The following is a 144,179-nucleotide window of genomic DNA, read 5'->3' as shown; positions in this document are numbered from 1 at the left end:
TGCGGTTGTTTTGCAACCTGCAGCTCTCCCCACAAGGTCGGACAAGGCCGTGGTTGCTGACATTGGGGTACTTCCTGCCCCTCCCCATATGGCGTCTTCTGCCCAGGCGAGTAAAGCTTCAACTGTTGACAAGGTTCTGCATTCTAAGCCCCCCCAAGATGAAGATGCCGAAGGTGAAGGTTTTGCCACCTGAGGAGACTAGTCAGGGTCAGTCCGATGACGATGCCATCGTACTGTCTGACATCTCCTTTGGGTCGCCATCGGAGCTGATGGACGTTGATGTCGACCGGGGGCGATATTCTCGCCCCAGGAATAAATCTCTGGCCAGTAAGGGCTCTCCTCCAAAGCACAGAGGCAGGGTGAGAATTCAGCCACCCTGATCACTGGCTCCCATATTACAGTGGAACCTGAATGGGTTCAGGACGCATGTGGCCGAATTACAACTCCTTGTACAAGAGCGCCCCTTGTGCTCATGTCTCCGTGTATCGAAAAGATGATCTGATGGGGGAAAGGGCAAAGGGTGGTGTTGCGGTTTTTGTCCATGACATGCACCACTCATCTGAGCTCCCTCTCATTACGGACTTGCAAGCAGTTGCAGTTGACCTTCTTGTGGGGCGGAGGCTCTCAATTTGTTCCGTTTACTTACCGCCTCAGGATGCAATAGACTCTGAGGCTCTCACAGACCTTATTAGCCAACTCCCCCACCAATTTCTCCTTCTGGGGGACTTCAATTCTCATAATATCTTATGGGGCTATACGACTATTTGCCCCAGGGGTCGCATTCTGGAAAGCCTCATGGTGTCCGAAGAACTGTGCATCCTCAACTCTGGTGCTCCCACTCATTTCTGTACTGCTTCTGGGTCGTCATCAGCTATTGACCTTTTCTTTTGCTCTCCAGCACTCGCGGATTCTGCTCTGTGGGAGGTTGCTGCTGACCTCTGTTCTAGTGACCACTTTCCCCTTTGGATTCGCCTCCTGGATGAGACTGTGGCATTACCAGTGCCACCCAGGTGGCAGCTCTGCAGAGCTGACTGGATACTTTTCAGCCATTTGGCTGTTTTGGAACACTGTGCCAGCGTCCACGAATGGGTCGACCATGTTACAGCCATGATCTCCCATGCTGCTGAATTGTCAATGCCACGGTCCTCAAGTCATCCCAAGAGGCATCCTGTTCCTTGGTGGACCACTGAGTGCCGCTCAGCCATCCGAGCCCGCCGTGCAGCTCTGCGCCGCTTCAAGTGCCGTCCCTCAGCTGACAATCTTGCGGCCTTTCGGGTGGCAAGGGCCAAGGCACAACGAGTGATTAAAGAGAGCAAACGACGGTCATGGCAATCGTTCTTGAACTCCATCTCCCACTCCACTAGTTCTACGAAAGTATGGGAAGCCATCAGGAGAATTTCCGGGAAACGCAGCCAACTACCTGTCACGGCATTGCTGCATCAGGGATGTCTCCTCACGGCGCCGAGAGACATTGCCCAGACACTGGCCATGCATTTTGTGGAATCTGCTGCCACTATTAACTGTGATCCAGATTTCTGCTGCTACCGCACTGCCATCGAGAGGGATCACTTGGACTTCCGGTCTCCAAATTCTGAACCCTACAACTGCCCCTTCACAATGTGGGAACTGGATTCGGCGCTGTCTGTGGCTCATGATACTGTGCCAGGTGATGATCAAATCCTGTACGGCATGCTGCAGCACTTGTTGCTGCCATCCAAGGAAGTTCTCCTGAATTGTTTTAATATGATATGGTCATCCGGCATGTTCCCTGACTCATGGAGGGAGGCGATTTTGATTCCCCTCCTCAAACCGGGAAAGGACCGAATGCATCCCAGTAGTTATCAGAGTATTGCTTTGACAAGCTGTGTCGGGAAGACATTGGAATGCATGGTCAACCATCGCCTGGTTTGGCTGCTCGAGACCAGGCAGCTCCTCAGCCACTCTCAGTGTGGCTTTCGGAGATGTCGTTCAACTATAGACAACTTGACCCTGCTTGAGGCAGCCATCCAGCAGGCCTTCCTACATAACCAGCATTGTCTAGGTGTATTCTCTGACATTAATAAGGCGTATCACACTACTTGGTGCCACCTTATCCTCAATCAACTCCATCAGCGGGGCTTTTGTGGCCATCTCCCCATCTTCATTCGGTCCTTTCTTTCCCGCCGCCTCTTTCGATATCGGGTTGGTAATGTGCTATCTGATTTGTACGTGCAGGAGAATGGTGTTCCTCAGGGAAGCATTTTAAGTGTCAGCCTCTTTGCCATCGCCATTAACAGTATCACGTCCACTATCAGGAGTCCGGCCCAGTGCTCCTTGTTTGTGGACGATTTTGCTGTTTTCTGTTCTTCCTCCAGTCTTGTCATTGCTAGTCGGCTGCTGCAGCTTACGATAAAGTGATTAGAGGCATGGACTGCGAAGACGGGTTTTACCTTTTCTGCAGACAAATGTGTGTGTGTTCATTTCAATCATTCTCGATGTGCTTTTACCTCCCCTGAATTGCGTCTGAGGAACACCATTCTTCCTTTTAAAGACAGTGTGAGGTTCCTGGGCCTCACTTTTGATTCCAAGTTGTCGTGGTTGCCGCACCTTAAAGACCCCCATGGTGCGGGTCCTGAAGGCACTGAATATTTTGAAGTGTCTGAGCCATCGGTCCTGGGGAGCAGATCGGGCGCCTCTGCTGCAGTTTTATAGGGCTTTCATCCGGTTGCATCTTGACTATGGATGCACCGTGTATGGGTCAGCGAGGCCTTCATATCTGAAGATTCTTGACGCAGTACACCATGAGGGTATCAGGCTGGCCACTGGGACCTTCCAAACCAGTCCCATCCCCAGCCTGTGTGCTGAGGCAGGGGAACTGCCACTCGCCATCCGGTGGAAACTCCTCATGGTGCGACGGGCGTGTCAATTCCTTGCCTATCATACCTCCCCTGTGTACCCTACTGTTGCCCGACTGCCTATGGAATGTCTCTTTTCCAGTCATCCAAGGGCAACGAGACCATTTGGGATTCGTGCCAAGCATTTGCTTGAGTCCCTTGGTGTGGAGCGTGTGGCACCCCAACTCCAGGGTTTTACCCACCTGCCTCCCTGGTTGCTCCAGAGGCCCAGCATCCTTTTAGACTTGTCAGAGTACCAGAGGAGCTGCACTCCTGCGTTTGTTTTTACCTCCTTATTTTATGATATTTTAAACCAGCATCCCATCCATGTACCAGTATTTACGGATGGCTCTAAACAGGAGGACTCTGTTGGTTGTGCTGTTGTTTTCCCTGATCGAGTCATCAAGTTGCGGCTTCCTGCGGCGTTTACCATCTTTGATGCCGAATTGTTTGTGATCTTGCGGGCATTGGAGCAGATGAGATGTGTTTCCAGTCTTAAGTTTCTCATCTGTTCTGACTCCCTGAGGGCCCTTCAGACCATGCAACACTTGTACCCAGCAGATACGGTCGTCCAGAACATCCATGATGTCCTACTCCACCTGCAACGGCAGGGGAAGGAGGTTTCTTTCTGCTGGGTGCCGGGGCACGTGGGAATTAGGGGAAATGAACTGGCGGATGTGGCTGCCAAAGATGTATGTTCCCTCCCTCACGTTGTTGAATGTGCTGTCCCCCTCCATGCTGTTACGTCCCATTTGCATTTTCGTGTTATGCGTCAATGGGAAGAGGAGTGGCTGACAGTTGGTGAAAATAAGCTGCGTTTGGTCAAGGCCACCACACGGCCATGGTGTACGTCCTACCAGTCATGCAGGCAGGATGAGGTTCTCCTCACTCACCTCCGCATTGGGCACAGTCCCTTAACACATGGTTTTTTACTCCGGTGGGAGGCCCCCCCAATCTGCAGTGCTTGTGGCGTCCAGATTACTGTCTGCCACATTTTACTTGACTGTCCTTTATTCTCTGACCAGATTGCGGTGGTTTCCTTGCCACCGGATTTCCCCTCTATTTTGCAAGATGACGCAATGACTGTGGTTAAGGTCTTATGGTTTTGTGTCCTGTCCAATATGTTGCCTCAGATTTTAGAGAGAGGATTTTAATGTGCTGCTGGGTGACTGGCTCACCCAGGTTTTAGGTAAGAGGTCCGCCAGTCACGATTACCTACTTGTTTCACTTCGATTTCTGTTCTCTTTTCCTTGTGTTTCCTTTCCTTTTTTAGTGCATTTCTTTTCCTCTTGGTTTGCCTCTGTATGTGAGGATTTGCAACTGCGTCAGGCCTGTGTCTTTTAGCTGTTCTCCTTGTTCGCTGTCCGTCTTCATCCCTTCACCGCATGTGTTCCTGTTTCTATGCGTTTGGGCGCTGATGACCACACTGTTTAGCACCCAAAAACCTCAAACCACACATGTACACTAAACAATGGCAGATTCAAACATGGCAGAGAGGGTGGGATGCATCTGACAAGGTTTACCGAGTACACTCTTTCTTTCCTGATGTACATGAAATATTCAACTGAAACATGTCAGCCCAAGCCGGGGGATGGTCCATTTCCTGACAGGCCATGGGCCGTATCTAGTACAGTTAAACTGCATGGGACTAACTAACCATGAAATATCCATTTGCGGAGAAACTGGGACACCAGAACATGTCACATTGCTATGCAACATGCTAACACAAATGATACTTATGCAGAATGACAGTGTCATCACCAGAATAACATGTAATCCAGCAGTGAAATTTCATTTATTTCTCTGTATTGCTTTTTAAACATACAGTACTTACCTCAATTATTTGTATTTTGTAGTTACATTGTGTGCATATTGGTTTGTTTTTACATATCCTTAGCTTATCTCCCACGTGTTGTATGATTCATGTTTACAGTTTTATTTTGCTGCTTATGCTTTTCCTATAAGGTACTATGTAATTAATAGCAACTAACGTAAGTGAGTTCTGTGATAGCAAATTTGTGGGTATGTATTCTTCTTGTACATAAAGCTCACTGCTTCTAATGTTGTCTGTAAGAAAGTAGTTTTATCAGTACACAACTGCTCCTCTTGCTAAATCTTGTACGATATATTATTTTACAGTTTATGTCTCAGTCACACACATTTTTCTGAGTGTATATTTCATTCTGCCTTTCTCTCATCATCGCTTACTTGTGTGCTGTATGCAAATCACTTTCTCTTTCAAACCTGTCTTAATCTTGTTTTAGATAATCAGATAGGTCATTTCCTGTGTTTATTCTCTTCTACTTTTAATCCATATGCTTATTTCTAACTATGTACATTCAATAGCATACGTTAAATTCACTTAAATTCACAAATTTAGCGTATTGTATGCTCCTTATACTATACTTGCATCGATGCGATCCTTTTCTTAAAACTATGTATGCTTAACCTAACTATATACTCTTAAAATTAGTTCTCCTTACAGTATAGTCTCTGACATGGGAATAAAGTCTCTTCTCATTTTGTTTGTGTAGCTGATTTACATTATAGTAATCAGCTGATAGGTACTCCATTTCGTATTACTTCTGTTTTGTGCAGATTTGTGCAGCAAACTTGTTCCAGAATGTACATTTATCTACGTTATCATCAATCTGGTTCCAAACAAATTTCAAAAATTATTCATCTTTATTCTCTAGGCTTACAGATAACTCACCTTTGCTGTTTGTATCATTACTCTGCATGTCACTTATGAAAAACTGCTTTGACTGAACTGGGGTGGTATCCCAACTCATTTACATCACATGCATCACTTACCTCACTTGTATTTACAAATAACTCTGAAACGTCATTATTCTTAAATTTCACAAAAACCTGATACATCGTCATCATCATCATCATCATCATCATATTCTTCCAAAATTACTTCATCAATAACATCATTAAAATCACACACCTACATTCATTTTCAATAAGCTACCAGTCTCAGACTTACCAACCTCAGTCATTTCACACCTACATCAAAAACACCACCTAATTCAGATCCAATACAGTCATCACCTGTTTTACATATATCAATAACACTGTTTTCTGACCAAGAGAAGAAATTATCATTACTCTCACATTCTGGTTTGTGATTAGTATCTACATTACTATAATTAAACATAGTATTCCAAAACTTTTGATCAAAACATAAATGAGAAATCTGATATACCTTGTGTCCAACTTCAGATATCTGTGCCACATTATTGATACTGTTATTATTGTCTGATGCAAGTGTAAATTGGAGGTCCTGTACTTGTTGTGTTTCCTCGCCCGAAAACTGTGGACCTTCATTGAGGCAGACTGCCGTTTCCCAAATAGTTGCCTCTATGATTGTTTCTCCTATTAAATTGCCCATGGTTATTCCCATTGTTCCTATTCTGCTGATGTTCAAAATTTCTGTCTCTATTACCATTTTGACCCTGATAGAAATTACCATTATCTCTGTTCCTGTAGTTATTACCATTGTGATCTCTATCATTATGATTTTTATGGTACATGCTTTTTTCTATTGCCCCATCCAGCCTGTCAACTTATCATAAAAAATGTTTGAGGCAATCATCAGATCCGTGTACTAAATCCTACTGCAACCTCTCTGGTAACCTCCTTTTTAGTGCACCAGTCGATGTCATTTCGTCAAATGGCCTGTCAAGGTGTGCTAATTTCTTAATTTGATTCTTACGAAACTCTTTCAGTGTACTGTCCCTGTTCCTATAATTTGGACCATTCAGAAATCCGCTTTTAATTCTCCCTTATTCAGCTTCTGACCAAATTTTTTTTTTAACTTTTTTTGGAAATTTGATATGTCTCCCACTGACTGAAATTTAGATTTACCCAACACACAGCTACAACTTCAAGATATCTTTTAACAAATTTAATCTTCGATTATCACTCATGCCTAACACAAAATTATCTCTAGAGTGGTGTAGAAAATCCACTGTAGTAGTTTTAGTAGTAGTAGTAGTAGTAGTAGTAGTAGTAGTAGATTCATTCATCCGTGGATCTAGGACATGTCAAAGTATTTACAAGTTTAGACCAATTTAAAATAAGCTAATTCGTATACACGTACATTTACAGACTCCTAGTTAGAGACAATCATTAGTTTTACTCCTGGTAAACAATACTTTTTTTACAAATAACTTATTAAATAATGTAATGTCACACTGTTCACTTGTATCTCACTATCAGTCACTGCACATGCTATACACACATTGTTTCATAACACTTCACTCACTACACACACAAACAAACACACACTGGTGATCTCTGGGCCATTTTCTGCACCACAACTCCCCATTTGCTGTCCTGAAAAACTGAGTCAGCATCCCTCTATAATGAGTGAGATGTTGAGCTCAGAAAGAGGAAGAGGTGTTAGTATTGTGCAATGTATAGCTTGGGAGTAAGTTTTTCTAGAAAAGGAAAACACATAGTGTGAAGTTGTTATATGGAATGTTGGATGTTTCATAATCATTATTATTATTTATTTGTATAACATTTTTTCCAACCCCCTACTCTGTTTATCTAAGTAATCCTTCAATGTATAAAATGTGTTGCATAACAGGTACTTTTTGGCTGCCTTTTTAAATAAGTGTATTTTTGCAATTCCTTTTATCTCTTTTGGTAATTTATTGTACAGTTTTATTCCTTGGTAGAAAATGCTGTTTTGAGATTTGTGTTTATTTTTTCTTGGCAAATATAAGTTGAGTCTAGACTTGTTCCATGGTCATGGTCAGAACTGTTTCTGCAGTAATTATCAATGTTATTTTTGATATTTACCCCTGACTTATAAATGTATTCATACGGAGCAGTTAAAATCCCCAGTGTTTTGAATAGATCTTTACAATGAGCTTGACTGCCATTTTTGGTTATGATTCTTGTGGCTCTTTTCTGTAGTTTGAAAGTTGTGTTCATATTGTTTGCATTTGTTCCCCAAAAAAGAATGCCATTGCTAATAATTGAGTGTACATATAAATAGTATGTAACTAATAGACACTGCATGTTACACACTGATATTAAGGATTCTAAGGGCATAACATGTTGATGACATTCTGTTTGCAAGTACCTTTATATGTTGACACCACTTCAACTGAGAATTAATATTCCTTCCTAGAAATTTTGCATTTGTTACACAGTCTATAGAGGTGCCATCTACATTTAATTTAACATTGTCATTTTCCCTCTTCAAACTGAAATTCATGGCATTAGTTTTCTTTATGTTCAATGTCACTTTATTCGTTATTGACCAACCATAAACTTCCTTGAGAGCTTCATTTGCTTTCTCTGCAAGGAGTTCTCTTGTTTTCTCCGTGACCAGAGAACCGACTCATGGTGATAACATCTTGGACCTACTGATAACAAACAGACCCGAACTTTTTGACTCTGTAAGTACAGAACAGAGAATCTGCAGAACCGTGATCATAAGGCTGTTGCAGCATCCCTGAATATGGAAGTTAATAGGAATATAAAAAAAGGGAGGAAGGTTTATCTGTTCAGCAAGAGTAATAGAAGGCAGATTTCAGACTACCTAACAGATCAAAACGAAAATTTCTGTTCCGACACTGACAATGTTGAGTGTTTATGGAAAAAGTTCAAGGCAATTGTAAAATGCATTTTAGACAGGTACGTGCCGAGTAAAACTGTGAGGGACAGGAAAAACCCACCGTGGTTCAACAACAAAGTTAGGAAACTACTGCAAAAGCAAAGAGAGCTTCACTCCAAGTTTAAACGCAGCCAAAACCTCTCAGACAAACAGAAGCTAAACGATGTCAAAGTTAGCATAAGGAGGGCTATGCGTGAAGCATTCAGTGAATTCGAAAGTAAAATTCTATGTACCAACTTGATAGAAAATCCTAGGAAGTTCTGGTCTTACGTTAAATCAGTAAGTGGCTCGAAACAGCATATCCAGACACTCCGGGATGATAATGGCATTGAAACAGAGGATTACACGCATAAAGCTGAAATACTAAACACCTTTTTCCAAAGCTGTTTCACAGAGAAAGACCACACTGCAGTCCTTCTCTAAATCCTTGCACAAACAAAAAAATGGCTGACATCGAAATAAGTGTCCAAGGAATAGAAAAGCAACTGGAATCACCCAACAGAGGAAAGTCCACTGGACCTGACGGGATACCAATTCGATTATACACAGAGTACGTGAAAGAACTTGTCCCCCTTCTAACAGCCATGTACCGCAACTCTCTAGAGGAACGGAAAGTTCCAAATGATTGTAAAAGAGCACAGGTAGTCCCAGTCTTCAAGAAGGGTCGTCGAGCAGATGCACAAAACTATAGACCTATATCTCTGACGTCGATCTGTTGTAGAATTTTAGAACATGTTTTTTGCTCGAGTATCATGTCGTTTTTGGAAACCAAGAATCTACTCTGCAGGAATCAAAATGGATCCAGAAACAGCAATCGTGTGAGACCCAACTTGCTTTATTTGTTCATGAGACCCAGAAAATATTAGATACAGGCTCCCAGGTAGATGCTATTTTCCTTGACTTCTGGAAGGCGTTCGATACAGTTCCGCACTGTCGCCTGATAAATAAAGTAAGAGCCTACGGAATATCAGACCAGCTGTGTGGCTGGATTGAAGAGTTTTTAGCAAACAGAACACAGCATGTTGTTATCAATGGAGAAATGTCTACAGACATTAAAGTAACCTCTGGCATGCCACAGGGGAGTGTTATGGGACCATTGCTTTTCACAATATATATAAATGACCTAGTAGATAGTGTTGGAAGTTCCATGCGCCTTTTTGTGGATGATGCTGTAGTATACAGAGAAGTTGCAGCATTAGAAAATTGTAGCGAAATCCAGGAAGATCTGCAGCAGATAGGCACTTGGTGCAGGGAGTGTCAACTGACTCTTAACATAGACAAATGTAATGTATTGCAAATACATAGAAAGAAGGATCCTTTATTGTATGATTATATGATAGCGGAACAAACACTGGTATCAGTTACTTCTGTAAAATATCAGGGAGTATGCATGAGGAACGATTTGAAGTGGAATGATCATATAAAATTAATTGTTGGTAAGGTGGGTACCAGGTTGAGATTCATTGGGAGAGTCCTTAGAAAATGTAGTCCATCAACAAAGGAGGTGCCTTACAAAACACTCGTTCGACCTATACTTGAGTATTGCTCATCAGTGTGGGATCCATATCAGGTCGGGTTGACGGAGGAGATAGAGAAGATCCAAAGAAGTGCGGCGCATTTCATCACAGGGTTATTTGGTAACCGTGATAGCGTTACGGAGATGTTTAGCAAACTCAAGTGGCAGACTCTGCAAGAGTGGCGCTCTGCATCGCGGTGTAGCTTGCTCGCCAGGTTTCGAGAGGGTGCGTTTCTGGATGAGGTATCGAATATATTGCTCCCCCCTACTTATACCTCCCAAGGAGATCACAAATGTGAAATTAGAGAGATTCGAGCACACACGGAGGCTTTCAGAAAGTCGTTCTTCCCGCGAACCATACGCGACTGGAACAGAAGGGAGGTAATGACAGTGGCACGTGAAGTGCCCTCCGCCACACACTGTTGGGTGGCTTGCAGAGTATAAATGTAGATGTAGATGTAGATGTAGATTGCTGTCATCAGCGAAGAGAATTTTTTCAACACGAGTAACACTACTGGGAAAGTCGTTGATGTATATCAGTAATAGTATTGGTCCTAATGTGTTACCTTGCAGAACCCCTATATTAATGTATTTTGGTTCTGGTAAGTGTTTTACTAAATGTTTATATCTATTTGAAGTATGTGTTATCTCTACTCTTTGTACCCTATCTGCTAGGTATCTGCGCAACCGCTATGGTCGCAGGTTCGAATCCTGCCTCAGGCATGGGTGTGTGTGATGACCTTAGGTTAGATAGGTTTAAGTAGTTCTAAGTTCTATGGGACTGATGACCGCAGCAGTTAAGTCCCATAGTGATCAGAGCCATTTTAACCATTTTTTGCTAGGTATGATCGAAATAAGTCATTAGCTACCACTCCCATTTCTAATGCTTCTAATTTATTTAATAGAATCTTCTGGTCAACTGTATCAAAGGCATTAAAAAGTTGCAAAAATATGCCTGTGACACACACAAGAGCATCAAGTACAACCTTTATGAATTCAACTATTGCTGACTCAGTATTTTTTGCCACATCGGAAACCAAACTGTGATCCACTTAAAAGATTGTATTTATTAAGGTAACTCATTAATCTGACTTTCATAATTGCTTCTATTATTTTTGAGAATGGTGACAGCAGGGAAATGGGCTGATAATTTTCTATGTCTTCTGCATTATCTTTCTTAAGCAAAGGTACAACTGTTGCCTGTTTTAACTGCTCTGGAAGGATTCATTTATTAAATTTGTTAAGGGGCCTTGTATAATCTCTATGCATTGTTTCAGTGCACACATTGGTACTTCATCTAAGCCTATTGACTTTTTATTTTTTAGTTTTTGAACAATTTTATTGACTTCATTCACTGTGGTTGGAAGTAACATCATCGTATTTAGTGCAACATTATTTACCGGTGCTATATTTGTTTTGGGGAATTTTTGCTGTAACTTCTCTGCAATACTTGAAAAATGTTCATTTACATAGTTTGCTAAGTGTTGTGGGTCATTTATTACCTCATCCCCCTCCCCTAGCAGTATGTTATTCTGTGTTTGTTTGCCTCTCCCCATTTCCTTTTTTATAACATCCCAGACTGCTTTGCTTTTATTCTCTGCATTATATATTATTTTGTCATTAAATAACTTTTTGCAGCAATCAGCACCTTCCTATAGATCTTTTTGTATCTATGATAGAAATTTAAGAATTCTGGATCACTGTCACTCTTTTTCATGGAACTGAGGTATTTAAGTGTTTGGGAGGACTTCTTAATATCTGCTGTTATCCATCTGTTTTTGTGAGATGTTGATACAGACAGGCACACTTTTGGAATTGCCTTTTCAAAGTTCAGTTTAAATAATGTGGATAATTTAGAGAATTTCATATTCACATTGGTTTCCTTATACACTTCATCCCAGCTTTGTTTTGCTAGTTCCCTTGAAAAATCTTTTATTTTGATTTCTGATAGATGTCATTTAGGTAAAGATTTGATGCCTGATTTTACTGTTATTTGACAGAGATGGTCTGATAGTCCGAGATTTTTTACAGCTACATAACATTTTTCCCTGCCCATATTTGTGGCCACATGGTCAATTACTGATGCAGTCATTATATGAACCCTTGTTGCACTATTGACCAATAGAGACATGCCAAAACTTTGAAGGAGATTTATGAGGGTACTGCTGGATTCATCTATGATATTGGTGTTGATGTTAATGTCCCCACACAGAATTATCTTGACTTTTGTACTTGAGACTTTGTCTAGAACTTCTGTTAATTCAAGTGTCCACACTACTACTGGGAGATCTATACATACATAAAATGATTAATTTGTTGGTGATATCAAGCCCTGTTAATTCAATAGCTGATATTTCAAAGGGTTTGTCTTCACTTGCTGTACTGACGTCATGTCTTGATTTGAACTGTTTTCCCTTTCTGATATAAATGCATGATCCTCCACCCCTTGAAACAATTCTGCAGTGGGAGTTTGCCCTTTCATACGATGATAACACTACATGTTGGATTTCTGTCTCTCCACAACAGTGCTCAGTAACACAAATTACTGTGCAGTTCAAATATTGGAGCTCAACTTTTAATAGTTGTATTTTATTTCTTATTGATTTCATGTTTTGATGGAGGATTTTTTTGTGACATATGGTATGTGTGATATTCTGAGTGAATTTTTCAGTATTTTTTAAAGTGCTGGAAATATTCTTTAGGCAAGGGAACCTGTTGTCTGGATTTATCCTGAAAAATACTTACTTTTGAATTAGCTGTACCAGTCTTCCCTTCCCAGTCCTGTAAATGTAAATTGTCTGATGGAAAACTTTTGGGTTGGAATGTTTGACCACTCAGTACCCTTATTTGAATAAAGATTGTTGTGAATGCAATTTTCCTGAACTACTGAAATTTTTTGATTTAAAAAATTTATATTAGTCAGCATATTGTTTCCAACACTTAAAATTTTTTGATCTAAAATACTACAGCTCCATTCCATTTTTTCCTCTACAGCCTGCTGTAGAAATCTGATGTCATTAACATTGTTCTCCTGTCGAGAAGATTGTGGAACTAAACCATTTTCCAAAGCAATAAATTTATTTTCTAATACACTGACTTTTTCATTCACACTTTTCAATCCATCTGATAACCCATTTTTAGCTCCAAAACCTGATTACATATTTGTTATTGTACCCTGTCCATGTTATCATTGTTTTCCGTTTGTATTTCCATAAACTGATCATTGACTGCACTAAACGTGCTATTGTTACCTATTTTTATTTCTGTTAAGTGATCATTAACTGTACTAAATTTTCTATTGTTGTCCATCTTCATTTCCTCTAATTTTAATAAAATCAACTGCAAAATATCGCTTTTCACTATTTCTTTGCTGACTACACTTTTACTTGGTTCAAAGATGTCTAGGCTACGTTCTACAGCTTTTACTTCGGCACCACTACCCTCGTCTCTATTAATTTTCCTAGAAATCACATGAGTCCACTAAAAACGATTAATTTCACAAATAATTTGTTCTTATCTTTTTTCTTATTTATGTCCTTCATCATTGTTGTAAAGTCATCTTTCAATTCATCCGGCCCATCATTGTTCATATTATCTCATCATTGTTGATACAACTTTGTTGGCAGCTCTCAGGTCTTCTATTGTCGAGTGACTGAAGTTCATTAATATATCAAAACTGTAAATACAGAAAGAATTGTACTTTCTTCTTCTGCAACAGAAAAACTTCGTTATCAGTCAACAGATCACGGCTGATGCCCACACTCGTAATCTTATGCTCCCACACATATCACTATTAAAATTCTCTGTCCATAAAAGTTTTGAAAGCTTTGAGATGCATAAGATATACAAAAGAAGAACTTTTTACTTATCTTCATTTTCTCTTCTTGTTATTGGCTCTGTGGTGGCAATGAAATCGACACCAACATCGATGTGCATTCATCTTTGGACTCTAAGCATTATCTTTGGCTGTTCCGCCATGTTCAGTTCAGTTCTTTGTGATCCTTGTATGTGTTAAGGTTAATAAATGAACTATTTCTAAATGAGGTGTGATTATTGATGCAACCAACCCAGCAATCCTCCTCACTGGTGACCCCGAGCTCTAACGTCTTCCGTTTTTGCCGTATTACTGTGTCCGCGAGCTCCGCATTGGTTATTTTTGCGTGTATTACATCGACACAACATTCACACAATGACTTTGGCCCAGCGCCTAGCGCTGGATTTTGTGATCAACGTGCATCATGTTGTGGATGATGTACACCCGCCAGGACTGCAACAAAATGCCTGTCACTCGATGATTCCATCGATTTTTCCGGATGTTTTCAAGCCAGGAACAATAAGTGAGGTTAGGAGTGCACATGACTCCGGCTATCAAACGCCTTTGTTCCCACCACATGTGCCCTCCTTCATTGACTGTGCAGTTACCTCTCATGGATCTCCATGCAGTGCGGGACCAATGCCGATTTCTGCAAATGCTTCGTCGGACAACCTACTACCACCAGGACAATGATTTGCCATGCCGCAATCTGTGCGGTCCATGTGGATACCTGCCATGTGGCTGGAACTGCTTCATTCACAGGTCTACCTCCTCAGCTTCCAACCACGCCTGTGCTGGCCTCAGTTCAGCATCAACACATGCCTTCCTACTTCAATACCTCAGCCTGCAACAGGAACAGTAACTTGTTATCTGTGCCTGATCTCCACCTCCATCCCACTGCTATGCCTCAGTATTTTGTACCATGACGTTCACCTTATCCGCACATCGTTTTGAATGGAGTGACTACGAACAGTGAACATTCACACATTCTGTCCCACACTTGACATCATTTCCCGCACTGTGCTTCTGGACAGCCCGCACCTCCGCAGCCTCCCTACAGCACAGGTGGCTCTGGCTCTGATCATACGTCGAGCTTTCCGAGGACTAACACGTGTTCTCAAACTTTGAACTTTTTCTCACCTGTCGCCCCCCCACTGGCTCCAGTTGAGCTTCCACTACCATTCTCAGCACATCTCGGTGCCTCATCCGCGTTGGTCTTCCACAACACATCAATCCGCCACACCTACAACATGTTGAGCTTCCGCAACCGCTATCAACACATTATGGTGTCTCACCCGCGTCGGCCTTCCACGTCACAACGGATCGCGCTCAACCACAACGTGTCACCTTCATGCTGCCACCCGAACAGCCGTCATTGCCACATCCCCTGGAGGCACACTCTCCTGGAATATTACAGCAACAACAGCTCGACTCAGGCAGTGCCCCGACGAACTCAACTCAACCTGTTCTTCCGAACATTCTACAACACTTACCGGCACTGCCACCGTTTAATCCTGACAGAGCAACGACCTGGTTCAAAATTGTGGACGAAGTGTTTGACCATTACAAACTCGATGAGTCAACAAGGTTTCTGTGCCTCATCACCCACCTGCACAACCAGGAGGACTTGATTGCTGACCTGGTCGATGCCCTGGACTCATCTACCCGGTACACTCTAGCCAAAAAGACAGTTCTATGTCGGCTTGCACGCTCATCTGAGGCAGCAATACGGCAAGTGCTCCACATCAAGCAACTAGGCAATGATAAACCTTCCCAGCTCTGAAGATGCCTACGTGCCCTGGTCAGTGCCGATCTATTCTCTGACACAGCTCTCCTCACCATCTGGTCAGATAAGCTATCTCCTCACATCCGCTTCGCTCTGGCTCAAAGGTCTCCTGAACCTGTCGAGCAAAGAATGACAATTGCTGACAAGCTACACAATGCATCATTGCTCTATTTCGCCAGCCACTGCCCACTTGACAAGTCTCAGGTTCAGGCTCATCACCCTGGGGTCGGGGCCATACTGTGCCGACCGTTCTGCTCGCTCCGGGAAGCAGTAAACAAGCAACTGGGACGTCACCAGCTCTGCCCACGGTCACACCCCCTCCTGCAACCGAACCTGCTGCAGCCACCGAACCTCAGCCACCACCACTGGCAACGAACTTTCTGCAGGAAATGCAACCGCACTACCCGTACTGCTACTTCCACACATGGTTTGGTGAGGAGGCACGGAACTGCAAACCACCCTGCTACTTCCCAAATGCCAATCGCAGGTAGGTCCGGGTGCCGCCTTCTGCACACAACATGACAGGTACCCCCCAGTGCTCCATTCTGTCCGGGAATGACTGGATAATTGCGGACGACTTTACATTAAAGACATTTCGTCAGGATACCTTTTCCTAGTGGACACAGGCGCCGATGTTTCGCTGCTGCCTACGTCCTTAGCGTCATCGAACATCTGCCCTCACCATATTTCACTGCAAGCTGTGAATTCAACCAAACTACAATGCTTGGGTTCAACTTCCCATGTCGTCTCACTCTCCGCAAACTGCAAACTCGAGTGGACTTTTTTAGTGTGCGAAATTGACGAACCTATACTAGGCACTGACTTCTTGCGCACCACAAACTTTCACTGGATCTAGTGCGAAACACTGTGTTTCATCATCCGTCCAAGACCCACTTCCCCTGTGCTCTGTTGAGCAAACCCCCCCTGTGACACATCGGTCCGGGCTCGTCTCATCCGTACATGCTCGTCTCTGTTGACAACGTTACAAGAAACCACACACAAATGCCTTGTCGAGCTTGAACACGTCACTAGCCTATGCAAGGAAAACTTCGAGCCCTCCCTTCAGCTCCACAAAACACGGCTCCAGCTCTCCGATGCAGCAAATGAATTACAGACACTACAGAAAGGTCAGTAAGTGCACCAAATCTGCTTGCAGTCCCAGCAATCGAGCCTCCGTGTGTTTTCCTCCCGCTACCCCTTGCAACTGTGCTACCAAGACTGCCATAACATGTGCTGACAGTTCAGCAGGGCCACACCCTCCTAACACGGCAATATTTGAGACTCGGCCAGACACAAGTGCACATGTGTGACGAGCATCACGTGTTCCCGAACTGACGGCTCCTACCCCGCCCCTCATGGACAGCACCTCAAACTATGCAAATTCGGCTCCTGCACGCCACCGTGTGACCACACAACACAAATGGTGTTCTCACGCCAAGCATTTTGCCCGCGACCGTGCTGCCACAAGCCACGCCCTCAGACAATGGACTCACTAACGGCTCACGAGCTCTACCGAGCTCACACGACCATGGTGCCACTGATTTGGGATGGTGGCCATCATGTCACGTTGACTCCTGGGACACTTTCCCGCCTCGGCTCACATCAGATACGCCGAGTGGTCCGAACACCAAGACCACCCTGCCACACATTGTAAACAAACCGCCTCCCGTGCCACCAGCAAATTTTCTGTCATCACCAACGGCACAGTTCACAAGCTTCGTCTCATGCCAGGTCCCCCCAATCTCCAGTAAACCACATCGACTTTGGTCCGAGTGCCTCTCCGACCTTAAAAATCAGATTTCTGAACTACTAAGCTCCGGCATCATTGAACCCTTTGCCAGTAGCTGGTCTACGCCCATATATATGACACCCAAGAAAGACGGGTCCTGGCGCATGTGCGGAGACTACCGTCAACTAAATGCACGAACAATTATGGACACCTACCCTATACCCAACATTGCTGACTTCACCAGTTCTCTCGCAGATGTGACCACATTCTCTGTCATTGATTGCAAACAGGCCTACCACCAGATCCCCATGGCACCTGGAGACATCAAGAAGACAGCAATCACCACCCCGATCAGGTTATTTCAGTTTCGATTCATGCCCTTTGGTCTAAAAAACGCAACCCAGACCTGGCAATGCTTCATCAACGAAGTGCTATTCGACATAAAATTCTGCTTTGTATATCTTGATGACATTCTTGTGTTAAGCTCCTCCATCGAGGATAACATTTGACATGTGCAAACTTTTATGAACACTCTCGCAGCAGCAGGCATCGAGACCAACCAGGACAAATTGCAGCTACATCAACCCACTCTCACTTTTCTTGGTTTTTGGGTCTCTGCCAACAGCATTTCACCGCTCCCTGAGAAAGTACAAACAATACTAAACCTATCCAGACCTTCGTCATTCAAAGAGCTCCAGCACTTTCTGGGGACGGTTAATTATTATCACCGACATCTACCTCGGGCTGTGGAGATTCAGGCTCCACTGATGGACGTCTTGGCAGGCACCAACGCTTCTGGATCTCGGCCCGTTCCATGGACACCTGCTATGACTGACTTTTTCAATGCCCTCAAAAATCTTCTTGCTGAGGCCTGCACCATTGCACAGCCTCATCCCAATGTGCAGCTTTTCATCACCACAGACGCGAGCGATACTGCCATCAGCGCTGTCCTTAGCCAGACAATCGACGGCCAAACTTCGCCACTGCAGTTCTTCTCGCGCAAGCTCACCAATGCACAACAGAAATATTCTGCGTTTGACAGGGAGTTGCTCGTGGTCTATGAAGTGATCAAGCATTTTAAGACTGACGTTGAGGGATGTCCTTTCTATGTTTTAACGAACCTTCCTTCACGACATCTACGCACACAGCTCCCCGATGACGCTGTCAAGCTGACTGTGGTCGGGCTCCCACAGCCCCCCCCTACCGACGACATAGTAACCCCCCCCCGGACTCTCAATCAAGAGTACCCTGTACTGTGAGGGGACGGGGGAGGGGGGGGGGGGTTATGTGGCACCGGTGAAATCAACACCAACATCGATATGCATTCATCTTTGAACTCTAAACGTTATCTTTGGCTGTTCCGCCATGTTCAGTTCAGTTCTTTCTGATCCTTGTATGTGTTAAGGTTAATACATGAACTACTGCTAAATGGGGTGTGATTATTGGTGCAACCAACCTGGTAATCCTCCTCAGCTCCAAGTCTTGCATCTAGGGATACATTCTTGTGGCTGAAATTTTGATTTTGCAGTTTCTTGTTGACTAAATAACTGGTGAAGATTTGCCTGTTTCTATGAATATCTTTTTATTGTATCCCATTCTTCTATACCACACCAACTTCAAAATCTCCATTTTCATAAAAACCATTAACTACATTCTTGTTGCCAAGATTAGCAAAATACATGCATTTCCATCAGAGGCATGCCCACTGCTACTTACATTTTGCACTACTCACAATATTCCAAAGCATTTACAAAGCAAAAGATTGTACAAACTTTCTTGACCAAAGAAGAATCTTCACTACAATATTCCTCTTGGGTAAAATATTCCGGAGGTAAAATAGTCCCCCATTCGGATCTCCGGGTGGGGACTGCTAAAGAGGACGTCGTTATCAGGAGAAAGAAAACGGGCATTCTACGGATCGGAGCGTGGAATGTCAATTCCCTTAATCGGGCAGGTAGGTTAGAAAATTGAAAAAGGGAAATGGACAGGTTAAAGTTAGATATAGTGGGAATTAGTGAAGTTCGGGGCAGGAGGAACAAGACTTTTGGTCAGGTGAATACAGGGTTATAAATACAAAATCATATAGGGGTAATGCAGGAGTAGGTTTAATAATGAATAAAAAAATAGGAGAGCGGGTAAGCTACTACAAACAGCATAGTGAATGCATTATTGTGGCCAAGATAGACATGAAGCTCACACCTACTACAGTAGTGCAGGTTTATATGCCAACTAGCTCTGCAGATGATGAAGAAATTGATGAAATGTATGATGAGATAAAAGAAATTATTCAGGTAGTGAAGGGCAATGAAAATTTAATAGTCATGGGTGACTGGAATTCAAGAGTGGGAAAAGGGAGAGAAGGAAACATAGTAGGTGAATATGGATTGGGGGTAAGAAATGAAAGAGGAAGCCGTCTGGTAGAATTTTGCACAGAGCATAACTTAATCATAGCTAACACTTGGTTCAAGAATCATAAAAGAAGGTTGTATACATGGAAGAATAGATTATATAATGGTAAGACAGAGATTTAGGAACCAGATTTTAAATTAAGACATTTCCAGGGGCAGATGTCGAATCTGACCACAATCTATTGGTTATGAACTGTAGATTAAAACTGAAGAAACTACAAAAAGGTGGGAATTTAAGGAGATGGGACCTTGATAAACTGACTAAACCAGAGGTTGTACAGAGTTTCAGGGAGAGCATAAAGGAACAATTGACAGGAATGGGGAAAAGAAATACAGTAGAAGAAGAATGGGAAGCTCTGAGGAAAGAAGTAGTGAAGGCAGCAGACGATTAAGTAGGTAAAAAGACGAGGGCTAATAGAAATCCTTGGGTAACAGAAGAAATATTGAATTTAATTGATGAAAGGAGAAAATATAAAAATGCAGTAAATGAAGCAGGCAAAAAGGAATACAAACGTCTCAAAAATGAGATCGACAGGAAGTGCAAAATGGCCAAGCAGGGATGGCCAGAGGACAAATGTAAGGATGTAGAGGCTTATCTCACTAGGGGTAAGATAGATACTGCCTACAGGAAAATTAAAGAGACCTTTGGAGAAAAGAGAACCACTTGTATGAATATCAAGAGCTTTGATGGAAACCCAGTTCTAAGCAAAGAAGGGAAGGCAGAAAGGTGGAAGGAGTATATAGAGGGTCTATACAAGGGTGATGTACTTAAGGACAATATTATAGAAATGGAAGAGGATGAAGATGAAGATGAAATGGGAGATATGATACTGCGTGAAGAGTTCGACAGAGCACTGAAAGACCTGAGTCGTAACAAGGCCCCGGGAGTAGACAACATTCCATTAGAACTACTGGCGGCCTTGGGAGAGCCAGTCATGACAAAACTCTACAGATGTGAAAATTACCGAACTATCAGTTTAATAAGTCACAGCTGCAAAATACTAATGTGAACTCTTTACAGACGAATGGAAAAACTGGTAGGAGCGGACCTCGGGGAAGATCAGTTTGGACTCCGTAGAAATGTTGGAACACCTGAGGCAATACTGACCCTACGACTTATCTTAGAAGAAAGATTAAGGAAAGGCAAACCTACATTTTTAGCATTTGTAGACTTAGAGAAAGCTTTTGACAATGTTAAATGGAATACTCTCTTTCAAATTCTGAAGGTGGCAGGGATAAAATACAGGAAGCGAGAGGCTATTTACAATTTGTACAGAAACCAGATGGCAGTTATAAGAGTCGAGGGGCATGAAAGGGAAGCAGTGGTTGGGAAGGGAGTGGGACAGGGTTGTAGCCTCTCTCCAATGTTATTCAGTCTGTATATTGAGCAAGCAGTAAAGGAAACAAAAGAAAAATTCAGAGTAGGTATTAAAATCCATGGAGAAGAAATAAAAACTTTGAGGTTCGGTGATGACATTGTAATTCTGTCAGAGACAGCAAAGGACTTGGAAGAGCAGTTGAATGGAATGGACAGTGTCTTGAAAGGAGGATATAAGATGAACATCAACAAAAGCAAAACGAGGATAATGGAATGTAGTCGAATTAAGTCCGGTGATGCTGAGGGAATTAGATTAGGAAATGAGACACTTAAAGTAGTAAAGGAGTTTTGCTATTTGGGGAGCAAAATAACTGATGATGGTTGAAGTAGAGAGGATATAAAATGTAGACTGGCGATGGCAAGGAAAGCGTCTCTGAAGAAGAGAAATTTGTTAACATCAAGTATAGATTTAAGTGTCCGGAAGTCGTTTCTGAAAGTATTTGTATGGAGTGTAGCCACGTATGGAAGTGAAACATGGAGGATAAATAGTTTGGACAAGAAGAGAATAGAAGCTATTGAAATGTGGTGCTACAGAAGAATGCTGAAGATTAGATGGTTAGGTCACATAACTAATGAGGAAATATTGAATAGGATTGCCGAGAAGAGGAGTTTGTGGCACAACTTGACAAAAAGAAGGGATCGGTTGGTAGGACATGTTTTGAGGCATCAAGGGATCACAAATTTAGCATTGGAGGGCAGTGTGGAGGGTAAAAATCGTAGAGGGAGACCAAGAGGTGAATACATTAAGCAGATTCAGAAGGATGTAGGTTGCAGTAAGTACTGGGAGATGAAGAAGCTTGCACAGGATAGAGTAGCATGGAGAGCTGCATCAAACCAGTCTCAGGACTGAAGACCACAACAACAACGGCCCCATCATCAGATGTATCTGAAATCTAGCAATAGTAGAATGTCATGTCCATGCCCTAACAGCTAATAGGCAAATACCTATGATAGGTCAACCATCAAATAATATCCCACACTGTGGCTACAAAGAATTCCAACTTTCAATCATGACCTGGGAAAAATTCCTCTTGTCCCAAAATTGACACCGGAAATGCATACAGATAAATGCTGATACAGTGCACCTGTGTGACCCATGTGTGAGTCTAGCTTTGGCAGCCAGAGACAGTGGTCATGTGCTGTTGAGTAGCAATCTATCCTTTTTATGATGCTGTCAAAAACTGAATGAAGATTTTTACCACTTTAAGCATCTCACCATAAATGGGGTTGGCTACAAATGGCAGATGAATTTCAATAAAGCAGCTATGTTTTGAGGTGCACATTACACTACCCATATTGTTCAATAACTGCAAAAGTTCAGCAGTCAACAGTTGTGGCATTGTTGGTTATGTAAGCCCATCCCCCATGGCAAGGTCATACCACATGGGACGGGAAAAACTGGTTTTTAACTTTCCTGAGGCCAAAATCCCACATAAAAAGTTAAATGACATCAGCTTTTAATTTTCATTGAGTCAAAAACCACATAAAAATCAAAAATTACATGGATTTCTAAGTGTTGTGAGACTGGCAGGAGGCACATTCAATATGCTGTTCACTGTTTCCTGCCACAAGTTGAAATTAAGAAACAGCGCATTCCACACAACACATCAGAGTATCTCAGGCTTCATGTTCAGAATATGTTGCACAATGTGTGCCTTCAATTCAGCTACATTCGGAATTGGAGCACAGAATCCATTATGTTCTAGATAACCTCACAGCCAGAAGTCACACAGATTAATATCAGATGATCTGGTTGGCCAGGCTGTAAGTAAATGATGACTGGTAATCCTAGCATTTCTGAAATGCCTCTGCAGTAGTTGCTTCACTGGCTGTGCCATGTGTGAAGGAATTCCATGTTGCATAAAAATGATCCTAACCATACATGCATGCTGCTGAAGGGTCACAAGGATGTTGGTGTGCAAAAGACTGCCATAGCTTTTACTAGTGACAGTACAGTTAACAGGACCACAAGCCCCATCTCCTCAAAAAAATATGGCCTTATGGTAAACAATGCTACCAGCCTGCACAACATAGTCACCTTTGCAGAATGAAGTGGTACCGGCTGACATGCTTGTGGATTTCCCATTGCACATATTGTGCAATCTGCATATTGACACATCCTTGGAGATAAAAATGGGCTTCATCTGTCCACAGAATGTTCCACAGCCATTCATTATCCACTTCCATGTGAGCAAGAAATTCCAGTGTGAGCATTTGTCTTGCTGATATGTTAGCAGGAAACAACTTGTGAACATGGGTTATTTTCTATGGACAACAACACATGATGTTTCTTAGGGTTTTATGCCCTGTGCTCACAAACATGGGCAAAGTTTGGGCAATTTCCCACATACTGCATGTTTGCACACCTCCATTCTACCCCTCCAGCAGTCCTGTGGCCACATCTTTGATGGACGTCAGATCAGCAGCTTTCCCTCTGCCACAATGCATATCAAAAGAACCTGTCTTTTTGAATTTTGTAATCATTTTTTCTAGACCAGGGAGTGTCCAGAACTTCTGTAGCGTTACTGGAACACAGTCACCATTCTTGTAAAAGAGCTTTACAGCAGGATATGATCCTTCAGGGAGACAGTCATGTTGGAAGTATCAGACACAAACGAGGAACACCACGTACTGTGCATCTGTTGGTGTGAATATACTAATGTTTATAGTGTCATCTATTGGTCAATCTGTCCCCCCCCCCCTTGCCATGTCATTACCCCCTGTGTCAATAACATGTTGTTCAGATAATTCTGGACAGTTTTTCTCTTTCTACAGCAATTTGAAACTGGAACTTTAATTATTGACACCCTGTATTAGAGGTATAAGAGATAAAGTTAGTGAACTGATTGTTATTGTTGACTCTGACATTACTGATATGCCAGAGCACCACTTAAACAATGTGTCAATTCAGAGGTTTCCTATACTGGGATATAGATTAGCTCGCTATTTTTCAAGGAGCTCATTGTGGAGTGGGGGAGTGGCCATATACATGAAAAATGGTATGCCATTTGAATATGTTAATATATCAAAGCACTGCTCTGAACAAGTCAATAGATATTGGGCATGGTCAGTTCGGTTTAGTGAAAGAACACTATTAATTATAGTTTATCTAAAGGTCCCCTAACTCTGATTTCAGGCCTTCTTGGTTCACATTGTAGAAAATACTAAAAATTAGCTGTTTATGGTGATTTAACATTAATTTTAAAAGTGATTGTGCAAAGAAATAATGTAGAAAGATCTGCTAAATTCATATCATTTGATGCAGACTATTCTTTCCAACCTGCGTGCAGGGGAACAGTGACACAATTACAGACAACATTATTTTTTGCTCTTCATTACTAGAGTGATACTCTGTTAGTCGACAGATACATTGTCTTTCAGGTGATAATACACAAATTTTAACACTATAAGGAATTTGAACACACACTAATGTTAAATATAATTATAAACTATTTAGAAATGATAATTCAGTGGCAAGAGAGACTTTTTTAAACCCCATTAAAGAGCAAGAGTGGCAAGAAATTTATAGTGCAGATAACATAGTTGATAAAAATAATGGTTTTGTCAACATATTTCCCACACTCTTTGAAAGTTGCTTTCCATTAGATGGATGGATGACTGATGGAGTAAGGACATTATGTAGAAAAAAGTGGGAATTACATCAAAATGTCAGGGGTAGAAACAATCAAGCTGTAATAGCTCATTTCAAACAGTATTGCAAGGTACTTAAAAATGTCATTAGGGAGGCAAAAATCATGTGGTATGCAAATAGAATAGCTGATTCTCATGGTTAAAACCACATGGTCAGTTGTGAAGGAAGTCTCCAGCCAACAGCTCAGGGGTGAGGATATAGAGTCAACATGTAGTAAAGATTTTTTTTGTTGCCATTAAGTCAGATACATGTACAGTATTTAACGATTTTTTTCTCAATATAGCAGATGCACAACAAAATGTTGTGTGGGCAGGGAATTATAAAACTCTCTTAGAAAATTATTTTCTAAAACATCTATCTGAAATACATCTCAGTGATACAGACAAGGTAGAGGCTGAGTCAATAATTAAATCACTGATGTTTAAAGACTCTCATGGATATTATGGGGTGTCGAGCAGGATACTAAAGCATTGTACTACATATGAAACTTCCTGGCACATTAAAACTGTGTGCGAGACCAAGAGTCTAACTCAGGCCCTTGCCTTTGGCATGCAAGTGCTCTACCAACCAAGCTACTCAAGCATGGCGCATGACACATCATCTCAGCTTTACTCCTGCCAATACCTTCCTTGGTTACAGCACTTACCTTCAAAAGGCAAAAATCTCAAATTTGAGCCTTGGTCTGGCACATAGTCTTAATCTGTCAGGGAGTTTCATATCAGTGCACACTCTTCTGCTCAGTGAAAATTTCATTGTGGAAACATCCCCAGGTTGTGGTTAAGCTATGTCACTACAATATCGTTTCTTCCAGGAGAGCTAGTCTTGCAAGTTTCATGAGAGAGCTGTTGATGTATGTCATTAATTTTATAACAACAGTTTTCATTGTAATTTTATTAAAAATCCCTTTATAACAATACCAATGATTGTTCCGATTCATATATAAAGGGGCAGCCAGGTTGGCATTGGAGAGCTGTATTTTATTAGATTCCATGCAAGAAGCATGCAATGACTTGTGAAGTCTGGAAGGTAGAAGACAAGGTACTGGTGGAAGTAAGGCTGCGATGGCAGTTTGTGAGCTGTGCTTGAGTAGCTCAGTTGGTACAGAACTTGTCCACAAAAGGCAAAGGTCCTGAGTTGGCGTCTACGTCTGGCACACAGTTTTAATCTGCCAGGAAGTTTCATATCAGTGCACACTCTACTGCAAAGTGAAAATATCAGCCTGCAAACAACACCCAGGTTGTGGCTAAGATATGTCTCTACAATATCATTTCTTCGAGGAGTGCCAGTCTTGCAAATTCTGCACGAGTGCTTCTGAGAAGTTTGGAAGGTAGGAAATGAGGTATTGGCAGAAGTAAAGCTGTGATGATAGATCATGAGTCATGCTTGGGTAGCTCAGTTGGTACAGTAATTTCCCATGAAAACAAAGGTCCTGAGTTCAAATCTCAGTTCAGGACACAGTTTTAATCTGCCAGGAAATTTCGTATCAGCACACATTCTGCTGCAGAGTGAAAATTCCATTCTGGATACTATGCCGCATATGTTGGCCCAGTACTTTGCCACATTTGTAATGCTTATTTTAGAAATGCTCAATTTCCTGAACAATTAAAGTACTCAATGTAAAACCACTTTATAAAATAGGAGAAAGGGACAATGTATACAATTTTACACCTATTTCTATACCATCAGTGTTTGCAAAAGTTATTGAAAAGGCCATTTATATAAGTGTAGCTGATCATTTCAGCTCATGTAATTTGCTGTCAAATGTACAGTTTGGTTTCAGAAGAGGCGTAACAACTTTAAACATTATATCCTACCAACCAGCTGTCCACCAGGACAAATAGCCACTGCTAAACTGTTGCCAAGAGCAAAATGGACCACCCCGTGGCACAACATGCAGCTGAACATAACACATGTGATTTCAATGGCTGCTTTACAACTCGAGCCATCTGGATCCTCTCCTCCACCATCAGCTTTGCTGAATTGCTGAGATGGAAGCTATCCTTACAATACAATCTCCACTTCCAGAATGATCCCAGCCTCATCCTATGGTAACCTACTGTCTCTCCACCTGTCAGTTTCAGCCCCCTCTATCTTATCACCTCCTTCCAATTCATATCCCCTCACCCTCATAGTACACCTCTTTTTTTCCCCCACCCACAGGTCTTTTACTCTCTCTGCACTCCCTCACAGCCTCCCACATTATGCCTGGCAGCTTCGTCCTGCCATCTTCTGGTTCCTGCATGTTCTGTGTTCTGCCAGAGAGTGGTCTCCCCCCCCCCCCTCCCCCACTCCCCATCCACTCCTACATCTCCATCTCCTCTATCCCACTCTGGATTGCTGCTTTCATGCAGTGCAAAAGTTGCAGTCAGGTCAGAGCAGCCAGAAATAGCAGTCATATGTGCATGAAACATGCCTGCTTGTGTGAATATGTGTGTGTTTTCCTTTCTTTTCTGAAGAAGGCTTTGACTAAAAGCTCATTGTGGAACAATCTTTTTATTGTGCATTTCTGTAACTCAACAGCTCGAGGTGAGCTGCAATCTATCCTTTTCATAATTGTTGATATTCCAACCTGGACTTTCCAATGTCCAGTGATGTTTTCCTTTATTACCATTCTCTAAAGCATTACTCTACTCATTGTCCATTCCTTCTCTTCTTTCCTGTGTTTTTCATCATCTTCCAAACCACACATGCTCGCAACTCAATGTGTCATTCTTACAGTGAGTAGCAATCTGTCCTTTTCATAATGGTTGATATTCCAACCTAGACTTTCCAAAGTTTGATTTTGCCAAATGGCTTTTTTTTTCATCACACAGCCCTGTGATGTTTTCCTTCGTTACTATGTTCTAATGCATTACTCTATTCATTGTCCAGTCTTTCCCTTCTTTCCTGTGTTTCTTTATCACCTTCCTAACTGCACATGCTCTGACATCCAAAGCAAACTGTATCAGTGGTCTCAACCACACAGAACTCACAGCTAAGTGACCACACGGATTGTTCATGCAGCTTCTCATGCCCCAAATTCTCCCTGCTGATAATTATAATTATTCCTATTGATCCCATTTCCTTCCTTCGTTTCATGTACTTTCACACGTTATTTTCCGTACCAACCTGTGCCAACTGAACTTGTGAACCTCGGCCTAAACAATAGCCCTCCATCTCTCTCTTTTCACCTGTCCCAACAAGTGCATATTCTCATATCTCATACATTCCATCCTTTTTCCCCATATTTTGTACATATTTGTTAGCATGTATTTTTATGTATTTTCAAGTCTTTGTGAGTATTTTTATGTGTTGGTGCATATTTTTTACGTATTTGGATGTGCCTGTATGTATTTTTATGCGTCTTTTCTGTTATCCAGTCCCCTCACAACCACCTAATGCCTTCATTTGCCTATTTCCTACACCAGTTCCCATTTCCCCAATGTCATCCTTGCCACAATGCATCCCTGCTTTGTCTTTCTGCACCGGTCCAGGAAAGTATCCCTTTCACTAGCTAAAACCCAATCCCACATCTAGTTCCTGCTGCCTGAACCATGGAATTGCCCCCTCCTCCAATGGCATAACCATAAAATTTCCTTTCTCTGGATCCCATCCCTCCTTTCAAAATGACCATCACCTTTTCAGATTCTGTCAGTCCCTGTCCCTCACAAACCTGGTATTGCAAAAACACATCTCCATAGTGCAGGCTTCCCAGAACCATCTCTGCACCCTGCACAAGATACTGCTACTGTGCAATGCCTGCTACATGCATCACATTTCTGAAATTATATCACTTTCCCTCCAGCACTTGCAAGAGCATTCCATCCAGGTTATCCAACCTGCTTACAAATTACTGCCACCTTGTGAGACGTAAAAATCCATTGAAACCCACTTAAAGTATACAAGTCCTGTAGTTGGTAGGAACATTTGGGATTAACCTAATTATGTGAAATCTGGAAAAAAATGTTCAAGTACATTGATCAAAGTCATTTCTTTGAAACTGAGATGGATTTGTGTTAAAACAATAACTAAATTAAAGTCTGTTGTATTTAAACAAAAAACCAACTGAGAGAATCAGAATTGATTAGAAAATAAAAACATAATTAGTGAAAATGTTATAAGTGGCATGTAAACATAGGTAGTTCTTTAGGTATTTTGTCAATAATAAATAAAAGACCTATATTGCCATACTCAGTAGGTGACTTGGAAACATATATATTGGTAGGAACATTTTCCGATCCATGTATCTTTTGCATTTTATAAAAATAGTAAAAGTATTGTTAGTATTTCATATTTTCACATTTATAAAATATTAAAGTATTCCTTGTATAAGTGCCAGTGCAACTGTTAAAGTATGTCATTAATTTTATAACAACAGTTTTTGTTGTAATTTTATTAAAAAAAAACCTTTATAATAATACCGAGGATTGTTCGGACTCATATATGAAGGGGCAGCTATGTTGGCATTGGAGAGCAGTATTTTATTAAATTCCATGCAAGAAGCTTGTAATGACTTAAGGAAAATGTAAGTCAGTGTTGTAAGCATGTCAGTACAATTATGAAATGTCTTAGAATAAAAGTTCTGAAACTTAATGTTTGTGTTTATTAATCATGGCTTAAAACCCATGTTGCAGTAGACAACATGAGCCTGAGGCAGCAGCAGATATATGGATGAGTACACCCTACAAAATTATAAGCTTTGTCAAATAATAAATTTCACACATGCTGCAACACTATCCAATCCCTATACTGCCTGCAGAACGTTCCTCCTAGTCAACCCAGACCCTGCATAGTTGACCTCTTCAAATTGTCACATCCCCCTAAACCCCCTAGCATCACTCCACTAAGTCCAGAGCCGTAACAGCCCTGGAATACTATTGTTAACCTTTCAATCAAAATCCTCAGCCCCACAGAAGTTTCAGTGGACCACCCAGTGGCATAACTTGTTACTGAACATAATATGCTTGATTTCAATTGCTGCTTCACAACCCAGGCCATCTTAGTCCTCCTTTCCACCACCAGCTCTTCTGAACTGCACAGATGGGAGTTGTCCTTACAACCCGTTCTCCACTCCTGAAATCACACCCACCCTCAACCTACAATAATCTACTCTCTCTATCCTCCCAGCAGTTGCCGCTGCCTCTGTTCTATCACCTTCTCCCAATTCAATTCACATCCTCTCACCTTCATCATGCGATGCTTCCTGTGTTGCAGTCACTGGGTTTTGTTCCAAAAATGAACAGCATAGAGACAGAAGTGATGACACTTTCATTCATTTTTGGAACACAACTTACAACCAGCTTAGAGACAGAAGTGACGACACTTTCTGCAGGACCTGGCCATTATTTTGCAGGAAAATGCTCAAGCACGTACAGTGCAAGCTGTTACTGATTTGTTTGACTGATGGGGCTGCTAAGTGCTATACCACCTACTGCACTCCCCTGACTTAAGCCCCAGTGAGTTCAACTCAATTTCTAAACTGAAGGGAACACTTCACGGCATTCACTTCAGAACTGCTACAAATTCATTGGGCAACAGACCGCGCCGCTCAAACTGTCAACACAACTGGCACTGCTAAGAGTATCCTATGACTTCCACATCACTGGCAATGGGTTATACACAATGCTGGTGACTACTTTGAAGGTCAGTAAAACTTTGAAACATGTATCTGTTTTGTACAAGCTGTAAATCTGTAAATAAGTAGTTGCCACTACTTAGGTTCCAACCCTCATATTTATCATTTATTGGAAAAAATCCAGGATGGAACATACCAATACTATGAAATGGACAGTTGCTACTCACCATTATAGTGGAGATGCTGAGTCACAGATAGGCACAACAAAAAGACTGTCAGAAAATAAACTTTCGGCCAACATGGCCTTTGTCAAAAATAGACACCACTCTCTCTCTCTCTCTCTCTCTCTCTCTCGCTCTCCAAGTGCAACTCATGCACACAGACCATAATTACCCTTCCAACCTTGTACAATAACAGATATGCCATGCTTATCTCTCTAGTCACCCTTCCATCTCCCAAAGTCCCACCTTCGGGCCACAAAGGAGTGTTCCTCTCGTGACTCAGTACCACTCAAGACTGGAACAACTGAATTCATTCACTGCCGGGGTTTTGACCGCCCCTTGTTGTGCCCTAAAATGAGAAATAACCTACCCTCTATCCTTCCCACCCCTCCTACAGTGGTATTCCACCACCCACCAAACCTACACAATATTGTCCACCCCTACACAACCCCTGCTCCCAACCCCTTGCCTCATGTCTCATTCCCTGTAATCAACCTAGATGCAAGACTTGTCCCATACATCCTCCATCAACCACCTACTCAAGACCGGTCACAAACATCACTTATCCCATCAAAGGCAGGACTACCTGTGAAACCAGTCATGTGATCTACTAGCTGAGCTGCAACCATTGTGCTGCATTCTACATTGGCATGACAACTGACAAGCTGTCTATCCGCATGAATGGCCACTGACAAGACACAACTGGACCACCCTGTTGCTGAGCACACCACCTAACACGACGTCCTTCATTTCAATGACTGCTTCACAGCCTGTGCCATCTGGACTCTTCCCACCAACACCAGCTGTTCTGAATTTCACAGGTTGGAACTCTCCCTGCAACACATCCTACATTCCTGTAACCCTCTTGACCTCAACCTTCGTTAGTCATTGTCCTTACCCATATAGGGCCTTCCCTGTTCCCATTCCAGCACTACACAGCCCTGTATTTCATGAACACACCCAGTCTTCCTACTTCTCTCCTTTTCTGCTATCCCCCGGCCTCTGTGTAACCTCTCAACTGCACCTAGGTGCCCTACTCTCTCTCCATCTTATCCCTTCATGCTCCCATTAACAGCAACTTACTATCCCCCACACCTACCCTGCTATCCCAACCCCTCCCTGCCCCAGCCTCCTCTTTACACCACCCAGTTAGCCATCCCATCATGCACTGCTGCTCGCAGTCTGGCTTCAGCTGCCAGAGACTTTGGTCATGTATGTGTGAGTTGCATTTGTTTAAGTGTGTGGGGGTATATGTTGTCTATTTTTGACAAAGACCTTGTTGGCCTAAGGCTCATTTTCTGACACTATTTTTGTTGTGCCTATCTGTGACTCAGCATCTCTGCTATACAGTGAGTAGCAACTATCCTATTCATAATATTGTTACACTCTTATTAAAGTTAAATTGGCAGTCCCAGTCTTTCCTTCTCATACCGTTCAGTAAGTCTCCCCTGACGCGGGGATCTGTGTAACTTTTCCAAACTCCACCCCTTTCTCTAAACCTCACCAGTCTTTTCCTTTGCCCCTCCTCCTTCCCCTTCAACTCTTCTGTCAGAAGAAGGAGGCTCAAAAACCTTGCAAACTGCTGCCACCTGGTGAGTAGATTTTTTGTCTGTCCAATTGCTTATATTTTCAAAATTTGATTCTTTTCATTTATATACACACTACTAGGTATAAAAAGGGGTGGATGTGAAGATTTCATGTTACTTAAAAAGATTTCTGCATTTGGCTTGAGAGTGTGCTCCACTCATGGTTCTTATGGCTCTGTTCTAGGAAGTGGCCGATTTCATCAAAATATGTGCAATAATGGCATGAAAATAACCATAAGCTGGTTTAATGGTTTCCATATTTCTACAAGAGCAGACAATTCATAAAGCTTATGTTGCAGAATTTAGTTTTTTACACAGATCCAGGATGTGGTTTGATGTGATTAGTTTGCTATCAGTTGATATGTCCAAGTATTTTCAACTATCCACGCAAGCTATCTGCTGGTCACATAGTTTTTCTTCTATTTTTTCACCTTTCAAGGTCATGAGAAACTGGATACACTTTGTTTCACTGTAATTAATGTATGCAATTTATGTTAAACCAGTTCACAATGACCCTAAAAACCTCATTAGCTGACACATCAAGTTTGTCTACTGAATTATCAGTAAGCAGCATAGTGTCATCAGCAAAGTTGGTGAATTTATAATATTGTGTACACATATGTATATCATTAATAAATATAATAAAAAGTAGATGGGGGGGGGGGGGGGGGGGGACATAGCCCTGAGGCACTCCACATCTCCACGTGTGATAGTGCCCTATTCCAATGATGCTGAGACACTTTCTCGACTCTCTAGTGCTATTTTCTGTTTTTTGTGTGACAGATACGAATTAAGCCACTTCCCTGCTGTACCACCTATGCCTAGATATGTAGCTTTGTGTAAAAGTCTTCGGTGACCAATGCAGTCAAACATTCTTGGTAGGTCACAAAATTTTCCAACCATCTTCATCTCTTTGTTGATGGAATCCAAAACATTGGCAGCAAATGCCAAAATACAGACTACCTTTTGCTGATGATGTTCCCTTCACTGATATGCTTAACAATCCTGGCATGCATTAGTTTTTCTAACACCTCAAAAAAACTTGTCAGTAGAGAGATTGGCCAGTAGTTTGAAGTATCTCCTTATCTCCCTTCTTATCCACAGGTTTCACAGCTGCATACTTACATCTTTAGCAAACTATTGCTTGCTTAAGCGAAGCATGAAAAATGTGGCAAAGGATTTTAATTACATGGCTGCAGCAGTATTTTAATAATTTACTAGATATGTTTTCAACTCAAGTGGAGTTTTTACTTTTCTGAGATTTAATGACTCTTTCACTTTCCAGGATAGTGACTGTTGTTACTTCCATCTGTTGTACTGTCCTAGGTACACAGGCTTGCAGAAAATTCATGGCCTGACAATATGCTTAACTGCTCCAACAGCTATAGCATTTGCATCAAAGTAACTTGGCACCTGTGACTTTTGCATCTCTCAGTTCGGATTTCAACAGGGTGTATCAACAGAACAAGCTATTTTTTCTTTCACCCATCATATCTTAGAGTCTTTTAATAATAAATTGTTTCCTGTTGGTATCTTCTGTGAGCTTTCTAAGGCCTTCGATAGTGTTAATCACGAAATCCTCTTAGCAAAGGCTGAATATTATGGTATAAGTGGCTCATGGATTAAATCCTATGTAGCTGGAAGAAAGCAGAAGGTCATGTTGAACAACTCTGAGGGGTACTCTGTGTCATCTAGCTGGGGCTCTGTTGGCTGTGATGTTCCTCAGGGCTCTGTACTTGGCCCCCTTCTCTTCCTCATCTTTATCAATGACAATCCCTTGTGTACTAGCTTTAAAACTCACTTTACTCTTTTTGCTGATGACACCTCTATCCTCATCAACAAAACTCCCAACCTCAATCTTGAGGAATCGACCAATAATGTCTTTAGTGAAGTATGTAATTGGTTTGTAAATAATGGGTTATCATTAAATGTTAATAAGACCCAGTTTGTACATTTCCAAGTAAGGAAAAAAGTTGAGGATCAATTAAGTATTAGGCCTACATTGAATGGTAGTGAGTTACTACAAGTTGAGTCAACCATGTTTCTGGGTGTACACATTGCCAACAGTCTAAAATGGTCTGAACATATTTTGCACCTCCACAGAAAACTCAGCTCAGCAACATTCGCTGTTCATATTATTTCCACTGTATTTGACCGAAACATCACAAAAACTTCTTATTTTAGTTGTTTCCATGCACTATTGCTGTATGGCATAATTTTCTGGGGTAATCAGCCATTATCCAAAAAAATATTCATTGCCCAAAAGAGAGTTATTAGGATAATGAGTGGAGTCCAGCCTAGACATTCTTCTAGGAACCTTTTCAGAAAATTAGGGATACTGATAACTGCATGCCAATATATCTACTCCCTGTTATGTTTCATTGGTAAAAATGGACAATCGTACCATACCCAAAATACCAGGAGGAAGGTGGACCTCCATTACGAATCAAAAAACCTTACTATTGTACAAAAAGGAGTCCATTACACGTTACTTATCCACGAGCTTCCCAAATTTAAACAACAGCTCAAACAGTATTTATTAGATAATTCCTTCTATTTGGTAGAAGAATATTTCAGTAGAGTTAACTGTAATTGATTTTTTCATTTACTAACTTGATGTGCTATTGTGCATTAAGATACTCACAATCACTGTTAACATTACTGTGTCTTTCATTTAGCTATTAAGATCTACCATTTTAATGTACTTTTTTCTATACCTATTAATGTGTATTTTGTCTTATACCAGCTATCCCCTTGCAAGAGGTACTTTTATGTATTCCTTTTGTATTATTTGTAATAATTCTGACACGTCCTACATCCATGCGAATGTCTCGCAGTATTGGATTTATGAGATATAAATAAATAAATAAAATCAGTAAATCTATCCAAATTGGGTATCAATGTGAACATAGAACTTACACTGTTCGAAAAACTGACCCTGAGCGAGAACCGAAAGGTAGTTAATGCTTTGCTTACGCGACACCCCCCCCCCCCCCTCCCCTGTCTCACACACACACACACACACACACACACACACACACACAGAGAGAGAGAGAGAGAGAGAGAGAGAGAGAGAGTGATACACATACAAAAGATAAGTAAGGAAACGCAGTCATTTGTTACTGGGTCCCTCATGCGAAAATACTATCCCTAAACAGCCTCCAGGACGTTCGTGATTATCTTACGTATTCAACCTCATAAGATAATCCTTAGGGCCCTGGGGTCTCACGATTTCAGCGACAACCACTTGTTCGTTCTGTTGTGCAGCCAGTGACACGCCAGCTGACTGAAGCGAGGCGATATTCCTTGGTTCTTAATCACAAAGAAATACATACAATTCAACTTTCGCCCGTAATATTGTTATCTATTACGACCCACGTTTCAGCACCATGTGCACTAATTTTTGTGCCACAGACAAGCTGATATCTGATCAGGATTTTTTTAAGTATGAAGAGTTGTTTCGGGATAATACTTGGGTGAGGAAGCTTTTAAAGGCTTGGATTGTAGCCGTTATGAAACGTGTGTTTATTACTGACTACTGTCCAGCGTGGATAAGGAGTATAAATATTTGTTCAGGGTAATAGGCCTACTCGAAGTACACTTTCGCGGAATCAAACCACTGACGAAATTACTACATTCCTGATCTATTGTGTGACAGTCAAACTCTCCAGTCTCCATGTTTATTGGCAAGTGGCAACATTCCAAACATGCGCTACAGGATTTACTATTTATTTTTTATTCCAGTCATAAGCATCAGCAAAATATCGCAAGTGTACAGTGAGTTGGTACCAATAAAAAAGCTTCACAAATAAAGCAATAAACTCTTGTTGTATTTATTCGTACTTCAGTAATATACAAGGAAATACGTCCGGTTGCCGTTGGTAGCCATGTGTACATACATGCATATCTGAGAGCGATGCAGCGATGTAACAGTGTATGTTGTGGAGGAGTTGTCAAGATTTGTAAATACTTGTTTGGGGTCAGACACATGGGTCGGATGGGTGGTTTGAGAATAAGTATGAGAGAAGATAGTAGTTTCCTCCGGACTTCTCCCTGTTTCAACATTGTAGAGTGCTTCTGATAGAAATATACATGCATTTCGTTTCGTATGACAACAGCTGACAGTATTCTGCATGTAACATTAAGTTTAACAGTCGTACAGTTTTATTTCGAAATAAGATGATGGAAGACTTAAACTCCGAATTTAATTACGTGTACAGTTCATCACTAGAAACAAAAATTCAGGTGAAAATGTGAGTTGATGCATGATATATGTTAATTTCTCTTGATCTAAATACTATTTTAAACTATCGACCGTTTTATTTTGCCACTGAGTTCTTCAAATTCCAATTGTCTTGTTGTCACTAATAACAATACAAGTGAACTCATTTAAATGTCGTATTTAGTAATCATAAATATTTTCGGTGCTGTGTGTGTCTGGAACAGACAACCTTCAGTCCTTGTTGTTGCTACTTTTATTTTTGTACAGAGGGACACTAGAAGGAAAGCGTCAGAAACCAGATTATCAAAAGCTATTGACTGACCCAATGTTGAAGTATTCGGGGCTGTATCAAGACGGCTGTGCTGATGTTATGGTGGTCTGTCAAGTTTTTGCTGATGGACGGCCTATTGCCTTACCTGTTTCAACTTCTTATAAATCTTTTTCTACGAGATGGAAGTAAGTAACATTTTACGTGTAAAAGTTTATCTTCAGACTAAGCAGTTACTTCTGATGCTTTAGTGATGTAGGCGTATGGTAATTCTGTAAGAGTAATAAATGATCACTGCAGTTTTAGGGTCTTTTGTATTTTTTGTTTATTGATACTTTGAATGTGTATGTACTTCAAAGAAAATTCATTGAATATTTGGCCTTGATTAAATGCCTGCCTGTAACTAAGCAAAACAACTAGCCCATTGGACGAATGATAAGCTCGCTTCAGTTTGGGATTTATGGAATGAGTCTAAAAGCCAGTTTTCATTTTCTCCAATTATGTTTTGACACATTCAGCGAAAACAGTAATTTTTTTTTTAATGTAATACTAGGACTTGATAAATTTCATCTCGATAGTGGAGAATTCAGTAAAGTTTTCAGGATGAGCATTTTGGTTTTTAACTAATGCAAACATCTGCTTTGCAGCTGGAATGAATGGCTGACTCTTCCTGTGATGTTCAGTGACCTACCCAGGAATGCCCTTTTAGCACTGACCATCTATGATTGTGTGGGACCTGGCAAAATGCAGCCTGTGGGAGGGACAACCATATCATTGTTTGGGAAACATGGTGTATTTAGACAGGTATGAAACACATTTAATATTGAGGCAGCTACATATTATCTTTTGTCAGCTGTTGCATTTAAGTCGTTTAAAATATGCAACCCAATCCTCAAAGGTAACAATTGTGTTGTAATGTCACATCCTTTCACAGATTAGTTTCACATTTGTAATTAGCAATTACCTACTTTCATTTCAATTCATGTTCGTGTTCAAGGGTATGATAGACTTGAGAGTATGGCCCAACCAAGAAGCTGATGGTAGATCTCCAAGCAGTACTCCAGGAAAGGCAAGAGATCATGGGAAAGAAAAGATGCAGAGACTTGCAAAGGTATGAATCCTGCTATCTAGGCCTATTAGTAAATAAGTTCTCTGTTTGAGAAAATATAGGCCAAACCTTAGTTAACAGATGATGATCCATTGAATTTTTAATCTGTCAGTTACTGTTGAGGAACCAATGTTGGGTACAAATATGTAGCATACCAACTGGTTTTGTTCATCTAGCTTTCTTTTCTTCCATGAACATAGGAATTTTAAGGTTTTAACATACTGTTTTAGTTCAGTGTTGCTGACAGTTCTTAAATTACAGTCAAAATTCTTTTTCTTTTTTTTAACATCTTATGAAATATTGTGCTATATTTGTTTAATCTCTCAAATATTTTCTGTGTTGCAGCTTGCAAAGAAGCATAGGAATGGTTATATCCCGAAAGTAGACTGGCTGGACCGTCTCACTTTCCGTGAAATAGAAATGATCAATGAAAAAGAAAAGCGAAACTCTGATTACATGTACCTTATGATTGAATTTCCAGTGGTTGAATTGGATGGAGTTGCAGTTAGTATTGATTCACAGAAAACAAATTTCAAACATTGATAATTTTTTTTTTATCTTGTTATATTGTTATGACAAATAAAACATGTTTCAGCATTCTGTTGTCTATTATGAACAAGATGGAGATGAAGTTTACCAGTTTCGGGCCCAGGCTGACATTGTGACAGTGCCCGATAATGAAATATTGCAGGTATGGTTATGTATTTAATCTTGCATCTATCATTTCTCTCGGAAAAAAAATCTTGTAATCCAGTGAGCTTTATGAATTCAAACCTCCATTGGTTCTGTTGTACTTTAATCTTGATGTACTATATTCCACATCTAACATTTATTTTGAAAAAAATATATGGGGATGTGAGAAGATGGCCATACCAAATCAGCACTTTCTCAGTTTCCATACTGGCTAAAAAGCTCCCATTGCTTGAATGTGCATTCTCCTTGCTGAGCCTCTCTCCGCATCAGTTTTTGCACCACCCTACAAATTATATTGTATGATCAACTCCCCTTTTTCTGCAGTGGTGTGTTTGTGGGTGGAAATGTAGTGGCTTAGCAGTAAAAATCCCTAACTGTCAGAAGGCTCCATCAACACTCAGATCCGAAAATATGCACACACAGCAAGACAAAGGCCTTCTATTCTGTACAGGAGAAAATTATCTTGCACATAATAAAGTGACATGTAATAGTAAAGTATGACCACTGACAAAGAATCACTAACAGGCTTGAAAAGTCCTTCCTCTTATCTTCAGACCCACAAGGAACTGTTCAGATAATAACAGAATTGCGTCTAATCATTCCAAAACCAGTAGATAGGAAAGTAATGGGCATCAGTTTAAAGTTATTTTATGTTCAAAAAAAATTTTTTTTTTTTTTCCAAATACCAGGCTCGACAGTGAGCTGTTCTCAGTGGTATGTCGTGGGGAGCGGATCGAACCGTCCTACTTCGTCTATATCGGTCGATCGTCCGCTCCAAGCTGGATTATGGGAGCTTCGTATACTCCTCTGCACGGCCATCCATCTTACGCCGCCTCAACTCCATACAACATCGGGGTTTACGACTTGCGATCGGAGCATTTTATACCAGTCCCGTAGAGAGTCTTCATGCTGACGCTGGCGAATTGCCGCTCACTTACCGGCGCGATATACTGCTTTGTCGGTATGCCTGTCGGCTACTGTCAATGCCCGACCATCCGTCTTATCGTTCCTTTTTTGACGACTCTCTCGACCGTCAATACGGGTTGTATGTCTCTGCCCTGCTACCCCCTGGAGTTCGCTTTCGTCGCCTCCTTCAACACCTTCATTTTTCACTCCCTGCAACCTTTCGAGTGGGCGAGAGCCACACGCCACCTTGGCTCCAGGCTCAGGTCCGCGTTCACCTTGACCTCAGCTCGCTCCCAAAAGAGGTCACCCCCAGTTCGGTCTACCACTCCCGTTTTTTGGAACTTCGTTCGAAGTTCATCAACATGACTTTCATTTATACAGATGGCTCTAAGACCAATGACGGGGTCGGGTGTTCCTTTATAGTCAGGGCACAAAGTTTCCAATACCGGCTCCATGATCATTGTTCGGTCTTCACAGCTGAGCTCTTTGCCCTCTACCAGGCTGTTCTTTACATCTGCCGCCACCGACATTCTGCTTATGTCATCTGCTCAGATTCCCTGAGCGCCATCCAGAGCCTCAGTGATCCGTACCCGGTTCACCCTTTCGTACACCGGATCCAACGCTCTCTTCAGCGGCTGGTGGACGTCAGTCCGCCAGTTAGCTTTATGTGGGTTCCTGGCCATGTCGGTATCCCTGGGAACGAAGCTGCAGATGCCGCGGCCAAGGCTGCGGTCCTCCAGCCTCGGACAGCTTCTTGTTGTGTCCCTTCGTCCGATTTTAGCAGGGTCATTTGTCGGCGCGTTGTCACTGTGGCATGCCGATTGGGCTGCACTTACCGACAACAAGCTTCGGGCCTTAAAACCTCTTCCCGTGGCTTGGACGTCCTCCTCACGCCCTTCTCGGCGGGAGGAGGTCGTTTTAGCAAGGTTAAGGATTGGACACTGCCGGTTCAGCCATCGCCATCTGCTGACGGCTGCGCCGGTGCCGTTCTGCCCATGTGGGCACTTGCTGACGGTTAGACACATTTTAATGTCCTGTCCCGATCTTAACCAACTGCGCCTCGATCTTAACCTGCCTAATACTTTCGATGCCGTTTTAGCGGATGACCCACGAGCAGCTGCTCGTGTTCTTTGTTTTATCAATTTGACAAACCTCGCTAAGGACATTTGATGTTGTTTTTTAATCCTATGCCTGTCAGTCTCTTTTAGCGTGTTTTCCCTTTTAGTTGTTGTCAACTTGTGCCTCGCGGTGCATTTTTAGAGTAGTCAGGGCGCTAATGACCATTGAAGTTGTGCGCCCTAAAACCACAAAAAAAAAAAAAAATCGACAGTGAGCCTTAGTTCATTTGTTCGTGTTAGGTGTGCATTATGATAATCAGCCCAATGTATTAGGTCACTATTGTGTTCTCAAGCTGCAGACAATGATTCAACAAGTGCAAACAACCTTCTTGAAAATGGCTACAGGCAGTTTGCTCTGATGATTTGTTCTGTTCCTGAGTGCAAGTCTTTTGCATTGCTTTCTGACGGCTGTTTTACAGGTCACAATTTGGTCAGACTTGTGATGGTCACTCTGAATATGATCCAGTGTTTGAAGTTGTCGTGACTGTCCAGTTTCTAAAGCACTAGTGACTAATCGTGCTGTTTTAACCACTCATGTTGCTGAGACAATGAACAAATTTATTTGCATAAAAGTTAAAACTAGCAATACTCACTGAGCATATCCCAACATTTCAGATCCTTCTGCAATGCTTAATTTGCCACACTATGGCTGTGTGAAGTGTCTGAAAGGGAAAGTCTCTTTAATTCTCCACTGGTAATACAAAATGGTGGTTCTCTAAGCCACTGAAGGCATAACATAGTCCTCGTGATGTATCATGCTATCTTAGACTTGTCTAAGTGTCATAACTGGTGTATATGATGCTGCCATTACTGTTACATTAAATTATCTGTGTGGCTTGTTCATGCTGTCTGTACAGGATTTAAGATACGTGTAGTATCATTAAAATGGTTGCAGTTGTATGTATATTTTTAGCATAATGTAAGTTAGGAAGAGAGAACTTTTAAAAAATATGTGATTAGTGAAATACGTATCTCACAAGGAAAGAAATATTTTTCAGGAAAATCTGGTTGAAAGTAAACATCACAAACTAGCTCGCAGTGTTCGAAGTGGCATTTCAGATAAAGATGCCAAGCCAAATGCAAGTGTCCGTGACCTTCTACATACAATAGTTGGTTATCCTCCTACTAAACAGTTAACAACTGAAGAACAAGATCTTGTTTGGAAATTTCGTTTCTATCTGAGCAATCAGAAAAAGGTAAGATCAATAACTCCTTTGTTTCACTTACATACATACAGTACTCTGCAAACACACCATAAAGGGTGTTGCAGAAGGTACTTAGCATGATACTAAGTTTGGGTTTCTTTGTGTTCCAATTGCCCATAGTGTGTAGGAAGGATGACTGCTTAAATCCTTTTGCACATACTATAATTAGGCTAATCTTGTCTTAATGGTCCCTACATTATGTAATTGTAGAATGAAGAAGATTCTCTAGATTCCTCCTTTAAAAATGGTTCATTTTGTGGGATTATTGGCTTCTGTCGTGAAGCATCAGCCAATTCAGGTTTAACATTTCTGTGATGCCCACCTAAAGCTGTGCCCCTGTATTTGACATATAATTCATCCTCTCTGGCATTCTCTTACCATATTGAAGCAGTATTATATTTATTTTCGACAAGTACTTGTATATTGTCAGATTTGCTACAAAGGGTACTGTGAAAGTTTTGCAATACAGCTTTATTTAATTTTCTTTGAAGTAATATCTGCCACATTGAATTCACCTTTCTGTCCTCTGAAACCAATTCCTGAACCACTTCTCCCAAGTTTTGTAGGAAGGCACACTCATTGTCCCAAGCCCTCAGGAAGCCCTCTTCACTTGAAAACTGCACTTCTTTCAGCTTCATTTTCAAATGTAGAAATAGTGCAAAGTCACAAGGAGCAAGGTCTGGACTGTAAGGAGGGTGCTCAAGAAGTTTGTCCTGTTTCCTGCAAATATTTGGCACGTGCTTTGGTGGGGTTAGCTGGAGTGTTGTCATGATGGAAGAACAAAGTGTCCATTCTTGACTTCTGTTGCAGCTTCTTCAGAGACTGGTTGACTTTGAGCAGGCACTGTTCAGTGTAGGGCGCTGAAGACCTTGCTGTCGTGCGCCCAAAAAACCCCTCTACTACTACTACTACTACTACTACTACTACTGTTCAGTGTACCATTAGCTGTGACCGTCTTCTGTGTGTCCAAAACAACACGCTCCACGATTCCACTCGCCTTAAAAAAAAAAAAATAAAAAACCTATTGTTTTCTTCTTTACTGATTGGAATTTTTTGACAGTTACAGGTACATCATCATCATCGGAGACCCAAATTTCTTTTTGAGTCTTAGTTCATATGTCATAATAGTACAGCCAAGTCTTGTCACCTGTCACGGTGTTATTCCATACTGAGATTTTCCTGTAGAAAACTTCTTTAACATCTTCCAGCACCAAGTCAGAAGTCATGTTATCTGCTCTTCCATCAGTCTGTGGCACTCGGAGACAACAAAATTTCTTTACTTTGCAAATGATCATGTAGAATCAAACAAATTGCTGGTGCATTTAGTCCTAAGGTACACTCTATCTACTTATAGGTCACTTACCTGTCCTGGTCTAGCATTTTCCTCACAGCATCAATGTTTTCCTCCATATCTGATTATCGTGGCCTCTCAGCGTCCTCCAGAGTGAAATTTGTTTGGAATTCTCTGTGCGTGAGTATAGTTGTACGATGTGGGCACATCACTGAGTACAAGAGTCATTTCTTCAAGTCTGTGTTTAAAAAAAGTGCAAAGTTGTACCACAAAACTGCCCAAATCTCATTTCGTGACCACGATGCCATAGCAAGCACTTCAAACTAACCCTGCTGGTGAATGACTGTGCCCACGTACTTGCCACAGCTGCTACAGTGCAAGTATGGAATATTCTCAGAACACAGCAACAATCAGCCTCCTGGGACTTATTGTTGCTCCATATTGCAAAACTTTCCTAGTAGCCTTTGTACACCCATGATTGAAATTAAAATGTACCTGAAATTAAGTGATTGGGAGATGGTATGCATATTCCTCTAAATTTTAATGGGATGATTTCAGTTTGTAACTGATTTAATAGAATTTGTAATTACACGTGCAGATGAATATAGATTATAACAATACTGAAAATTCTGGATGGAGCAATGCATAATACAAGGAAAAGGCAACCACTCACCTGTAATGGACTGAAAAGTGAAACATAGAAACACAGTATTTAAAGTAGATTTCAAGCTCTTGCTTTTTTTTTTTTTTTCTTCTAGTAACAGTACACACAAACACACACTTGCCGAAATGCATTCTCCCATTCCCATGGGGAGATGGACTATGGAGTGTGCATCTGGTTGCCTGTGTGGTTTTAGAAAAAGAGCAAGAGCTTTAAAGCTAGTGTGAATATGGTGTCCTATTAAATGCTTTGGTTAAATTTTACTTATGGCAATGGCAATGTAGTTTGCTAATATTGGCAACACGCAATCGATTTGCGTGAGCACAATAAGTGGATCGACTTTTTGTAAATTAAATCATGGGAGAATGTGGATGGATTAATGTTTATTCATAAGTCACATGTTCAATATATTAACAAACATCGATCCACGTACTTCCTCCCATGATTTAATTGAAAAACATTCATCCACTTAGTCAGTGTGTTCTTGCAGACTGATTGTGCGTTACCAACATTGGCACACAATGACATCACTTCTGTAAATAAAATTTCACCAATGTTTCATTGCTACACACACCAGCCCACTGTAGGTGAGTGTTTACCTTCCCCACAGATTAAATACATGTCATAAATTTTTGCTAGATTAGTTGGGTAAAAGTTAACTTGAAAAGCTGAAGAGAAAATATTTTCTCTGGAAATGTAAATGTAAATATTGTTTCACACTCAGCCGTTGTCAAACATCACCGAAGTGATATATTATTTCACCAAGTTTAATCATCACATGAATGATTTTTAGGTGTTCAGGCAAAATGTTCGAACATACACTGATGCAATGGCGTTACAGAAAAATGAGATTCCATCCTTCTGCTTTGACCTATGATGTCACTAAGATGGCACACACCCTTACTTCCAGCATATACAATATGGCAACCTTAACATTCCTGCATACACCTGCACAAAGAATAATTGACAGAAAATATTTCACACCAGCAATAAAATGGAACTAACCAGACAATTGTAGGAAGTAGGGGGCTTAGATCAGGAACAAGCTGAATACACAATACCAATAATGGCACCATCCCAAAACAAGTATCGTCCACAAAATCAAGGACAAAAAAATTCTCAACACTCAACACAATGCTACAAAAATGAAAACCATAGGAATCTTCCATTTTCACTTGACACACACACACACACACACACACACACACACACACACACACACACACACACTCCAAACACAGCCAACATCCCAACCCCAACCTACACAATACCCACATCAAAATACAACAAACAAAAATTAATTCAGACCTTAGAAAGAAAAAATACAAAACCAGTCCTCAGGAAACAAAAGTAAATCACTCCTTAGCCCAGCTCCAAAACCTGCCCCATCACCCCATAAACCACACAACCAATCCGCCCCCCTGTTCTTTCCAACCCACTCAGCTTACAACCCTTGGCCTATACATTCTCCCCACTGCCGTTAAAAAACCATAATAATTGTCAGAAGCAGTCTTCTGCCCGCCATACCCAATCTAAGTACGACTGCAAATTGGATGAGCACCTCTCCCCCTCCCTGAACATATTTCATACTCCCCCTCCCAAAAAAAGACCTATTTTGTATTCGACATACCCCAGGGGAATATTCTTTATGCTCCATTCTTAGTTAACAACCAAATGATCATAACCCGTTTTCTCTAAACTCATGTAGGATGAAAAAGAATCTGCCCTACAGTAATCCCCTCCTCAGTATATTCCATTTATCAATTTTAAAGCACCCAGAAAACATCATCAGAAAGGCCGCTCTATCCAAAATAACAGCCCTCACACCCATAAATGAACACTAGAACCACCCTGCTAATATTTCCTCTTCCCAGTCTGACTCATCAGTCTTCAGTACCACACCACCCGTCCCCTCCCCCCCTCCTCCTCACCAACTTCCTCCTATACTTCACAAAGCTCATTGCAAACTTCATTGAAAAAATGGCAATCAATCCCAAACACTTCGCACACTCACAAAAAGGAATAGATGACTGGTAGGTCACTAAAACAGTATCTATGATGCCCAACCTCAACTTCTTGAACCAGGTCTCTATACAGATTGCCAAATGTTGTGACAGTGACAATGGCACATATACAGGTGGGACTCTACTCAACCTCATGTGTTCATGACATCGCATATACTCGGCAACCACTCTGAAACCCTGCAAAAACTTTATGGTAGTCATGTCTTCCACCCCTGTTAAATTTTTGCCTTACCTGTTGCTAACATAGGAAAACACTACTACATTTTTGACCATGAAAAACTCGTGGCACTAATAATACCTAACACAAAGATGAACACTTAACCAACAATACAAGAAATACCCTCAGCAACATTTACTGTCACAGAGCATTAAACAAGATGTCATTAATGGCCTGTTTTATTCAAATAAATGGAGTGCAAAAAAGAAGTAATTTTCTAATAAATTTATGATCCCATCCCAGAAGTCCAACAAGGCCTCCAGTAGCTCCTTAAGGCCTTAGGTCCATCCCAAAACCTGACACCTTAACCCATCTCTATCATCACATCAGAACCCTCACCCCACTGCACCCCGCACTCCTACCTTTCACCTGCTTCACAAACCCAGACCCAGCCCCACAGGTCTCCCCACTGGTATCTGATTGTGGCTGGGCACAATGCTAACATTGAATGAACCTCTGACTTTGTAACCAACACCTCCAAACCAGTGTCTGTAACCTCTAGTCCTACACTCAAGATCCTGTTCACATTGTACACCACCTTTCCACAGTTCCTGTCCCATTACCACCAGACTCCTTGTTGATCACTGTGGATGCCATGTCATTATACACAAACATTACTAATGCCCATGGCCTTGCAGCCATGGAACATTACCTTTCACAGTGTCCTCCTCCTCCTACCAAACCCCCACCTCTTTCATAATCCTCCTACCCAACTACATCCTTATCCACAATTAATTTTACTTTCGAAGACCAAATGAATGAGGGTTAGTCAATTATTATCCACAGAGTAGTTATATAGATTTATTGTAATCAAATAGGAAGCTTACAAGAGCATCATTTTTCAACATAGTCTCCTTGCGTTTCAACGCACTCGATCCATCGTTGTACAAGCTAGGAATGCACTGCTTCTTTCACCGCTTCATCTGAAGCAAATTGACTGCCCCTTAATGCCTGTTTCAGTGGACCAAACAAGTGATAATCAGAAGGGGCAAGATCAGGACTATATGGAGGATGATCCAGTACTTCAAATTTTAGTTTCTAGAGTGTTTCAGCAGTGTGGGATGTTTCCATTCCATACTATGCCACTTACTCTCCACCTCATAATGATGGATCAGTGTTTCATCATCAGTAATCATCCTGTATGAGAAGTTGTCACCTTCATTGCCATAGCGATCCAAATGTTTTTTGCAGATGTTAAAGCATGTTTGTTTATTCAACTGTGTGAGTTGTTTTGGGACCCATCTTGCACAAACTTTATGAAACCTTAGTCTGTTGTGGATGATTTCGTAGACAGAACAGCAACTAATTTGCAGACAATGTGCCACTTCGTCAATAGTTAATCTTCTGTGCAAGAGAATCATTTCACGTGAACGCTCAATGGTTTCTTCATTTGTGGCAGTAAACGGTTCACCATGTGTAACACTTGTGTGACCATTTTGGAATTTTTAAATCCATTCATAGACACTCAGTTGTGACAAAACACAGTTCCCATACTGTACCAAAAGTCTCTGATGGATTTTGGTTCTTGATATGCATTCCAACCACAAAAAAAAAACGGATCACTGACATTGCTCGTCTTTGGTGCAATTAGACAGCGGAGCAGCCATGATCAACAGCATGGCAGCGATAACGAAAATAACCTAGCAGCTTGAAAATTGCAAAGATATAACATCAAATAAACAAAGCATGTGTCATCAACGTAAAACGACAGTACTACAAAAATAAACAAAAATATAACTAAATTGTGAATAATAGACACACCCTCATATAAACAAATCATGGTACTGTTGTGGGTACTCGCATGAAACCTTCCTATGCCACCTTATTTAGAGCCATCTGGAGCAGTCCTTCCTTTCCAGTCAACATATAAAATCCCTTGTAAGGTTCAGGTTCACTGATGACATTTTCATGATCTGGATTTGTGGAAAAGACAACCTGCTCTCCTTCCTCCATATTATTACCACCTGTTCCCAAATCCACTTCATCTTGCCCTTCTCAACTCAATGAGCCACTTTGCTAGATGTTAATCTCCACCTGCCAGATGGCTCAATTCGTATCAAATGCACCAACCACCAACAATGCATCCACTTTGACAGCTGCCAACCATTCCATATCAGAAAGTCTCTTCTGTACAGCCTTGCAATCTGTAGATGCTGCATCTGCAGTGGACAGCAGCAGTTGTTGAAATATACCTATAAACATACCAGAGCCTTTATTGACAGTTAATATCCTATCCAACTCGCCCACAAACAGATCTTCTGTGCCATCTTCTCTTAAACCAGTAACCCTGTTAACCAGCCCTCTTAACCACCACTCCCCTGATCACCCAGTATCACTTTGGCACTCAGAAGCTTGACCACATCCTTCACCAGGACTTTGACTACCTTTCATCATGCCCTGAGATGATAGAGATCCTATCCAAAATTCTACCCATGAAACTCAAAGTAGTGTTCTGCTGCTCACCTAACCTAAAGAATATTCTTGTTTGTCCCCACTCAAATCCACTCCAAAGCATAGTAATTACCTAAAGGATAATAAATAATCTGTTGTATAGTCAGATTCTATTTGTAATTAGACTTCGATTATTGATTCTGAAAATAGGTTGTATGGCACAATTTTTTGTGAAAATTATGAAGTTTTTCATTCTGCACATAAGACTTATAGTAGCATATTGTTTGAGAGAGAATATGGCTTTAACACCAGACTGTGATTATATAAAGTATTCTTTAATGAATAACCTCAGTATCTCATTCAGTGTGATGATTGGAAGAATTGTTGTTTAGTGACTGCTAAACAATGTAAATGTGTAGAGCATGTGCTGTTCATAAATGTTTTCTATTTGCTGTCTATGGAAGTTTGAAGTATAAAAGGCAAAGCTGAACAATTGGAATTAGTTATTCCATTTTCCTCAACAGGAGAAGGATGAAGTGAAAGCCAGGTGTCTTCTTTGGAAGATGAAGTACTCTCACAAAAAACAACTGCCAAGCTTATTAGCTTAATTTGCAAATTAATGACATGTTATGTAAAGCAGCTCTGTAATGATTATGTGCCAGATGTAACTCTGCCAGAAACACTTGGTTGATTTTATTAATCCCGACATGACACACATTCCAATGGCTAACAGACTGTCCTCTAAACATAAAGTAAAAGTGCAAATAAGGCTTAGTCAAATAACCATCTGCAGATCAGCTGGTGGTAACTTTGCTTTGGTTCTTAATGGCTGCATCATCAGAATGTATATCTGTTTTTGGCATGCTGAGATACATCTTAAAATCATGCCAACAACTTAATAGTTAGAAGGATCATTTCAGCACCCAACTAAACATTCCATCTAAGCTCTCCTATGGAGGAAAAATCTTATTATTTTGCAATATTAATACTACAGTGGTAATCATAAATGGGGTAGTGTCATTGCCAAAAAGTAAAATTGCAATTGTAATGGACTACTACATATGGGATTTTATGTTGAGTATGAGCTCCTTTGTCACTAACGTCTGGTACAGTAACCAGAATACACTGGTACCTTACAAATTATCATCACATGATGTCTGTCCGTCTTCCTCCTCACAAAACCTGCAAGGAACATTGGCAATGAAGAGACTGCAAACTCCTTGTAAGTAATCATAGATTATCTGTAAATCATGAGCTTCACAAATTGCTCTAGGAGGGAATTTTATATCTCAAAAATTGGATTGTAGCTTTCCGCTGAATACAAAGACTCTCAAATAGTTACTGACTTGCATCTCTATTACTGCACAAAGGAGGTGAAGCTGGAATGGGCTACTCTCTAAATATTGTTGAAGAACAGGAGAAAAGACTATTGGCTTAATCAAAAGGAAAACTTAAGACTGGTTTGATGAAAACAATGTTGTGCTTTTAATTCTCTTCAATGCCAAAAGGAAAGCCTTTGTATGCTTTGCTCGGAATCCATCTTCGGAAGTGAAGAACACATTTTAAAGAGCTGTAACACTGTCAGACAAAAAGAGCAATTTGAAACAATGGGTGGCAAGAAAGTAGTGCATTATCTGGAACCAGAGGCCACAGAAATTTCATGGAGGAGGAGGAAGAGAGGATCTGTGGAGCCATTTTTCCTTCAACAAGAATTACATTACAAGTGAAGTACGTACTGTAACTTCCTTAACAATGGATAGCTGCAATAGCTCCAATTAGTTGGCAAAGGTCTCAAAACTTTGAAACCAAGTAAAATATCTGGCCCAGTAAGTTCTCTCTCTGCGGACAATTATCCAGGAGGACAACCTTTTGTGTTTTTGATATGCAGTACTGTCTTAAGTGAAAACTGCCATTAAATCACTACATTTATGAAAGTTTATTGTACTATGTGGATGTCATCATGATGTTTCTGCACTTTCCCCCATAAGAAAAATCTTAGCTAAAATTTTGCTTTGGGATCTGTTGGGGGGGGGGGGGGGGGGGGAGAAATTTTCCTGAATTGTTGATTTCCCTCCTCCAAAGCTAGCTTTGAATCTGCATCACACAGTTGCAAAAGAAGCGCAAACAGTGCCTTAGTAGTTTTAATTCATAGTGTTCAGTTGCATAGAATAAGTCTTAGACCCTGTACCTAAAGGTGGTATGTGGGTAGTTCCAGAACACTTTGTATGCCTGCACACTTAGTTGAATTCCTTAGAAAGCACACAATGGGTATCAGTTGTCCATTTCTGTATTCTGAAGAATTCCCAATGACAGTTAGGCTGAAACAGGGCCACAGTCATACACAAATCCTTTCTGTCCTGTGCTTGGCAGCCTCTGAAATATCTACAAACAGCATTTTGGGAATTAAGTGCAGCTTTGATGCTTGACTTTTAGTGAACAGTAAGCCTCTGTCAGCTGCTTCACGAACATGTCTTATGGATTCGGGCTAACTGTCAGGACTTGGAAAATCAAAATACTTGCATGACTCGATGAGCTGTTCAAACAGTATTGTGTAAGACAGGAAAGAGAAGCTGGAGAAAGGCAGACTCTGGCAAATCCTCCTCTCCTTCACCTGCAGCAAGATAACATTTGTGAAAATACATATTATGTGTGGCTTGGCCCCCCAAGTGACCAATGCCAACATAAATGTTTAAGGAGAGGTCCTGAGGGATGGAATAGACTTCTGGAACCACTTGAACAGTGGAGTAAGTTTGTCCCAGGTAACACACCCTGCAGTCATTCATCGTGGAGGGCCCTTGTTTGGGAGTAATCATCAAAAAATACTTTCAGAATTTATTTTGATCCATTACAATTTTTAAAATAGTACTGAATTACAGAATGGCACTGTAGTGTAGCAGTTAAGTTACTGGATTTGTATTCCTAAGGTTGTGGTTCAAATAATGTTGGGTGGAGACTGCTTTTTTATTTACATCTTTATCAAAATAACTGCAGTGACTATGTTTATTCAGTTAGTTGATTTGAATATCATTCCCTTCATTCTTATCCTTTGCTGCATCATTTCAGTAATCCTATCAGCTTTTTATTTCCTTCCATTTCTTACTCCACTTTATTCTTTTGTCATTAGGAATGGTTATTTTCATGATTTTAAATATTTTTTAATTATCATAATATTTTAACATTTGAAAATACTGGTTTATTGGTTAACAACATAAGACAAAAGGATCTGTTTGTATTGGCCATGTAGTGGTATCAAAAAATTTTCACTGCAAAATGGAAATTTTTTATGGTAGTAGTTATATAAACATTTGAAACATAAATTCTTTTCACACCATAGAAAAATAACACCGGTGAAGACTTAAATGAAAAATTTAAAAGGACAAAAAAGAATATAAATCGATGTAAATACATAACAATAATTAAAAATCAAGGGGCCGTTAAGTGAATAAAAGGAAGTAAAGAAGAGAGCAAAAGCAACTAATATAATGATTAAAATGATGAAGCAAATGATAAGAAATGAGAAAAAATGTAAGCCAACTAGTAGAATAAAAATGATCGCAGTCTTTCCAGATATGATGGACAATTAAAATAAAATAGGACTTCACCAGACAGGATTTAAACCCACAACCTTCAGCATACCAACCCACTAACTTAATCACCATGCTATGGCACTCTTTGCCATTTCAGCACAATTTAAAAAGTTGTAGTGATCCACAAGGGCAGCAGACCGCGCAAGTTTGGATTAATGCTTGGAAAGAGTGACCCACAAGGAATTTTGACATTGCTTTATGTCGATTATTCCTAAATAAAGGCTCACCAGGAAGAATGGCTGCAGGATGTGTTATCTGGGACCTTTAACCTACCCCACTGTATAAGTAGCTTCAAAAAGTCAGTCCTACTCCTGGGAATCTCTTGCAGTAAGAATTTTTAGCAGAATATTTGAACATCGATTGTATTTAACATTAAGTGCAGTATCAGTTCAAAACACAATAAATTTATTTTACTAGTAATTGCTGATTTTGAAACTTCCTGGCAGATTAAAACTGTGTGCTGGACAGAGACTCGAACTCAGGACCTTTGCCTTTTGCGGGCAAGTGCTCTACCAACTGTGAGGATGGGGCGTGAGTGGTGCGTGGGTAGCTCAGTTGGTAGAACACTTGCCCACGAAAGGCAAAGGTCCCGAGTTCGAGTCTCGGTCCGGCAGACAGTTTTAATCTGCCAGGAAGTTTCATATCAGCGCACACTCTGCTGCAGAGTGAAAATCTCATTCTGAATTGCTGATTTTCGTTGTTATACAGTGATCATCAGACCAGATTCTGAAATACATAACGAAATGGGTCATAAAATAGCAATACACATACTATTTGCACCAAGGAATTACAGTAAAACAATCTTACTAGAAGATTAGATGGGTAGATCACATAACTAATGAGGAGGTATTGAATAGAATTGGGGAGAAGAGGAGCTAGTGGCACAACTTCACTAGAAGAAGGGATCGGTTGGTAGGACATGTTCTGAGACATCGAGGGATCACCAATTTAGTATTGGAGGGCAGCGTGGAGGGTAAAAATTGTAGAGGGAGACAAAGAGATAAATAGACTAAGCAGATTCAGAAGGATGTAGGCTGCAGTAGGTACTGGGAGATGAAGCAGCTTGCACAGGATAGAGTAGCATGGAGAGCTGCAGCAAACCAGTCTCAGGACTGAAGGCCACAACAACAACAACAACAGAAGATTAAAAACCAACTTTACCAAATCCATGTTAGGATCAATGTGCAGAGCACTGTGTTATTGCCAAGACTGCTGACTATCCAGCAAACTTTAGGATTAAAAGGGTAAAGCTCTAGCTCCGGTTCCCTGTGTGAAGTGAAGTGTACTTAATACATTCTAAACCAAAAATAGCTTGTACAGCATGTAAAGAGATATATTATTACCTAAATGGATAAAAGAATTTTGATTGCTGTCGATTACTATTTCGAATACATTCTTTGACATTCTGAAGATAGCAGGGATCAAATTGAGGGAGTCAAGTGAAGAGTGGATTTTGAGTTCTTGATAGGTACCGATATTGGTACATATGGAATTACTTTTTCCTGGCATGTGGTGCATTCGAATATACAGCAGAAAAGGTGATCAGACTAACCTTTGCTAAATTTGGTGTTGGCACTTTTGTCCACTGACCCATTCAGTTCAGAGAGCAAAAGTTTTAAATCTTACTCAGAAACTAGACAGTGGTTAGGAGGGTTGAATGATCTGAAAGGGAAGTGGTGGTTGAGAAGAGAAACAGGGTTGTAGCCTGTCCCAGAGTTACACAGTCTGTACACTGTGCACATGTGCAGGCTGTAAAAGACCCAAGAAGAAATTTGGAGAGGAAATAAAAGTTCAGGGAGAAGAAATAAAAACATTGAATTTTGGCATTATACTTCTGTCAGAGACAGCAAAGGACACTGAAGAGAAGTTGAACAGATTGGATAGTATCTTCAAAAGACTTTATCTACTTCTTCATCTATACTCTGCAAACTACCATGAGCTGCACGTCAGACAGTATGTCCCATTGTACCAGTATTAGGATTTCTTCTCATTCCATTGATGTATGGAACAAGGGAAGAATTATAGTTTGAATGCTTGTGTGCATGCAGTTATTATTCTAATTTTATCCTCATGATCGCTATGTGAGTGATACGTAGGTGATCGTAGTGTATTCCTAGCACCATCATTTAAAACCAGTTCTTGGAACTCCATTAACAGACTTTCTCTGGATAGTTTACATCTAATTTCAAGAGTCTTCAATTCAGTTCCTTCAGTATCTCTGTGACTCTTTACCACAGATTAAACAAACCTGTGACCATTAATGCCGCCTGTTTGGTGTGGCTCCCATACACTTCAGCAATAAGGTTCTAAGATGAACATGAACAAAAGTAAAACAAAGGTAATGGAAGGTAGTTGAAATAAATTGGTCAATGCTGAAGGAATTATATTGTAAAATGACACTAAAAATAGTAGATGGGTGTTGCTATTTAGGCAGCATGATGGCTGAAGTAGAGGGCATAAAATATAGACTGGTTGTAGCACAAAATGCATTTCTGAAAAAGATCAGTTTAACATCTGATATAAATTGAAGTTCTAGGAAGTCGTTTCCAGTGATATTTGTCTGTGTATAACCTTCTATGGAAGTAAAACATGGATGGAAAAATTTCAGTGGAGGAAGAGAATAGAAGCTTTCAAAATGAGTACTATAGAAGAATGGTGGAGATGGGGGGAGTAGGTACAGTTAATGAATGAGATGATATTGAGTGAAACTGGGCAAAACTGAAACTTTATAAGAATTTTGATGTGATGGGAGGCATACTACAGTAGTCCATGCAGTTTCAATGACCAATGTGTCCAGTTCGATTTTACAGAGTACGCAAAGGAACTTGCCCCTTCTTGCAGCAGTGTACCGTAGGTCTCTAGAAGAGCGTAGCGTTCCAAAGGATTGGAAAAGGGCATAGGCCATCCCCATTTTCAAGAAGGGACGTCGAACAGATGTGCAGAACTATAAACCTATATCTCTATAGTCGATCAGTTGTAGAATTTTGGAACATGTATTATGTCAGAGTATAATGACTTTTCTGGAGACTAGAAATCTACTCTGTAGGAATCAGCATGGGTTTCAAAAAAGACGATCGTGTAAAACCCAGCTCGCACTATTCGTCCACGAGACTCAGAGGACCATAGACACGGGTTCCCAGGTAGATGCCGTGTTTCATGACTTCCGCAAGGCGTTCAATACAGTTCCCCACAGTCATTTGATGAACAAAGTAAGAGCATATGGACTATCAGACCAATTGTGTGATTGGATTGAAGAGATCCTAGATAACAGAATGCAGCATGTCATTCTCAATGGAGAGAAGTCTTCCGAAGTAAGAGTGATTTCAGTTGTGCTGCAGGGGAGTCTTGTAGGACCATTGCTATTCACAATATACATAAATGACCTTGTGGATAACATTGGAAGTTCACTGAGGCTTTTTGCGGATGATGCTGTGGTATATCGAGAGGTTGTAACAATGGAAAATTGTACTGAAATGTAGGAGGATCTGCAGCGAATTGACGCATGGCGCAGGGAATGGCAGTTGAATCTCAATGTAGACAAGTGTAATGTGCTGCGAATACATAGAAAGAAAGATCCTTTATCATTTAGCTACAATATAGCAAGTCAGCAACTGGAAGCAGCTAATTCCATAAATGACCTGGGAGTAGGCATTAGGAGTGATTTAAAATGGAATGAACATATAAAGTTGATCGTCAGTAAAGCAGATGCCAGACTAAGATTCATTGGAAGAATCCTAAGGAAATGCAATCTGAAAACAAAGGAAGCTGGTTACAGTACACTTGTTCGCCCACTGCTTGAATACTGCTCAGCAGTGTGGGATCCGTACCAGATAGGCTTGATAGAAGAGATCCAACAGAGCAGCGCGCTTCGTTACAGGATCATTTAGTAATCGTGAAAGCATTACTGAGATGATAGATAAACTCAGTAGCTCGGTACGGGCTTTTTTGAAGTTTCGAGAACATACCTTCACCGAGGAGTCAAGCAATATATTGCTCCATCCTAAGTGTATCTCGCGAAGAGACCATGAGGATAAAATCAGAGAGATTAGAGCCCACACAGAGGCATACCGACAATCCTTCTTTCCATGAACAATAAGAGACTGGAATAGAAGGGAGAACCTATAGAGGTACTCAAGGTACCCTCCGCCACACACCATCAGGTGGCTTGAGGAGTATGGATGTAGATGTAGATGACTAAGTGGTCAGAGCATCTGTGCCTAGTAAGCAGGAGACTTGGGATCAATTCCTGGACTGGCACAAATGTTTAACTTTCCCCATTGGTTTTAATCAATGCCCACTCACAGCCAATTCTTTTGTGACTTAAAACAGGAATTTGTCAGCTTGAGGATCAACTGACAGGACACATCCTAAGGCATGAAGGAATTGTCAGTTTACTAATGGAGGGAAGTATTGGGGTAAAAATTTGTAGAGAAGGACCAAAGAATGAGTACAGTAAGTGGGCTCAAATAGATGTAGGTTGCAATGCAGATAACCAGGCTTCTGCAGGCTAGAGTAGTTGGAGAGTTCCAACTAACGAGTCTTCAGACTGAAGAAGGGGAAGGGGAAGGCTGGCCAGCAACAGTGGTACCCCTGCTTAAAAATGTGAAACTTCCTAAAGCTGCTGACATTCTCAATTAAATGTGCCTTCTAAACTTCTCTGTTTCCACAATTTATTTTGCAAATGCTATATTGAGAGTTAAATAACACTGCATTCAACAAAGGATAGGTGCCTCTAGAAACATGAAATAAATGATTCAGTGTAATTATTTTTCAGTGTTGCAAAATTTTATAGGGTGATGAAAACACTTTCATAGATGGTGGACTACGAACTTTTTAGTGGCTGTTATAATGCAGAGATCTTCTACAGCTGCTATCAGAATTCTGTTTGCCCCCTATTCCACCTACAAATGGAAGGATTTAGGTGGCAGGCCAGGTGAAACTTGTTGAGTATAAATATGACTGAATATATACCAACATATTACTGAATAATCTTCTAATTTATGTCATAATGAAAGCACATTATCCCCAGTGTGGTGAATCTGAGTAATGGAAGAATTTTCAAGAGAGCCTGTAACTGATACAGATTTCAACATAATGTCTGTAATTTTCTTTCTTGCATGTCTGCATCCCCCATACTTTTCATTGTATTAATTCAGATTCTGGGACCATGCATTCACACAGATTAGTCAAGTTTTTGTGTTTAATATCTACGTCATTTCCCTCCACCCTATTGTCACTAGTCAATAGTTGTTTTATGTTTAAATCCATAAGCTAACTAACTTTTCATTTGCAGGCACTCACAAAATTCCTTAAGTGTGTAAATTGGAAACTGAATGTGGAAGCACGTCAGGCCTTAGATATGTTGAAACAGTGGGCACCTATGGATGTAGAAGATGCACTGGAACTTTTGGGACCCAATTTTACCCACCCTGCTGTAAGATCTTATTCAGTTGGCAGATTACAGCAGGCTCCTGATGAGGTAAGTTTGTGGGCTCCAATGTCTCTAGGTTTTTGTTGTGAGAAGTTTTCAGTGGCCTGTGATTTGCATATTAATAGTCTGTATCCAAATGCATATTAATTGTCAAAACTGTGCAAATGGATGGTAAGCCAATACTTAATCAGATTATGTGCTAAATAATTTGCCAAATGAATTACATCTTTTATTTGATTCATTAAAATGTGTTAGTGTTAAGTGTATCACTATTAAGATAAAAAATAAACCTAGTGGAGAGTTAGTTAATTCTACCATCGCAAGCACTGGGTATAAATCAATGACCATTTGGTACACTGGTGAAACATTGTCTATCTCACAGTGGTATTTTCATGGGCCCCTTGTATCAAAAAAGATGATAGAAGTGCATCGGTCTTAAAGTGAGCTATACTCCACAAATGGGGGAAGGGGGGATGGCTTTGACAGTAACAACTGCCACACTGAAATTGTTAGACACAGCCATTTGTGATTGCATTGGAGGTGATACTCCCCAAGACCTCCTTGCTCTTTGAGAGACCTGATTGGAACTGTATAATCTGTAAAATCAAAATTAAATGTAGTTCATGTTGATAGTAAGGAAGTTCTCATACCTGACCTACTAGGAATGCCAGGCTGGACTAGTTCTTCTGATGAATTTAGTGAAAATAAGAATTACATGATTAATATTCCAATGTGTACTCCGTGTGCATACCGGGTGGAGTCATTCCAGATGTGGAAAGGGTCCTCCTGGATGCCATGAAGAGCACAGGGTGCAGCCAACTGCAGGTGGTTGCTCACGTTGATACCAGTGATGTGTGTCAGTTTGGATCAGAAGAGATTCTCTCTTTGGTTTCAAGTGGCTAACAGAAGTGGTAAAGACTGCCAATCTTGCTTTCCAGATGAAAGCAGAGCTGACCCTTTGCAGCATAGTCGACAGGACCGATTATGGACCTCTGGTACAGAGCCGAGTGGAGGGTCTGAATCAGAGGCTCGGATGGTTCTGCGACCGTGTAGGCTGCAGATTCCTCGACTTGCGCCAGAGGGTGGTTGGGTTTCAGGTTCTGCTGAACCGGTCAGCTGTCCACTATACACAGGAGGTGGCTACATGGGTAGCAGGGGCTTTGTGGTGTGGAGTGGGCGGTTTTTTAGGTTGGAGGGTTTCGGCAAAACACAAGAAGGGCTTCAGTCCAAAGGGTGCAGGCTCAACACAGGAAGAACGTAGATACAGGAACCACTGGTATAATAGCTGTAAGTTGTCATAGCTGTGTTGGAGAAGTACCAGAGTTCCCAGCACTAATAGAAAGCACTGATGATCAAATTGTTATAGGCACTGAAAGCTGGCTAAAGCCGGATATAAGCTCAGCCTAAATTTTTGCAAAGAACCTCACAGTGTTCTGAAAGTATAGGCTAAACACAGTTGGGTGTGATGTGTTTGTTGATGTCAAAAGTAGTTTAACTTGTCGCAAATTTGAAGTAGATACTCCCTGTGAGTTAGTATGGGCAGAGGTCACTGTTGGAAACCAGAATAAAATAATAATTGGATCCTTTTACCGACTTCCCAATTCAAATGATACAGTTGCTGAAAGGTTCAAACAAAATGAGTTAGATTTCAAACCCACGCACAAAATATCAGCCAAAATTGTGCTGAACGCATTCTCTGAACATTATTTCGAGCAGTTAGTTCATGAGCCCATGCGAATAGTGAGCGGTTGTGAAAACACATTTAACCTCTTAGCAACAAATAATCCTGAGTTAATAATGAGCATCGAAAAAGACGGTCATGTGAAACCCAGCTCGTGCTATTCGTCCACGAGACTCAGAGGGCCATAGACACGGGTTAACAGGTAGATGCCGTGTTTCTTGACTTCCGCAAGGCGTTCGATACAGTTCCCCACAGTCGTTTAATGAACAAAGTAAGAGCATATGGACTATCAAACCAATTGTGTGATTGGATTGAGGAGTTCCTAGATAACATGACGCAGCATGTCATTCTCAATGGAGAGAAGTCTTCCGAAGTAAGAGGGATTTCAGGTGTGCCGCAGGGGAGTGTCATAGGACCGTTGCTATTCACACTATACATAAATGACCTGGTGGATGACATCGGAAGTTCACTGAGGCTTTTTGCAGATGATGCTATGGTGTATCGAGAGGTTGTAACAATGGAAAATTGTACTGAAATGTAGGAGGATCTGCAGCGAATTGACGCATGGTGCAGGGAATGGCAATTGAATCTCAATGCAGACAAGTGTAATGTGCTGCGAATACATAGAAAGAAATATCCCTTATCATTTAGCTACAAAATAGCAGGTCAGCAACTGGAAGCAGTTAATACCATAAATTATCTGGGAGTACGCATTAGGAGTGATTTAAAATGGAATGATGATATAATGTTGATCGTCGGTAAAGCAGATGCCAGACTGAGATTCATTGGAAGAATCCTAAGGAAATGCAATCCAAAAACAAAGGAAGTAGGTTACAGTACGCTTGTTCGCCCACTGCTTGAATACTGCTCAGCAGTGTGGGATCCGTACCAGATAGGGTTGATAGGGGATATAGAAAGGATCCAACAGAGGGCGGCGCGCTTCGTTACGGGATGGTTTGGTAATCGCGAAAGCGTTACGGAGATGATAGATAAACTCCAGTGGAAGACTCTGCAGGTGAGACGCTCAGTAGCTCGGCACGGGCTTTTGTCAAAGTTTCGAGAACATACCTTCACCGAAGAGTCAAGCAGTATATTGCTCCCTCCTACGTATATCTCGCGAAGAGACCCTGAGGATAAATCAGAGAGATTAGAGCCCACACAGAGGCATACCGACAATCCTTCTTTCCACGAACAATACGAGACTGGAATAGAAGGGAGAACCGATTGAGGTACTCAAGGTACCCTCCGCCACACACCGTCGGGTGGCTTGCGGAGTATGGATGTAGATGTAGATCAAAACCAATTCAGGGATTAGTGAACACAGGGTTGTCGTAGCGAGATTGAATATTGTAATCCCCAAATCCTCGAAAAATAAGCGAAAAATATACCTATTCAAAAAAGCAGATAAAAATTCACTTTCGCCTTCCTGAGAGACAATCTCCACTCATTCCAAATTAATAATATAAATGTAGACCAGATGTGGCTTGTATTCAAAGCAATAGTATCGGCAGCAATTGAGAGATTTATACCAAATAAATTAACAAACGACTAAGCTGATCCTCCTTGGTACACAAAACGGGTTAGAACACTGTTGCAGAAACAATGAAACAATCATGCCAAAGTTAAACAGACGCAAAATCCCCAAGATTGGCGATCTTTTACAGAAGCTCGCAATTTAGCATGGACTTCAATGCAAGATGCCTATAATAGTTTCCACAATGAAACTTTGCAGAAAATCCAAAGAGATTCTGGTCATATGTGAAGTATGTTAGCGGTAAGAAACCATCAATGCCTTCTCTGCGTGACTGCAATGGAGATACTATCAAAGACAGTGCTGCCAAAGCAGAGTTACTAAACACAGCCTTCTGAAATGCATTCACAAAAGAAGACGAAGTACATATTCCAAAATTCGAATTGAGAACAGCTGCCAACATGACTAATGTAGAAGTAAATATCCTCAGAGTAGTGAAACAACTTAAATCACTTCATAAAAACAAGTCTTCTGGTTCAGACTGTATACCAATTAGGTTCCTTTCGGAGCATGCTGATGCATTACCTCCGTACTTAAAAATCATATACAACCGTTCGCTCGGCGAAAGATCCGTACCCAGACTGAAAAGTTGCACAGGTCATACCACTATTCAAGAAAGGTAGTAGGAGTGATCCACTATATTACAAGCCCATATCGTTAACGTCGATATGCAGCAAGAATTTAGAACATTATGAATTACCTCGAAAACAGTCTATTGACACACAGTCAATATGGGTTTAGAAAACATCGTTCCTGTGAAGCACAACTAGCTCTTTATTCACATGAAGTGAAGTGTTGAGTGCTATTGACAGGGGATTTCAGATCGATTCCGTATTTCTGGATTTCCGGAAGGCTTTTGACACTGTACCACACAAGCGGCTCATAGTGAAATTGCGTGCTCATGGAATCGTCTCAGTTATGTGACTGGATATGTGATTTCCTGTCAGAGAGGTCACAGTTCATTGTAATTGATGGAAAGTCATCGAGTAGATTTCTGGTGGTCCCTGAGGTAGTGTTATAGGCCCTTTGTTGTTCCTTATCTATATAAACGATTTTGGAGGCAATCCTAGCAGCCGTCTTAAGTTGTTTGCAGCTGACGCTGTCATTTATCGACTAATAGTCATCAGAAGATCGAAACAAACTGCAAAACGATTTAGAAAAGATATCTGAATGGTGTGAAAAGTTGCAGTTGACCCTGAATAACAAAAAGTGTGAGGTTATTCACATGAGTGCTAAAAGGAGCTCGTTAAACTTCAGGTACACGATAAATCAGTCTAATCTAAAAGCCGTAAATTCTACTAAATACCTAGGTATTACAATTACAAACAACTTCAATTGGAAGGAACACATAGAAAATGTTGTGGGGAAGTCTAACCAAAGACTGCATTTTATTGGCAGGACACTTAGAAAATGTAACAGGCCTGCTAAGGAGACTGCCTACCCTACGCATGTCCGTCCTCTTTTAAAATACTGCTGCACGGTGTGGGATCCTTACCAGATAGGACTGATAGAGTACATCGGAAAAGTTCAAAGAAAGGCAGCATGTTTTTATTATCGCGAAATATGGGAGAGTGTGTCACAGAAATGATACAGGATTTGGGCTGGAAATCATTAAAAGAAAGGCATTTTTTGTTGCAATGGAATCTTCTCACAGAATTCCAATCACCAACTTTGTCCTCCAAATGTGAAAATATTTTGTTGACACTGACCTACATAGGGAGGAACGATCACAAAGATAAAATAAGGGAAATCAGAGCTCGTACAGAAAGATATAGGTGTTAATTCTTTCCATGTGCTCTACAAGATTGGAATAATGGAGAATTGTGAAGGTGGTTCGATGAACCCTCTGCCAGGCACTTTAATGTGATTTGCAGAGTATCGATGTAGATGTAGAATAAAAGAGCACAGACATGTCGTATTGAATTCATAGTTGCCAAGAAGGGACTTGAGACAATATCTTTTGTTGTCCTGAGAAAATAACTGGAAACAGAGGAATTTTACAGTCTGTGAAGGATTTGTTACCATTCTATTTTCAATGACAACTGTATCATGTCAAGTAGCCCATTTTAATGACAAAACTTTAAAATAGCCAGCTGAAGTCAAATGACATAGTTCCTTCAACATCAGCTATCGTGTGGCATCATGCAAAGTAATAAGGCCTAAATATTACACTCGGTACTAATGGGAGGAACATATAGATCAATACAAGAAGGAAGACAACATACTTCCATTTCAACATGTCATTCAGTTCTGTTCAGAGATTATCAGAGCAGGATTAGCATTACTTTGACTGCCAGTTGTATAGTCAAACGAATTGGCATCAAAGAGTTCAGGGATGGGGGCAGGAAAGTAAGATTTCATGAACTCTGTTAAGAATGTTAGTCTCCATAGAGAGCAGATAGTTCTGCCTGTCAGATGGTTTTTTTATTCCAGTCTTTGATCACAATGTCAATTCTTTAGATGCTGACCAGTTTCAGTCCGTAATGACCATCCTCAGATCTACAATATACAAATATATACACCTAGTGAGCAGTGTGTCTTTCGACATAATGTAGCAGTACATATCACAATATACTTTCAAACAACAAGGGAAATGTACAGCTAAAATACGGTAAAACGTACCTTTTTCACACAATGTCCTAAAGTGATAAGGCCATAATGGCATCGTCAAAACATATAAATATAATCAGCACAGCATCGTAATATAGATCTAAAATAAGGTGTAGAATAGGCCACATCGGACAGTAGCTACCAGAAATATGTTTCCCTACATCCTCCCTAGACGTCGCTTCTGTGGGCTTAGATGAAGTCATCATTTATGCAAAGAACATAATCTGATAAAAACGCATTATGTAAAATACATGTAGCAGACCTTTAAAATTGATAACTATCATAGAAACCAATTGTGATACATTAAAAGATGAATACAATTACCCATATAAAAATTATTAAGAGGAATTATATGAAGAGAATAGGTCCGATCCTTTTTATGGTGAATTTATGGTCAACAATTAATATACATAATACATTGCCTGTAGCATCCTATAAATTGCCTATGGAAGGTAAATGTCTATATGACAGCTGAAAGACAGATCAATGATCAGCGCCCTCTGTTAGGTTGGCTGCCAGGATGTTATGTAGACATGCACCGATTGTAAGAACTTAACCACTAGAGGGCTTTACATACATAGTGTTATGTCTCCCACAGAAAACGTTTAAGCAACATATTAATTGTCAATAAATAAAATTAATACTAACAAAGAGGTAAAGGGGCTGGCCAGTAATTACCTCAGCTCAGTACAGAACATTCCTAGGAATGTAAATTTTCTGTTCTGTTTTGTGTTATCTATCAGCTGTACTGAGCTGAGGTAAGTATTGGCCAGTGCCTCTATCTCTTTGTTAGTATTTGTTTCACATCTTTAAATGAGATTTTCCATTAATCAAATAAATAAAATTATATAGTCTGGCTTTACATTCCATGAATAGGTAGGACATAATCAGTTTCAGGCTTAGAGCGACTAATGTATGGAGGTAAGGCAAATGCCTACTGTTGTTGACATAAATCATCAGGTGAAGTTAGGTATAAATATGCGAGGCATTATTTGGGTATCGTAATATGTTATCAAATAAAGCAAAGTAGGTGTTGGGCACAAAATCGCTTTGTCCATTGGGTACCCTAGTGGGCTCGTGCTTATTGGCTTTGTAAATTTCCAACTCTTCCAACAAGTTGAGCGCATGACCCTTCTCTGCCCTGTGTAGAACACGCATACAACTCTCGATATTGCCTACAGTGTGGCCGGTTTCTGCCAAATGCATTACCAATGCAGTTTTGTTATGTGCCCCTGTTGTATGAAAGTTTATTGTGGTACGTATTGCTATATTACGTCGAAAGACACACTGCTCACTATGTTTATATATTTGTATATTGTAAATCTGAGGATGGTCATTAAGGACTGAAACCGGTCATCGTCCAAAGAATTGATATTGTGATCAAAAACTGGAATAAAAACCATTTGACAGTATTAGGTCACTGTTTGTATACGTGACTATGTCGCAGTTGGTGAAATTCTGTCTATTGTCCAGATAGGCTTCCTGTACATCTACATCCACACTCTGAAAGTCAGCTGATGGTGTGTAGCAGATAGCATTTTATGTACCACTGTCATTTCCCTCCTTTATTCCATTCATGAAAGGCCTGCAGGAAGAAAGATTGTTGGTAACCTTCTTTGTGAGCTTAAATCTACCTAATTTTATTTTCAAACAATGGAAAATCGAGGATGGAATGTACACACGTCTGCAGTCTGAGAGAGCTGAAACTACACTAATTTTATTTTCATGGCCTTTATATGAAATGTTTGTGAGAGGAAGAAATATATCTGTTGACACTCTTTGGTCTGAACACGTTCTGAATTTAGTGAATTGCACCATGAGGCGCACAGTGTGTCTTTGATTAGCACAAGTGGCAGCATACAAATTTCAGAGTAGCCGAGTAGTCAGTGTCAAATATTCACTTATGAGGGCAAGTATGAAATGTTTGTGAGAGGAAGAAATATATCTGTTGACACTCTTTGGTCTGAACACGTTCTGAATTTAGTGAATTGCACCATGAGGCGCACAGTGTGTCTTTGATTAGCACAAGTGACAGCATACAAATTTCAGAGTAGCCGAGTAGTCAGTGTCAAATATTCACTTATGAGGGCAAGTATGTGGAGCATCAAAGGAAAAAAATTTCAAAACGTTGCTCATTGTGCCTTATGTTCCGAGCAAAGTGTTAAGGGATGGAAAAGACCCACCATGGCATAATAGCTGTTAGAAAACTGCTCCTTAAACAAAGAAAGCTTCATCAGAGATTAAACAGAAGTCAAAACCTAGCTGACAAACAAAAGCTGAATGAGGGACTGAATGAACTGAAAATGAGCATAAGGAGATCAATGAGAGAAGCATTCAGTAATTTTGAAAGTAAAATTTTGTCAACTGATATGAGTAAATTGACATAGTTGATTTAACATTGTCCACAAAAATGTAAAGGTAAAAGTTAAAGCCCCAGGCAACTCATTTTTAACATGCAAGAGTTTTTCTTGTGTTCTTTATTTGTTACAAATAAATTATACAGAAATAAACTAAATGCTTTGAAACACATTTAATATGTAGATGTGATGACTTGTTTTCCAACAGCTGACGGCACTATCTGTAGTGTGAAAACATACGAAAAGTCATTAAGAGAACAATATCTTATGAGGTAGTTTGTCAGTTGTATAAATGCTTTTAAGTAGCCAGGTTGTTTGATTTGCCTTAAGGTACTTGCATGAAAAGGTAATTTTAGTGTTCGTTTCTTTTTGCAGGATTTGCTGTTGTATCTTTTACAGTTAGTTCAGGCACTGAAGTACGAGAACTTTGACAGAATTACTCAAACCTATTCACAGTTGAAGAATGAAATGGAAGAACAAAGGGAGCAAGAGAGACTGTCACGGTAATTATAGCTCTGAGCACGTGGCTAATATTTAAAGTTGCATAAAATACTCTCTCGTAACTTTCAATGCCATTGAAAAAAAATGTTAATCGTGTTGCGTAAAACCGTTGATCCAAAGTTTATGTTATGTAGAATGTAAGAATAACACTCAACTGCAAACTCTCTGTAAAACATATTACAGACAGTGTGCTCACTGCAGAAGTGTCATGTATCTCTAGAAGTCATTATGTGTGTTTCTATTAAGCAGCAGATTTGTACTTTTGTGTCACTGAATTGCTGAGCTTGACTGGAAAAAACTGTGGTTGTTGGTCATTTTAATATATGTTGGTGCCTATGGTTAGGCATTTCAGCACCATCCTAAAAAGAAGGGCTTCGTAGAACAAAGCCAAAATAGTACCCCCAAACTATTCACTGACTCTTATGTTATGCAAGGATTAATCAGTGTACAGAAAAGCACTGATTAAATATCTCTGCATGCAGAATCAGTTGAAGATTCCCTGTACACCACTCTGCTACTGCACCAGTACAGCTTAAACATGGGGGTCATGCCAGAGATGTGGAAGAGACTGTGCTGACAGTGATTGAGTGTAAAGGATGCATCCAGCTGCAAATCCTGATTCATGTTGGCACAAGTGAGGTGTCCCCCACCCGGAGGCTCACAGTTCTTTCATGAGTTTGTACATGGCGCACATGGGGCCCCAAACTATTGCAGCCAATTCTTCCTTCCCTGGCTGCATTTCCTTTCCCCTGCCCTTCCTCCCTATCTTCGCTCCATCCTTGTTGCCACCTCCTTCCCCTCTCTCGGTGTTCTGATTTATGTAGACCTGGCTATCCACCTGGTTTCCTGTATTGGTTGCAATTTTGTTCCTTTTGTCTGTTCTTTCATCCTTTTTGGCGTTTAGGTCCCCACTTGAGGTTTGACCTCCACTTCACAATTTCCCGTTTCTAGTGTGAGCCATATGGGGAAGAACTCCCTCCCTAGCATCTATGTTGTGGATTCCTCTTCCCCGTCTCTCTTCCCCGTCTCTCTTCCCCGTCTCTCTTCCCCGTCTCTCTTCCCCGTCTCTCTTCCCCGTCTCTCTTCCCCGTCTCTCTTCCCCGTCTCTCTTCCCCGTCTCTCTTCCCCGTCTCTCTTCCCCGTCTCTCTTCCCCGTCTCTCTTCCCCGTCTCTCTTCCCCGTCTCTCTTCCCCGTCTCTCTTCCCCGTCTCTCTTCCCCGTCTCTCTTCCCCGTCTCTCTTCCCCGTCTCTCTTCCCCGTCTCTCTTCCCCGTCTCTCTTCCCCGTCTCTCTTCCCCGTCTCTCTTCCCCGTCTCTCTTCCCCGTCTCTCTTCCCCGTCTCTCTTCCCCGTCTCTCTTCCCCGTCTCTCTTCCCCGTCTCTCTTCCCCGTCTCTCTTCCCCGTCTCTCTTCCCCGTCTCTCTTCCCCGTCTCTCTTCCCCGTCTCTCTTCCCCGTCTCTCTTCCCCGTCTCTCTTCCCCGTCTCTCTTCCCCGTCTCTCTTCCCCGTCTCTCTTCCCCGTCTCTCTTCCCCGTCTCTCTTCCCCGTCTCTCTTCCCCGTCTCTCTTCCCCGTCTCTCTTCCCCGTCTCTCTTCCCCGTCTCTCTTCCCCGTCTCTCTTCCCCGTCTCTCTTCCCCGTCTCTCTTCCCCGTCTCTCTTCCCCGTCTCTCTTCCCCGTCTCTCTTCCCCGTCTCTCTTCCCCGTCTCTCTTCCCCGTCTCTCTTCCCCGTCTCTCTTCCCCGTCTCTCTTCCCCGTCTCTCTTCCCCGTCTCTCTTCCCCGTCTCTCTTCCCCGTCTCTCTTCCCCGTCTCTCTTCCACGTAGCATGTGTAGCCAGTCCGTGTGATGGGGCTGTTAAGTACCCATATCGCTGAGCCCACTGACAACACAGGGATCACACTACTGATACCTGAGCTGTTCCCTCCCCATGTATGCCAAGGAGAGGTGTTGCTTATCTTCATGGAGCATCGGAACTCCCAGCAACAGCCACTGTGCCAGACAGCTCTTGCTGTGGTTGGTTGGTGCCCATGGGGACAGCCCCTGGTTGGAATGGGTGGTATCAGGGCGGATGCATGGTGCATGAAGTGTATCAAGCTGCAAAACTCTGGCCATTGTCAAACGGCCGTCTCTTCGATTGGTGAAGGATCCTTGAATGCTGCTTTCTATGACATGGCAACTTTCCCTTCCCTGGCTACTCAGTGGAAGGAGGGCCAGGCTCACCATCTTGGGATGAAACCCTTTCCCCGTTACCTCATCTGTACTAGGATGGATGGGGACACATTCACCACCACAAATCCATTGCTTTTCATGGAAAATATAGAGGACAAGTTTGGTGAAGTGGAGTCTCTTAAGAAGATTCGGTCGGGCTCCCTGTTGATCAGAGCTTCTTCTGCCACCCAATCTGCAGCTCTTTGTACCTCTGATCATCTTGGCAATGCCCCCGTCGCTCCTCACCAGTCTTTGAATATGGTCCAGGGAGTAATTTTTCATAGGGACCTCACCCTGCAAACTGATGAGGAGCTCCAGGCTAATCTGGAGCGATGCGGCATTTATTTTGTTCAATGTATGCATAAGGGTCGGAAAGACAACCTCACTGGTACTGGCAACTTCATTCTGGCTTTTGAGGGGGATACCCTCCCAGAGAATGACAAGGTTATGTGCTACAGATGTGACGTGAAACTGTACATCCCTCCACTTATGCGGTGCTTGCATTTTGGGCATATGTCTTCCCATTGTATGGTGGACCCTTTGTGTGGTGACTGGCCATCCACTCCATGAGGGAAGCCCCTTCGTTCTGCCACCTGTGTGTGTCAGTTGTGCTGACTGCCACTCCTCTCGCTCACCGTATTGTCCAACTTACAAGAGAGAAAAGAAGATCCTAGAATACAAGTCCCTGGATCGCCTGTCATATACTGAGGCTTGGCAAAAGTAGATACATTCCATCCAGTTCACTATCTTCAACTTTTGCATCAGTTACTTCCTTTCCTCCTCCTCCTCCTCCTACTACTACTACTACTACTACTACTACTACTGACTGAGTGACTTGACCTCCTCCTTGGCTTCTTCATGTCTACCTTGGACTCACACAAACAATCTATCGTCACCTACCGGAAATGCAATGTCTTGTCTCCTCTTGTTATGCGTTCTGTCTCATTCGTCAAGAAACACATTTGCACGATGACCATTCACCAACATTTTGTGGTTATCAGGCGTTCTGTCAGCACTGTGCTGCCCCTGGGGTAGCATCTGGTGGGGTCTGCACTTCGGTTCGCTCTGATGTCATTAGTGACTTGATCCCCTTACATACCAACTTGGAAGCAATAGTGGTTTGAGTGCAAATTATTCCGGCATCTGCCATTTGCAATGTGTACCTCCCTCCACACAAATGTCTCAAAAATGAGATCCAGAGGAAGTGCAAAATAGCTAAGCAGGGATGGCTAGAGGACAAATGTAAGGATGTAGAGGCTTATCTCAATAGGGGTAAGATAGATACTGCCTACAGAAAAATTAAAGAGACCTTTTGAGAAAAGAGAACCACTTGTATGAATATCAAGAGCTCAGATGGAAACCCAGTTCTAAGCAAAGAAGGGAAAGCAGAAAGGTGGAAGGAGTATATAGAGGGTCTATACAAGGGCGATGTACTTGAGGACAATATTATGGAAATGGAAGAGGATGTAGAAGAAGATGAAATGGGAGATATGATACTGCGTGAAGAGTTTGACAGAGCACTGAAAGACCTGAGTCGAAACAAGGCCCCGGGAGTAGTCAACATTCCATTGGAACTACTGACGGCTTTGGGAGAGCCAGTCCTGACAAAACTCTACCATCTGGTGAGCAAGATATGAGACAGGCGAAATACCCTCAGACTTCAAGAAGAATATCATAATTCCAATCCCAAAGAAAGCAGGTGTTGACAGATGTGAAAATTACCGAACTATCAGTTTAATAACTCATGGCTGCAAAATACTAACGTGAATTCTTTACAGATGAATGGAAAAACTAGTAGAAGCAGACCTCGGCGAAGATCAGTTTGGATTCCGCAGAAATATTGGAACATGTAAGGCAATACTGACCCTATGACTTATCTTAGAAAATAGGTTAAGGAAAGGCAAACCTACATTTCTAGCATTTGTAGACTTAGAGAAAGCTTTTGACAATGTTGGCTGGAATACTCTTTCAAATTCTAAAGGTGGCAGGGATAAAATACAGGGAGCGAAAGGCTATTTACAATTTGTACAGAAACCAGATGGCAGTTACACGAGTCGAGGGGCATGAAAGGGAAGCAGTGGTTGGGAAGGGAGTGAGACAGGGTTGTAGCCTCTGCCCATTGTTATTCAATCTGTATGTTGAGCAAGCAGTGAAGGAAACAAAAGAAAAATTCGGAGTAGGTATTAAAATCCATGGAGAAGAAATAAAAACTTTGAGGTTCGCCGATGACATTGTAATTCTGTCAGAGACAGCAAAGGACTTGGAAGAGCAGTTGAACGGAATGGACAGTGTCTTGAAAGGAGGATATAAGATGAACATCAACAAAAGCAAAATGAGGATAATGGAATGTAGTCGAATTAAGTCGGGTGATGCTGCGAGAATTAGATTAGGAAATGAGACACTTAAAGTAGTAAAGGAGTTTTGCTATTTGGGGAGCAAAATAACTGATGATGGTCGAAGTAGAGAGGATATAAAATGTAGACTGGCAATGGCAAGGAAAGCATTTCTGAAGAAGAGAAATTTGTTAACATCGAGTATGGATTTAAGTGTCAGGAAGTCGTTTCTGAAAGTATTTGTATGGAGTGTAGCCATGTATGGAAGTGAAACATGGACGATAAATAGTTTGGACAAGAAGAGAAGAGAAGCTTTCGAAATGTGGTGCTACAGAAGAATGCTGAAGATCAGATGGGTGGATCACATAACTAATGAGGAGGTATTGAATAGAACTGGGGAGAAGAGGAATTTGTGGCACAATGTGACAAGAAGAAGGGATTGATTGGTAGGACATGTTCTGAGGCATCAGGGGGATCACAAACTTTTTTCATTGGTGGGCAGCATGGATGGTAAAAAATCAGAGGGAGACCAAGAGATGAATACACTAAGCAGATTCAGGATGATGTAGGTTGCAGTAAAACTGGGAGATGAAGCAGCTTGCACAGGATATAGTAGCGTGGAGAGCTGCATCAATCCAGTCTCAGGACTGAAGACAGCAACAACTACCTCCCTCCAGGTAGGCCACTTCCTTACATTGCACTATCTACCTTAATCCAGCAACTCCTGCCCCCGTTTCTCCTGCTTCGGGACTTCATTGCCCACCATCCACTGTGGGGGAGTGCCCCTTCAACGGATAGGGGTATCCTAATTGACCAGTGTATCATGGACCACGATTTGTGTCTCCTCATAATGGTTCCCCTCCCCCATTCAGTGCTGCTCATGGCACCTTCTCTGCTAATGATCTCACGATCTCCTCCCCTGCCCTACATTGGTCATCCCATGATGACCTTTGTTACAGTGACCACTTTCTGGTGATTCTATCGTTCCCCTGCTGCCACCAGGCAGACAGGCGCCCCATTGGGCATTCCGCAGGGCCTGTTAGCCTTTATATGTGTCTGCTGTGAATTTGGCACCTCCCTGTCGAATCCATTGATGTAGTTATGCAATGCATCTCTGTCAGTATTCTTGATGTTGCTGGCACTGCTGTCCCCCTATCCAGAGGGCTCCTTCAGTGTTGAGTGGTACCATGATGGACCAAGGATGTCACTGTCCAGGGTCGGGTGCTGCAGCAATTTGACACCCTTCACAGACCAACCCTCTCACTTTTAAGTGTCTCCGTGCTAAGGCTCGTTACCTTATTCAGCAGAGTAAAAAGGAATGCCGAAAATGCTATGTTTCCTCACTGGGGATGTATGCCTCTACAGCACAGGTTTGGTCCAAGCTCCGTAGCCTTCTGGGCTGCCAGGGACAGAAAACTGTCCAGGGTCTGAACTTCAAAGGTACTCTGTGCTCTGATCCAATTGTCCTCACAGAAAACCTCATGAAACACCTTGCGACAGAATCATAATTCTCTTCCTACCCTGCTGCCTTTTTCCAGCAGAAACTCAGGGTTGAAGAGACCATCTTTGTTTCATCGTGCTCCACGTTGAGCCCTATAATGCACCCTTCATTGAATGGGAATTGGTGCAGGCTCTTAGCTCTGCACGAGACACAGCCCCAGGCCCAGATTCCATCCACAACCAGATGATCCAACACTTGGACGTCCCCCAGAGGCAACAGCTCCTCAGCATTTTCAACCACATTTGGCTCATGGGTGCTTTTCTATCCCAATGGCAAGACTGTATAGTTATTCGTGTCCTTAAGCCCAGGAAATGCCCAGTGTGTCTAGACAGTTACCACCCAATTAACCTGACGAATGTACTTTGTAAACTGCTTGAAAGGATGGCGAGTCTCGGGGCCTTTTGTCTCCATATCAGTGTGGCTTCTGGACAGGGCAGTCTCCAACTAAACTTTACTCCGATTGGAATCGGCCAACTGACAGGCTTTTATTCACTGCTGGCATGTTGTTGCGCTCTTCTTTGACCTACATAAGGCGTATGACATGGCTTGGCACCATGAAATTTTAGTTACCCTCCATGACTATGGCTTCCATGGTCCCTTTCAGATTTTTATCCGCGAGTTTTTCTCACCAGCTCTTCGGGTTCGAGTTGGCACTTCACTCAGTGCCCCTCAGATTCAGGAGAGTGGTATCCCGCAGGGTTCTGTGCTAAGTGTCGCACTTTTCCGCCTCACAGAAGTGGGGATTACCCCTCTACATATCAGATGGAGCCAACTTCTTGTTTATTAGGCAATCACCATTTGCCAATTCCTGACCATCCTGTGTGCCCTGTGCTCTTTGCCAATGAAGGATGTATCCCTCCTAACACCTGCCCACAGGTGGGATTGCTGGTTGGCATACATCTGACTTCCCCCTGTCAGGATCTCCATCTCCTCTCACTGGACTGCACCCTGTCTCTTTCCCCCCCATAACACCCCTTGGATGGTGCCCTGACCACAAATTAGGACTGATCTATTCCAGGGTCCTAAGGTCTCTGTCGCTCCTATGGTTTTCCGGCATCTTGTCTCTACCATCCTCGCAGAGTTCTAGGGTGCCACCATCTTTTATACTGATGGTTCTAAGACTATTGATAAGGTGGGATATGCACATCTCCTACTGCCTTCGAACACCATTTATTTATTGCCGGGGTCATGTAGTGTGAACACACAGCAGAGCTTCTAGCCATTCACAGGGCCCTCCTTTTTGTTTCTTAGCCCCCCCCCCCCTCCCCTCCACAGTGTTTTAATTTGTTCAGACTCCATGAGCAGCCTGCAGGCTATCGACCGATGCTACGCACATCACCCTTTTTCTACGCTATCCATGACCTTTTCTCTGCCCTTGAGCATGCTGCCTGTTCAGTTGTCTTTCTCTGGGTCCTAACTCATGTGGGCATCCCAGGGAATGAACTGGCTAACTGTTTGGCTAGGGAGGCAGACACTTACCCCATTTACTTTCGTTATTCCAGCTATGAATATGCGGATCTACGTCAAATCTTTGCCCAAAAGTGGAATGCTATCTGGAGCGCTACTGCTCATACTAATAAACTCCACACAATCAAGGAGTCTACTGCAGTTTGGCGCTCTTCCTTCTGCTCCTCTTGGAAGGAGTCCATTGTTTTATGCTGTTTATGCATTGGTCATACCCATCTCGCCCATTGTTTCTCCCTGCATAATGACCCACCCCCACAATATGGTTGTGGAACTAGACTGACGATATCTCACATATTTGTGGAATGTCCCCTTCTTTGACTTTTGTGTTAAGTATAGTCTTCCTGATTCCTTAAATTTAATTGTTGAATGCCTGTTGTGGAGGTGTGATTATAGCCATAAGAAATGACCACACTGATCAGCCAGAACACTAAGACCACCTGCCTAATAGCCAGTATGTCCATCTTTGGCACGGATAACAGCTGCGACACATCATGGCATAGAAGCAATGAGGCCTCAGTTGGAGGGATTTGATGCCACATTTTTGTGTGTGTGTGTGTGTGTGTGTGTGTGTGTGTGTGAGAGAGAGACTATAATGGCATCAGAACAGAGGATGGCACAGAAGGCCGAAATACTAAGCGTCTTTTCTGAAAATGTTTCATTGAGGAATATTGCACTTTAGTTTATCCCTTAAATCATCACATGAATGTCAAAATGACAGGTATTTAAATAAGTGACCACTGGATTGAAGAGCAACTGAAATTGCTCAACAAAAGAAATGTCACTGGACGTGATAAGAGTTCCAGTACGAATCTACAGAGTATGTGAAAGAGCTTGCCCATCTTCTATCAACAGTATACAGTAGGTCTCAGGAGGAGTGAAGTGCTCTTTATGATTAAAAAAAAAGCACTGGTCATTCCCATTTTCAAGAAAGGTTGTTGAACTTATACACAGTACTATATCTCTAATGTTGGTCTGTTTTAGAATTTTGCAACATGTTTTATGCTTGCATATTATGACATTCCTAGAGACCTTAAATCTCTTGTAGGAATCAACAGGGCTTTCAAAAACAGCAAACATATGTAACTTAGCTTGTTCTGTTTGTCGAAGAGGCCCAGAAGGCAGTAGGTAATGTGTTGATACTATGTTCTTTGATGTCCAGAAGGTGTTAAAGTTCCATATAGCCACTTGGTGAACAAAATAAGTGCTTATGGTATATAAGACCAGCTGTATGATCAGACTGAAGATTTCTGTCAAACAGAACACGTCATTCTCAATGGAGAGAGATCTTCAGACATAATAGTAACTTTGGGGTTTTTGCAGGTGACTCTGTTGCATACAGAGAAGAGGGCAGTAAACTCAGTAACTTTGTTATGAATGCTTTGGAAATTTACTTTGTAGGTGTTTGTAGGTATTAGCAATCAAAAGCTGTGTGGGAGGTCTTGAGTCATGCTGAAAAATTGTTACAAGCAATGCCAGTGAAAAGCAAGGATCTGAGTGTGAGTTGGTCCAGTGTGTAGTTTTATCCTGTCACAAAGTTTCAAGGAAAATAATTTTACCACAAAAATAAACAAATCTTACAGAACCATGTATAGATAGTAACCCTCTCTGATAATCACTTCCCAGACATGAGGCAAATTGTTGAAATTGCTTAAAAAATTCATAGTAAGAAACATGTGCAGAAAAATATTAGGAATTATTTTTGCTTATGTAGGTATGGTACAGATTGTTCAGGTGTACGCTCCCACCTCAAGTCACCCTGACGAAGAAATTGAATCCTTTTACGAAAGTCTGGATAACACCTGTAAAAAAGGTAGTGATTGTCACTTCCAGATGGTCATTGGCGATTTCAATGCAAAAGTTGGCACCAAGAAACAAGGCGACACAGTGGTGGGCAACTATGGGATTGCCGACCGAAACGATAGAGGTGAGAGATTAGTCCAGTTCGCTGAGTACACCAGTATGTCCATCATGAATACGTTCTTTAAGAAGCACCCTGACCGAAAATGGACTTGGAGGAGCCCAAATTTCAGTGTCAAAAATGAGATAGACTTTATTCTCTCAAATATTCCGCAGATTGTAAAAGACGTATCAGTGCTAAATCAGTTCAACACTGGCAGTGATCACCGTCTTGTGAGAGCAAGGGTCGAACTCAATGTAAGAAATGAAAGGAGTAAACTTATGAAAGTGAAGAGAAGGGTAATCAACCTCAAAAACCCTGGAAGAACATTCCTCGAAATTCCAAGAAGTCCTCCAAAGCAAGTTCCACGTAACTAAAGATTGTGATTTGGCGGAAATGATTGTTTCAAGTGCACAAGAAGTCGGTGGCCTATGCCAAAAAAATAAACAACCAAAGAAATTCAGTGCCAAAACTGAAACCCTTTTACAACAGAGGAGAGAAATGAAAATCCAAACCGATCGTGATATGGTGGCGTACTCGGAACTATGTAAGGTAGTGCGAAGAGAAATGAAAACTGACATACAGAAATTCACTGAAGACACCTTACGAGCAAGCTTGGAGAACAAGACAAGTTTAAAGTCAGCCAAACGCAAACTCACAATCGGTAAAAAGCAGATTATCGCACTCGATGGAAATGACAGTCGAATCACTGAAAAGGAGGCGGTTTTGAAGTTCATCAGAGACTTTTATAGCAATTTGTATAGCAATACAGGGGAAAATTTGAGTGTATCTAATTTAAATGATATACCTAGTGTTCCAGATATACTCCCATCGGAAGTCAAGTGTGCTCTAGATAGCATGAAGAAGAGAACAGTGCCGGGTGATGATGAGCTCAGCGTTGACATCCTCAAACTGGCAGGAGAGGTAACAATAAATCACTTGGCAAAAGTATTTACTTCCTGCCTGCACTATGCTTCAATCCCACTATCGTGGAACAAGGCTAAGATTATTTTGATACACAAGAAAGGAAGTATTCATAATATTAAAAACTACCGTCCTATCAGCTTGCTCTCAATTTTGTACAAAATTTTTACAAAGATCTTGTTAAATCGAATTAGTTCCACCCTAGACTTAGCCCAACCTATAGAACAAGCTGTATTCCGAAGCAATTTTAGCACTATTGACCACATTCTGACCGTTAGGGAAGTGATAAGCAGAGCGAATGAATACAAACTGCCTCTCTGCATTGCCTTTGTTGACTTTGAAAAGGCATTTGACTCCGTTAGCCATGTAGCTGTCCTCCAAGCTTTGAGTGAGCAAGGAGTGGGAGCAGCATACATTGAAGTGCTCAGGAAAATCTATGAGAATTCTTCAGCTTATGTTAACATCGGCCAATCAACTCAAGAATTCCGCATCATGAGGGGTGTCAAGCAAGGCGATCCCATCTCCCCAAAACTGTTCTCTGCTGTATTGGAAATGGCTATGTCAAAGCTGAGCTGGGAAGGTAAGGGAATCAGAATTAATGGAAGAAGGCTTACCAACTTGAGATTTGCTGATGATATTGCCTTACTGGCCAAAGACTTCGCAGAGCTCCAAAACTTAGTTACAGATCTTGCATCGGAATGTCAGCTGGTTGGCTTGAACTTGAACCTTTCCAAAACAAAAGTAATATCCAACAAATGGGTCCCAGCTGGAGATGTGAAAGTCAAGGACAGTCTACTAGAAGGGGTCAGTGAATATGTCTACCTTGGCCAGATTATAAATATGAAGGGTGACATAAGACCAGAAATCTATCGACGCATCAAGCTTGGTTGGCAAGCATTTGGGAAGAATTCAAAAGTATTCAGATCAAAAATGCCAGTAAATCTGAAGAAAGCAGTATTTGATCAATGCATTCTTCCTGTGATGACGTACGGATGCGAGACATGGACACTGAACTCATTCACAAAAGGGAAACTTAGGACAGCACAGAGAGCCATGGAGAGATCAATGCTGGGCTATACAAGAAAGGACAGGAAAAGGGCAGATGACATCCGGTCTGTGACGAAGGTTAATGACATCTTAGAGAGAGTAGGTTCCTTGAAATGGCAGTGGGCTGGCCACGTCGCAAGAAGAAAAGACAACAGGTGGACGAAGCTAGTACTGGAGTGGAGTCCGAGAGAGCACCGGAGGCCTAGAGGAAGACCACCAGACAGATGGGACAAGGACATCAAGAAGATCGCTGGTAACACCTGGCAGAGAACTGCCCAAGACCGTCCCACTTGGAGAAGACTGCTGAAAGCCTACCTGAATCCACGACTCGAAGAGGCCACATCATCTAATGATTGAATTGGCTGATGATGATGATGATGATGATGATGAGGTATGGTACTCAGGAACATACCTAAAGTGTCAATTCCACAACATACTTTTGCTTAAAAGTATTTAATTCTTAAGGTACTCAATAAAAAAAGGATATTAACACAGTACTAATCATTAGTGAACATCTTTCCATAAATTTTAGATGAAGCTCATACTCTTAGAACAGAGGAACATATACAGATTCAGTCAGTGACAATTTATATCACAGAAGAGACTTTTCATTTACCACATACAAATCACCTATTCAATAAAACAGAATAACACAAACCAGAATTTTTAAACAGCACTTGAGTGAAGATTTTACTACCTAGTTTTCTTAGTGTTTATTTTTTTCTTTCTGAGAAAAAACATTTTGATTGATTGAATTTTCAGTTACTAAACTGAAACATCTCACATCCTGAATACTGATGTGACTGCCATGGTTCTTTATAAAGCATGATTCTCTGAAGTGGTATGCCATTCTCTGCTCACCTGAGAGCATTGTCCCCCTAGTTAATTTCTGGGATCTGCAATTTTAATGAAGGTTCTAAACCACAGTACTCATCACTGTATGGGAATTGTTGCTAGTCACAACTGATTCCTGTAGTTACAGATGTGGTTTCCCCACTCTGCCAACAAGAGGGAGCAATGATCGAGTCTGTTGCTCTGCTCCTTGAACAGAACGGAATGACTGTGACTCAGATTGGAAGTATCATACTGTCATAATGTGTGATTTTTATTCATAATGTGTTGACTAGGGTTGATTTGGAGAACTTAAGATGATAACTGCTTGGTCACGTTACTAAAGTCTTGTAAAGGTATAGTTAGTAGTTGTTTTAGGTCATATTTCAGTAATAAGACTCAGTTTGGCAGCTGTATCAGCTTGAATTAAGACTCCTGTTCAGAGAGAAAAAGTGATGTTGGCAATATCAATAAAATGGGAACTACATTTACTGATAACAGAAACATTATAATGAAGTGAAGTGCTTTATTAGTCCTTTTTCACCAAAATCACAGACTATCTCAGTCATTTAAGATAAAAGAGATCAGATTTATGTAAAAGTCACTCATTAAATGACGAGTAGGTAGTTAAATTTTTCGTTAAACATATTATAACAAGAAACACAGTTCAGTCAAATAGGAGCTGACAGTGATTGCTCATTTTGAAAATAATGTATTGTTAAGCACAATCACACCAGTTTCAGGAGTAAATTACCTGTTTTGGTCATCACAGTCCACCCTCAGATCTAAAAGACAAATAAGTTACAAGAAGTTACGCAGTTTACATCAAAATTAAACTAATGCAGTGAATTTAAGTGGTGATATACCTTAAGAGAGACAGTAGTTCACTCACATGTCACTTTGTCGTGAATATATATGAAGGTCGGTCCTGAGTGTAAAAGCTAATCCCTTGGTGGGCTGTTGACTGACTGATCATGTGAATTTGACATTTTTCAGTAAAATTTAAAAGAGCATACATAAGTGCCATAGTGAATAAAATCTTACAAAATTTATTTGCAATTGTGAATTCTTTTGACATCAACTGTATTAGGTGTGGAAATATTGCATATTGGTGATGTAGAAAATCTTTGCAGGAGCAAAGTGGATTTCCCATGAGAAGTCGCCATAGCTGTTTCATTAACCTTGTTGCAAGAATCAAAGTAATCTTATGAGAAATACGGGCACATAGCATTCGGAAGATTGGATTGATCTGGTGTGTGTGTGTGTGTGTGTGTGTGTGTGTGTGTGTGTGTGTGTGTGTGTTGCTGAGACGGTTAAGGCAACCACTCATAAGCAGGATATCTGGGTTCAAACCCAGTCCAGCACAAATTCTTGTGTGTCACCAATAGGTAATATTTCCACATTTAGTGCAGATCACAAAAGAATTCAGTTGTGAGTGAATTTCATAACATTAATACAGCTGTATATTGTTGCCAGTGTCCAATCCTTCAGTTGTGCATGTATATATGAAGGAACAGACATTGTAAAGTAAGTCAGTTTTTTTAAAACTGCATTACAAAGGCTGACACAGAAGTGATCTATATGTAGAAAGCAGGTAGTTCATGTAAAATGGTAGATCCCGTGCAAAATTAGGTGTCCCATGTGCAAAAATGCAGTTTTGTTCAGAGCACTGAGAGACACTGTCCTATTCTTCAGAAGGGGCAGCTACCCCAGTTGCGTATTGCCTGCTAACCTGTGTATTTCGAGCGTTCTTGTTGCTACCTTTTCATTACACAATTTGGCAAAGCAGTCTTCACGCATCGAAGGTGCAGGGAAATGTCTTCAAAATCAGATGTGTGATTATATGTAATGCTGTGGCTTTGTCAGAGGATACAAATGAGAGATCAAAATTCTCACTGAAAAATGTGCGTGACAGGCTTGCAGGAACTGGTACTGGTGACACACACACAAATTCCAAGCGACTCCTTTATTTTACATTGTTAGTATTGTAGTATGTGACATTATCTCCTACGCGACAGTTTTTACCCCATTTTTATTTTATGAGATTTCCTTTTGGCACTTGATTGTGGTTGTTTTGCTTTATTTGAGCCTTTCTTTATGTGACTATTTCTTTTGTGGTACTCTACTCAGAAACTAATGACTTTGAAGGCGGTCTGTATATGTGAGGTGGAAAGTGAAAAGGGACCTCTTGTTGAAAATTTAGGGATTTGAGTTTTTGTAGTTTTTACATTCAGCATTAAATTCTGAACAACCTGTAAAAAAATTTATATCTCTAAATTCGAGGAAGTTATGGCAGGTTGAATATTTGACATAAGAGGTGTTTTGAGATATGGGCTTTTAAAGTTTCACTTTATTATCATTGCTTAACTTTACATATTTAAGAAACAAATTCTACATATACATCACACTTAAAATGTCCTTTGTCAAGTGGTTTGGAGTTTTTTAACTTAACACTTCACAATAAGTGGATTACGCCCTCAGACCTATATCGCATCAGAGTGTAAATAAATTTGAAACCAAATAAATTGGCCCTTTGTTGAGAAAAATATAGCTAGCCCTGTGCTTATTTTTTTGGCATAATATTTATATTTTTACACTATGTTATGGCATCTTTTGGATAAATTTTGATTCTGGAGCAATTAATGGCACTAGAACCACAAGAAATTGGAATTCACAAATTCTCCAAAATAGATTTTTGAGATCCCATATTTTGTAGTTCCCAAAGGACATGATTTTCTGTTGGGGGGGGGGGGGGGGGGGTGAGAAAGTCTGAGCATTTTCTCCTGTTCTTTGGCTCTGGAATATTTGATTGGTCAGGTTCTTCTTCAGGATCTTCACTGTCACTGACTTTAGTTTCTGGTTCACATTCTGAGCCTACTTCGGGACACGGAATGTCTTTGTGGTTCTCTTTGTGATAGATCCTGATGTTTTTAAAAAGGTACTCTTTTCATTGTCTTGTCATCCCTGGAGGAATTGCTACAGCAGGAACCCATTGGGTCCATTGTCATTGGGGAAGATGCGGTACACAAATTCATTTCCATCAATGTCCAATTTGCAATGTACTCTACCTTTGTAGCTCATGTTGAACTCAGTGGTTGTATTTAGTTATGTGAGGTACTTTGTTAGCATTACTATCCTTCAAGAAATTTAGCCAGTCATATGTATTCACAGCAACTTCAAGTATTTAATTTCCCATAGCAACAGCTGAGTTAACATGTGTTGTAGGTGTAGATTTCTCAATGCAGTCGGCAAATTCTTGTATGGAAGAGATATAGGTGACCCTAAATCTTTTCTTTAAAACTCCAAATGCCCAGTCACATGCAAATTTCATATGGCCTACTGGCATGAATGACAAAACAATTCTTATTTTTGTTATTACTGATTCTCCAATCAAGATACCCTAATAAGATATTGTTCTTGTTCTGACCTACACAATTGTCAGCATGACTGAACATTGTGTCTTTTTCATGACTGTAGTTTTCCAAGTCATGTTGGAAAAGACTGAAAACAACAAGATCCCTTTGTTGTTCCTACACTTTCTGGGAGTAGATAGTTTACTTGTTTGTTCAGTCTCACACATAACCCCAAATATTGCTATTCTGAATGGTACCAAGAAATAAATAGGTCCAGGCTGCAATGTGTTACTAGGTATGTGAATCTGCTGGGCCATGTCAAAACTGCAGTGTACACAACTTCTATCACCATCTTCAAAATTTTCCTTAGTCTTTTTGATAGTTCCCTTATAAAACTCTTTCTTTTGCAACAAGTTGTAGATGGGACCTCGTTTTTTTCAATAGTTCCCATTTTAGTTTCTTCAGGTACTGAAGCCATTGCAGTTGCTGAACTGAAATGCCCTTGGCCAAATGCACAAAGATCTGATTTGGGCTTCATGACAACTATTTCTTGGCATATCTATTTCTGAATATTACAAAACACTCCACTTGATACTGGTTTTACGGTCATATCATTTGTAAAGGAAGCCATGTAAGTTTCAAAAATTTTGACTTTATTATCACTTGAAGGTAGAAGTTTGAAATTTGCATTATACTGAGTGCCCACTTCTGCCTGGTAAAATTATGGCATGTTGTTCTGCGTAATGGTGTAAAAACCTTACAACAAACTCTGAATCAGAAAAAGAAGTCAACTTCTTAGGAAGTTTTCTTGCATTATGTGAGGTTTGACAATCAATCCTCTACAACATGCCGACCTTTTACTAAGTACTTACTTTGTGGTTGTTTCCTCTCAGTTTGTACTTTGTTTACGAGCTGTCAAAAAAGGATCTGAAGTTACACACCGCAATTGGCCTAAAATTACTTGATCTAATGTGTTCCTGAAGAGGGGCAGCAGCCTTTTCAGTAGTTTCAGGGGCAACAGTCTGGATGATTGACTGATCTGGCCTTGTAACACTAACCAAAACGGCCTTGCTGTTGTGGTACTGTGAATGGCTGAAAGCAAAGGGAAACTACAGCCGTAATTTTTCACCGAGGGCATGCAGCTTTACTGTATGGTTAAATGATGATGGCGTCCTCTTGGGTAAAATACTCCGGAGGTAAAATAGTCCCCCATTTGGATCTCCGGGCGGGGACTACTCAGGAGGACGTCGTTATCAGGAGAAAGAAAACTGGCGTTCTACGGATCGGAACGTGGAATGTCAGATCCCTCAATCGGGCAGGTAGGGTAGAAAATTTAAAAAGGGAAATGGATAGGTTAAAGTTAGATATAGTGGGAATTAGTGAAGTTCGGTGGCAGGAGGAACAAGAATTTTGGTCAGGCGAATACAGGGTTATAAATACAAAATCAAGTAAGGGTAATGCAGGAGTAGGTTTAATAATGAAAAAAAAAATAGGAATGCGGGTAAGCTATTACAAACAGCATAGTGATCGCATTATTGTGGCCAAGATAGACACGAAGGCCACGCCTACTACAGTAGTAAAAGTTTATATACCAACTAGCTCTGCAGATGACGAAGAAATTGAAGAAATGTATGATGAAATAAAAGAAATTATTCAGATAGTGAAGGGAGACGAAAATTTAATAGTCATGGGTGACTGGAATTCGGTAGTAGGAAAAGGGAGAGAAGGAAACGTAGTAGGTGAATATGGATTGGGGGTAAGAAATGAAAGAGGAAGCCATCTGGTAGAATTTTGCACAGAGCACAACTTAATCATAGCTAACACTTGGTTCAAGAATCATAAAAGAAGGTTGTATACATGGAAGAACCCTGGAGGTACTAAAAGGTATCAGATAGATGATATAATGGTAAGACAGATTTAGGAACCAGGTTTTAAATTCCAAGACATTTCCAGGGGCAGATGTCGACTCTGACCACAATCTATTGGTTATGAACTGTAGATTAAGACTCAAGAAACTGCAAAAAGGTGGGAATTTAAGAAGATGGGACCTGAATAAACTGACTAAACCAGAGGTTGTACAGAGTTTCAGGGAGAGCATAAGAGAACCATTGACAGGAATGGGGGAAAGAAATTCAGTAGAAGAAGAATGGGTAGCTTTGAGGGATGAAGTAGTGAAGGCAGCAGAGGATCAAGTAGGTAAAAAGACGAGGGCTAGTAGAAATCCTTGGGTAACAGAAGAAATGTTGAATTTAATTGATGAAAGGAGAAAATATAAAAATGCAGTAAATGAAGCAGGCAAAAAGGAATACAAACGTCTCAAAAATGAGATCAACAGGAACTGCATAATGGCTAAGCAGGGATGGCTAGAGGACAAATGTAAGGATGTAGAGGCTTATCTCACTAGGGGTAAGATAGATACTGCCTACAGAAAAATTAAAGAGACCTTTTGAGAAAAGAGAACCACGTGTATGAATATCAAGAGCTCAGATGGAAACCCAGTTCTAAGCAAAGAAGGGAAGGCAGAAAGGTGGAAGGAATATATAGTGGGTTTATACAAGGGTGATGTACTTAAGGACAATATTATAGAAATGGAAGAGGATGAAGATAAAAATGAAATGGGAGATAAGATAGTGCGCAGAGAGTTTGACAGAGTACTGAAAGACCTGAGTCGAAACAAGGCCCCGGGAGTAGACAACATTCCATTGGAACTGCCTTGGGAGAGCCAGTCCTGACAAAACTCTACCATCTGGTGAGCAAGATATATGAGACAGGCGAAATACCCTCAGACTTCAAGAAGAATATCATAATTCCAATCCCAAAGAAAGCAGGTGTTGACAGATGTGAAAATTACCGAACTATCAGTTTAATAACTCACGGCTGAAAAATACTAACGTGAATTCTTTACAGATGAATGGAAAAACTAGTAGAAGCAGACCTCGGCGAAGATCAGTTTGGATTCCGCAGAAATGTTGGAACATGTGAGGCAATACTGACCCTATGACTTATCTTAGAAAATAGATTAAGGAAAGGCAAACCTACATTTCTAGCATATGTAGACTTAGAGAAAGCTTTTGACAATGTTGACTGGAATAGTCTCCTTCAAATTCTAAAGGTGGCAGGGGTAAAATATAGGGACCGAAAGGCTATTTACAATTTGTACGACACCAAATGGCAGTCATAAGAGTTGAGGGGCATGAAAGGGAAACAGTGGTTGGGAAGGGAGTGAGACAGGGTTGTAGCCTGTCCCCGATATTATTCAATCTGTATATTGAGCAAGCAGTGAAGGAAACAAAAGAAAAATTTGGAGTAGGTATTAAAATCCATGGAGAAGAAATAAAAACTTTGAGGTTCGCCGATGACATTGTAATTCTGTCAGAGACAGCAAAGGACTTGGAAGAGCAGTTGAACGGAATGGATAGTGTCTTGAAAGGAGGATATAAGATGAACATCAACAAAAGCAAAACGTAGATAATGGAATGTAGTCGAATTAAGTCCAGTGATGCTGAGGGAATTAGATTAGGAAATGAGACACTTAAAGTAGTAAAGGAGTTTTGCTATTTGGGGAGCAAAATAACTGATGATGCTCAAAGTAGAGAGGATATAAAATGTAGACTGGCAATGGCAAGGAAAGCGTTTCTGTAGAAGAGAAACTTGTTAACATCGAGTATAGATCTAAGTGTCAGAAGTCGTTTCTGAAATTATTTGTATGGAGTGTACCATGTATGGAAGTGAAACATGGACTATAAACAGTTTAGACAAGAAGAGAATAGAATCTTTCGAAATGTGGTGCTACAGAAGAATGTTGAAGATTAGATGGGTAGATCACATAACTAATGAGGAGGTATTGAATAGAATTGGGGAGAAGAGGAGCTAGTGGCACAACTTGACTAGGAGAAGGGATCGGTTGGTAGGACATGTCTGAGGCATCAAGGGATCACCAATTTAGTATTGGAGGGCAGCATGGAGGGTAAAAATCGTAGAGGGAGACAAATACATGAATACACCAAGCAGATTCAGAAGGATGTAGGTTGCAGTAGGTACTGAGAGATGAAGAAGCTTGCACAGGGTAGAGTAGCATGGATAGCTGCATCAAACCAGTCTCAGGACTGAAGACAACAACAACTGTCATTTGGAGGCCTGTTAGCTGTTGCTTATAAGTTATGCAAGATATGCATTTGTGCCTAGGTTTCAGCTGTTGAACTGCATCTCCCCTACCATATACATTGTTGTTTAGGTTGTAGCCCCCTTTTCTATCTTACTCTGCATAGGTAGAAACAGTTTGATTACTCACACTAGTGGTAATGAGGAGATTGGCAGAACAAAACAGATGGTCACACTGGTGACTGACAGTGGAGACCATGAGGTGAATTCATAAACAGTCCAGGGCATACCGTGAGTTGTCTAACCACACACTACATTCCAGGGAAAAGTCCAAACAATGAAATGTTTTATCAGACAGGATCAAAATACTGTGCGTTTATCTGACTCCAGTGACTAGTGAAAGACCGGCTACAGTCGCAGGGCTGCGATGTATTGGTAAACCCTTGTCAAAGGATGGTGCCACCTCACATGCTTGCCGAAGCAGCTGCTCCCATCAGGCACACACACACACACACACACACACACACACACACACACACACACACACACACACACACACACTATAAATACTTGGGCTAGGTGTGAAATTTTGAATCATACTCAGATACCAAAGCCCCCACAGCTGTTGATGTCCCTTCCTTACTGCACCATCTGCATGGATATGGCCCAATACATAGTCTGGTAGTATAACAATAAGTTAACACCAGATTTATTTATTGTTAAAGTCCTTTAAAAATTCATGTTAAATAAGAAATATCTTATTTATAAATACTGTTGTTAAAAAGTAGTATTGAAAATGAGCAGGGATTTGTACGAGGCAGATCATTTTGTCTCTGAGCAGAAGGCACTGAAGTCTGGCATCCTGGTCGCCGCACACATGTTTATTTCCTTGTTGATAGCACTCTCACTCAGACGCCACAGGCAGGCAGCAGGTGGATTTCATTTATCATGTACTTGTGATGTTTACATACAGCTCCAGATGACAGTTGCAATGATGTAAATTTTTTAGATGACATTTTATAAACGCACAGACTCTGGAGCTGCAATCATGTGAGCATATAGAGTTGAGTTCACCTGTTGCCTGCCTACGTTGTCTGAGCTGGAGCACTGTCAAGAAGGAAATGAGCTTGCATGTGGTGATCAGGATGCCAGAATGCTGCCATCTACCAGTAAGAAATGAAATCATTTGCATCAAGAACTCTCTGCAAATATTAAAGGTTTCTTTGTAACAATAAGGTGTATGTATGATACCTCTTATTAAAGATGAAATTTTAAACACCTACGCAAAAACTTTAAACACTATTATTAGCATACTGTCATAATATGTGTAAAATATACCTGCATTTTACAAATGCAACATGTCTGTGTCTTAAGATACACTAACTGCAGACTTTGTGTTGCAGTTTTATTCATTCCACAGATTAAAAATTTACATATACTCTTTCAAATTTTTATTTAAATGTAACACATGTATGACGTCACTTTATTTTACTGTTTTTCCTTTTTATTTTGGCGTAATCTGCGTAACTTCTCTTATAAGTTTCAAACTTGTTTGTGTTATAGATCTGAGGATGGCAAATGATCGGCGAAACAGTTAATTTAGTTTTAAAATTAATGTGACTGTGGCAGATGATAAATTATTTTCAAAACTTATTATATTTGTAAATCATTTAACACAGTCTACTGCATAATGAGATATAGTTATGGTCCCTGGAAAGTAAAATTACATAGCTGAACTGTCTTTTGGGGCTCTATATTTTGTGTTCCTTTGTTCTTGGCAACCAGTGTGACCTCCTGTTCTGTTGAGAGAATAATAATCCAGCCTTGCAAGTGATATGTCATTGAAGCTATAATATTAAAGTTTACAAGGTAGAATTTTATATTCCATACTGTTGAAGGTCTTTAAGTGGTAAGATTTCATCCATAGCTCTGTTAGGACTTCATTTATGAAATTAATTATTTATTTATTTTAAGCTGGCTTTTTGAAAACCACATTGAGAGAGTTACAAAATTCTGCTGTCAGAAAGATGTCTGTAATATTATTGTAAGATAATTTCTCGAAAATTTGAGGATGTCAGAAGGGGTGAAAGGGATGTGTAATTGAAGGTGATTTGCTTATGTGCATTTTTATGTACAGATCTTAATAAGAGATGGTCCTACTGAACCAGATTTTAACACTGTAGACAATGTTAATGTTTGCACACAAGTACTGTAACATAAACTGAAGCATGTTTTTAATACTGAAATTGCCGGGCCATTAATTTTTAGTTCTTTTGAACTTGTCAGTCTTATATATTTGTCATATTTGCTTTCATAAATTATTGGACCAATTTTATAATTGTAAATTTTCTTTATAGCAGTGACAACAAGGAGATTGGGGATTCAGGAATCTTGAAAAAGTCTCAGAGCTTTACTCCTACACCAGTGCATGAATTACCCAACACTGATGATGGTGCTTCTCAGATAGTTCGCTCTGCATCTTTAGCTGAGACTGCAACACAAAATCAACTACCTGATGCTACTATAGATGCAAGTTGTCTGGAAGATGATATGTCAGGTGGATGTGACCTAGCATCATTTCTCATACATCGTGCCTGTCAAAATTCCACTCTTGCCAACTACTTCTACTGGCAAGTATTGCATGTGAATCATATTTATATTATTTGATTGTTGTTGTTGTTGTTGTTGCTGCAACAGTGAAATTCCTGGATGGAACAGGATGTAAAATAAGGGAAAGGCAATCACTCATCTATAGCAGATCAATGCATGGAGCACAGTAACACATAACAGGAAACTGTATTCACATTAGTTTTTGAGCACTAGTTCTTTTCCAGCAATAGTACGCAGAAACACACACTCACGTGGCCGCGGAAATTATTAGACAGTATTTAGTACTAACTAGGTCAGTTAAGAATTTCTAAATACTTTTTAAGAAATGTGGAAAAAGCGGAAGGCAGTAAAAAGTTTGATGTAAAAGTGTTGGGGTAAAGAAAATAACAGCAAAAGGCCAGAACAAGAGAGACAAGGGCAGGAAAGAAATAAGTAGTGACAGTGAACTGACAGTCAGTATTCAGTTTTTGGAGTTACATTAAAATCTGAGAGTTATGAGCAGTGTATGGGGAGAGATTTAGAAATTCAGAAAGAAATGGGAGTATGAGGGGCAGATGTGTGGAATTGTCAAGACAGGTAAAATAAGGACAATATAAAAGAGGTTGAAGAAAATCAGCCAACCAGTTGATTATTTTTTTTTTTTTTTTTTTTCCAACTTCTTCAGATTTACACTGTTGCTGTTTAACAGCGATGTTTAAGATTTTGTCAATATAAAATTTGTAAGGCATTCGGACAAAGAGAATATGGAGATTATAAATTGAAAAGGCAAATTGAACTGTGGAAAACTGAGAAGTAACTACAAGGTGTACAACGTTGTTTCTGCTGTTTGCCAATAGGTGCGACAACGGTAAGTAGCGGTCAAAAGAAACAGATCGCAGACGTCAGGCAGTTACCTTGGACCTCAATCAACATGACCTCATTCAAACATCAGTTGATTTGTGTCTGCATCATAAAGTTGTTCTTGATTGAAAATGTCAGTTTATGAGCCTAATTATAGTCATTTGTGGGAGGTGTTGCTGTTTTGTTTCAATATGAAGAAAACAGTGGCAGAGTATCATCGAATGCTCTCAAGTACATGTGGTAAGGACGCTATTAGTGAAAGAACGTGTTGTGAGTGGTTTCAACACTTCAAACAAAGTGATTTTAACATCGTAGACTGGCATAGTAGTGGAAGAGAGAATGTTTTCGAAAATGCAGAATTGGAGACATTGCTGAGTGAAAACTCACGTCAAACTAAAGAAGAATTGGCATGATTAGTGGGAGTGACACAGCCAGTCATTTCAAAATGTCTCAGGGCTATGGGCATGATTCAGAAAGAGGGAACTTGGGTCTCTTGTGAGCTGCAACCAAGAAATGTTGAACAGCATTTGTGTGTTTGTGAGCAGTTGCTTCAGAGGCAAAAATGGAAGGGATTTCTGTGTCACATTGTGATTAGGGACAAAAAATGGGTTCATTACGACAACCCTAAATGCAAAAAATCATGGGGATATCCCGGCCGTGCTTCCACATTGACGGCCATACCAAATATTCATGGCTCCAAGATCATGCTCTGCATTTGGTGGGACCAGCTCAGCATTGGGTATTATGAGGTGTTAAAAGCAAGTGAAACAATCACAGGTGCTCGTTATCGAATGTAATTAATGCATTTGAGCTGAGCATTAAAAGACAAAAGGCCGCAGTACAGCGAGAGGCACGTTAAACTGATTTTGCAATGCTCGCCCCCATGTTGCAAAAAAGGTCAAAATATACTTGGAAATGTTAAAATGGGTAGTCCTACCACACCTGCCATATTCTCCAGATGTCGCTCCCTCTGACTATCACTTGTTTAGATCAATGGCGCATGGCTTGGCTGACCAACATTTCCGATCTCGTGAAGTAGTCACAAATTGGATCGATTCGTGGAGCGCTTAAGATGATGAACAATTATTGTGATGTGAGATTTGTACACTGCCCGAAAGATGGGAGAAAGTAGTGGCCAGCAATGGAAAGTACTTTGAATGATACACATGTAACCAATTTGTTTCATTGAAGCCTCAAATGTTGGGGAAGAAATGGCAGAAGTAAAGTGGTGCACCTTGTAGTATTGTTGCAGACAAGGTGGATGTGCAGAGCATATTGCAGAGTAGGTTTGCCACCTCGTAACACTCTGCCATCAGATGACACCACAGTGGTGTCGTGCGTGAAATAACGGTCAATGGCCAGCGACATGACAGTGGTGTAGTGAGTATAGTATCGTGCAAAAAACGTTCAAATGGCTCTGAGCACTATGGGACTTAACATCCAAGGTCATCAGTCCCCTAGAACTTAGAACTACTGAAACCTAAATAACGTAAGGCCATCACACTCGTCCATGCCTAAGGCGGGATTCGAATCTGCAACCGTAGCGTTCACATGGTTCCAGACTGAAGCGCCTAGAACCGCTCGTCCACAGCCAGTATCGCAAAGTGGCAGGCGACAGCACTTTAGTATCTTTGGCATTCTGTTGGTGTTCTGTTTAGGTAACAATAAGTTACACATGTCCACAAGTTCTTTGTTTTTATAAGTACCTGTGCCCTTTCATCATGGCAGACAAGAGAGACGATTCCATTATTTACGATGAGTGCGTGGAGCTAAACTTGGAGGTTGCCACTACATCGCATACTTCTCATCATGATCTGGTTGACAGACTTTCCGGTCACACAAAGCAACATCAGCTAATAGGCCTACGTATGTCTGAAACGAATAAATGAAAACGAAGAAACTGCCATGTATGTTCCAAAAACAAAAAAAGAACAACAAACTAAATGTGCAAGTCTTGTGGAGTTGCATTACGTCTTGGAGGCTGTTTTGCTGCATATCATACGAAAGAGAAATTCTAAGTCCCAGAGACAATGCAAATAAACAAATATATGAAACAAACAAATTTTGTATTTATTTACGTATGTGTATCTTCAGAATTTCATGAAAGTAGGGGAGAAGGGTTGAGAACTTATGAGAAGTAATGAAGAGATTAGTAAAACGTAACAATTGATAATCTCTTGATAATCTCCAGAATGGCTGGCAACATGCCAGGTAATCCGAATGAGCGCTGCTAGTGCCAAGCAAATAAATTTGTAAGAGACGTGTGGACAGCAAAGTGTTAAGAGTTTAGAAGTTCTGATACTGATTTTCTAAATGACTTACCTGTGACTGTTCACTGTAAAGATGAGCTTCATAATCTCAAAACCTGTATGTAAATTGGCTGATAAATGTTTATTCATACATCATCCTTACCTTGCATACATTTCACAGAAAATGGTACTGGCAATTTGCATTTTGTGGGTTTTACAACACTGCTTTCCACTTACATATGTGGTAAAGAGTTTTCATAGGGCATAAAAGTGTGTTGTGATGAGGAGTCAAGATTTAAGTTGAGATGTGGGATCCAGGTGAAAGAGTTCATCAAAATGCCTTGCTGTTTTGGTAAGTGTTACTCCCATCATCTTTGCCGGCTGATGGGACTGACAGTAACTGATACGAACATGAATTCATGCAACGGGAAACGAGAGAGGATTATATTAGTTAAACTTGTCAAGAAAAACTAGGAGACCAGTTAGCTGGCAGATTTCATTGGAGGATGATGGACAGAAGAAGGGAATATTCATCCCTTTTTGTTGTATGACACCTTGTTTGTAATGGTTCATGATATCATGAAAGAATAGCTTCTTCATAAATTCAGATCATTTTATGAATACATAAGCATTAATGAACATATTTGGTCATATAATTTGCAACAAAATTAAACAGTCTTTTTCAAAACCCAAATTTATAATGAAGAAAATCCAGTATAGTAGATGTAGGAACTAACAGAATAAACTGTTTCTTCCAGGACGTAAGGTAGTGTGAAGATAACTAGCAGATAGGGGAACACAAACTGTGAGAACTAATATGGCATTGGAAGAAAGATCATATGTGAGAATCATAGAGTGAGTTGACCCATTTCAGGAAGCTGTACAGTTTAGGTTCCCAATGAATTAAGTGTTTGATCTGACTTTTTCTTTAAAAACTTTTTCTTACCTTTCTCTTTTTACCAAGACAGTGTGTCCCAAAAAAATCTTGGTGTCCAACAATGTTTGTTACTACTTTAATTTGTGGTTCCTAGCATGGCCTCAGGTATTCGTGTTAAAATGCATGCCACATTTGAAGGTGCCCCTGTTATGAACCACTGGTAGCTAGTAAAATTCAGTCTTCCTCCAGCAATCTTGCCATTTATAGTGCCAGGTGGCAAAAAATAGTATCATGATGATTGTAACATGGCCATATTAGGTGGTTGTGCGCTCTCTCTCTCTCTCTCTCTCTCTCTCTCTCTCTCTCTCTTTCTCTTTCTCTTTCATAGGTACCTTCTGACACTGAGCAGCAATACCTGAATGCATTAAAATAAAAATGGTGTGTTACCTTTACATACTGTGGAGTAGTGCAATCATCAAACCTTTTTTTCTTATACACACTTTAAATTTCTTTATTCAGTAAAAGAAACTAGAGCACTTCGTGTCATAATAAACAATATGAGTTAAAGGTATTGTAAAATATAAGTTAACTGGACTCTGTGCTGAACAGAAAATTGGAAAATTGAAAAAGTTGTTCTTAATTCTGGAGTATTAAGACAGTTTTGTGCTGATTGGCTATTTGTTTTAAACAAAAGTGCCCCACTCACTCAAATAGTCTGTACCAGCTGTTTTTTAAACAAATCTTATATGATCAGTATTTAAACTTGACATGTCAACTAATTGAATCTTTAAAATCAATATTGCTAACTAAAATTATATCTTAGGTACCTGTTGATAGAATGTGAAGACCAAGAACCTGCTGTGAAGCAGGATAGCAGAGTCAGAGATATGTACTTAACAGTTATGAGAATGTTCTCACAGGTACGTATTGATAGCTCATAATTTCAATGTTCTATAATCTGGCGAAGCTCATAGTTTTGAGTGTTCCAGCCCACTTCTTGTTATATATCTGTTGTAGACTCTACTCAAAGGTAATGCTGATCTGCAAAAGCGAAGAGTCTTTCTATCCCGTCAACAGGGCTTCATTGATAAACTTGTGAAGCTTGTTAAAACAGTTGCAAGAGAGAGTGGAAACAGAAAGAAAAAGGTATGTGTTAGCTATATTATTTGATCCATGTAATTTTTATGATTGTATGTATTCAAAACAGTTATTAAAGAAAACATACTTTCACACAGACTGAGAGACTCCAGGCCTTATTGGCAGATCCTGAAGCATTCAAGATTAATTTTGCCAATTTTGAGCCTCTTCCATTTCCACTGGACCCAGATGTTCTAATTAAAGGTGTTGTGCCTGAGAAGTAAGTTGATTCTTGTCTCTTTTTTTTGGCTGGTTTTTAACTTTCATTCTTCCAAATAAAAATTAAATAATCTTTAGTGATAAACTACGTAAAAAACTGTCATGATCACATTATAGGCAAATATGGAATATTATAGCATTAAATTATAAGCACACGCATCAAAGTTATTAAGGACTTCTGCCCATTAATTCTTACAAATGGACTGACCTTCATGCACCTGTGTGTGTGTGTGTGTGTGTGTGTGTGTGTGTGTTGCAACATGATGTGGTTGCAAATTCAAGAAGAATATTAACCATTATTGTGTCTAAAAGCCTTATGGTTCATATTTTATTTCTCAAAAGTGAAAATGAGAATTGCAGATCTTTTATCTGGAATAAGGTATTTTGACTTACACTAAACACTTTTGTCATCAGTCTTGTGACTGGTTTGATGTGACCCACAATGAATTCCTTTCTTGTGCCAACTTCTTCACCTGAATAACACTTTCTTACATCCTAAATTATTTGTTGAATATATTCCAAATCTGTCTTCCTGTAGTTTTTACCCTTACAGCATCCTTTAGTATCATGGAATTTATTCCTGATGTCTTAGCAAATGTTCCATCACCATGTCCCTCTTTCTTGTCAGTGTTTTCCAAATATTCATTTCTTCACTTACGTGGAGACCATCCTCATTCTTTGCTTTATCAGTCCATCTCCATTGTTAGTAACAAATTCGCCATAGAACCTGCTGCAATATATTGGAAATGGACTCTGAGGAGTTATTTTAGTAGTGGAAAAACTAGGAGAGAGTCAATAGCACATTTTAAAAAACAGCAGCATTTATTCTAATGTTCAACACACAGGAATTACCTGTACTTATTTGTGCAAGCTGTGTCAGTCTTAATTTTCATCAGTATGTCCCCAACCAAATGCGATGCTTCTGATGTCAGATTTGGTCATAACATTATGGCATGTGCTGGGACAGCTACATGTGGAAATTATGGAGGCTCAGCTCATGAATTCGGTAACTCTTCTACATTTCCTCTGAAATGTAGGCTGCTCCATGGACCACCCATTATGGAGAAGAAAGTGTGCAGTTTATAACGAAGAAAGGAAAATTCAGGAGTTGAAAGTTAAGAGAAGAATGCCCTATGGTGAAGCTATACCCTCCAGTGTTCACTATTTCTTCTGCATCGACCCTTAAGGAGCCAATTGCCAAGGTGATGCCTCCAAACAAACCCAGGCCACAGATTCAGGTAAAACTACATGTGCTTGTCAGTGAACCTGTGGGGGAAAGAGCTACACTTGAACCGGAAATCATTTGGAACCTCGCCCACATTCCAATGCACACAAATCAGACAACCATTAAGCTGTTCTCTCTACCCATCCAAGCAACTCCTCCCATACGTAAGGAAACTTGCACAAAAAGTTGTTTGAAGTGGAAGAAAGTGGCAGCAAAACTATTGAATCAGTGAGCATTTTCCCTTTCAATAATGATTTTATGCTTGAGGACATTGATACCACATGAACTGGAAAGCTGGGCACCTTCTCATGTTCCCCCTGACCTCTCATGTAAATTGCCACTGCTGAGGCAGAAGGACAGAGACAACTGTCACTCCCATAGGGACTTCCCTATTGCAGTAGCACTTACATGGATACCGATCATATTTGGTAGAGTTATAGACCCTGGCTCTGGAGTGTCTGTTCTACATCTGCTTACAAGAAACTCATTTTGAAGTCACTGACACACCTGCATGAAGGGGTTGCCACCCTACAGGAAGGACTATGTCACAACAGTAAAGTGATTTTTTAAATTTTTTGTGACAGATGTTGCTAATCTCCTGTCCCCCTTACCACAACCATACACGTAGTTGCTATGGAAGTTCTCACACTAGTTATAATCATTATGTGTTCTCTATATCCTCCACCCCATGATCTGTTGCCTGCATATGCACTGATATAACTCTTCCATGCACTTCCCTGTCCATTCCTCCTCTTGGGTGACTTTAAAGCACTCAATGTGCTGTGGGGCTTGGCTACCACTTGCTCCAGGGATAGAATTATCGAGTGCCTTTTGAATTGTAGTGAGATGACAAACTTATCTACAGCTACAGGATCATCTTCAGCCATTGATGTCATTTTTACCCCCCCAGCTATTCAGTTCAGTGGGAAGTAGCCATAGATTTCCCTTCTAGTGTCCACTTTCCAGTGTGGATTTGTCTGCCAATGTGGACAGTGGTTAACAGGAGACTGTAAAGATAAATGGTTCAAATGCAGATTGGTTGGGATGCTTTCAACAGGCCATCTTCAAACAGAATTGTGACCAGGAGATGGACCATATCACCTGTGAGATCAAATGAGCTGCCACAGATTCCATTATCCAGTCTGGCAACCACCTTAGATGATGACCTGTCCCTTGGTGGAATGACAAATATCACTCAGCAATCAGAGCCAGGCTTCCAGTTTTGCAGAAATTCAAACACAATCAAACTACAGAAATGCTTCATGCCTTCTGGTCTGCGAGAGCACAAGTGAGGCAAGTGATAAAAGAATGGAAGAGAATGCAAGGAGGTATTTTGTAACTTCCATTAATCGGTCCACTTCATTGCAAAAGTCTGGGACTCAACAGGGCAGATTTCATGCAAGGGTAGTACACTTCTCTTTAAGGCCTTGTTGAGAAATGAGACACTGGTGGACATGTTTAAAGACATAGTTCGGATTTTAGCTGAACCCTTTTTTACAATCACGGTGTCATCCAGATGAGCTCCTGCTTTCCAGGTATTCTGTAGGGCTGTGGATATGAGGAGGCTGTGCTGCTTCTCCTGTGATGAGGTCTACAATCTTCCATTCTCCATGTGGGAATTGAAATCGGTTCTGTCTGCGGCCAGACACACTGTTCCAGAACTGGATCAGAGTCATTATGCCATGCTCTGCCATCTTTGTCCTGAAGCCAAAGGAGAGTTCCTATCTTGTTTCTATTGAATCTGGTTTGATGGACAGTACATTATGACTTGGAAGGAGGCAATATTAATTCCTTATTCCTTGAGTGAAACCAGGCAAGGATCATAACAGACACTAACAGTTACTGGGAGCCCTTACCAGTAGTGTGGGGTAGACTCCAGAGTGCATCGTCAACTGCTGCCTCATCTGGCTCCTCAAGTCTCAAGGTCACCAGTGCTGCAACCAGTGCAGTTTCAGGCAGTACTATTCTGTGCAGTTTCAGGCAGTACTATTCTGCCCTTGACAACTTAATTCTACTGGAATGGTGCAACAGGATTCCTTCTTAGGCTGAAACCATTTGATTAGTGTTTAAAGACACCTCCTGGAGGTACATCATCCTCTACAAATTTCATAAATGGGGACTGTGTGGATGTCTGACACTGCTTAACTAATCCTTCCTTGAGGAAATGGTGCTTCTAATATCAAATTGGTGTTGGCATTCAGAATGGGTTTCCACAAGACAGTGTACTCAGTGTCACACTGTTTACAATCATTATCAAAGGAATCTTCTCCAAAGTCTGGAGCCCTGTCAGATTTTCTTTGTTTACAGATTACTTTGCAATCATCTACTCTTCCTCAGACCTTACAAAGACAAGGCAAGTAGTTGTCAATCAGGAGGCTGGAAGCTTGGGTGAATAAAACTAATTTTAGGTTCTCAACAGAGAAGACTGCTTTGTCAATTTTAACCATCTCCACAAAGTTATCACCAACCAGAGCTAACAATGGGGCCTGTGTTTTACATTTTGAGGACAATGTGCACTTTATGGGCCTACTGTTTGACCCTGAATTAACTGGGCTCCCACACCTAAAAGAACTGCAAACAAATTGCTTCAGATCATTGAATATTTGAAATATCTCAGCAGAAAGTGTGGGGAACTGATAAGTCCACCTCCTGCATTTTTATAGGGCATTTGTCAGATCAGCTCAGATTTGGCCCTTATTGGCTACCTCGAAATGTTACATCCTATCTACCTTTAGGGCATTCGGTTATCAACCGGAGCCTTAGACGAGCCCAGTTCAGAGTTTGTGTGCAAAGGATGGTGAAGCTCCACTCTGGATTCGGCGGCACCTCTTTCTGGCTCTAAAATCTCAGCATTATCTCAGTCGTTAGCATTTAGTGTGGCTGTCTGCCGTAACTTTGAGTGGATGTTCAGGAGTTGGCCTCAAGTGACCAAGCCATTTGGGATGTGTGCTGCTGACTGTCTCAAGAATCTCAATATACCGCACCTCTGAATACACAGCCAGGAGTGGGACAAATTGCCACCTTGGCAACATCAGAGACCCAAAGTGATTTTCAGCGTTTCATACTCCTATATGCAATGCAATCCCCTTGCATGCTGTCATTTCATTGTGTGTCAATAGGAAACTGAATCATTGGAGGCTGCGAGAAAACAAACTCTGGTCACTTAAATCGACCATAAAGGTATGCCAGATTTCAAGCCAACCTCACTGATTGAAGGAAGTGCTGCTCACCAGACTGTGAATAGGACATAGTCCTTTAACATATGGTTTCCCCCCTCCAACAGAAGGATCCACCACTTTGTGAAACTTGTGGTGTGCCACTTTTGGTTTAGCACATTTTGGCTGTGTGTGTCTTATGTACTGACATCAGGGGAGCATGCAGTTCGACTGGTGAACTGCCCACCATCCTGCCTGACACCAGCTTCAGTGTTTCTCAGGTTTTTAAATTTCGAGAACTGTCGGGCCTCATCCCTAATGTGCTTGGGGAGTCCTCTGGACATGGGGACAGCCATTGTCGCCCCCTCCCCTACACCATACGAGAAAAACACGCTAACCTGTTGTCAGGGCGATAATGACCATGATATTGAGTGCCCTGCATCCAAAAAAATGAATAATAATAATAATAATAATAATAATAATAATAATAATAATAATAATAATAGGCCTCCGGTATGTTCTGCCAGTCGTAAAAGGAGACGAAAAGAACAAATCACTAATAGGGCTAACCCCCTTGTTAGTGTGATTAGTTGGTACAGGACAGACCTAAAGAAGCCTCGGACAAGCGCCGTCATGGTCGGGGACGACGTTTGATCCCTATGCCCGCCCACAATGTTAACGACACTGCTAGCCAACGGGAAAATGATTTAAATCCAAATAGAGGTGTTTTGCAGGATATGCTTCCTGCAACCACCCTAGAAGGAAAACAAAGACAGATGATGAGACGGTCAGATGAAGTTAATCGACACCTCATGTTCTGTATTTACCAAGCAACAAACCTAGGAACCAACACAACTGGATACAGATCACAAGTATACACAACATTTATTATCAGATACCCAGAATTAAAATTTTTAACAGAACAACGACTAGCTGATCAAATCCGTGTAATAATAAAAAATAACAGGATACCCCAGTCAGAATTAGAAAAAATCAAACAAGTACAACAAATACTGGAACAAAATAATGTGCAATCAGAAGAAGAAGAAGAAAATGCAGTAATGGACTCAAACATCCCAGAGAAAACAAACAAAGAACAACACGCATCAATTAAACAATCAGAGGAAAACGAAATCTTAAGACAGCCACCAGAACAAGCACAAATAGAACTCGAAGTAACACACATGTTAGATATAGAAGACAAATTTCAGCTGACATATATAGAATACAAAGACACAAATACAGACATTAGACCATTCTTGCATAGACTGCCAAATAACCCACAAGTTGAAACAATAAAAACTATCAACACAATCATACACAACAAAATAAATGAAAACACAACTATGGGAGAGTTACAACTACTGGTTTATATAGGAGCACTCATTACACTAAATATACACACTAGGCAGAGATCAGAACCAACCAACACACAGAAGAAACCCACAAAACCAGCATGGCAACACAGGCTACAGATCAGAATAGAAAAACTGAGAAAAGACATCGGACATCTAACACAATTTATAGGAAATGAAATGTCAGAAAAAAAGAGGTGAAAAGAAGCCGAAATTACAAGCATTGGCCAAACAACTTGGAAGATACAAAAAAAGTGAAAATAGAAGGAAACAAAACCAAACATTCAACACAAACCAAAAGAAATTTTACCAGACAATAGATAACACACACATTAAAATAGACAATTCACCAAACATAACAGACATGGAACACTTCTGGAGCAACATATGGTCAAACCTGGTACAACATAACAGGCATGCACGGTGGATACAAGCAGAAACAGACACATACAAGATGATACCACAAATGCCTGAAGTGATAATTTTGTAACATGAAGTCACCCAAGCAATTAATTCTACTCACAATTGGAAAGCCCCTGGAAAAGATAAAATAGCAAATTTCTGGCTACAGAAGTTCACCTCAACACAGTCACATCTAACTAAATTATTTAACAGTTACATTGCAGACCCATACACATTCCCTGATACACTTACATATGGAATAACTTATCTGAAACCTAAAGATCAAGCAGACACAGCAAACCCAGCTAAATATCGCCCCATAGCCTGCCTACCAACAATATACAAAATATTAGCTTCAGTCATTACACAGAAATTAATGACACATACAACACAGAACAAAATTATAAATGAAGAACAAAAAGGCTGTTGCAAAGGAGCACGAGGGTGTAAACAGCAACTGATAATAGTCAGAGGTGACATATCAAGCTAAAACTAAACAAAGGTCGCTACACTATGCATACATTGATTACCAAAAAGCTTTTGATAGTGTACCCCACTCATGGTTACTACAAATATTGGAAATATACAAAGTAGATCCTAAATTGATACAGTTTCTAAACATAGTAATGAAAAATTGGAAAACCACACTTAATATCCAAACAAATTCAAATAATATCACATCACAGCCAATACAGATTAAGTGTGGAATATATCTAGGAGACTCATTAAGTCCTTTCTGGTTCTGCCTTCCTCTGAACCCACTATCCAACATGATAAATAATACAAATTATGGATATAATATTACTGGAACATACCCACACAAAATCACACATTTGCTATACATGGACGATCTAAAACTACTGGCAGCAACAAATCAACAACTCAACCAATTACTGAAGATAACAGAAGTATTCAGTAATGACATAAATATGGCTTTCAGAACAGACAAATGTAAGAAAAATAGCATAGTCAAGGGAAAACACTCTAAACAAGAAGATTACTTATTGGAGAACCACAGCGACTGCATAGAAGCGATGGAAAAAACAGATGCCTATAAATATCTAGGATACAGGCAAAAAATAGAAATAGATAATACAAATATTAAAGAAGAACTGAAAGAAAAATATAGACAAAGACTAACAAAAATACTGAAAACAGAATTGACAGCAAGAAACAAGACAAAAGCTATAAATACTTATGCTATACCAATACTGACCTACTCATTTGGAGTAGTGAAATGGAGTAACACAGAACTAGAAGCACTCAATACACCTACACGATCACAATGCCACAAATATAGAATACATCACATACGTTCAGCAACTGAAACATTCACATTAAGCAGAAAGGAAGGAGGAAGGGGATTTATCGACATAAAAAACCTACATTATGGAGAGGTAGACAATTTAAGAAAATTCTTTCTAGAACGAGCAGAAACCAGCAAAATACACAAAGCAATCATTCATATAAATACATCGGCTACACCACTGCAATTTCATAACCACTTCTACAACCCTTTAGATCACATAACATCAACAGATACGAAGAAAGTAAGTTGGAAAAAGAAAACACTACATGGCAAGCACCCGCATCATCTAACACAGCCACACATCGATCAAGACGCATCCAACACATGGCTAAGAAAAGGCAATATATACAGTGAGATGGAGGGATTCATGATTGCAATACAGGATCAAACAATAAACACCAGATATTACAATAAGCATATATTAAAGATCCCAATACCACAACAGATAAATGCAGACTTTGCAAACAACAAATAGAAACAGTAGATCTAATCACAAGCGGGTGTACAATACTAGCAAATACAGAATACCCCAGAAGACATGACAATGTAGCAAAAATAATACATAAACAGATTGCCTTACAACATAAACTTATAAAACAACACGTTCCCACATAGAAGTATGCACCACAAAATGTACTGGAAAATGATGAATACAAATTATACAGGAACAGAACCATTATAACAGATAAAACAACACCACATAATAAACCTGACATCATACTCACCAATAAAAAGAAGAAATTAACACAACTAATCAAAATATCCATACCCAATACAACAAATATACAGAAGAAAACAGGAGAAAAAATTGAAAAATACATCCAACTGGCTGAGGAAGTCAAGGATATGTGGCATCAGGATAAAGTTGACATTATACCGATTATACTATAAACTACAGGAGTCATACCGCACAATATCCACCAGTACTTCAACGCAATACAGCTACATCCAAACGTATATATACAACTCAATAACCCGAAAGTTCCTAAATGCAATGTAACATATACCATACAGTTAAAAGGAAGTCACGCTTGATCAAGGTCCGCGTCACTTTTATTTTTGACCAGACATAACGTCTGAGGAAAAAAAAAGTTTATAATAATAATAATAATAATAATAATAATAATAAACCCCGTGGAGGCCCGGGAAAAGAATAGGCCTCCGGTATGTTCTGCCAGTCGTAAAAGGCGACGAAAAGAACAAACCACTAATAGGGCTAACCCCCCTTTTAGTGTGATTACTTGGTTCAGGACAGAACTAAAGAAGCCTCGGACAAGTGCCGTCATGGTCGGGGACGACGCTTGAACCCTATGCCCGCCCACAATGGTAACGACACTGCTAGCCAACTGGAAAATGATTTAAATCCAAATAGAGGTGTTTTGCAGGATATGCTTCCTGCAACCACCCTAGAAGGAAAACAAAGACAGAGGATGAGATGGTCAGATGAAGTTAATCGACACCTCATGTTCTGTTATTACCAAGCAACAAACCTAGGAACCAACACAACTGGATACAGATCACAAGTATACACAACATTTATTACCAGATACCCAGAATTATAATTTTTAACAGAACAACGACTAGCTGATCATTTCCGTGTGATAATAAAAAATAACAGGATACCCCAGTCAGAATTAGAAAACATCAAACAACAAGTACAACAAATACTGGAACAAAATAATGTGCAATTAGTAGAAGAAGAAAATACAGTAATGGACTCAAACATCCCAGAGCAAACAAACAAAGACCAACACGTATCAATTAAACAATCAGAGGAAAATGAAATCTTAAGACAGCCACCAGAACAAGCACAAATAGAACATGAAGTGACACACATGTTAGATATACAAGATAAATTTCAGCTGACATATATAGAATACAAAGACACAAATACAGACATTAGACCATTCTTGCATAGACTGCCAAATAACCCACAAGTCGAAACAACAATAAAGACTATCAACACAATCATACACAACAAAATAAATGAAAACACAACTATGGAAGAGTTACAACTACTGGTTTATATAGGAGCACTCACTACACAAAATATACACACTAGGCAGAGATCAGAACAAACCAACACACATAAGAAACCCACAAAACCAGCATGGCAACACAGGCTACAGATCAGAATAGAAAAAGTGAGAAGACATCGGACAGCTAACACAATTTATAAGAAATGAAATATCAGACAAAAAACGAAAAAGGTTAGGTAAAATCTCACAACAAGAAGCAATAGAGCAGTTAGATGAAAAAAAGCAGAAATTGCAAGCATTGGCCAAACGACTTAGAACATACAAAAAAAGTGAAAATAGAAGGAAACAAAACCAAACATTCAACACAAACCAAAAGAGATTTTACCAGACAATAGATAACACACACATTAAAATAGACAATCCACCAAACATAACAGACATGGAACACTTCTGGAGCAACATATGGTCAAACCCGGTACAACATAACAGGCATGCACGGTGGATACAAGCAGAAACAGACACATACAAGATGATACCACAAATGCCTGAAGTGATAATTTTGCAACATGGAGTCACCCGAGCAATTAATTCTACACACAATTGGAAAGCCCCTGGAAATGATAAAATAGCAAATTACTGGCTAAAGAAGTTCACCTCAACGCATTCACATCTAACTAAATTATTTAACAGTTACATTGCAGACCCATACACAGTCCCTGATACGCTTACACAAGGAATAACTTATCTGAAACCTAAAGATCAAGCAGACACAGCAAACCCAGCTAAATATCGCCCCATAACATGCCTACCAACAATATACAAAATATTAACTTCAGTCATCACACAGAAATTAATGACACATACAACACAGAACAAAATTATAAATGAAGAACAAAAAGGCTGCTGCAAAGGAGCACGAAGATGTAAAGAGCAACTGATAATAGATACAGAGGTGACATATCAAGCTAAAACTAAACAAAGGTCCCTACACTACGCATACATTGATTACCAAAAAGCCTTTGATAGTGTACTCCACTCATGGTTACTACAGATATTGGAAATATACAAAGTAGATCCTAAATTGATACAGTTTCTAAACATAGTAATGAAAAACTGGAAAACCACACTTAATATCCAAACAAATTCAGATAACATCACATCACAGCCAATACAGATTAAGCGTGGAATATACCAAGGAGACTCATTAAGTCCTTTTTGGTTCTGCCTTGCTCTGAACCCACTATCCAACATGATAAATAATACAAATTATGGATATAATATTACTGGAACATACCCACACAAAATCACACATTTGCTATACATGGACGATCTAAAACTACTGGCAGCAACAAATCAACAACTCAACCAATTACTGAAGATAACAGAAGTATTCAGTAATGACATAAATATGGCTTTCAGAACAGACAAATGTAAGAAAAATAGCATAGTCAAGGGAAAACACTCTAAACAAGAAGATTACTTATTGGAGAACCACAGCGACTGCATAGAAGCGATGGAAAAAACAGATGCCTATAAATATCTAGGATACAGGCAAAAAATAGAAATAGATAATACAAATATTAAAGAAGAACTGAAAGAAAAATATAGACAAAGACTAACAAAAATACTGAAAACAGAATTGACAGCAAGAAACAAGACAAAAGCTATAAATACTTATGCTATACCAATACTGACCTACTCATTTGGAGTAGTGAAATGGAGTAACACAGAACTAGAAGCACTCAATACACTTACACGATCACAATGCCACAAATATAGAATACATCACATACATTCAGCAACAGAAAGATTCACATTAAGCAGAAAGGAAGGTGGAAGGGGATTTATAGATATAAAAAACCTACATTATGGACAGGTAGACAATTTAAGAAAATTCTTTCTAGAACGAGCAGAAACTAGCAAAATACACAAAGCAATCACTCATATAAATACATCAGCTACACCATTGCAATTTCATAACCACTTCTACAACCCTTTAGATCACATAACATCAACAGATACAAAGAAAGTAAATTGGAAAAAGAAAACACTACATGGCAAGCACCCATATCATCTAACACAGCCACACATAGATCAAGACGCATCCAACACATGGCTAAGAAAAGGCAATATATACAGTGAGACGGAAGGATTCATGATTGCAATACAGGATCAAACAATAAACACCAAATATTACAGCAAGCATATTATTAAAGATCCCAATACCACAACAGATAAATGCAGACTTTGCAAACAACAAATAGAAACAGTAGATCACATCACACACGGATGTACAATACTAGCAAATACAGAATACCCCAGAAGACATGACAATGTAGCAAAAATAATACATCAACAACTTGCCATAAAACATAAACTAATAAAACAACACGTTCCCACATACAAGTACACACCACAAAATGTACTGGAGAATGATGAATACAAATTATACTGGAACAGAACGATTATAACAGATAAAACAACACCACATAACAAACCTGACATCATACTCACCAATAAAAAGAAGAAATTAACACAACTAATTGAAATATCCATACCCAACACAACAAATATACAGAAGAAAACAGGAGAAAAAATTGAAAAATACATCCAACTGGCTGAGGAAGTCAAGGACATGTGGCATCAGGATAAAGTCAACATTATACCAATTATATTATCAACTACAGGAGTCATACCTCACAATATCCACCAGTACATCAATGCAATACAGCTACATCCAAACATATATATACAACTACAAAAATCTGTAATTATTGATACATGTTCAATGACCCGAAAGTTCCTAAATGCAATATAACATATACCATACAGTTACAAGGAAGTCACGCTTGACCGAGGTCCGCGTCACGTTCCATTTTTAACCAGACTTAAGTCTGAGGAAAAAAAAGATGATAATAATAATAATAATAATAAATTTCTTCACCAAATTAAGGCCTATGTTTGATACTGTTCCTTGGTCATAAATGCCCTCTTTGCCCTTGTTTGTCTTTTTGTTTTGTCCTTGCTTTGTCCATCATAGGTCATTCTGCTTACAAGATAGCAGCATTCCTTAACTTTGTGTACTTCATGATCACCAATTTTGTTTTTAAGCTTCTTGCTATTCTCATTTGTGCTACTTCTCATTACTTTTCCATTTTTCCAGTTTGCTTGTAATCCTTGTTCTGTACTCATCAGACAGTCCATTCCATTCACCAGATCTTGTAATTCTTGTTCACTTTCACTGGGGACAGCAATACCACGAGTGAATCTATCATTGATATCCTTTCACCCTTTATTTTAATCCCACTCTTGAACCTTTGTTATTTCAGTCATTATTTCTTTAGTGTGTAGAACGAACAGTAGGAGTGAAAAACTTCCTCCCTGTCTTTATACACTTTTTAAATTGGACACTTCAGTTTTGGTCTCGGTTCTTGTACATGTTGTACGTCACCTTTCTTTCCCTACAGCTTACTCCAATTTTTCTCAGAATTTCAAACATTTTGCACCATTTTACATCATCGAATGTGTTTTAAAGGCCAACAAATCCTATGAGCAGGTCTTGATTTTTCTTCAGTCTTGCGCAAGCACAATGTCAGAACTGCCTCTCTCACGGATTTTCCCTTCCTAAAGCCAAAGTGATAGCTCCCTAACAAATCCTCAATTTTCTTTTACACTCTTCTGTATGTTACTCTTGTTAGCAGATTGAAACTATTGCACATATCTATCCTCACTATTTTTGGAACTGGATGGATGATGTTATCCCTTCCCCCCTCTTCTGTGCTTCAATCAGTGTAGTTTCTTAAGAGAAAAATGTAAATGTACTACTTGGTAGTGCTTCCTTATGCTCTTTGTACTCTATGCTTGATATAAAACTATAGCTACACAATATACATTTAAATACAAAATATATTAATAATTAGTGACATTATTTGTGCTAATTATAAAAATGTAATTATGTTAACTTAAAGTGAAAGCTGATTTTAATGTCTGCCTACAGATTAAAACCCAAAAGAAAATTTTTCATGTTTTTATCATTTCTGAAAAATTTTGCTTTTGCGTTACAGGGCTAGCCTATTCAAATCGGCACTGATGCCATCCCGCCTTACATTCCTGACAACTGAAGATACTGAGTATGTTGCAATTTTCAAACATGGAGATGATCTGCGCCAGGACCAGTTAATTTTACAAATGATAACACTCATGGACAAATTACTAAGGAGAGAGAACCTTGACCTAAAGCTTACTCCTTACAGAGTCCTAGCAACAAGTACAAAGCATGGTATGTTTCGAAACATAATTTTTTCATTTAAAGGTCAGCAGTTGATACATTTTCATTTCGTGTGGTAAACCGACTTCAGAACAAAGCATTCTTTCCTTATTTGTTACGTGAAACATTGTCAAAAAATGGAATGAAATAGGACTTAAGAGTATAAATTTGCATTGCTGTAAATCTTATAAGTCATACTCATAGATTTCCTAATTAGAAAGCAGGTTAGGAAAAGTTAAAACTACTGTATAACACTAGAGATAAATATATGTTGCTTTTCAGTGTACATTGAGAACTAGTAAAAGTTATGCTGCTGGTTTGTGCCATCAGACCTGTGAAAGGAACCTTCAGTTTGTTGATATTCACAAAAGTAAATGCAGTGGTACCATCACCAGAATGATAAGCAAAGTATGTTAAAATTTTATGGTTATGTCATAAATTTCAGATAGATTTCCTGGTGGCAACCATTTTGGTTTCTCTGACAGACAACTGTTTGATTTGTTACCTTTTTCTCATGATTCAACAGTTTGCATTGCTCTAAAGTGTCCAGTGGGTGCAATTCATGAAACAATATTTCAACAACTTACCTTGGTGGCATCTTCTGGTGACATATAGAGAATGAGCATGTTTGCTACATTGTACCTCCTACATGCTATCATCACAGTCCACCCCTTTCCTCACTATATGGCCGCACAGTGTGTCGGATGAAGTGGTGAGGAGTGCAGAAGCTGCTCTGTCGCAACATTGAGACCTCAGTTGTCTTGAGCTCTGATCCCAGGCTTTACTGGGAATGATGCCACTGTCTATCAGGCTGCCGGCCATTTGTATTTTAACAGTCTCCAGTGGAACAAAATCACAAAATGACTGATCTGTCTTATTACTTCTGTTTATTCATATTTCATTGAGCCCCCATAGCTATGCAATTTTCCAGAACCACAGATTTTATTGGTGGCTTTGTGGTAAGGCCTATATAGGGCCGACTGTGTGGACAATCAAAGAAAGGTGCCAGGAATGCAGGAGAGATATCGAATTAAAGTAACCAACAAAATCTGTGATTGCAGAGCATGCATAACTATAGAGGTCTCGAAATATGAACAAACAGAAGTGTTAAGGTGTAAAGGATGTTATTTTGGGACTATGCTTCAAAGGAGGGTGTCAAAATATGAGTTGCTGGCAACCTGATAAATAGGCAGTAGCTTTACTCCCAGTAAAATGTGAAACCCAGAGCTCAGCCACCTGAAGTCTCAACATTAGCTTCAGAGCAGCTTCCATGCCTGATTACAGCAGGAGGACTGAAGGCCTGAAGTTTGCACCCAGCATTCATCAATTGTTGAGAGAGTTAGTGTTTTATGGTCCCATGACCAGAGATACTGAGGATGTTTATTGATGATAAAGGGACAGGTACCGTGGAGAGCTAGTGGAGCAGTCCGCCCAACGAGATATGCACCAGGTAGTGAGGGAAAGAGTACAGAGTAATAAGAGTATGAGAGGGGTAAGATGTGGCAAAGAGGCTCATTCTACAAGTATCACATGAAGATGACTGAAGGTTATGCTGTCAAAATATTTTTTCGTAAAACAGCAATGCAAACAGCCATGATTGATAAGCTTACCTTTAATTAGCACAAATGGCTGGCACTCTCAAAGTATTATTCTCCATTGACACCTCTTAGACAGAAGAGATTGTGCAAGGTTTTGTATGTTTCTGGTGTTCCACAATAAAGCATCTCAAAGTACTTGAGCATCTTGTACATACACTCCTGGAAATGGAAAAAAGAACACATTGACACCGGTGTGTCAGACCCACCATACTTGCTCCGGACACTGCGAGAGGGCTGTACAAGCAATGATCACACGCACGGCACAGCGGACACACCAGGAACCGCGGTGTTGGCCGTCGAATGGCGCTAGCTGCGCAGCATTTGTGCACCGCCGCCGTCAGTGTCAGCCAGTTTGCCGTGGCATACGGAGCTCCATCGCAGTCTTTAATACTGGTAGCATGCCGCGACAGCGTGGACGGGAACCGTATGTGCAGTTGACGGACTTTGAGCGAGGGCGTATAGTGGGCATGCGGGAGGCCGGGTGGATGTACCGCCGAATTGCTCAACACGTGGGGCGTGAGGTCTCCACAGTACATCGATGTTGTCGCCAGTGGTCGGCGGAAGGTGCACGTGCCCGTCGACCTGGGACCGGACTGCAGCGACGCACGGATGCACGCCAAGACCGTAGGATCCTACGCAGTGCCTTAGGGGACCGCACCGCCACTTCCCAGCAAATTAGGGACACTGTTGCTCCTGGGGTATCGGCGAGGACCATTCGCAACCGTCTCCATGAAGCTGGGCTACGGTCCCGCACACCGTTAGGCCGTCTTCCGCTCACGCCCCAACATCGTGCAGCCCGCCTCCAGTGGTGTCGCGACAGGCGTGAATGGAGGGACGAATGGAGACGTGTCGTCTTCAGCGATGAGAGTCGCTTCTGCCTTGGTGCCAATGATGGTCGTATGCGTGTTTGGTGCCGTGCAGGTGAGCACCACAATCAGGACTGCATACGACCGAGGCACACAGGGCCAACACCCGGCATCATGGTGTGGGGAGCGATCTCCTACACTGGCCGTACACCACTGGTGATCGTCGAGGGGACACTGAATAGTGCACGGTACATCCAAACCGTCATCGAACCCATCATTCTACCATTCCTAGACCGGCAAGGGAACTTGCTGTTCCAACAGGACAATGCACGTCCGCATGTATCCCGTGCCACCCAACGTGCTCTAGAAGGTGTAAGTCAACTACCCTGGCCAGCAAGATCTCCGGATCTGTCCCCCATTGAGCATGTTTGGGACTGGATGAAGCGTCGTCTCACGCGGTCTGCACGTCCAGCACGAACGTTGGTCCAACTGAGGCGCCAGGTGGAAATGGCATGGCAAGCCGTTCCACAGGACTACATCCAGCATCTCTACGATCGTCTCCATGGGAGAATAGCAGCCTGCATTGCTGCGAAAGGTGGATATACACTGTACTAGTGCCGACATTGTGCATGCTCTGTTGCCTGTGTCTATGTGCCTGTGGTTCTGTCAGTGTGATCATGTGATGTATCTGACCCCAGGAATGGGTCAATAAAGTTTCCCCTTCCTGGGACAATGAATTCACGGTGTTCTTATTTCAATTTCCAGGAGTGTATTTGTTTTTACCTGAAACGTCACAATGTATTAAGGCATTAAACTGGTTGAAGACAAGAGATTTGGCTTGCTTGAATTTGTTCTTGTTGAAACTCATATTTTTAATGAGGCCAGCAACACCCCCATCTCAGCTACAAGGTTTTGAGGAAAAATTAAATGGCACTAATTGCTGCTTTGTAGAGATGGTCATAATAAACCCTATAGAGAATAACCCAGTACGTAGCTGATAAATTTCACTTTGTTTATATTTTGGACAGCAGCTGGTTAGAAACCAGTACCCCAAAGAAAGGATGATTTAATGGAGATGAACTGGTGTCCATTGCTCTAAAGAGTGAAAATTAACATATGCAACTTTTAGGATGATTTGACAAGCAAGATGTAGTATGTGCTAGTACACTTCTTACCTATTACGTTGTTACCATACTTACTCAGTTATAAATTGAGGTTTTTTCCTCAGCTACAGCATTAAAAAATATGGGTTAATTTTATATTCACAGTTTAAACTATTGCTGCTGAGGTTAATATTTTTACATTGTTTAGTAGAGAATATAGGGGGCTGTCTCACATTTACAAATGAAGCTATGGCGATCGAGATCATGAGCAGATCTGTTTTGAAGAGTTCAGAAAGGCACAGCTGGGCAAATGATATTTTCGAATAGGCTCAAGATTTCCAGATATCCCTAAACACTCAATACAGTATCAACATTGCTAAATCAATCGCATGACATTTGACTCATGTGGCACTAGTGCAAGGGATATTCAAGAGATTGAGCTACTTACAACAACAGTATATTGTCCAGCTTAAAATTTGACAGTTTTATGAAACACAGGAGGAAATAGCACAAAATCCTATCATCTCACAAACTCTTGTTGTACTTGAACAGATTTGCAATAAAAGTTCTGTTAGATATATGGATAATGTGAACAAACATTTTAATGTGGCTTTTTTTAAGTAAAAGTAACATTCAAAACAAGAAATATTGTGCATCAAAAACATTACTTGATTTTGAACCCAGATCAATATTTTGATTATGGGAGACCGCAGTGACTTACTAAGTGGGTTGAAAATGAGAAGTTCAGTTCTCATATTAGAATGCGGGATATAAACATCCCAGCTTTTAATCGGCTTTAGAACATGATGAAATGAGAAGGAAAATGAATCCAGAATAGTGTCTAATGAACAAAATAAATCATATTAAACTGTAACTGTTGTTACGAGAATAAATTACAGCAGCAGGATGCGTCATAGAGACAGTGCCAACAGACATCAGTAGATAGCAGGATAAACAGAGTTTGAGAATGGGACTGAATCATGATTGCGATCATTTTAAGATTTAGTTGCTGTTGTTACATATAACTTGCAAAGTAGAAGATTCTGCAGTCTGTGCTTTGAAGTTGCTCAAGCACAGCACTCTGGAGGAGATGGAGGAAAAACATTGATAGCAGCTTGGCTGAGAATTAGATGAATGTCAGGAGGGGAGTAGTGAGTGGGCAACAAATTGTCGTATTGACAACCATGGAAATCTCAACCATGAACTTTGGCTTTTTAGGAACATCTGCCACTTTTGAACTGAAGTTTGTCTGAACCCCTTTGTAGTCAAGATTGAATTGAATTTAAAATTGGACAAATATTCAACAATAGTATTCACTGCAGGAAACAATAATCTAGTTACGGCCCAGAGGCATATGTATGTTTCATGCTGCAGTGTTGTTGACACTCACCGGAACATGATGGGAAGAAAGGGGGAGTGTCAGCTGCTGGTTCTATGCAGCAAGTGAGAGAGTGGTGGGCAGACTGTGTTTGGAAGCAAGAGACATTTTTACATCCTCACTTCAGTGTAGAAGTGAAATCAGATATATATTCAGATAAAATCAGCTGTGTTCTCAGATCCAACTGTAACCACAGTCTCAGAAATCACCAAATATTCAGCAGAAACAGCAAAATATTTATGACAACATAGATGCTAATATCCCAGCTGTACTATTTGGAGGATGAGGAGGAGGATGAGGTTGAAGATGAGGATTAAAAAATGGTGATACCACAGATGATAGGGTTAGAAAGAGAAAAATTTAGAAAATAAAATGGTCCACAAATAAATGTAAACCATATGTTTTTGTTTATTTTATTTCATTTTGTATTATCAAATTGTAGAAAATCAATAAATGACATACATTTAGAATGGGTATAATGTTAGTTTTTTAGGCAGATATTTTGTCAGTAAAATAGCTTATAATTTTGATGAGTCAGAACATTCGGTATAAAGAATGTCATCAGAAGTCTCAAATTTTGCTGCCTGGTACACTCATGTTCTACAGTTGCTGGTTATTGAACACTTTGAAAGGTGAATGGCTTAAAAATGTGAGTTACCAGAATGAATTCTTTAGATGACCCATGGGCATGTTGGCAAGGCATAGTGCCACTATTCTTCATAGTAGTTCCACAGGTTTTTGTAGATGCAACCTCCAGAGGAGAAAATTTTTAGGTGAGATTATACAGTTGTGATTATTAGGAAGAAGACGGCAGGTCTAATCAAGGCAGTTATTGGGAGAGATAGTGTTTTATGGTGCCATGACCAGGTATACTTTGGACGTTTACTGATTAATAAGGGACAGATACTGTGGAGACCTAGTGGATAAAGTTTGTGTACTTGTTGTATGATGCTAAACAGTATGCGAAGGTAGTATTAAAAGTTTCTGACCTAGCAAATAAATGCCCTTTTCATTATTTTTTTTAATTTTCCAATGTAATCTGCTTATAAATTTATAAACTTCTCCCAGTGATGCTCCCATCTGTATAAGAAATCCAAAAGTCTTTCTCTACAAAATAATTGTTTGTTATTGATGGCCCCTCTATTTGGCAAAAATTTCTGTCTTCAAAATTTAACTTTCAGGTGAGTGAACAAAAAAGTCACTTCGGCATATATATCCGGCACGGAGGGGATCAAGCAACTGAAACCACAGTTTGTGGATTTTTGCCATGGCAACCATAGATGTGTGAGGTGGTGCAGAGTGAGCAATAGTGGCGCACAGCATGCCGTCAGCTTTCTCACCCCTAAATTTTAAATCAGTATGTGACAAACATGTGCTTTAGATATTCTCATAGCCTCTGCATTATCTTTCACCTAAATTCAATGGTTCTCTAGTGTCATTTGGTGAATTTGAGTAATGCTATCATCTGTGGTTACAGGTTCAAGCTGCCCCAGACATTAGTAACCCAGGCTGGTATAGCCATGTTTAAGTTCAGCTGCCCAAAATGTCACAGTGGTAAATATTTCTGAGTCCAGCTCATGTTTAATTTGATTAGGTGTATTGCCTTTCAAAATCAAAACTTTCATAATGGCTCTGTACCCAATTTTTCCCATTTTCACAAACACTTGCACTGAATCACTAAAATGACTGTCAAACAGCAGCTCATCCAAAGTGGCTGAAATTTTGGCGTTTGCCTTACTAAGTATGCATAAACAAATTCCCCATCGTTAGTTGACAAGTGCTGTTATCTTCAAGTTAAGGTTGTAAACTTTTCAAACTACCTTTGTACATTTGTTTAAAGTTATTGGCCCACAAGGGCACAATACCAGTCACAATGAGGTGTCCTGGGTGGTTGGGTTTATGGGCTTGTGGATGAGGGAAGCTTATAAAAAGTGAGGGACCAGGGAGTCATGAGAGTAAAGAGGAAGGCACCCATGGGAGAGGTTTTAATAAAGATGTAGGGATGTGAGCGTATTGAATACCATGTTGGATGTCTGGGAAGGGATTATAATACTGCAGACCAGCTTGTAGGTGTGTTTCTCAAATAGCTTGTGTAGGCACTTACTTACCCCTGGCTTGGGCCTTAGTGACCATATGCCTGCTCCACATTCCTCTTCCATCATTTCTGGTTCTGAGCCTCCTACCACCACTCAACTGCTCCTAGTCTCATGTCCTCGGTGTCCTTGTCAAACCCTTCATTCATCCTTGCTACATGTCCAGCCCAGACCAACCTCCTCCTTTTTCTTTTTATAATGTCAGGCTGTGCATAAAGCTCTTTTAAGTCTTGGTTTTTTCGAATTCTCCATTCTCCTCTTCGTGAATCAATAACAGGACCATTTATTTTTCGGAGGAGTTTTTTTCCAAAAACAAGTAGTTTCTCTTCATCTGTTCTCCTAAAGGTGAGGCTTTCACAACCGTACATAACCACTGACATAATCATTCTTTGGTACAGTCTGATCTTAAAACTTCTTGAGGAAAAAGACCTTTTTTCACAAAGCTCCTGGCATCCAGTGCAGTTTGGTCTATCAATTACTCATATGATTTTCAATGCATTCCTGTTGGTTTTTAAACAATTTTTGAAGAAATTCTAAGTTGATTTCTGAATGAAACGTAAGTCGATTTTTGAACATGTGTATAGTGTATGTGATGTCTCTGCCAGGGGAATTCCTGCCACATCTAGAAATGAATTTTCGTGCAGACAAAAGGGGACGGGTCTATACGAGCTGAGCGGAATAAAGTTGAACGGGTGACTGCCAATCGCTTTTTATATGGTTGACTGGCTTTGTAAATTATCAGCGTTGCTATAATTACTAGTGAGCTCCATAGATTGACTACCAGAATGGAAATAAATGACTAACAGGAATAACAGGCAACAAATATTACATATTGTCTTCTCCGTGTATCCAAGAAAGTGAAGTTTTGACAGAAAATTTTTGGCCAGAGCACTACACTACTAAGGGCCAGTTATACGGTCCCCGGCTAGCAGCTGCTAAAGTTCTATTCTGGGAGTAGCGTGGAAAATGCGTTGTACGAACACGTAATAACGCCTAACCGGAGAATAAATGCGGGATAACTAAAGCGGGGATTGTGGCAGGGTTAGTGAAGTTAACCAGAGAATATGTTTTGACACTGGTGGGAATAGTTACAGAATTAGTGATGACAAGATTGTTTTTTAGAACGAGGAAGGAGAAGAAATGGATTTACACAAATTATGGAAGAATATGACGATTCAAAATTCATATAAAAATTTCGTACGCCTACTTTTCGATCTCGTGCTTCAGAAGCTAGAGAATATGAATGAAATGTGGAACTATTTCCTAACACAAAACTTTTTACTTTTAGTAGGCCTAATAGGCATTTGATATTGGTACTTCGTGAATTATAGTCCGTCGTGTTATAAAAATGACCATTTGTGTCAAAACAGTGTCATTTATTTGGTGTGTGTAACAATTGCTGCAATATTAGGCAGGCCTCTTTCGTTTCATCTAGCAGAAAGTGACAAAATACACGTAACCAGATCAAGGAACCACACCAGTCTTGGGCCCCCCAGGGGGTCCACAACTCTTTTGTGGATACGTGCGTAGCGAGCACAGGACCCCGAGCTAATATGGCCTTCCTTCCTTTCCGGGCTGCATACCTTCCCTTTCCGCCTCCTTCCCTATCCCCCATCTTCGCCCCTCCTCCCCTCACCTCTGGCTCTTTCCTTCCCTTTCTCCCCCTCTGGGAGTATGGTTTGTGCCTAAGTCCGGAGACGGACACTCGTAAATGTAACGCATTCTTCGCCTTCTCTGCTTGTATGTCTTTATCCTTCCTTTGTCCTTCTCTTTTCCTTACCTCTTCTCTTTACCCTTTTCTCCGCTGCGGCGTTTGAGACCTCTCTTCTTTCCTTTCCCTTTCTTTGTTTTCCCTTTCTCTTTCTTCCTCCCTGTGCATGTCTGAAGGCTGACCCACGCATTTTTGTGCGTAGCCCGTGACGGGGTAACGCGTAATTCCCCGCCCCGGGTAGACAGGTAGGACACGTACGTACCCCCTGGTAACGGCCATGCCAAGGGAGGGGTGATTACCCGAGCTGATACTTTCCGAAAGTGCCGATTGGTCCCTCCGTCCGTTTGTCGGGAGGTGTGGCCTGAGGTGTGAACAATCACCTAAGGCGGGAGTGCCCTCAGAGAGGGCCCCACAAGGGAGGAGCGCGCCATCGGAGACGCCAGTAATCATGGGGGATTCTTCCGCAATTGTTTCCTCATCTTCCACTATGTCTGCTCACAAGCATAAGTTCACGGAGTCTCAGCCACAGACAGTTCTTCCATCGTTGCCACAGTTCCTTGTTGTTTCTCGGTGTGACGAAGGTCACGACTTCTCCAGGGTCAACCCTTTCATTATTCAGAAAGGTGTCGACGCAATTGCAGGTCCTGTGAAGTCTTGTTCCAGATTACGGAATGGCACCTTGTTGTTAGAAACAGTCGGTGCCCTCCAGGCACAAAAATTGCTGCGTACTTCACTGCTCCACACCTTCCCTGTCCGGGTTGAAGCGCACCGCACTTTAAATTCCTCACGTGGAGTCGTTTATACACGCTCCCTCAATGGATTGTCTGACGAAGAAATTCAGCACTACCTGTCTGACCAGGGCGTAACGGCTTTTCATAGAGATATGAAAAGGGTTGACACGAACATCATTCCAACCCGCACTGTCTTCTTGACATTTGACAAAGTTCAACTCCCACCGAAAATCAAAGCAGGCTATGAGATAATTTCCGTTTGCCCTTACTTCCCAAACCCTACGCATTGCCTTCGGTGTCAGCAGATCAATCACACCAGCCAGTCCTGTTCCAATCCGGCCAAATGTGTTGTGTGGCAAGGATGCCCATGAGGGTGCTTGTCCACCTCCATCCCCTCGCTGCATCAACTGTATGGGTGACCACGCTGCTTCCTCTCAAGATTGCCCCGTTTTTAAAGACAATAAGCTCATCCAGGAAATCAGAGTGAAGGAAAAGATGTCTACCTTTGCTGCTCGAAAATTATTCGCCAGTCGACAGCCCACCATGCCTCAGACAGGAAAATACAGCACTGTCCTTGCTTCTCCTTGGCCAACAAAGGAGGCAGCCACGCAGACTTGCGACCTCACCTTTAGTGCCACGGTTTTCAGATCAGCCAGCGCAAAGATCACCCGTTCAACCTCACCACTCTCGCCTGCCCACTCTATGGCTCACCCTTCATCGGGTTCTGCTAAATCTCGAACCCAAAAGACAGACACCAAGACTTCGAAAAAAGAGCATACTCGTGAAGATTTTTTACGTACCCCAACTTCACAACCATCGGTTCCTCCTTCATCTAAACATCATATTTCCAAGAAGGCTACTAAGAAACCCAGTTCATATCCTCCTCCGCCAAGGCGTGTCCCATCTACAGCACCACCTGGCGGAAATTTCCCTCGGCCATCTTCTGTGTCGCCGAGGCGCACTGCTGGCGGCCGATCAACCGGCCAATCGCTGGTGGCAGGAGCTGCTCCTGAACATCCTATGGATCAGGATCTTCTGCCTTCGGCTGAATGCCATTCCATGCTGTCGGTTGCACGCTCTGAGCAGTCGTTGAGTTGACGGCAACCTTGGTCACATTCCTCCATTTTCTGTTCACCCTATGTCCATTATCCACTGGAATATCCGCAGCATTCGAGCCAATCGGCATGAATTGTCGATCCTCTTACGATCCTACTCGCCGGTCATCTTCTGTCTTCAGGAAACAAAGCTGTGTCCCCATGACCGCTTTGATCTCCCCCATTTTCAGTCCGTCTGATTTGATCTCCCCTCTGTTGAAGGCTCTCCAGCCCATGGAGGACTCATGATTCTTCTCCATGATACTCTCCCTTATCACCCAATCCACTTAAACACTTCCTTCCAAGCTGTCACTGTCCGTCTGTCCCTTTCTGGATATACCTTTTCTCTTTGTACTGTATACACTCCATCGTCCACACCAATGGCATTAGCTGATCTCCTTCATCTCCTTGGTCAGCTTCCACCCCCCTATTTGCTGGTTGGGGGACTTCAATGCCCACCACCCGCTTTGGGGATCTCCACATCCTTGTCCACGTGGCTCACTATTGCTAGACGTCTTCCACCAAGCGGATCTAGTTTGCCTCAACACTGGGGTCCCTACATTTTTGTCTGCCTCCACGACAAATTTCTCTCATTTGGACCTTTCGGTCAGTACTGTTCCACTATCTCGGCGCCTCGAATGGTTCGCCCTTGATGATACACACTTGAGTGACCACTTTCCATGTGTCCTTAGACTGCAGCTTCAACTGCCATATATACGCCCGCGACGCTGGAAGTTTGCCCAAGCCGATTGGACACTTTTTTTCGTCTCTAGCGACATTCGATGACCATCACTTTCCCAGCGTCGACGATGAGATCACACACATATTACCGACATTATTCTTACAGCTGCGGAACGTTCAATACCACGCACCTCCGAACTGCTCCGACGGCCCCCAGTTCCTTGGTGGAACGAGGCGTGCCGTGACACAATACGTGAGCGGCAACATGCTCTTCGCGTTTTCCGCCACGATCCTACTTTGGCCAACCGTATCCACTATAAGCAGTTCCGTGCGTGATGCCTCGCATCATCTGCGATAGCAAGAAGGCAAGCTGGAACTTCTTTACTAGCTCATTCAACACCTTCACTCCCTCCTCGGAAGTTTGGAGTCTGTTTCGACGGTTATCTGGTGCGCCTAGTTTCTCTCCGTTCTCTGGGCTCACTTTCGCGCATAATACATCAGTGGACCCCGTCGCAATTTCTAACTCATTGGGTCAACACTTTGCTGAGATTTCGAGCTCTTCAAATTACCCGCCAGCATTTCTCCCAAAGAAACGTGCAGCGGAAGTGCAACCTCTTGCTTTCTCCTCTCAAAATCGTGAAAGCTACAATACTGTTTTCTCCATGCGGGAACTCCAACATGCACTCTCTTCTTCTCGCTCCTCCGCTCCAGGACCGGATGGTATCCATGTCCAAATGTTGCTGCATTTATCAACCCATAAGCTGTGTTACCTCCTTCGCATTTATAATCGAATTTGGACCGACAGTACTTTTCCCAGATGATGGCGGGAAGCTATTGTCGTTCCTGTTCTGAAACCTGGAAAGGACAAACATCTCCCCTCTAGCTATCGCCCCATTTCTCTCACGAGTAGTGTATGTAAGGTTTTGGAGTGTATGGTGAATTGCCGTTTAGCTTGGTGGCTGGAGTCCTGCAGTCTTTTAACACCTGCCCAATGCGGATTCCAAAAGCATCGTTCTGCAGTTGACCATCTTGTTGCTCTCTCCACTTATATCATGAACAATTTTCTCCGGAAACGCCAAACAGTAGCAATATTTTTTGATCTGGAGAGAGCATACGATACTTGTTGGAGGATAGGCATCCTCCGCACACTGTTCTCTTGGGGCTTTCGAGGTGGGCTGCCCCTTTTTCTTCGCGAATTTATGGCAGAGCGCACATTTAGAGTGCAGGTGAACACTACTCTATCCCGTACTTTCTCCCAAGAAAACGGGGTACCTCAGGGCTCCGTGCTGAGTGTTGTACTGTTTGCCATTGCCATAAATCTAGTTATGGATTGTCCCCTTTCTGATGTCTCGGGCTCCCTCTTTGTGGACGATTTTGCGATCTACTACAGCTCTCAATGGACCAGCCTTCTTGAACGACATCTTCAAGGATGTCTCGATTGCCTCCACTCTTGGAGCATCGAAACCGGCTTCCGTTTTTCTCCCAGTAAGACTGTTTGTGTTTATTTTTGGTGACATAAGGAGTTTCTTCCACCCTCCTTACATCTAGGACCTGTCAACCTTCCGTTTTCGGACGTCGCTAAATTCTTGGGTCTTATGTTTGACAGAAAACTGTGCTGGTCCTCCCACGTTTCGTATCTTTCGGCTCGCTGTCTGCGATCCCTCAACACCCTCCGTGTCCTGAATGGTACCTCCTGGGGAGCAGACCGAGTGGTCCTTCTCCGCCTCTGTCGTGCCTTAGTGCGCTCGAAATTGGACTATGGAAGCATAGTCTACTCCTCTGCTCGGCCGTCTATTCTTCGGCGTCTCGACTCTATCCACCACCGTGGATTACGTTTAGTGTCTGGAGCTTTTTACACCAGCCCTGTGGAAAGCCTTTATGCTGAGACTGCTGAACCTCCGCTGTCCAATTGGCGAGCAGTCCTTCTGAGTCGTTATGTTAGCCATCTGTCTTCCATGCCTGCTAATCCGGCCCATGACATTTTTTTTCGACGCCTCCTTGGATGTAGGGTATGCAGGCCGCCCTTCCTCCCTACTACCACCGGGAGAACCCGCTTCCGTCAACTGCTCCATTCTCTTTCCTTCCGCTTTCCTAAAACCTTCTTGACAGCTTGGGGTACAGTACCGCCTTGGCTCCGTCCCCGGATCTGCCTGCTCCGTGACCTTTGTCAGTTTCCCAAGGATGGTACCCCTTCACTTGTTTATCATCGGGCATTTTCTGCTCTATGTGCACAAATGAAGGAAGCCACATTTATTTACACTGATGGCTCAAAAACATCGTTTGGTGTAGGGAGTGCCTATATTGTTGGTGACACCCCAAATCAATTTCGGCTTCCCGACCAGTGTTTGGTTTATACTGCGGAGCTTTAGGCTGTTCACCAGGCTGTCCACTACATCCGCCGCCATCAGCGGATACAGTATGTTATCTGTTCAGATTCTCTCAGCTCTCTCCTCAGTCTCCAAGCTCTTTACCCTGTCCACCCTCTGGTATACCGGATTCAGGACTGTCTGCGCTTGCTCCACCTGGGGGGCGTCTCGGTGGCGTTCCTCTGGCTCCCGGGACACGTTGGTATCTGTGGAAATGAGGTGGCCGATATAGCGGCCAAGGCTGCAGTCTCTCTTCTTCGGCCAGCTATTCAATCGATTCCCTTCGCCGATCTACGGAGCATTTTATGTCGTCGTGTTGTTCTTTTATGGCACGCACATTGGTCGACACTTCCCCATAATAAGTTGCGGGACGTGAAAGCTCTCCCTTGTGCTTGGACCTCTTCCTCCCAAACGCGTCGTCGGGAGGAGGTAATTTTAACTAGACTCCGGATAGGGCACTGTCTTTTTAGCCATCGACATCTTTTAAGCAGCGATCCTTCCCCACTCTGTCCCCACTGCTCTCAGCTGTGGACGGTAAGACACCTTTTAATTGAGTTCCCCTATTTTACTCCGTTACGCGCCAGTCTACAGCTGTCGCCTGATATATCGTCAATTTTAGCAGATGACACGCGCTCGGCCGATCGCGTTCTCGAGTTTATTAGTGCCAGTGAAATGACGTCAGTGATTTGAAGCCTTTTTTGGGGACAACCAACCCCTTCCTGTGGTGGATGTTTAAGCCTTCCTTCTGCTTTTAGTTTCTCCAATTTTTTGCGTTTCGCTCCCATTGCTGCTGGTTTCCATTTTCGGTTTTTTACTGTTTCCTAAGTCATGGACCGGGCGCTAATGACCATAGCAGTTTTGCACCCTAAAACCAAAGGAAAAAAAAAACAGTCTTGGGTACAATTTGTATTAACAGCTTTTCTAGTATTAGACAACGACATTTCATTTTTTCATGTAGCAAAACATTCACGAACTTCGATGAGGTAATAGTCTCCCAGAAAAGAAAGTACGCCACATAAAGCGGTGGCAAGATTACATAGGGAAAAATCCTAGGACTTAAGGATTGAAGAAATGTGTACTGCCTTGCTTGTCTCTTGTCTTTACTCATTTTATGTATCCTATATTTCATTTTATGTCACAAAACAGCAGTTACTAGCTAATAGGCAGTAAAGACTGCAAATTTTCTGAAGAGTTCTTGTTCTGCCGGTTACAAATAATTCCATCCAGTATTAATTGCGAGATTCTTTTTAAGAGGGGCAGGATGTCAAACTGGCCGACTGCGAGCAGGAGAGGCACCACAGGACATTTTAATTTCCACTGACCTGAATATAGTTTGATGGCACCCATTACAAAATATTACATGTTTGAATTCCACACAGCGAAATACAGATACTTGTGATGGAATAATGCTGTGTGAAGAGGTGTGGTACTGCACTTTGGCACACTTAAGACCAAATAACATGTCTTACGTTCCCTCCAACATATGTGTTTTATGTATCAGATTCTTCAGAAAGATGTAATGAAGGTATTTTTGAAAAGTCAATTTTTTAAATTTTTGGCGTCCTACCTCAAACGCTCGAGGGAGGGGTAGCGCCACTATCTGATATTGCCCCGGTTCGGAAATATTGTAGACCCGAATGTGATGCACAGAGCAGTCTGAGTTGTAGTGGGGAGGTGGTAGTATCCACGTGACCCATGTTTACGTTAAGTGATTTTGCTGTTCCCTCTTCGTTTATTGCTCTCACATCAAATGAGAACAAAACGGATTTCTGTGGCCAGGAGCTATCAAGTGAATTAAAGACATTCACGTAATTACGGAAGGCTGAAATACGTTGTTAGTTTCGGATTTTATTTTGTTGCCACCATTATGACAGTCAAGTGTTAATCGCCTTGTAGAACAATGAAGTTATTGTTGTCGGTTTGTTAAAGAAATTTTACTTTTATTGATCTTTTCTGCTGAGACAGTCAATTTATTTGAAACAAAGTGAATAATTCCACACTATTGGCCAGTTTCAACTGTTCGTTGCATTTTAAGTTCACATTTTCATCTTCTAGCACGCATGGCATTATGCTATAGTAAAGAACCAAACATGAAATAATACAGTACTGGTACTCCAAGAAAATGGATGGGCTTCCTGCGTCGTCATAGCTGCGCAAGTGCGGCAATGCCTGTTATCTGGCACTCTCTGGCAACTGCTGAAATGAATCTATTTCTAACAGGTCACGGGAAAATATTCCGAATGATTGTTTGAAGAGCGTTACTTTCGAAGAAAATTTCCTTTTACACAAGGTGAACTCAGCGCGCAAATGTCCGATGAATTTCTTAAATCGCAGAGTGTTTGAATCTCATTCAAAAATCAAATCTTTGAGGACAACCATTTAAAATATTTTCGAGCCCAGAACAACAGACATTTATGTCGTTAAAAATTTTACTGGCACATTTCTGTGATGTATCTTAAAGTGTACCACATGCAAAAAGATCAACATTATGTGTGAAAGCTTAGATTCTCTTGCATCTTATTAATCTTAGAGACCAATATTATACATGTAAGCTTTTCTTTTATTTTATTTTCTTGTAGCAACACTATGTATAGTAATTTAAACCATTACCTTTTCCTATTTGTATGTTCGCGTTACTTAACAGTGATGTTGCTATTGACTGACTACGTCACGTATCCTATGCTCTGAATATCCTCTGTCATTGGCTGGCGAGATCGCTTGACATGAGCTAGGACTGACTTACAAAAGCGCATCGCAGTCTCGATTTCAATCCTTCGGAAACTAACATGCGGTGTTAGGTGGAATTCGAATTTATGCTTTTGTGTAATACGAAAACATGCAATGTACATGTTGCTGCATATCATACATCTTTCAAAAACGTATTTTTTTCCTCTGTGTTTCGTTTTCTAAAGTGCGGATCTATTGAAAGGATTGATAAGTTCTACAGTTCAGAGGAAAAGTGTACTGTTACTTACCATGGAAAAAGTGTATTTTCATCTGGGAGAAAGTGTATTTTTAACGGGGAAATCCGGGAAAAATCCGGGAATTTTTTTTCCTCGTCCACGTATACACCCTATAAGTGTTCCACTGTTGATCTGTGGCATCTAAACCCACATTGGTAGTCTCCTACAGCTTCTTTATCAGGTGCTAGCATCCTATTTAGGAGGCACAGAGATAGTACTTTATAGCTGACATCTAGCAGAGATATTCCCCCATAACTGTCCCATACCAGGGGGTCATTCTTTTTCAGTAATGGATAGATGATAAGCCATTTTCCAATCTTCTGAGAGACTTTCTTGCTGCCAGACCTTTCATATGAGGCTTGGCATGGTTCTTACAAGGTCAGGTCCTCCATTTTTTTATGAGCTCTGCAACAATTTGGTCTTCCCCATCCACTTTGTTGTTTTGAGAGATTAGTCACTTCTGTGTCCAGTTTGTGGGGACTCAAAAGGAAGTAGTTCTGTGGGGTCTTTGCAATTGAGGAGCTCGTGTAGGCAGTGTGCTACATAACCACGTGTGTCATATGAACAGTTATGCCATTGTCTGGAGGTACGATGATCAGGTCAGCATGTTTTAAGATGATAGAGGCAGGTTTTTTTTCTGGCTTTGAGGTTGACCTCATGGTGACTAAATCTGGGGAAGGAAGATGATGTGATGCTGAGAGTTAGGAATTCCTGATGATTAGAAGGATACGGTAAAGGGGCGATGGGGAAGGATCATGATTGGGAGCAGGTAAAAACTTAGTGATGTAGGATTTGATGTTTGCATAGGACAGCTGGACAGGAGTATTTATACTGTGGGGTAATGTGCAGGAAACTAGACCTAAACCAAACAAGACTTAGGGGAGGAAGTAGTTCCAGGATGTAGCAAACGAAGGTCAGTGAACTCAGGTTGCACATCTGCAAGACATTAATAGAAAACTTCATATGGTGGCTGTGGTGGTTGAGCAGTGTGTGTCAGTTAAGTGGTTGTCCATTTCAGTTGTGTTTGCTGCTCCATATCTCTTCTATTTGGCAGATAACAATCTATCGTGAGGTAGAGATTTCCTCGTAGGTCTTTCATTAATTGATCTGCCCCCTTCCCCCTATCCATTTGTTAAATCACTTCAGAGAGCTGCTGGGACAAGCCCATTAGTAAGGTGCAGTGGCATGGGCAGGATTGCTGAAGCTGGACCCTTGCAAACACCTGCGAGCTCAGCACTGAAGCCATGCCAGGGGCTCTGTAAGTCTGACATAGGTATGAGGACATTTAGAAACATTTTGATGGTGCCTTGCAGACCATGTACATCATCCCAACTACAAGGATACCTGCCCAGATGTGTATAAAAACTGCCTGTCCAGCCAGGCCGGGCATGACACTTGATGCCGCCAACATTGTTCCTGCTGTATGCCATCGATACAAGGCCTTAACATTACTGAGGCAGCCACTGCAAAAATCCTAATGACACTGTTTCTTTCAAGTATTGGCCTGTGATCAACACTTGACCATGCCCTTGGAACATGGTTGTCATGGATTGATGCCTGGCCATGCCTTTGGACGAGAGTATGCACCTGTGTCTACTGTTGCTTGTTGGAGTAATAAAGTTTATATAAAAGCTGTCTGTCTTGCTGCAGCCATCCTCATCTCCAAGAGACTCCCTTAGTCCTTGCCAACCCAATAAACCCACAGTGCCCAAGTGGGAGAACCATAGTCATCCCGACAAATAAGAGCAGCGGGTCTTCCGTCCCTCCATAGTAGTCATTGTACCCCTGACCTGCTACAGATGTTATGGCTGATTCTGTGCCCATTTTATTTCATTAAGCTAATGCTGTAGTTTAATTCAGTGGAATATTAAGCCATAACATACTATTCCACTGACATTAAACTACAGCATTAGCTTAATTATGAAAGAAAATGGGCACAGAATTAGCCATAACAGCTGTAGCAAGTCAGGAGCACAGGCACTGTTACGGAGGGGTGCAAGACCTGCTGTTTTTATTTGTCATGATGGCATTCCATATTAGTGGTTAAGTTTTATGTAAAACACATTTTTCTCATTTCCCTGTGCAACAAAATGGTTGAAGTGTGCAAAAAAATTCTTTAGTCTTGGGTGATCTCCTTAGTTCCTCATTTAATGTCTGTTGCCAAAATATGTAGAACACCAAACACATTGGATTTATAAATGATGTGTTTGCTGTATGTAGTGAATTATCTTTTTGTTTCAGGTTTTGTACAGTTCATTGAATCAATACCTGTAGCAGAGGTTCTTGCTACAGAAGGTAGTATTCTGAATTTTTTTCGGAAACACAATCCGTCAGAAACTGGCCCCTATGGTATAGCATCTGAAGTCATGGACACCTACGTGCGAAGCTGTGGTTAGTATATCTATACTACTACATAAAGCCAAGTTGTTGTTTAACATTGTTACTGAAAATCTTGAAAAGTGTGTCACCAATTTAATTCAGATATTATATGCAATACTCTAATGAACTTTTGTATGGACATGGAATGAATATTTTCAGTATATTTAATAAATAAATAAATAAATGTATCTGTAATACATAAAGGGGAAACATTTTTACCAAAAATTAAATACTTCTAAACCGATTTACTGCAAATGTTTACATGAAATTCTAATGAACATTTGGAGAGGCTATATATTTTTAACTAGTTAGTGCCCACTATGTCACTCACATCTACTGTGTGATCTGCACAGATTTTAAAAATTTTTGTTTTATTTACAAATTGCAAAACCTTAACTTTTCATGCCAATTAAGGCCCTAGAAGCAGTCTCCTCTGAATGTACTTCTGACTAAAATGCAGTTGTGTTGCTGGACTTGAAGGTTTTTGTTAATCATGCCTTTTGTGTTCTTGCAGTGATATTTCCATAGAAACTTTAGTTTCACCCCATTGATGGTGGCATTTCCAGAAACAGGGAAACAAGTGTTTTAATTTGTAACAGAGAAGCAAATACAAATTATTTTACATGACCCCCTAATGAACATACATGAATTTTTGTAACTGCAATGTATAGATTTTCAGTTAAAATCAACTCCAAGGAAGAAAATGCTGTGCAGCGCTGTGAAAATGTGTGCTTTCAATTACTATTTTGCAGTCAGTTTAAACTATGGTAGGATGACATTAGACAAATTGTTTCTCCCACATTATATAATAGAGGGAAACATTCCACGTGGGAAAAATATATCTAAAAACAAAGATGATGAGACTTACCAAACAAAAGCGCTGGCAGGTCGATACACACAAACATACACACAAAATTCAAGCTTTCGCAACAAACCATTGCTTCATCAGGAAAGAGGGAAGGAGAGGGAAAGATGAAAGGATGTGGGTTTTAAGGGAGAGGGTAAGGAGTCATTCCAATCCCGGGAGCGGAAAGACTTTCCTTAGGGGGAAAAAAGGACAGGTATACACTCGCTAGTGCGCGCGCACGCACGCACGCACGCACGCACACACACACACACACACACACACACACACACACACACACACACACACACACAAGCAGACATTTGTAAAGGCAAAGAGTTTGGGCAGAGATGTCAGTCGAGGCAGAAGTACAGAGGCAAAGGATGTTGTTGAAAGACAGGTGAGGTATGAGTGGTGGGGAATTGAAATTGGAAATTAGCGGAGATTGAGGCCTGGCGAATAACGAGAAGAGAGGATATACTGAAGGGCAAGTTCCCATCTCCAGAGTTCTGATAGATTGGTGTTAGTGGGAAGTATCCAGATAACCTGGACGGTGTAACACTTCACCAAGATGTGCTGGCCGTGCACCAGGGCATGTTTAGCCACAGGGTGATCCTCATTACCAAGTCATGGACACCTGCCGTCTGCTTCACGTCTGCTGTGCAGTGAGCTACCTTAATTTAAGTATTAACTGTATTTTTCTTACTTGTCACTTCTTCTTCAGTGTGTGTTTGCTTTTAGGAAGCTTTAATTGTCGGGTGCTATTAATAGTTCCATAGATTTCGTGTTTGTTTTGAATACAGTCAGAGAGTCCCTTTAGTCAACCATAGTGCCAGTAGTGCTAGTGTTTGTTTTCAATACAGTCCAGAGACAGGTAGTGCTATTTTCATTGTTTTCTACAAGAAGTGGCTAGCAACCACGGTTTAGTCAATAAACAGCCGCCTTCAGTGAATTAGCGGTTTAGTTAAAGGTTGATTAACTCTCTTCAGTAAATTGATTCCTTAGGATGGATAGGATGTCTGACTGCTGTGTACAGACGCAGGAGGACGTGGCCACTGTTCGCGAACAGCTGAGCGTGTTGATGGCCGCGGTCAGCCGTCTTCAGGCTGCTGCCTTGGAGTGTAGCGGCAGTGGGGAGTCTGGTGCGTCGCAAGGCACACCCCAGGTGTTACATGCTTCACCCACTGTCCCTGCTGTCGAGACATTTTCGCGGGTACCGGGCGCGGTTGGGCCACCCTCTCCCCAAGGGGAGTGGCGGGTTCAGCAGCGTTCGCGGCGCACGAGGCGGAGGGTCAATGTGGAGGCTGGCCGTGTGGCATCGCCCGCTCTGCCTGTGAGTGGACATGTGGCTGCTTCTTCAGCAAGGTCCGAGCAGGCACACGGGGGGAGGGGTTTATTAGTTATTGGGAGCTCCAACGTTAGGCGGGTGACGGAGCCCCTTAGGGAAATAGCGGGAAGGTCGGGGAAGAAGGCCAGTGTTCACTCTGTCTGCTTGCCGGGGGGTCTCATCCGAGATGCGGAGGAGGCCCTACTGGCGGCGATAGAGAGCACTGGGTGCACCCGACTGCAAATTGTTGCTCATGTCAGCACCAATGACTCCTGACGTCTGGGTTCAGAGGTCATTCTCAGTTCGTACAGGCGGTTGGCGGAATTGGTGAAGGCGGAAAGCCTCTGAAACAGAGGATGACAGACTAAAGGCCGAAATACTAAATATCTTTTTCCAAAGTTGTTTCACAGAGGAAGACTGCACTGTAGTTCCCTCTCTAGATTGTCGCGCAGATGACAAAATGGTAGATATGGAAATAGACGACAGAGGGATAGAGAAACAATTAAAATCGCTCAAAAGAGGAAAGGCCTCTGGACCTGATGGGATACCAGTTCGATTTTACACAGAGTACGCGAAGTAACTTGCCCCCCTTCTTGCAGCGGTGTACCATAGGTCTCTAGAAGAGCGTAGCGTTCCAAAAGATTGGAAAAGGGCACAGGTCATCCCAGTTTTCAAGAAGGGACGTCGAACAGATGAGCAGAACTATAGACTTATATCTCTAACGTCGATCAGTTGTAGAATTTTGGAACACGTATTGTGTTAGAGTATAATGACTTTCCTGGAGACTAGAAATCTACTCTGTAGAAATCAACATGGGTTTCGAAAAAGATGGTTATGTGAAACCCAGCTCGTGTTATTCGTCCACGAGACTCAGATAGCCATAGATACAGGTTCACAGGTAGATGCCCTGTTTCTTGACTTCCGCAAGGCGTTTGATACAGTTCCCCACAGTCGTTTAATGAACAAAGTAAGAGCGTATGGACTATCAAACCAATTGTGTGATTGGATTGAGGAGTTCCTAGATAACAGGACGCAGCATGTCATTCTCAATGGAGAGAAGTCTTCCGAAGAGTGATTTCAGGTGTGCCGCAGGGGAGTGTCATAGGACCGTTGCTATTCACAAGATACATAAATGACCTGGTGGATGACATCGGAAGTTCACTGAGGCTTTTTGCAGATGATGCTGTGGTGTATCGAGAGGTTGTAACAATGGAAAATTGTACTGAAATGCAGGAGGATCTGCAGCGAATTGACGCATGGTGCAGGGAATGGCAATTGAATCTCAATGTAGACAAGTGTAATGTGCTGCGAATACACAGAAAGATAGATCCTTTATCATTTAGCTACAAAATAGCAGGTCAGCAACTGGAAGCAGTTAATGCCATAAATTATCTGGGAGTACGCATTAGGAGTGATTTAAAATGGAATGACCATATAATGTTGATCGTCGATAAAGCAGATGCCAGACTGAGATTCATTGGAAGAATCCTAATGAAATGCAATCCAAAAACAAAGGAAGTAGGTTACAGTACGCTTGTTCGCCCACTGTTTGAATACTGCTCAGCGGTGTGGGATCCGTACCAGATAGGGTTGACAGAAGATATAGAGAAGATCCAACGGAGAGCAGCGCGCTTCGTTACAGGATCATTTAATAATCGTGAAAGCGTTATGGAGATGATAGATAAACTCCAGTGGAAGACTCTGCAGGAGAGATGCTCAGTAGCTCGGTACGGGCTTTTGTCAAAGTTTCGAGAACATACCTTCACCGAAGAGTCAAACAGTATATTGCTCCCTCCTACGTATATCTCGCGAAGAGACCATGAAAATAAAATCAGAGAGATTAGAGCCCACACAGAGGCATACCGACAATCCTTCTTTCCACGAACAATAAGAGACTGGAGTAGAAGGGAGAACCGATAGAGGTACTCAAGGTACCCTCCGCCACACACCATCAGGTGGCTTGCGGAGTATGGATGTAGATGTAGAAACACTGTCTGCCTGTGTCCATTCATGCGAATGGACAGTTTGTTGCTGGTCATTCCCACATAGAAAGCTTCACAGTGTAGGCAGGTCAGTTGGTAAATAACGTGGGTGCTTTTACACGTGGCTCTGCCTTTGATCGTGTACACCTCCCGGGTTACAGGACTGGAGTAGGTGGTGGTGGGAGGGTGCATGGGACAGGTTTTACACCGGGGGCGGTTACAAGGGTAGGAGCCAGAGGGTAGGGAAGGTGGTTTGGGGATTTCATAGGGATGAACTAAGAGGTTACGAAGGTAAGGTGGACGGCGGAAAGACACTCTTGGTGGAGTGGGGAGGATTTCATGAAGGATGGATCTCTTTTCAGGGCAGGATTTGAGGAAGTCGTATCCCTGCTGGAGAGCCACATTCAGAGTCTGATCCAGTCCCGGAAAGTATCCTGTCACAAGTGGGGCACTTTTGGGGTTCTTCTGTGGGAGGTCGTGGGTTTGAGGAGATGAGGAAGTGGCTCTGGTTATTTGCTTCTGTACCAGGTCGGGAGGGTAGTTGCGGGATGCGAAAGCTGTTTTCAGGTTGTTGGTGTAATGGTTCAGGGATTCCGGACTGGAGCAGATTAGTTTGCCACGAAGACCTAGGCTGTAGGGAAGGGACCGTTTGATGTGGAATGGGTGGCAGCTGTCATAATGGAGGTACTGTTGCTTGTTGGTGGGTTTGACGTGGATGGATGTGTGAAGCTGGCCATTGGATAGGTGGAGGTAAATGTCAAGGAAAGTGGCATGGGATTTGGAGTAGGACCAGGTGAATCTGATGGAACCAAAGGAGTTGAGGTTGGAGAGGAAATTCTGGAGTTCTTCTTCACTGTGAGTCCAGATCATGAAAATGTCATCAATAAATCTGTACCAAACTTTGGGTTGACAGACCTGGGTAACCAAGAAGGCTTCCTCTAAGTGACCCATGAATAGGTTGGCATATGTTGGGTCCATCCTGGCACCCATGGCTGTTCCCTTTAATTGTTGGTGAAAGGATGTGGGTTTTAAGGGAGAGGGTAAGGAGTCATTCCAATCCTGGGAGCGGAAAGACTTACCTTAAGGGGAAAAAAGGACAGGTATACACTCACACACGGGAGGCACATGGACAGAGAGAGGGCAGAGGAAGTGATGGTAGAAAGAAGGGGCAAAGTAGTTGTGCATGTGTATCCAGTTCCCATACACACTAGGCAATTGAGAAGCATTGCAGAAATCACTTGTAGCTGTATAATATTAAAATAATTTAGTAATAAAGTTGTTAAAACCACAACCTTCAATCCATTAATTTGGGTAAACTTAAAAATCAATCTCTATCTATCTATCTATCTATCTATTTGTCTCTGTGTGTGTGTGTGTGTGTGTGTGTGTGTGTGTGTGTGTGTGTGTGTGTGTGTGTAAATAATAGATGCTAAGGTATTGGTTAAGCTTGCTTTCGTACAGAAGAATTGTTGGATACTAGTGAATTCTGGAAAAGACTGGGCTGTTAAATGGTAGAAATGAAATTTTTGTCTTTATAATGAGCATATCTTGCTAAAAAAGAAAAGAAGAAGATTTTAAAAAGTTGAATGGTCTAAATGCTGTTATAAAACTAATACATATTTTGTGACAGTGAAAGTGGAAAAATTGACACACGTCCAGTACTGGAAATTCAGACTGCCAACTGTACGTCATGAAATACAGTGACTATTTTTGTCTTATTGTTCCTGATGAATCTCATACTCTCCAGCTTCATTTTTACTGAATGAAGGACCTCTTGTTTTCTTTTGTCAACTTGGGGAACTGGTTTTCTGTTAAAATTCAGTCATTATTTCAGTATCGGAAAACATGGTTGCCATTTTGGCTTAATTTGGTGAGATGAGAGTACTCGAGGAAATGGTTACCTTGCAGTACAGTATGTACAACAGTCTCTTCAGATTGTTCAGAATAACCATTCTCACAGCAGTAATAAAAATCAAACCATTGTAAAGTGTCTGACATTCAGTTATCATTTGCAACTCCTCCTGCTCAACTCGTTATGCAATCAGGATAGAAATGAATCCTCATGTCACCAATGTCCCACAAATGCAGTGAATTGAAGCCATTGGCGACACACTCTGTCGATAACTAAAGCTGATATGTTGAAAACAAAAATGTCTATGGCTATGGGAGAGTGTGTTTGGGTGTCTGTGTGGTTGTGTGTGTGAATATGTGTACTACTGCTAGAAAAAAGCTAGTGCTTGAAAGCTAGTTTAATGCTGTTTTCTGTTACATGTTTCCGTGATCTATGCAGCAATCTGCTATAACAGTCTTCAAATCATCTTTGAAAGACAACAACTCATGCATTTCCCTGAGGAAACACTTTATGGAGTCTTTGCCATTTAAATCTGAAAAATATAAAGATATAATGATGTTTGCCCAGAAGTTTGTGCCACTGTCAGGCTTAAAATTTTACTATAGTTGATTTATGGCAGAACTGTTTGTTACTTACTTTCATGTTCCGTGGATCATTTTGCACGATAAATCGTCATTATGTAGAATGAGTCATTTTACAAATTTTATTTTATTTTAAGTTCTGATAGTTGTTGTTTCTTTAGTTGCTTATTTGTTGATTTGACATCATATTCATAAAACAAAGTTATTTGTTGCAAGAGAGAAAAGTCAGTTTTTTTCCCAATTCAGTAAATATTATACTAAATCTCTGTTTGTACATGTAATAACCTATTACACTTTGCTGAAGACCTAAATAAAGATTGTTAAAAGATGATACCAGTTAATTTTTCTTCCAATTTTTGTTACAATCGAAATTATGTAAACATGATGTACCTGGTTATTGCATCCATGCCTTGAATTATGAAAATTGTGTTCAGCGCTCACACATTTCTCAGACTACTTGAGCAGATAATAGAGCACTTTCTTTTTTTACTCATAGTGACTAGGTGCCTCAAACTCCATGTAATCTTCAAAACTCCACAGTGAAACATGATCTTAACAAGCATCTGCTGATTTCCCAATTAATATACACATGGATGAGCATAATGATATTTTACTGCTTATCGTGCTTTCTCAGGGGATGTTATTGCATGCTTCACATATCTGTAAACAGCAATTTACTAAATTTGCATCCATTCTTAATACAGGGGTATCTAAATCATTTTCTATACACAGAGTTGTCAGTACATTAGATTGTTCAGTAGTGTAATTTTTTAAACAAATGTCAATGGAAAATTTTTAATTTCAGCTGGATATTGTGTTATCACATACTTGCTTGGTGTCGGTGATCGCCATCTTGATAATCTCTTACTAACAACCAGTGGAAAACTGTTCCATATTGACTTTGGGTACATTCTGGGTCGTGATCCAAAGCCACTACCTCCACCAATGAAGCTGAGCAAAGAAATGGTTGAAGCTATGGGTGGTATCAATTCAGAACATTATCAGGAATTCAGGAAACAGTGCTATACAGCTTTCCTCCATCTGAGAAGGTAAATATAACAATGAAAACAATCAATTTTTGACAAAAAATTTAAACTGCAAAGTGTTGATTAATTAATTATTTTGAGAAGGTAAATATATTACACAGAAAAGAATTATTGTGGTCTAAAGCATTAGTAATGCCAAGACAGGCATTTTTGTTTTAAATGTATGTTATACCGGTTCCTACATCTTAAGTTGTTAATATCCAAACAATATTAACTGCCCTTTACCCTCTGTAGATAAGTGATATTTGAAAAGGATATGCAAATTGTTTATTCTTTGTGTTAATATCAATCTTTTGTGCAATATTTGTTGACTACTTAACTCTCACCACTGGCAAGAAACAGTAGCACACTCAGTAATGTAAGAAGATTGAAAATGGTAGTGAAATTAAAAACAAATTGAATCTTTGCAGTTTACACACAGCCTTATTTGTTACATTTTTCACAATTAAATTGTGTAGTTCTGTTCTTGTGTAATTAACTTATTTCCTTCTTTTAAGTGGACATGCTGCAGTGTTGTTTTGTGTAACAGCAGTACACACAGCAAATCTCCACAGATGCCAAAATGTTTTGCACAGCTAATAGTACACATTATATCTTCAAATGTCCTGATGACAAAAAAATATTCTGACAATTTAATAATCTGTTTCTCTTTTATTTCAGGCATGCAAACTTAATGCTGAATCTGTTTTCTCTGATGGTGGATGCAAGTGTACCAGACATTGCTCTAGAACCTGATAAAGCAGTGAAGAAGGTTCAAGACAAACTACGTCTTGATCTTGGAGATGAAGAGGCAGTACACTACATGCAGAATTTGCTGGACTTGTCGGTTACTGCAGTAATGGCTGCTCTAGTTGAACAATTCCATAAGTTTGCTCAATACTGGAGGAAATGACTGAACTTTTTTTATTTACTGATACAAGTAATAACAGTAAGTTAGGAGATTGTGTCAAATACTTGTGCTTGCCAGGTGTGATGTCACAGTGGGAGGTTATGTATGGTTATGTTCAGAGTAAGTGGAAGACCCATCAGTATGAAAGGATGTTTGTTGTGAAGAATTTTTTATGACTTTTGATTGACAGGTTTTAATTTATTGTGAGGACCTTAAATGGATGTAGATATTTTGTGCCACTGACAGTTGCAATTCAGTCTTTCAAACATGGAGATTTTATTTTGATGAAGATAAATATGTAAATATTGTACAGTAATGGAAGAAAATTGACTTTTGAATGAGTGTGTTTTTGTGGACTTTTGTAACTAAGAACTGTGGGTAGAAACATTATTTGATAAAAAAAGAGAAATTATGTCACAAAGTTTTTCATTGCTTTTGCCTATGTTTTACCAAGTCAGACAAATTCAACACCCACCACAGTAGTAGAAGTTTTAAAGAAACTGTCTTGAGTTTTGTAGTCTCTCCTTGGTAACAAAGATCTGGATCACCTTGAAGCTGAAAGTGTGCAGTAGTGTGGAATGGTGCTCACGTAAAAATGTATGTGATACAAACATTCAGGTTTCATTAACACACCTGTAGTCCTCATAAAGCTTATATATTAAATATGATAAGTCATTAGCACGGGTATTCAGTAAGCTCCCACATTGCCCAAGTCACAGTTCATTGATGAAGTATTCAATTGTGGCACAATATGAACAGTCCATATTTATTCGAAACTGACCCAGTTTTCACTTATCATAGTTCCTGTTAAAGACAATGACAGTTAATTCATTTAAATCAGTCCATAACACAGTCCAACAATAGCTCAACCCAATGATGATGATGATAGTCCAGAGTGTTTGGTGACCACATTGCTGTTCAATTAAAATGTCCACTAATGTAGGCTACAGAGATAACTTGAAAGTTACAAAACTTATTCTTCAGTTTCGTGGTTGTCAGTGCATGTATTTCTCTTATAGTGTGTGGAGACTAGCCTGTGAGTGTCTACACAGAGAGCACATCCAAAGTATGTTACTTTTGCTCTTTCAAACTGCAGACTATTTCATGATTGAGAACGTGTTATAAATATTCACATAGGGATAAACTGTTACTTTGGAAACCGTGTTATGCCTCAAAATTTTGATAGATTGGATTTTACTGTTTTTGATGAACTACAATAACTAATGTGGTTTTGGCATATAGAAAATGTTGCTAGTCAGAAGTTTAGAAATTACATGGAACTGTTATCTGTACACAGTGTGAATTTCCTTGTTTATATGAAACTAAATCTACAGGTAACCTCTGTAAACTACTGTGAAATGCAGGACAGAGAATACATCCCATTGTTCCAGATATTATGGTTCTTCCCGTTCGACTCGTGTATCAAGTGCATGAAGAATGATTGTTTAAATGCCTCAGTGCATGCTGTAATTAATCTAATCTTGTCCCCACTCCTTATGGGAGTGTTGTGGTATGTTTGGGAATGTAGTATTCCTAGTGTCATCATTTAAAGCCGATTCTTGAAACTTGGTCAGTAGACTTTCTCGGTATAAAACTTCCTGGCAGATTAAAACAGTGCGCCCGACCGAGACTCGAACTCCCGAGTTAGAGTCTCGGTCAGGCACACAGTTTTAATCTGCCAGGAAGTTTCATATCAGTGCACACTCCGTTGCAGAATGAAAATTTCATTCTTTCTCGGTATAGTTTAAAACAAACCTGTGACCACCAGTCCTGCCATATTGCAGATTACAGAGAAATACATGAAATTATTAATTAGTGAGTCAATCAATCAATGCTGTATATCATTTTCTACAGAAAAATTATAGTAACAAGGTTATGTTGTCAAAGTCTGGAATCAGCCAATGGTTATTACAAAATCTGCTATGAAAATTGGGACTGCTTCTGAACTTCTATTAATTATTGTGGAAGATAATTAGTCTTTGGCTATTTAAAATACATTACTGGCAAGTGGGAATGTGCAGCTTTCAAATGGTATAGGTCACTTTGTGGAATTATGCTGATAACCATATGTTTTTACATGTAGTGAACTATTGTACTAACTTTAATTAACTGTAATTTTTAATTAAGTGCCTTGATTAAAACTAATTATACAAATGCAATCAGAACACTTCAGTGACAATCTAAATAATAAATTTAACTGGAGTTACATTTAAATAGGATACTGAGATTTTCGTATAGGTATTACATGCTAGTAGGTAAATGATTGAAAATAACATAGAATTTAGCACAAAAATTTGATTATTTAGAAGAGTACAAAAAACGTAGCAGATGGGAAGAATCCACCTACTATGTCACAAAGTGTATATGTGTACTAGATGTGCAGATGAAGAGATTGAAAGAACATATGATGATATGATGAGGGAAAATAACTTTTTGAGGTAGTTAAGATACAAAAAACTGTAATGGGGAGACTGGAATTTGATGGTAGGAAGTGAGAGTAGGGAACTTTGTAGGACAACATGGACTGAGGGAAAGGAATGAAAAGGGAAGCAGGCTTACGGAATCTTGCTCAGAGAACAATTTTTGATCATTGTTACACTGTAACACTTTTGCTGATGTAGGCTTGTATACATGTCCTATTATGCCTTTCCCCATGTGTAGTTGACATGAGTTTGCGTGCTGCTTGGATTTTCGACAGTGCTATGGATGTATAAAAGCATCCTGAGCTGCCTACCTCTCACTGGTGCAGATGACTTACATCCATATCTTGGTAAATAAGAGTTCAGGGTATTTATCATATAATGTGCCATGTGCATGCTGCCATTTACAAAAAACCTCGATATTTTGAATTGTTTGAGATACAGCAATTGTTATGACACAAGATTCACAATGTGAAAGGATGTAAACGGGTGCATCATGCATGACCATCCATCAAATATAAAACCCAATAACTCGAGAATAAAATGAGATATTCTTCTTCCCTCAATTTTAAATAAAATGTCAATATCTTATCTACATTACATTCACTACAATGTATGATCTAAAATCAAATATAAACGAAGTTCATGCAGTGCGTTTTTACCACTGCAAATTCTTTAAAATTTCATGCTGTGTTTTAATTAATTTGATGCAACACAGGTAATGTGGCATATAAAGAGAAGAAATTCAGTTCTTTATTGATTGAAGGTATCAGAATGTAAGATGTCTAAAAGCCCAATTTTTTCACATAATTGTTTTTGAAAATCAAATAAGAATTTCATATGGACTAGAACACTGTCCCAGCACAGGCACTAGCATTTGGCAAGTAGCATAGCTGTAACAAAAGCCACTTTGGCATGGAATGCAAAGAGCATATCTGTAGTAGTGAAAGGGTTAAGAATCACAAAAGGTTTTATACATGGAAGAGACCTTGAGAAACGGAGAGGTTTCACATAAATTACATAATGCTAAGACACAGATTTAGAAATCAATTTTTAAACTACAAACCATTTCCAGAAGCAGATGTGGACTCTGATTATAATTTATATGGACTGCAGAAAGGTAAGACTAAAAGGAAATGGGACCTCAGTAAGTTGAATGAACCAGAGGCTGAAAGTTTTAGAGGAAGCATTAGGCAATGTTTGACTGAAGTGGGGGAAAGGAATACAGAAGATGAATCAGTTGCTTTGAGAGGTGATACAGTGAAGGCAGCAGAGCATAAAATAGGTAGAAAGACAGGGCTTATAGAAACCTTGGCGAATACAGGAGATATTAAAGTCAACTGATGAAAGAAGAAAAATAAAAATGCATCAAATGAGGCAGGGGAAAGGGAATACGTGCATAACAGTGAGAAAGATAGATGCTGCCTATAGGATAACTACAAAGGGCTTTGAAGAAAACGAAAGCTTACGTATGAGTTCTAAGAGCTGAAATGGCTAACCACTATTCTGAAAAGGCTGAAAGGTGGCAGGTGCGGACTTTCCAATAAAAATAAAAATAAAAAGGAATGGTGTGGGTGTGGTCCTCAACTACATACCCTCTGGTTTTGGCTGATTTCATTCTCTAGGGGCTGGCATATATAGTTACTGCATTACAAGCCAAATACTGCTACGTCTATAATATACAATATGAATATACACAAGAGTCGGATGGTCAAAGGTTCATATCACTCAGCAATTGCGAATGTAATGTAGAAATTTATAAATGAAAGATTGCAATTAAACAAAATCTGCAGCACTTAAATATTTTCAACATTTCGCAGTCCTGTCAGCAACTGTATAAATATTAATTTTAATGTCCAGTATAGACAAACGGTAGTTACTTTTATTCTGAAGAAGGTTGGGTTATCCCAACTGAAACCTAGGTAAATCTAGGTAAACTTTGCAACTGAGGCTGTTGGTTTTTAAAATTAAAATTGCAGGTACTATCTTAACTTTTAAATGATGAGTACGATAGAAGTAGTACTTTTGAGACTGTGGTATATTTCTGCAAAACAATTGTTGGTGTCGATCGTCCAGCAATTAAATAAGATATAAGTTGAATAACAGGGGAACAATCGATTCCTACTGCACATAATTAGTTATGAACAACAACATAGCTCACGAGATATTCACTTCTAAATGCATACTAAGTCTTCAGTGTAGAAGCTACGGAAATCTCACTAGTTGGCACTCCGAAGTATTTCTATCTCTCGCGACCATGCCAAACTGCTCCACTCAAAGTCTTTCCCGCGAATATGCGTCCGTCACACTGTCACGTCCAGTACTCCTCGTGTCCTGTGACGTCCTGCCCAGAACTCTTCTCCCACTTCCATCCAGTCTCCTCATTCATAAGCCTGTGATTGGCTAGAGCGCTCGTGCCATGTCTTCAAGTCAACACGCCCACACAAACATAATGAAACACATTCGAAATACTGGATTTACATTTAAATAACTTGAAATTAAATAAATATTCCTACGGCTGGACGAGAATCATGCTCTAACACACATTATTAGATACATAAACAAATTAAATAAACATATATCAAAGGAACAGAACGAAAGGTAGGCCAGTAGCCTACTGTCTCTGTGCTTTCTAAAACACAGTAAATATTTACCCAATTTCTTCATGAATAATATGTATCAGATATAAACAGACATAGACGAATAAATATATTTATAAGCATGCTGCTACCGTTTTTTCGTGTCACTGTGGATTACTTATGGCCTGACGCGATTAGTAGTAATCAGCCACTTTGGCCTCCAATAACTTATCTACTATTGAAGTTACATGACTGTGATTCGTAGCAATTTAGGTTTACACTAATAGCTTTCTAAAGACACACCGATCGACGAAATCGGATGAACCATTTAGATTACGGAAATTCGGTGCTGGGTGTTACTTGTATAATTTAGTCAGATACGAAACTTTATTAGTTTAAAGATATTGAAAATCTGATTACACCATCAGAATCATCATGCAAATAATGCATAATAATTTTCGAGATATCATTATTCATTTGACTACTATGATTTCTCTACGAACTGTGAAATGTCTGCCATCTTTGGCACTCCCGGCGTACAAGTCTCTTTCATCAACACAGCATCACCAAGGAATTCCCAGCCATAAGGTCCGGCTGTTGTGCAGCATCACGCAGTTGCTAAGCTGTTTGGCACCACGTGGTTTCTACCAGGCCGCGACCCGCTAAGAGGCCTCAGCTCGGCCACGCCAAGTCTGAACTTAGAATATATTCAGGGCGCCATGACTCGCCCATTACCTCACAAAGGAATATGTAGATGAGCCATATAATTGAAATGGACTTGAAGGTAATATTAATATATCAAATCAATTTGCATTTGTGATTGACTACCATCAGGTGGCAAATCCAGGTTCGAGTCCCAGTCCAGCTCAAATTTTCCTTGGCATTCCATTCTACATCTGATGGTAGTCCTTAACCGCAATTGCAAATTCATTTGATGTGTTTTGTAAAGGCTGTGTCGTTGCAGAATAACACGGGCATTGCAGTATCGTAATATTAATATTACAGAAAGTGAAGAGGAAGTAGATGAAAACGAGAGAAGACGTAGGTTATTGCAGAAAGAATTTGACAGAGCACTGAGAGATGCATCAAAACAAGGCATTCCTTCAGAATAGTAGAGATCCTTCGGAGAACATACTATTACAAAATTATTCTACTTCGGCATATGATATATGATACGTGATATGAGATGTGGATACTCTCATTTTTTAAGCAAAATGTAATAAACCCAATTTGAAGAAGGCAAGTGCCGACAGGTGTGAATATTGCAAAACACTTAATGTAATAATAAAAATAAACAGTTATTGATGATATAAAGTAAATGAGCAGATAAAAAAATCTTCTTACCAAGAAGTGGCAGGGGAACACTCTCACAATAGTAAATAAATAAAAAATAAAAAGATTTATCTTTCACAAGCTTTTTGAGCCAGTGGCTCCTTCTGGCAGAAGAGTTTAAGGGGAAGGAAAAGAAGGGGTGATGCAGAGGGAAAAGATAAATCTTTTCGTGTGAGTGTTCCCTTGCCACTGCTTGGTGAGTAGACTTATCTGTCCATGTACATTATAGTTAATGTATTAAGTCACTCTTGCAAAACATGAACACAAATTATTTACAGATGAATGGAAAAGTGGTAGAATTGGAAACGTTGACTGAAATACTTTTTTAAAATAATATAGTAAGGCTACCGTACAGCAGGGGCGACAAACCTCTTAGCTTACCTGGGCCTCTGTGGAAGAAAAGTATTTATGGGCTGCACATAATATACATAACACCAACAAAATAAACTACTGAGCAAAGAATGTGAGTGAGTGAGTTTCGAATTGAAAATATTCAATTTACAATAACTTCACATTTATGGAATTAATTAATTTTTAATTTTTTTCCATTTTGTGATAAATGTTCACTTCTTGGGCTCCACTGACACTTGCTTTTGGCTGCATGTGGCGTCCAGATGGGACACCGCTGCTATACAGGGTGCAAAAGGTTATTACCATTTGGAGGTTGTAGTTGAGACAAGCCAATAGCTGTCCACATTTTATTCAATTTGTACACTGAGCAAAGAAGATAAAGGAGACATTTAGAAAGGAAATATAGTTGAGAGAGAAGGAACAAAAATTTTGAAGTTTTACTGATGGCACTGTAATTGTCAGATATGGCAAAGGACTAGGAACATCAGGTGAATGGAATGGATAATGCCTTGAAGAGATTATAAGACAAATATGAGTAAAAATAAAACAAGGACAGAGCATTGCTGAATTAAATCGGGTGGTGCTGGGGAATTAGATCAGAAAATGACACTAAAACCAGTCGAGGAGATTTGCTTTTTGGGCAGCAAAATAACTGGTGACTACCGAAGTAGATGGTATAAAATCCAGACTGGCAATAGCAAGAAAGACAATGCTGAAAAAAAGAGGACTATGTTAACATCTAGTATAAATGTAAATGTTAGAAGTGTTGTTTGAAACTGTTTGGAGGGTAGCTTCGTTTGCACAGAATTGAAGTGCAGATGAGAAGCAATTCAGAATAAGAAGAGAACAGAAGCTTTTGAAAACTGATGTTATAGGAGAATGCTGAATATTAAGTGGGTAGTTTGGGTAATGGAAGTGAAATTGAAAGAAAAGTAATTTTTGGCATGACCTGACTAAAAGAAGGGATCTGTTCCTAGGACACATTCTAAGGCATTAAGGGATATCAATTTGGTAATAGAGGGAAGTGTGGGGACTAAAAATTTTAAAGTGAGACAGAAACTTGATATCAGTTAGCAGGTTCAAGTGCATGTAGGTTTTAGTGCTTCTGCAGAGATGAAGAGCCATGCACAGAATATACTAACTTGGGCAGTTGGAGGGGGGGGGGGGGGGGGGGGGGGGAACACTCCTCAGACTGAAGAAGAGGGAGAAGGAGAGGGATATGGAGAAGGGGAGATGGAGATGTGACCTTCATGAACAATTACTCAGCTGTCTTTAGTTATTTAAAAATGTAAGAGGAGTAATGATACTCATTTGTGTGTGGGGAGGGGGCTTTTAGTAATGTAATGTGAGTTTTGCACAAGCATTTTTCTGATCTATGAATAATGATCACCACTAGAAAAAGTTTATTTTCATAATGAATTAGGTCATCTATTCTTTGGCTGTATGTTTCATTTATGCATATGTATCATGAATTGTAATTCTGTCAGAGACTGCAAAGGACTTAGAAGAGCAGTTGAACAGAATGGATAGTGTCTTGAAAGGAGAATATAAGATGAACATCAACAAAAGCAAAACAAGGATAATGGAATGTAGTCGTATTAAGTCGGGTGACGCTGAGGGAATTAGATTAGGGAATGAGACACTTCTAGTAGTAAAGGAGTTTTGCTATTTGGGGAGCAAAATAACTGATGATGGTTGAAGTAGAGAGGATATAAGATGTAGAGTGGCAATGGCAAGGAAAGCGTCTCTGAAGAAGAGAAATTTGTTAACATCGAGTATAGATTTAAGTGTCAGGAAATCGTTTCTGAAAGTATTTGTATGGAGCGTAGCCATGTATGGAAGTGAAACATGGACGATAACTAGTTTGGACAAGAAGAGAATAGAAGCTTTCGAAATGTGGTGCTACAGAAGAATGCTGAAGATTAGATGCGTAGATCACATAACTAATGAGGAGGTATTGAATAGGATTGGGGAGAAGAGAAGTTTGTGGCTCAACTTGACTAGAAGAAGGGCATGTTCTGAGGCATCAAGGGATCACCAATTTAGTATTGGAGGGCAGCGTGGAGGGTAAAAATCGTAGAGGGAGACCGAGATGAATACACTAAACAGATTCAGAACGATGTAGGTTGCACTAGGTACTGGGAGATGAAGAAGCTTGCACAGGATAGAGTAGCATGGAGAGCTGCATCAAACCAGTCTCAGGACTGAAGACCACAACAACAACATGTATCATTAAACAAATGGACGTAGTGCATCTGCAAGCCAGAAAGATGATAAACATTATACTACGTTCGCAGTACTTGCTGTTCAGTCAGTTTATTCTGTATCAACGGCTCTGCCTTGGAGATATGGTGTGAGCCATAGAGGAAGAGCAGCCGTGACCATGCCTATGACATCATGGTGACAGGAGAAAACTTGTTATACATTCTCTTTCACTTTGACCTTCACCCCTGCACCCAAATTTAACCATGTTGGATTTGTCAAATGCCTACTGTCCTTCTCCCCATACCTGCAATGGAATCACTTATTTGCCACCAATACCTCCAGCCAAAACCACCCTAATGACAACATTAAACCCTACTTTTAAGTGTTCGTGCCATCATTCAATAGTGATCCTCCCCCCTCCCACCTAACCACCCCCTGGTCACCTTCCACAAACTCCTTACCTCCAGTTTGGCCTCACCATCTTTCCTCAGGACCCTTCCTAAGAACAACAATCTTTCAGCAGAAGAAAGGTCAGCCATACACAGCCTCAAAAACACATGCTGCCATAATCATCCTACCTCCAGACAATGGACTCATCACTGTTGGTATAAATTGCAGTGACTGCCTG

General features: G+C 40.8%; 1 protein-coding gene across 2 annotated transcripts; it reads left to right on the top strand.

Annotated features, from left to right (window-relative positions):
• The first annotated feature begins 36,057 nt into the window (after positions 1–36,057).
• LOC126094803 (phosphatidylinositol 3-kinase catalytic subunit type 3) lies at positions 36,058–136,271 on the top strand. Of its 2 annotated transcripts, none has more exons than XM_049909372.1 (17): positions 36,058–36,408; positions 36,645–36,833; positions 37,293–37,449; positions 37,643–37,756; positions 38,099–38,257; positions 38,349–38,444; positions 41,469–41,666; positions 57,140–57,325; positions 65,832–65,959; positions 87,977–88,246; positions 93,016–93,112; positions 93,210–93,338; positions 93,428–93,549; positions 107,038–107,252; positions 126,006–126,155; positions 133,535–133,778; positions 134,436–136,271. In XM_049909372.1, exons 1-17 carry the CDS (start codon positions 36,335–36,337, stop codon positions 134,665–134,667), a joined length of 2,760 nt encoding a protein of 919 aa, XP_049765329.1. In that variant the 5' UTR covers positions 36,058–36,334; the 3' UTR covers positions 134,668–136,271. The 2 variants fall into 2 exon arrangements, with proteins under 2 accessions (XP_049765329.1, XP_049765328.1); XM_049909371.1 differs by having other exon boundaries at positions 87,974–88,246.
• Positions 136,272–144,179: the final 7,908 nt, after the last annotated feature.

The sequence above is a fragment of the Schistocerca cancellata genome, chromosome 8 (genome assembly GCF_023864275.1).
Source record: "Schistocerca cancellata isolate TAMUIC-IGC-003103 chromosome 8, iqSchCanc2.1, whole genome shotgun sequence".
Lineage (NCBI taxonomy): Eukaryota > Metazoa > Arthropoda > Insecta > Orthoptera > Acrididae > Schistocerca > Schistocerca cancellata.
The sequence above is the reverse complement of the archived record's forward strand: the minus strand, read 5'-3'. Positions and strand labels throughout refer to the sequence as shown.

What these genes read in the sequence shown, in the direction of transcription:
- LOC126094803 (XM_049909371.1), top strand. Translation starts at nt 36,335, where the DNA reads ATGATGGAAGACTTAAACTCCGAATTTAATTACGTGTACAGTTCATCA. An exon ending in CCGATAATGAAATATTGCAG is followed by an intron (nt 38,445 to 41,468) that starts GTATGGTTATGT and finishes AATATTTTTCAG; the next exon opens with GAAAATCTGGTTGAAAGTAA. An exon ending in GAGCAAGAGAGACTGTCACG is followed by an intron (nt 65,960 to 87,973) that starts GTAATTATAGCT and finishes TTTTCTTTATAG; the next exon opens with CAGTGACAACAAGGAGATTG.